This window comes from Oculina patagonica, chromosome 6 (assembly GCF_052425735.1).
Source record: "Oculina patagonica isolate OP01 chromosome 6, crgOcupat, whole genome shotgun sequence".
In the NCBI taxonomy this organism is placed as follows: domain Eukaryota; kingdom Metazoa; phylum Cnidaria; class Anthozoa; order Scleractinia; family Oculinidae; genus Oculina; species Oculina patagonica.
In genome coordinates this window covers 21,876,840-22,021,018 of record NC_135763.1, presented here as the reverse complement: position 1 = coordinate 22,021,018, position 144,179 = coordinate 21,876,840, and the positions used below count along the sequence as shown (strand labels likewise).

The following is a 144,179-nucleotide window of genomic DNA, read 5'->3' as shown; positions in this document are numbered from 1 at the left end:
TCTTTCCCATTGGAAGTAAATGCTTTATGTTAGCATCGCCATATTATGGTACCTCAGGTGAAGTGATAGAGATTGATGTAAAGCAGTCCCGTGTCAGAGTTCAGCTTCAAGTTCCAGCTGAACCTGATATATCATCTGTTATTGATCAACATCAGGTAAGCTGTCAAAAATGGCTTGACACTATCTTTTAGATTGACCAAAGCCTGATCCATTCTTATTGTTTCCAATTAACTTGAGGAAGCACATCGATACATGGTACTCAGGTTTTGCCCATCTCAGCTCAACATTCTTATAGAACAGAGCCTGATCTACTGTTTTAACTGTATGCTGACATTTGGAACAATAAAAACATTAAGATAGATTGTAAAACAATATACTATCCACATTACGTGAAACTGGAATTTTAATTTGCCAGCACATTCTACTAAAATAAATATGAATAATTTAGGATCTTTTAAAAAAACAAAAAAAAAATTTTAATGTACCTTTTATAAAAAACAATGCAAAACGAAATGATTTGAAACACTCAAATCTTTTTAGTTTGGACCAGAATTTGCCAGGTTATTCCTCTCAATCTTAAGCTTCAAAAGATAAATGTAAATAAATTGATGACATTAGAATTCCAGTGTAAAGGAAAAATTAATTATTTGCTCTCTAACAAGTGGAAGTAAACAATGAGTTTAAATTCTTCTGGTTTTCCATTTCTGGCAAACGGGAGGACCTCACATTACAAGATGTGTTACTAGGTAAATTGGATATGGAAACAGAACTGCTAAATTATTTTATTACTCTTATTAAAGTACATATTTTGACAAGTAGGAAACATGATGTAAAACCCAATTTTAATGTGTTTAAACAAATTGTCAAGGAAAAAATCAGGACTGAAAAATATTTAGCATTGCAAAATAACACAGAATGTAAATTTCGGGCTAGATGGCTACCCTATTTCAACAGTAGATTAGGAACTTAGATTAACTTAATCTTAGGGCTTTAATTTAATTATGATAACAGGACACATACCGGTAGTGATAAGTGTTATCAACACCATGATTCTTATAATATTAAATTTGGAAATACAGTTAATAATAAATACAAGCAAAAATAACGAACAATGTTTCGATGACATCTTGGCACCATTATCGAAACATCGTTCATTAATTTCGCTTGTATTTATCATTAACTGTTACACCATGATGTAACATATTTGAGCTTTATACAATGTAAGATCTTAATTAAAAGTGAAAAAAAATGTTGAAATCTACTTGAATTTGCACTTTGGCTCTTTCAAAAAAGATTTTTTTTTTTAATTCATTCACAAAAACAATAACACTTATTACATGAAAAGAAACTACGTAAAAAATTACTTACATTAACAACATACAAGAAAGAAAAATTAAATAAATAAATAAAAGGGCGACTCCTCTGCCTAAAAAGGTTTCCTTTTGCCTATTATTACATCAGTCTCTTTCAAAAAAGATGCATCACCACGGCTACAAAGTAGGTTACTTACATTGAAATTAGACCCGTTCACATCTGAAGTAAGATTCATGTATACTTAAGGTCTACTTACTGAGCTAGTATGAACCAACCTTATGTCATGCACAACGCTTCTTCAATGCTGTCTTTGTGTTGTGTTACCAACTGGCAGGAAACACACCCCAGGAAAACTTGAAAATAGGCAAATACAAAATTCAAGCGGAGTCCACTACCAAGTCCACTTTGGAAGACTTGACAACCGTCATGTGATAACCTCATGCTATTGTTTCACGCATTTCCAAAAGTGGGCATTATTCTGAACTGAGGAACCCAACTCACAAAACTTTTTAAATAGGATAGGAAAATGAAGAGATGGGTAGTCAAGAAACCTGACTCATAAAACTTTGTAATGTGGATGGGTATGTGAGGAATTCAGCCCACAATAATAATTAATAGTATAGGAACTTATCTATCACAGATCACAAAACCTAATCTTTGTAATTTGGATGGGTATGTGAGGAATTCAACTAGTCAGTGTCACCTCACTCATATGGAAGACTATCAGTGAATCCCAAAACTACCGGTAGCTAGATTCATTGGCCTTAGCTTGTCCATTATATATATTTAAATATTAAAGATAAGAGTTTTGATGGGATCTGATGTTTTCCATGTGCTTTATGATTAGGCCATGTCACTTCATTACCTACCAGCACATATTGTAGCCAAAAAGCTTGGTATTACTCCAAATTTGTTATCAAGAATAACTGGCAGCTTCCTGATTGACCAAGGATCCAGTACAGAGTAAGTAACCAATATAAACTTGTAATAATTAATAAATACGAAAAAAAGCTTGATCATACATGCAGATATAAAATTAGTTATATGACTAGCTTTAATCAGATTATAGGCAAGAGTATGCCGTACAAAAATTATAATTGAGATTTCTTGTGGTGAGATCAAGATTTCAGCTTTTTTTAGTGAGATACAAAAAATCTTGGTGGCGAAAACCTTACAGAGAATCTCACTATGAATCGCAGCGATCTCTTCCAAATACCTGTTGATCTTTTCACAAGTTTAGCAAACCAGAAAATGCAAGAGAATGTTAAATAATTCAGCAAAATCTTAAAATCTATTTATTATAAGCTTAGTTGTTTCCTAGGTTATAGGGTTGAGTAAAGTGAACTACTAGTCAACGAACTGTTTGAGTCATGCTCTTGAACGAATGGGCTCACTTTCAAATTCAACATCCATCTTTATAAGCCAATAGACCATACAGTATTGGTATTCTCGGTATTGGACTGGAACTACCTTGCAATGGAGCCTTTGGCAGGTAATCTTTTCAAATGCAAATGACATGAAGCTGTTTTCCCCGCATGAGCCTCCATTGCAAGCTAGTTCAAGTCCAATATTGAGAATACGAATAATGGTCTACATGTATAGCCTTATCCTTTAACAGTGACCACTTTGCTTCATGCCACCAGAGTGAGTTCTCCATTAGCTCATGGGGTGTTGCTCCTCTTGTATATTTGTCAGAGGGGTTTTCTCCTTTTGCTACATGCTGCCATTTAATGTGATTAAAGCAATGAAGAGACGAAAGCTCCACCCTTAACGCCAGAACACATACACACCATAACACATCCATACTGTCAGAATAAACTGTTATACATGTTGCATGGTTAATGCAAGTTCAATCACTACATGTAAATGTCATGTCAAGTTTAGATGGTTGTGTATGCAGTTTTGAATAATTTGTTTGTGTGGTTTTGCAGTTTTTAATAGGCCCCAATGTCCCCCTCTGGAAACTAAGATGTGAACAGAATGACTACTTGATATTCTCCACCGTGCTTAATAAAGGAATCAGTTGCATGCATTTTAAACTTGGTCCTGGTTACATAGCATGTCAAAAAACGGCATGTCAAAAGAAGATTACTAGGCATTGTACATGTAACACTGAAAGATGCTGTAATAGGACAAAGAAAACTTATCACAAACAGTGATAAATAAATCACTCATGCTTTTTTATTTAACTTGATTGCTGAGCTTTTAGATCATCTTTCACCAGTGATCACTTTTAGAAGCTTTCCAACATGGTGTTTGTTTTTTGTCTTGCAGTGCATCTGGCAGAGGCACAAAGGTTGATATTGGTCTGAACATGAAATTCAGTAAACAGAACAAAGAGGTAATGATTATGAGTCACATTATGTAGTTCTAAATGTCACAAACCCATCTTTTCTCAAACTTTGCTGCCATACTTATCACTTATACAAGTATTAAATTATGCCTATCATTCCGTGATCCAGAAATGAAGCACTGTTTCTTATTGAAGTCGCTGTTTGTTAAATGTACTGTTGGGGGTGAACTTAAGTGTGGAAAGTTAAACATGAATTGTTCTGGCAAATGTTTATTTGTCAAAGTTTTTGGTTGTCAATTCTTGTTCCATAAAAATAGTTTTCTGAATTCAGTCACTCATAGCCACATTAAGGTCATGCAGGACTCTCCTAGAACTTCCAGCAGTTTTTGAATTCGAGAATTTCATTTCTTTCATAACACAAAAGAGGTTATGATTTATCACTAGGTCATATAGTCATTTAATTTGGTGTGCTATTCTAGCTGGGAACTTGGACACAAAATTGCATTATCTGCTGTTAAACTTTTAAGGGCTGGTGACATCACAGTAGACGGTCAACAATCCTGATGTAATTCCATCATCCTCTAATATCCTTTATACGTTTTAGCAGAATCAATGTTCAAAATTCAGTGAATAAAAGGTTTACAAGATCTAACACCCCCTCAAGAAATTTTGCTCATAAATTAGTAATTAATGAACAAGGGTCCTGCATGACCTTAAGTTCAATAAGCGTCTTGTTTTTTTTTTTGCTATAAAATTAAACATTATTGCCTTAATTTATATTGCTATCTCTAACTTTCTGCAGTTTGCCTTAAAAAAATTAAGAGTAATATATATTGCATAATTTAGGCAAAAAAGAAGAAGCTTTTATTTGGTCGCCCCCGCCCGGGGGCAACCTGGCTCTACAGTATTAAAATACATGTAGAAAAAGCTCAGAAGAATTTTTGTCACCTTCAGTCATTAAGGGCTTGAAATAATGGCCGGTGTCTATTGACCAAATTAAGTTGTACATTGAACATATACTGAAAAACATGTCATGTGTATATGCCACTGAAATTATACATGAGTTCTAATAAATCAGTGCATTATTAAATCTGAAAACGACACTTGCTCATTGGTCAAGGTCTTTCAATGACATACAGTCTAAATTTTTGGGACTCAGAGACACACTCAATGAATTTTCTGTCACGAGTAACTTTTATCAGGAAAGGTACTTTAAACTAAGTTTTTATCCTTCTAACTCGAGAAAAAAATACTTTTAAAGAGACTATGTCACAGATTTCACAGATTTTTGGTCTAAACTGTACATGTTCTGAAATACATGTAGGTAAGTGGTAGGCAACTTTACGGTCCATGAAAAACATTATCTTTGACCATTAACTGAAGATAATTATAACTTTTATTTGGAAATAGAAACCAAACTTTGGCTATAAATATCAATTGTTTTTGAAGGTGTGTGGAAACAATTAATATTTGAAAACCTTGGCTAACGTTTTCAAATTGCAATCCATCTCCATCCGAGCCATCCACAGCAAATGCGCTTTTTAAGTTGCAAAGTGTCTGGCCATTTTGAGTGACAATTATTGCAGTACCTCCACTTACATAAATAAAAAGGTGCCTCTGCCCTTTCAAGATGAACTACAAAGAAATAATTAGTTAAATTCAATTAAAAGCCAATAATATTTTAAGTCATTGATAATTTCGAAGAAAAACACAGTGGATTAAAAGTTTATAGAAACTATTGACAAGTTTGTTTCAGTCCACAAATTAGGTAGAATGTCTGGGATTTGATTTCAAAACAAGTGATATCTTGCATTCTACAACCCACATAAAGTTTATTGAGAAAGCAATAAAAATACATCTTGTGAAAAAGTTTACTTGGATCAATTTTGTTTTTCATTTGATTGCAACACTCATCACAACACCCTACAAAGAATTCAGTTAAACTTTTGGCAAGTGGCATTGTACAATTGTATATGCTTAACTTTGGGATGCACATTTTGCCATAAATGGACTTGATAACATCCGTCTTTAGTCTGTACTTGGAATATTGGTCAAAAGCTCCTTTTGTCAAGTTTTCTACTTCAGTTACAAAAAGACTCAACCAAAATTTCCCCCAATTCAGACCTCACACTAGCTCTGTGTATTTAAACAAGGAGCCCAGACAAACTGTTCTTTTTACATTAATTTTTACATTTTTAAAGTGAAATTACAGAACGGTTTGTAGATTTGTGTATAATAATGCAAAATATGAATAAATACTTGTTAAATAAATGTAAGGTTTCTTTTTTGTTATACAGTATCATTTGTTTGGCTTGAATTGCAAATTTGAGCGGATTGAAGGATTTCGCTTTAAAATTTGTTGTTTACATAATTACTATTCATCTGATTATTAGGAAAGGTTGAAAAGTCCAACTGCTACAAAGTGGAAAAGCTCCAGCACAAAGGCGATTTTTGACCTAAAAACCCCATTGCACAGCTTTCAAACTATGCAGGAGAAAATAGGAGGGTTTGACTAATTTTCTCGGATCTTTCAATTGAAAATTCAGCCAAATGGCCCATAACTAGCCTTTGGACAAAATAAGACAATTATTATTGTTCAAGATTTTGTTCAGTGAAAAGAGATTCAAAGGCAATACCAATACTCACTAGGGAGTGATGTCAATGGTGTGACACAACCCAAGCACCTTGTGCAATTACTTTGGTGATGCGGAAAAAGTGATGCATAATCATTTAAGTATGTACAATCCCGTTCCTTGACACCTGTGTACACGTAAACCAAGATGGTTCTACCGAGATCTCCGTGTACCGTAAACCTACGCACACGGATCAGTACCTGAACTTCCACTCAAATCATCATCTTCAACACAAAAGAGATGTAGTTAACACCCTGATGCTGCGAGCCCAGACCTTGGTTACCGAGGACGAGGACAAAACAAGAGAAGCCCAACACGTGAAACAAGCTTTGAAAGTAAACAACTACCCAGATTGGATGCTAACAATACCGCTTTCCAAGTCTGGAACGAAAGAGCCCGAAAAGAGAAGAAAATCTACACTTCAGCGCCATACATCAAAGGAATTTCTGAACGCCTTCAAAGAGTGTTTAAGTCACACGAGGTCACACTTATTCAAAAACCCGTAAATTCCCTGAGGTCGCAATTGGTACATGTCAAGGACAAAACGTCCAATCTAAAGAAATGCGGAACTGTGTACCAGGTTCAATGTGAACAGCTCAACAAGGAGTACGTTGGTGAAACGTCCCGTTTACTGGAAACCAGAATGAAGGAACATCAGTCGAGGAACTCGTCAGCCATTCATGAGCATTGTCGACTGGAGGGCCACTCGGTAGACACAAGCAAGACAAAAGTGTTAGCCACCGAAATCAACACCTTTAAACGCCGGGTAAAAGAGGCCATTGAGATAAAACTCAGAAAACCTTTGTTAAATAGAGACAATGGTTTTGAATTAGCTCCAATTTATGACAGAATTTTAACTCCCCCGAGGCTTTGAAATGTCTTCTTAACATTCATCTTAAAAAACACCACCTCAGTGACTGATGAAGTCTGGATGATATCAGACGAAATATTTCACGCTTTTAAATTTTATTTGCGCTCCGAGTTTGAAAACATTTTAAACCCTTTTAACATTTAAGTATGTGTTGTTATAATTTTGTATGTCGGCGTATTTTTAAAATATTGAGATTGAATTTAGAAATGAGTAAGTAGTCATATTTCATTTTTCATATTTCACCCTTTAAGCCTGGAGGCAACTGGTCTAATTTTTCATAAATCAATAAATATAAACCAGATGTCCTTATAGGATGTGTCAATCAAGTCAAAATAGGTGGGAGGAGCAATTTTATGTTCTCAAAATGCAGATCTTTCCAAGGCAATTTTGGTACAACAAAAATTCATACATGTAATTGGACAAATATTGTCCAAGTTATGACGTTACAGTGAATGTGTGTTAGGACCTTCATGTAAACCACTTAAGTGATTGGAGCTTCCTAATAAAAGATTGTTATTATTATTAATGTGCAAAATGGCACTATCAGGGCTTAAACGGTTAAAGCTAGCACTGAAAAAATTGGAATAGCATTTATTTTCCAAAGAAAAAGGAATATTTTACAGCTATAGAAAATTCAGTAATCTCATCTCATTGTTTTGCGGAGAATGGCGAAACAATGCACCTAGATGTGAAACTCCCATGCAAAACCTAGCTGTTTCATAACTAGGTGTATTTTATTGCCATCGTCTGCAAAATAACACAATGAAATGACAAAATTCTGATGTTTTTTTTTCCTGTGGTTGTAAAACATTTCTTTTTTTTGGAAAATTGAACTCTGTCTCAACATACATGTACTCAGCACCTGCTTTAAAACTAAAGCACATACTGACTAGATCTAGATACTTACCGGTACTTGTTTCTTAGTAACGTCAATCTGAATATTTTATAGATTATATTGAAGCATAAAAACTATATAAGTCTCGCTTTTGGGATGGTCATTAATTGCATGAGGGTCCTTGGGTTGTGACATCACTCCCTATAGTAGGGAGTATTGGTTTTGCCTTTGCCTCACTATCCGCAAATAAAATCTTGAATGACCATTGTTTAATATTGTATCCAATCAGAAAGAGGCTGGGAAATAGCGATTTCCCTCCGGCACAACTTGTTATCACAATGAATTCCGATGGCTTAAAAATTTTGGATTCCCAATTTTGTTTGGTGCAAACCATTCGGTAAATTGAACCATACATGTCATTTCGACTATTTTGCTTGTTTACAAGCAGAAGTAGGAGATTAGGAGTGATGTGGGCAAAATTTGGATACATTCTTGTCTACTCTCAAGGGACTTTTTTAATTTCTCAAGGGACTGTTTTAATTTCTCAAGGGAGTTCTTTCCGCTTAATGGGCGATGAAAGGGTCTCTTATTATTATTGCGTCACCACTTCCGATCTCGAGTTAAAGACGTGACTTGTCACATATTCCGCTGTAGGTGATGAAAGGGTCTCTCATTAGTATTGCGTCAACAATTGCGATCTCGTGTTAAAAGCGTGACTTGTCACATGTATAAACGTTATATAACAGTTATTTTTATGCGTGAGTATCTCAAATGAGATATGACACAACTAATCGAGAATGTGAGTGGTTCAGTGTTTCACAGTCTAAAGCGTTGTACTAGTCCAAGCGTCTCACTCACTGAAGCCGGGCGCTAATATTTAACCTAAAATGATTAAGAACGGAAATTATCTTTTCTTTCACAAACTATTCGTCGAATACACTCCCTTTGTTCGTCTTTAAATGTTTTGTGAACAAAACTCTTGAGAGATTTTCTAAAACCTAGAAGAACTCGCTTTCTACTTCATTCCACTCAACCTGCGCTCAACACCCGCCATGATAACAATTGTTTTTGTCTACACGTGCGATATTTTTGGACCGGAAATTAGACTTAAACTCCATTAGCCGCTGTGGGTGATGAAAGGGTATCTCATAGTATTGCGTCAACACTTGTTATCTCGTGTTAAAAACGTGACTTGTCACATGTATAAACGTTATATAACAATTATTTTTATGCGTGAGTATCTCAAATCCGATATGACACAACTAAGGATTTGTTTTCGCGACAATCGATTGCGTTAGTCACGCTTAACACGAGTGAATAATCATTTATTCGCGTTCTCAATTCAAGGGATTTCTTTTCGGTGTGGGTGAACAATGCGTCAGTCAACACTTGAAGGCAACGTATAAGTCGCGCTAATATTTAACCTAAAGGATTTGTTTTCGCGACAATCGATTGCGTTAGTCACGCTAAACACGAGTAAATAATCATTCGCGTTCTCAATTCAAGGGATTTCTTTTCGGTGTGGGTGAACAAAGCGTCAGCCAACACTTGAAGGCAATGTATAAGTCTTTCACAGACTAAAGCGACGCTAATATGTAACCAAGAACGTAAGAACGCAAGTTTGGACTGGTACAAGCGTCTAACACACTAAAGGAGCGCTAATATTTAACCTAAAACGATTAAGAATGCAAATTTGTACTTTTACAAGTCTTTCACATTCGCGACAATCGATTGCGTTAGTCTCGCTAAACACGAGTAAATAATCATTTATTCGCGTTCTTCTTACACCGAGGATGAGGCAACATGCTTGTCCCAACTTTCAAGAAACCCTTTTCAGCGATAATATTTATTTATTTTAAAATTCCGCCGTAGCACGGAAAAATGAATGTTTCGCACATTTTATCGGGCAAAAGACGAGAAAAATACGCATAAGACTCACATTACGAGCTGATCGGATGGTTTTTAAAATTTGATTTCTGCAAAGGCTGATTTTGTTTTCGTCACTGGCACGATCGTCTGGCGTCTTTGGTGGTGTGATGTAATACTCTTCAACACCACTGGTGATAGATCACGCTCTTACCGAATCCCAACGGAAGCACCGCCAAATCATCTTTTCTTTCACAAACTATTCGTCGAATACACTCCCTTTGTTCGTCTTTAAATGTTTTGTGAACAAAACTCTTGAGAGATTTTCTAAAACCTAGAAGAACTCGCTTTCTACTTCATTCCGCTCAACCTGCGCTCAACACCCGCCATGATAACAATTGTTTTTGTCTACCGTGCGATATTTTTGGACCGGAAATTAGACTTGAACTCCATTAGCCGCTGTGGGTGATGAAAGGGTATCTCATTAGTATTGCGTCAACACTTGCTATCTCGTGTTAAAAACGTGACTTGTCACATGTATAAACGTTATATAACAATTATTTTTATGCGTGAGTATCTCAAATCCATGACCTAAGGATTTTTTTCGCGACAATCGATTGCGTTAGTCACGCTTAACACGAGTGAATAATCATTTATTCGCGTTCTCAATTCAAGGGATTTCTTTTCGGTGTGGGTGAACAATGCGTCAGTCAACACTTGAAGGCAACGTATAAGTCGCGCTAATATTTAACCTAAAGGATTTGTTTTCGCGACAATCGATTGCGTTAGTCACGCTAAACACGAGTAAATAATCATTCGCGTTCTCAATTCAAGGGAGTTCTTTTCGGTGTGGGTGAACAAAGCGTCAGCCAACACTTGAAGGCAATGTATAAGTCTTTCACAGACTAAAGCGACGCTAATATGTAACCAAGAACGTAAGAACGCAAGTTTGGACTGGTACAAGCGTCTAACACACTAAAGGAGCGCTAATATTTAACCTAAAACGATTAAGAACGCAAATTTGTACTTTTACAAGTCTTTCACATTCGCGACAATCGATTGCGTTAGTCTCGCTAAACACGAGTAAATAATCATTTATTCGCTTCTCTTCTGGGATTTCTTTTCGGTGTGGGCCGGGGGTGTGGGTATATATGAAGAATGTATTGACCGCTGAACTGTTTGTTTGCTTTAGTAGGCCGGAATAAGCGTATACGCGACACGAGTACTACAGTATATTCAATGTGTTTTCGATTGGGTTTTCTTTGGCTCCTTAATTTGCGGTTGAGTTTTGTAAACAGCGCGTTGTTGACTTCTAGGTTTCAGTTTTAATTTAGAATGTGATGTGGAAGTGTAAAGTATTCAGGTAAGCTAAGTTATTTTCAAGACTTCCACTCCTAAACAACATGAAAAGCGTCTTTCACCCTTTAGCAAAACACTACTCCATACTACAATTGACAGCCAACAGATAGACCATAGCAAAATAGTCGTAGTCTCATAGAGACCTTTGATTTATTTTCAATAAAAAATGTATTTCATTAACAGTAATTTTGAAATGTGATTCATATAGTCATAGTTAGTAGAGTGTAGCATAAAATGATTTTAATTTCTTTTCCAGGTTCTTGGATTTGCCAAGAGAAAATACGAGGGTGGATGGACTTACTCTCCTGCTGCTTGTAAGACAATTGCTGAGTATTTTAAGAAGTAAGTACATATTTTTCTCCCTTTGAATATATTATTATCACAGGTACAGTAGTTAAATAATTGCCCCTTTTGCCATGAATGACCTAACTGAAGACAGCTGTTATCAGGCTCCAGTTGTTTGAAGGGTGGATAAGGCTATCCACCGGATAAATCGCTATCCATTGGAAAGCACAGTACTACACTACTTCAACACTACTTCATCATTACCAGTGCTGAAGGACGGTTAAGCAAGACCCTGATAAGCTATCCAGCATCTACACAAGTTTTCTTCATACCATCCTTTGCATATTCTGGTCCAGGACCATCTCAATTAAGGATCTCCTACAGCAGACAAACCAGGATGGTGACAAGAACAATCCTCAAGCATCAGCATTGGAGGGGGATTGCTTCCTTTCTTGCAACATTTTTAGAAAAGTAAAGTAACAAAAGCCTTTTTAGGATATTCGCATTTATTGTTCATGTGCATTCTTACTGCACATAAACAATGCACATCCTCATGAATCTTGCCATCTTGTGAACGTTAGGTGGGTGCAAATGTGATTGCTTAATTATAAGTTTCACATAAACAATATTAAGCAGAGAAAATTGTATTTCAGGTATTTATTTGCAAAATGTTTTGACTGAAAGACACTGCATGCATATGCAGCCATATTGAGTTAAAAGAGGCCTGATTTTTCAGGTTTTGGACAGTTTATCTCTGCAATGAATTCACTGACCCCCATTTTTCCGACTGTTTTTCTTGTTAAAGAAAAATAGTAAGACTTGTGGACAATGAAGGCACTCTTACCTTATTCTTGTTAACTCTCAAGGGACTGTTTTAATTTCTCAAGGGAATACTTTTCGCTGTTGGTGATAAAAACGTGCTCAATAGGAATGTTTCAGCACTTCAAAGTGTTATGATCAACTTATCTATTGATTGTGTTCTGTTTTTTCGATTTGATGCGTTTGCAGAGATTCCAACTTTTTTTGAGGGAAAATAGAGTATTTTTAGCACAGAAGGTGCCCCCCTCTAGGGGGTCTAGGGGCATAATCCACTGGGAAATTTTGAAAATTTAGGTTCTCTGGCATTTTGACATCATTTCAGAGTTATTCTACATGTATAAGGTCTTTATTCTTTTCACAAACATTTTTGGTGCCTTTCTTTACTTTTGTTAAACTCAGATCATAAAAAGTACTAAAGATTAGCAAATTTTCTCTTGTTAAATTCAGAGTTTCATGATAAATCGGGAGAATCTGAAAAAAATCGGAAGAGCGGGAGGCAACGCATCAAATCGGGAGGGTTGGAATCTCTGTATTTGTTATCTATGGAAAGCAATTTCTCAATGGCCTCAACAAAAGAAAAGGTACAAGGCAGGCAGTTTCGATGGCCTGTCTGTGTGGAGACTACAGTCTGTGATTTTTTTTCCATTTTCATGTGACGCTCGTCATCTAGCCTTTGAAAATTAAAGGTAGGTATTTTTTAAAGATCTCTGCCATTCATCGATTGAATCACTTGGTTTAAACATGCTGAAAAGCTGCTGCAAATCTTCATTGTTACATAATGTGGAGGCACAGAGATTCTTTAGGCTCATAACAAAGTTCTAGAGAATTCTTGGCATCAAGGAGACGAGTCTAAAAGCTCAGTGTTCTTCAGAAGAATGATGAGTGTTTGCTATAATTCTATTATTAGTTTTAGTATACATTTGATTTCTGTAGTTAAGACATGATTGTTTAAACTTGGAATATATAAATGTACATGTATATACATGTATCCAAACTGATAAAATACTCAATTTGGACCTGCATAGTTGTATCAAGACATGCTGATCATAACATAGCACATCATGCTTGGAGCTTGATGACTACTTCAACTTTGTGTCCAATTTCCATCCTACTCTTCAGTTTAAGCACACAATTTCTGTTTTTGACATCTCCTTCCTGGACATTAATCCCCGGGGGGGGGGGGACTCCCATATTTAAGGGACGGGGATGCTCGTCGGAAATTTTAAAAAGAACCCCTAAAAGAGACCAATCTGGGTGTGGCTCAAGCCTTTCTTGACCCCTAAAAGATACCAAAAAACTAAGAACGGAGTTTATACTTGTATATTTCTTCCTGGTAACCCTAAACAAGACCATTATGGCTAAAAATATTGGCGTTTTGGGCATTTTTTCCCGGAACACCCTAAGCGAGACCAAAAGTCCGAAATTTACACCCCTAAGCGAGACGACGAGCATCCCCGTCACTTTCATATGGGAGTCCCCCCCCCCCGGGCATTAATCTGCACATTAACAATGATTGCATCAGCACCTCCATACACTACAAGGTCACATACACAGTCACATAGCTATCTTCACCAACTGAACAATCTTCGCATCCTCAGCGCTGCAAGGATGGTCTCCTGCCCAGTCAACTTTTAAAACTTTGACATCTGTGTTCTGACAACTTCGATTTTCTGGAGAGCGAATCCTCCTGAGCAATTTCAACATCTTATCTGGCAACCCACAAACAAAAGAAATATTTCCTCAGCCGCCACTGGTAGCCTATCACCGTGATCGCAACGTCCAGGACACCTTTAGTACACGCTGTTGGTGGGAACTTCTCCTTGCACACACAACCGCTGACGCACTTGTGATTTCTTTTCTCATGACAGCACCCTGCATGGTCCCCATGCTCAATATTTTATTATTATCAAGGATGCATTCACCTGTCAATCATCTGGCTTGATGTATGCCATCCCTTGCCGCCATTACTGCGCCGTCTCCATCAGCGAAACAGGCCATTAACTAAGAGAACGCTACGGATTTTCTGTCGCAAAGCATTTTAATGTAAATGGACACACCCTGCAAGACGCACAAGTTCAAGGGGTCATGCTCTGTGGCAGAAATAAGCAATGCAACCGCCAGGAAATGCACCTAATTTTCAAGCTGGGCACTAGTCAGCCGCACAGTCTGAATTCATATTTTCGATACATTGTATCGTAAAGGTTTTTTTAAACTTGGTACTTTGACAAGTGGCCTACAGCACAAAGAAATTTATTTTTCCATTTAAAACTTATCATTTCTTACTTTTGTTTTGTATTTTAATTAGGTTTCCTCAGCTTTTTGAATCTCTGGCTAAGATGTCCACAAATGATCGCTGCTTTGTAAAGGATTTGGATACAGACAAAAATGGGTGAGGTTCTTTGTTATTGCTTTCACTTTTTTCTCTGTTTTTTTTTTTTTTAAGATAAACAAATAATTGAATTATCTAGTAAGGGATATCCAGGACCGTAGCTAGTAACAGGTGACCAAGGCACTTGCCTCATTAAAAATCTTTCATTTCTTTTGATTATTTTCATGCCTTTGTAAAAGACTGAAATAAAAAATGAATAATGTGAGAGAACTGTTACTTTTTCTGATATTGCCTCAGTAAGATTTTTTGTCTGACTTCGGCCCTGATATGTAAGAAGTTCATTGCTTTTCTGAATTTATTAACTGGGCCTGGGGCGAGTGCATCAGAAAATTTTTTTGAAAAATAGGACAATAATTATATTTTTTTCTTCTGTTTTGTTGGCCTCACGTTCCATACCCTGTGCAGCCAAATGCTCAGCTTTTTTTTTTTTCACAACAGCCCTGTTTTCAAGAGAATTATCAGCTCAAAAATCTCAGGCTATTTTAGTTGTGATTTTGCCAAAAAATGTTTATGATTTTCAGGGTTAAATACAGCAAGAAAGTCACCAAAATCAAAGTGTAACTCTTAGTGCCAGCCTTGCACTTTTACATGTAATCGGTTTTTCTACATCTTACTTTGTCTGTATTTCACCTTTTTTCGACTAATTTGTTTGTTGTCAAGCAAAAAAGGAGATATGTAGACAGCAAATTTCCTCTCTTACCGCATTTATTTGTTCACTCTCAAGGGACTGCTTTCATTTCTCAAAGAAATAGTTTCCCCTGTGGGTAATCAAAGTCCGTGACTTGTAAAGCGTCACTCTATAGTTGTGCTTCAGCACTTCCGTTCTTGTCGAAAAAACGTGACTTGTCAAATTTGCAAACGTTATATAACAATTAAATAAAGTAAGTAGCTGTCTCATCAACTGCCTATCCCAGGTTGGTCCCTTTGGAATTCTACATAAATCAATAAGAGAACAACATAACTTTTGATTACATTCTTTACAGGTCCATTTCTTTATCAGAGGTTCAAGACTGGCTAAAGACTGTACCTGCGCGCAACTTGGAGCCAGTAACATGTGGCAGCAGCAGCTTAGATGAGCCAATTGTTGAAGCTATAGAGGAGGTGGTGCAACAAACTAAGGTAGGATCATTAAAAAAACCTCCAGCTGTTTTTCACAGTATACACTACCGTGTTGAGATGTTATTGTAAAACATTTGGTACCATTCTGCACCATCTTTAACCCCAAATGTTCAATTTTTTTATTTTCGGTCAGCAAATTTGGGCTGCTTAAGGTTAATCCATAATATAATATTTTTTGCTTTCGGCCCATCTTGTCTCTGTAGGCACGCAGTAACACAATAATCTTGACTCACAAGCTATAATCGTTCTTTTAAACATTCAGGCCATTTATAATTATTCCTGGAAAGGATCACAGCTTAGGGCTAATTTTGTCTAAATGAAGCAGTCTGCTACTTTTCTCAGTGAAAATTATCCTTTTCTGTCGATTCTGTTTTGATATTCCATTGACTGAATGAACATTTGCCGAACTTTGCTTATTGAGACAATTGATATGTATCGAATGATGTATTCATTAAAGATTGTTATGGGATATCCTTGAGAAGCTGAAACATGTACGCTTGAATTTAAGGTGGCTTACTACTGTTTTGAGGGGGTAAAAGAACCAAACTTTCGACTCACTTGTAAAATGTTCAGAAAAGTTGTCATTCTCTTAATGCTGTTTGTTACAGAATACAACCATCATATGTGACATTTGAACAATAAAAATCCTAATAAACACTCAAATCAAAAAAGCAGCAAAAATAAACGACTAAGTACTTAAGTGGGGACTGGGCACTAGTAATTCAATTGGTGTTTTTTCTCAAAATTTGCCCATATGACCCTACCTCAAAATTTCATAAATAAGAAATTCGCTCTGATTAAACATTTATGCAAAATAATATAGAAATCTGTAAGGCCTATTTTTTAGAAAATCGGAAAATGTGATATTTTGGCTATTTAAAAAATAGATCAAAATCTGTCTTACAGATTTTTTAAAACTTTGGCTGTTGATGCGACCAACCCTAAAAATTAATGCTGAAAAATTTATCATGGGTTGGACAGTAGGTATTTGAGTAATTTGACTTAAAAACGGGATTATATAACCTTGGACGAGAATCAAATAAATTGTGCGTGACCTTTAATTTGAGCATGTGCTCATGTGACGCCATGACTTTCCTGCAATGAAGAAAGTCAAAAATTGCAGGTTATTTATCTATCTTTCTTGCCCTTTTTCCTGCTCTAGGTTTAAACAAATGTCTGAAACATTTTGAAATTCTCTCTGGTATACCAAGTTGGTTTAACAGCTGAACCTTGTTTTCCTTTCATTTAAGAGTTGCTAGCGCAATTTTTGTCCTCGCGAACAATATTGATGTCAAGTAGAAAATTGTAGCACACGCTCTTAAGTCTCGTAAAAACTGTAGTAAGCCACCTTAAGAGAATTGTTTTGTCTAAAATTATTTCCAAATGTTCAACATGGCAACATGTGGCAAAAGGACCAAAATTTCTAGAAAATAAATAAATGTTTTTTTGGAAAAGAAGTTGATTCTAGACCTCATCTGGCTCAGTGCGCCTTTGTTTACCAAGTTTACCCCCAGTCAGCTTAGCTATCTTTGTACAGCAATGTTATAACGCTAGATAGTTACGGGTTTCCGGACAGACCACACAAACTACGTCAGATGGCCTTCTTGTGCACATGACAGATAATTATGTTACATGTAGATCTACCATCCAGAGTGGATAGTTTACAGTGCACAAGACTCCAAATGCCTTCTCTGCCAAATCGTAGGACCAGGCCCATGAGTAGAATAACAAACTTATCAAAAGGGGACGGTGGGGTGATAGGCATAACAGAGAATCCAAGTGCGTTGTTACCTAAGTTGGATGGTACCTGGGGCTGAACTAGTGAGGTTGGTAGATAGTGATGAAGAGAAGCATGCCCAGTTGCCCCATCACAAGCAGTCTCGTACAAGTCAAACAAGGTTTAAGAGTCTTGTCAGCAGAGCTAAGCAATCCGTTTGTGGAGACCAAGGTCAAGATTTTGTTTTGCAATTTAGAAAAGGAGATTAGAACTCTAAGAAAGGAACAGTCACGCAGTGTTTGTAAGGGAATGGCTGATTGACAGAGAAAGCACTCCATGGAATAATCTCTGTTTGTGGACAACTTCCTAGAAGACAAAGGTTGACAAAGACAGCTGAAATTCCAGTCGTCCTGAACAGATTGCAAATTGTTTTCTAAACCCCATATTGGTTGCCATATTCGTGGAGGCAACCCCAATTAATATTTCTCGCACAAGAATCAAGGACCACCACCTTTTCTATCTGATGAAGGAACCAAGCCAATATCCCAGTTATCACACTCAGAAGAATGGGGCTAGACGTCAGCAAGGAAACATGGCAACCAATATGGTGCACACTGCCTGAGGCTGCAATGTCGTGCCAAGTGCTCATCTACTGTGTCTTCGAGACCAGCTGTAGCAACAAAAGATGCAAGTGCTGTACAGCTTATTTGCTTGTACTTCACTATGCGTTTGTCATGGAAAATGTTTAAGATAATAGTTCCAAAGGGAAGGAACAAATGGCAAAGTTGTAACATTGTGTGAATAATGTGTCATCAATTTCCTGATTTGAACACTGCATAACTTGCATCAATTAATTAGGAACATTCATAATTAAGATGTAGTTACCATGGATACGGCATCTTAACACATTGAACATCTGGGAAGGGCCACTCCTGGCCATCCCTATATGCCTATAATATCCAAATCTCCTGTAAAACATGCCAAAAATTACTTTTCACATGTATGGTTTTTTTACTTGTGAAATAGAGTAAACTAGTTAGAGCTTAAGCAGCCATCGTTTTGACATTGTTCACAGTTTTTCTTATGTTACAAACAGCTGCAAATATTTAGCTATTGCATGAAAGGACCTTGTGTGACTCTGCTCTGGTTCAAGAGCTGCCTTGTTTATCTGAGATTGTAACATCAACTGACCTTTGGGTTTCTAGTATCTGGATAAACAACTCTTCATTTTTAACGACTGTAATCAAAACCAAGTTATGCTTACATTCATTTATTTGAGTTACGTGCTCCTATCTTTCAATAGACCATTTGCATTATGACGTAAAAGCGCAAAGACTTCTGGTACTTGTAGTTAGGTTCGCGGAAAATTTTGAATCGTCATCAAGCCAGCTAGCCCAAGAAAATCGTGATGGAGGTAAAGAAAATTACTCTCACCGAGGAAGACGTCCTGTGGCTTCATTTAAAGGGCAAAAAGCAACCTCTCAGTATAAAACCAAGTCCGTTAAAATGAAAAAAAAAAAGTTATGCAAGAAATTGTATATTTGCTGGGTTGCGTTTTGTAGTGAAGTTTCAACGAGTGTTTCCTCCAAGTCTCAGTCGCGGGGTTATTTAATTAAATTCCTAAAACTTTTGCTTGCCAGGTATTATCAAATAATATACAAAGACGCAATATTTTACCCTTTCTAAACATGGGGGAGCACAGTACATGATTTCTACACTCGTAAAAATCTTTGAGGCTCACCTTTCGAGTCGCACAAGTAATCGTTCATCAACAAGATTTGGGAAATAAAATTATATTTGCTCGCATGGCCCTCGCTCGGATTGAAACCACAACTGCTACTCGACGAGTTGACATTTCCAGTACAAAAACAAGAAAACTTCTTTGTTAAAGAATACTGCAATTACAGTTCTAATTTGACGAAAAAATACAATTTTAAGATAAAAACAAATAATCTGTATTCACCTGCACAGGGAAGTTTTGATTGATCAGCTTGAAAATCCTTTATGATTGACCCTTCATGATTCATTGATGAAGCTCGATTGAAAGAGGAAAATTATTTGACTCGTTTCTCTGTCTCACTGTAAAAATAAATTAAACTGACCGTCCCGCCAAGCAATCATGATATATGGTAAAGTTTCTAAGCTTTTCAGTGAAGAATTATAATTCACCTGAGATCGATGGAAGCGATCGTTTGTTGAACGTCTGAAAATAGATTAAGAACAAAGTCAATGGCTTGCCTTGCTTTCACTTGATTCCACACAAATTCAGTTATATCCTCGACTCGTCCTTTCAAACAATCTGTTTCCAGTGCGCGATGTTTTGAAGCTGTGATATTAGGCTAAAAGTATTTACGAAGAGAAGTTGTCGGCCGCGATGAATGAATTTCTACCAGTGAAGTCAACTCCGCCACACAACTTACTTGAACACGAACAAAATTTGTCTGTCTTGGTTAAAACACAGAACTCAGTCATTTTTCATTCCAAAGCTATCATCCTGTTTTCTATATTTTTGACAGGTAACTGAAAAAATAAATGTATAAACAAATTTGGAAGTGACAAGAGCGTAAACTTTATAGCAGCTCAACTTCAGATCAAAATAAAAGTCCTGGATGTTCACCTTCGCGCTTGGCTGCCCTTAGCCAATCATAAGGCAGAAATGATTTTTTCCCGCGAACTTAACTACAACTACCAGAAGTCTTTGCGCTTTTACGTCATAATGCAAATGGTCTATTACTTTGCATGTCCACGCTGTATTGTCTTTAACCAGTAGTTTACTACACATTAGTTCTGTATTTTTCCCCACCACACCGTTCCCCTTTAGCTTCTACTCTCTCCTGAGTGGGGCACATTCCACACTTGTTGGCTCATCGCAGGGTGTGTCGCTGCCACCCTTACTGCATTGCTCATTCATAGGGTGTGACACTGCCACCCTCATTCCATCATGCATCATCACTAGAGTGTGTTGCTGCCACCCTTACTGCATTGCTCATCACTAGGGTGTGACACTGCCACCCTCATTCCATCATGCATCATCACTAGAGTGTGTTGCTGCCACTCTTACTGCATTGCTCATCACTAGGGTGTGACACTGCCACCCTCATTCCATCATGCATCATCACTAGAGTGTGTTGCTGCCACCCTTACTGCATTGCTCCCAACACTAGGGTGTGACACTCCACCCATCATCATGCATCATCACTAAGTGTGTTGCTGCCACCCTTACTGCATTGCTCATCACTAGGGTGTGACACTGCCACCCTCATTCCATCATGCATCATCACTAGAGTGTGTTGCTGCCACCCTTACTGCATTGCTCATCACTAGGGTGTGTCGCTGCCACCCTCATTCCATTACGTATTATCACCTGGGTGTGTTGCTTGCCACCGTTATTGCATTACTCACTTTAGGGTGTGTTGCTGCCACCCTTACTGTGTGTTCTTCATGGGGAAACAGTCAGTTGACATTTTTGCCAACATCTTTTATGGAGGAATTCAAGTTCTTAGTGAGAAAGGAAGCTATTTTGTCTTTGTTCTACCTAAGTGCCGATGTGCATGTCTCAAAAGCAAAAAATTATAATGCTGCATGTATGCGCGTCGCATAGTTAATTTATCGTGTCAGTATAAATCATGAAGTCTTTGGGCACGCATAAAGCTGTCAGCTTTCTTAATTCACCATGCTGGACTCTAGTCAAGTGTGAACATTTCCCTACTTAAATGTTGAACAACTTCTCCACTGTATAAAAGAACTTTAATTCCAAAAAAAGAAAATGAGAAATAAGCTCTGTTCCTGGCGTTAGACTACTCACAGCCAGCACTGGCAGTGTCATGGCAAGACATAAAAACAAGTGTCTACCGTGGGCCAAGTTAAGTTCAATAAAGCGGTAAAGTTTTTCGATTTTAAGTTGATAAAACACAACTTGTATATAACCTAAATTCTGACTGTTATCTAGCAGACGTATTCAGCTGAGAAGTTCACTTCAGCATGCACAACCGATGGTGACAAATTCAATCACTATACATGTAAATAGTGATAGTTGTACTATAAATAAAAATCTGTGCAAGTTTTCGTACTATATCCTTAGAGCCAGAAAACGTACAGCCATCTGAGGAAGAAGTCCCACGGATATGAGAGTTTTCCTGTAATAAGTGTCAATGATATTGTTGTTCAGGTACCATAAGCTAGGAAATTGAAAGTTAAACCACAATCAACAAGCCCTATTCTTCTCTCTGCTGCCGTGTAATCAAACTGTTTACACACGTTATGATGTCTATAGACCTAATTTGCATCATTTGGCTGCTAATCAGATGTCACAGATTTTGGCTCGAAATGGCCAACTTCAAGGCAAGAACTCTTAGTAGATTGTGCTCCTTAGTATAGCTTAAATTGGTAAATAACGAATCAGTGGAACATCCTCTGTCATTTTCTGCAATAAAAAGGGTCAAAATTTCATTTCATAGGCACTTTAAAATGTTAACCTCAATAGTCTCTTGCTGTGTGCAAATTTTCAGGCTGGAAATAAGAAGTGCATGATTCAGCCGAAATCTTGACTCGCGGCTATGCTGCCAGACTATAACCATATTTGGGTTTTTGAAAACTGACAAAAAAGGAACGTTGTAGCATAGCTAGGCCCTTTCTAAAATAACTGTAAACATCTCCTTATCAAAGCAGCAGGACAAGTTGCTTTCTAAGAAGAAGCTATACATATTAACTACCCAACTTGATTCATCCCAGTGCATTGTCAGTTCTTGTACCTACCAATAACAACTGTTCTGCTAGAAATCACTGTACTGAAGATATCAACCATTTTTTCAATTACTTAGGCATTGAACCAGAAGACAAAGACAGTAAAAGTACGTGTACGGCCTTACCTCCTGTTTAGGGTAAGTAGCAATTGTTATCCACCCTTTTTTCACTTTTGAATGTAGTTAAATTTAAGTACAATGTTAATGTACAATTTATCAAATTGTTCCAGTCAAATTATGGAAGCCATAAGCTTCGTGGACTACTTCTGCCACGTAACAAGTCCACTTACTGCACACATAGCCAGAGATACTTCGAACAACCTTTTTGTAAGAAACATCAGTTAAAAATACTTTTCTCATGAACTATACAAAAAGTTGGTTTTAATTGTAAATAATTTTGATAGTTTATCTTGTTTTTAATACTGTTATTTTAATGAGTTGTAAAGTATGTCGTATTGATTGATCAATCCTGCGATCTTTTCTTGATTACGTGGGGTCTTGTAGTATGTGTGATGTGATAATGTAAGGGTTATTGTTTTAATTGTCATCTTTTGTTGCAGCCATCTGAACATCTAGGAGTAGTTCTTCCTGACAGTGATGCCACCTTTGAGCTATTCGACAGAGTTGTTAATGTCAAAGTTAATGCAGCCGTTCCATTTGGATTTAGAGGAACTATTACAGGCATTCATCGGGGTATCTTTAAACTTTTGTGTTTTTCCATGCAAAACTACTCATGTTTGTGCCATTATCTTTCATGATTTGTTAAAAATTTACAGTTCTTTATTCGTATTTGTAATATTTTCTTACTCCACATGCCTTTATTTGTCACTGAGCCTATGCTTATTCCCCCTATAAATTATTTCATGTAGCCTATTTCTTCTTTGCCTTATACCACGTTTCCACATTTCGGGTTTCCTGAACCCTGTTTTTTTTTTCAGTTCGTAAGCCAGTTTGTTTTGATGTATTCCTTGTATTTCCTTAATTATTTCATTGCCCTTATCGTATGTTATTTTATTTTAATTCATTTGTAATCTCTTATTGGGAATTAATTTTATGAAAATTTCACAGTTAAATCAATGCAGACTCCTGTTGTGTCTTTATGTTGTGGACCCTTATCAGAACAATTAGTTTATTTCCGTATTTTGAAATGAATTTAATTCTTCTATGAGGTGATGGTTCAGTTGATGTCCAGTACGAAGTCGTCTTTGATAAACCATTCCTGAATGGATTACCAATAAGGTAACAACTTTATAATTAACTCGGTAATCAGTAGCATTAAAAGTGTCACTTACAAAAAGTAGATTTTTTGTAAAGGAGAAGGAAAGTGTCGAGTATAGGCAACTTGACTGCAATTCTTTACCAAACAGTAACACTCAAGTCTACTCAATAGCTGTAACCATTCAAAGAAACATACCGGTACATGTATTTCATCACTTCTCAGGTCAAGACTCTGAAACAGCAAGTCATTGGCAGGTTGGAGTGGACACTATATCACTTTTTTACTTGTCAGTAATAGCCTTCAATGCACACAAGCAGTCACAAGCAGTCCACCATAGAACTGTACCTTAGAAAAAAGAAATACTCCTAGTCGCTTAATGCTACAGAAACCGGGATAAGCTCCAGCTGTATGGGCCACTTGGCTTGGACACAGGCTTTACCTTTTTTGCCTATTCTCTGGACTATTTCCAGTTTTTAACCAGGACATATTTTGTTGCCAGTGCGTTACTTCCAGTAAATAGTAAAAAACTAAGGAGCTCTGCTTTTAGGCTCCTAAATCTATATTCTAATCCTTGGCTTTAGATTAGATGTATCTAGGCAACTATTTGACTGTGGTGCTGGAGAGTTTTCAAGACGGAGGTGACATAATTAATATGTGAATTTTAAAGTAGAGAATCATCTTTGCTGTCTTCAGGTGCTCGTCTAGTAAGGTGTACTTGATGGGAGCTGCATCACTTATCAACATCAGTCATGGTGCTCGATGTGAAGCCAAAAAGGTTGAGAACAAGTCAGCAGGCAAAATTCAACAGCTTGGAGGAAGAGGTTCAGTAAGTCCCAACCTGGGCTGTTCACCTGAACTGGGCAAGAAAAACAAGAACATGCAACAGACCTCAGCAGATTTCAGGCTAGATTCTCCAGGTGTGTGCCAGTATAAACAGTTGTATTCTGAAATGTGTTTAACTCCACATGCAGCATTGACACACTGTTAATGTCTTGAATCAGATGCTAATGGCTGAAGTTTCAAAGAAACAGTTCTGAAAATTGTAAAATAATCGCAAGAAAAGACATCATTATTGGTAGTTGTAAAAGTGAGAAATTGGAGCTAAAATACACATTCTTCCTATTGCTGATATCTCAAGTTTATTTTGGCTATTTGAGGGATTTGAGACTTCTGACTTCCATTTTGAACTGATTTATTTTAGCTCTTACTGGTGGTGTTTGTGTTGTCTTATAAATTACTAGACAGAAACTTAGTACAGTTGACAAAAAAGTTCACTTGGTCTAAGAGAAACTAGAATTTGTATAATCTCTTTCTCCACAAAACTAGCCTGCAAGTAGGCTCCGATCTGATCGGTGAGCGAAGCGAGCCGAGAAGGGACCAGGGGAGCAATAAAAACTGGGGAGCCTGCGGACAAAGGTTTTTTACCGCCGTTCCAAGCACCCGCCGTGCACGAGATTCTAGTGCAACCTCTGATTGGTCAAATCACTAATAATTATTGTTGACAGGTCTTATCAACATCTCAATTTTGTCCACACCGTAATACAATAATTATATGCTTGAGACGTGATGCGATAAATTTGCTTTACGAAGTAGAAAGGGTGAGTCATGGTCACTTGCCCCAACAAAGAAAATGTGTTTGAATTCTTCCCACTGGATTTGGAACAACAACTAATAGACTCAATTTCCGCCGTCTTCTCGAGTCCGGTCTCAAACATTCTCTGGCGAAGGCGGACCAAGATAAATCCATGATAAGACAACTTACATCTTGTAATTAAAAGTGGGCCCAGTATTAATAAAATGCAAGTAGTGAACATTTTCATGGAACACTGTTCAATTCCTGTCTTTCCAGGGCGAACATTTTGAGAGACAAAGCACATCCTGCAAATAGAATCGAGCCACAAAAAATTTGAACTAGACATACAAACATTTAGAGGTGTTAACCGAACAAACAGGAAACCACGCAGCGCAGACCGGTGACCTCTAAAAACGTCCCTGGCCACAATCTTACGGCTCTATTCAATACATGATGCGTCCAAATAAATAAAACAGTGCCCCTCAGAAAGAAGTGAGAAGCAAAAAGGTCAAAAGGCTGAATTTAACATGGAACCGCAAAGAAACAAATGTCACGAACGTAGGAGTCGTGTAGGCCCGTCACCTTGTTTTACTAATTACATTCCAATACATCAAGGCAGAGATAATGATACGTTGTTGACAGTTTAATGACAGGACAATCAAAAGGGGTGAAATGGCGGCTTTTATTCTTTGTCAACAGGCTCTCCCCTTCTCCCTTTCTTCCCTCCCCCCTCCCTACTTTCCTTGCGCCATCCTCGACCAGAGAGCCTGTTCACAGGCTACCATAAAACAGACACTCAGCTCTGTACAATAAGTGTCCACATAAAAGCAAAATAATGCGGAATCATTTGAGAGTCCCGGGCATTAAGCCTTTGAGGACGCCTGTGAACTAATAGTAAGCTTTGTCTTTTTTCTTAGGAACTTTTGGATTTGGTCGAGGTATGTCGCCTAACATGCCATATGGTGGTGGCTTTGGCCCGTCACAGTTCATGAACTCTCCAAACTCAGCTTACAGTAAAACAAAGCAAAGAACACCAGGGGTTCAAGCCAGAGGATCTCCACAAGTCCAAATCAATACAAACAGAATAGCACAAGGGTGAGTTTAACGCTCGTCTATTACTTTGATGTTGCAGCTTTAGGCAATAGACACCTACAGCATTGTAGCCCAGCCCCTGAATTCTATTTACAGTGCTCGATATGGGGTTTGAATGAAGGTGTGAGAAGAGAGTATTAATTTTAGAATAATGCCTCTCTTACAAAGAGGGAAAACCATGTTTGGTAGTATTTTTTCAGACTTGTTAGAGTGGCTTTTTCAGATAGTAATGACAAATGGTTCAAATGTCAGTTTTGGATAATTATGGTAAAAATTGAAGCCATTGGTGTTTTTTGCATTTTAAAAATGTGGAGACAACTTTGCTCTAAATAAGCAAACCATGTTCAATACACTGACTGTCATGAGAGGAAAACACTTCACTTCCTTCCACACAAATCGAAAACCTAATTAAGCTTAACTGAATTCATTTCAGTAGAAGACATTCCATCCATCTAAAATAAGTAACAATTACTAAAGTCACATGAAACGAATGTGCTGTGGTTAATCTTTTTGGATCTCTATGTGACCAATGTACCTTCCGCACCGGCTTCCGCATAGCTTCTTAACGGTGATGAACAGGAAAAACATACCAAAATTTTAATTTTGTGGCAAAATGGAAAAATCACTTCCTTTTCTTTTTCAGTAGTTCAATAATTAACCTGATGTTGTTTGTTTTTACCACAAATTCTTTCATTTTAAGTAAAAATGGAAAGTAATATTGGTTTGCTTGCCTCGACTCACAAATTGGTCATTATTTTTTAATGAAATTTCCTATTATTAACACCCCTTTCATTTACAAAACAATCTGCAATTTACATATACTACTTCTAAATACTTTCTGAAACAATTCAAAAACAAGGGAGAGATATATTCAGTGAGCATTTGCCAGGGTAAAACCTGACAAGTGTTGCATGTATAACCCCAAATTCTTTCTTTCTTCACTTAATGACACATAAAAACATTGTTCTGAAATTTTAACAACTAAACATTCCTTCGTTTTAAAATGTACTTATGCCAAATGTTATCTTGTTTCTTCTTCTTTAGCAATTTGCTGTTATCATAGTCCTTTTTCCTCCAAAAAATTAAGTGCCAAAAGTCCAACAGGTTTGATTTAAGACATAGTTTAGGCGAAGGGTTGCCATGGTTATGCAAATTGCTCAGTGTCTAAGAATTCTCATGATTGCATTACCAGAGTCTGTGACTGATCAATTGCCTGCACTGACTCAGTCTATTTAAATTTTTCCAAATTTTTGTCACACTAAGTCACATAACCTTTTCGAGTATGGGAAGTAAATACATTTTGAAATGTCTAGAATTGATTCTGTTTGGCTTTGTTTCCACTCTTTCATTTGAAACGGAATGTTACAATAGGAAAGCACCAAGACATAAAGTAGTGTATTAGGTATTAAAAATGTGTTCTTTTATGCATTTCTAAATGGCAAGTGTTTGGAAACTCTAAAAATTCACTGGACTTCAATGCCTTCTAACAGTGAAAGTGCCTTCAATATCCCAAGCCAACTCTCGGGTATGTTTTAAGTCGGGCTTATATATGTGTGATTAAGTGAGAGTTGATAGAATTTGGAGTTATACCACATGTTAACTTCTGTGGTCCTATGTTTGGAATAAACTGAACGAATTAAGAATAACCACATCTTTCTTTGCGACCATTAAAGCAAGCAATGACAGAGCATTAATTTCTTGAGTATTTATGTTCAAAGCAGGCTTAGTACACTTCTTAATGTTTCCTAATGCATCTATACACTGTAAATTGTAAAGAATAACTTTTGTTCCACATTATCTGGTACCTGATTCTTTTTTCTTTTAATTTATTAACTTTTAATAATATTTAATTTTTTTTTTGTCTTGAGTTTTAGAACTTGGATAAAGTTCGGTTTTGACTAGTCAGCTCATATAGTTCAGATAGCAGCAAAAAATGTAGAAATTTTCAAAAATAATACGACTTTTTTAATTTTCACAAACATGTTTCCACGGTACATCCGTCATCGTCAGTGTGACGGTTATGAAAGTTGACAGTGATTTAAAATGTCGCTGTTACAAACCATACGTTACATTGCGCTGGAAAACAATATGCTAGATAAATTTTGAAGTTAATGGAATTAAAAGATGCATGTGCGCGTGCAGCTATAGGGAAAGTATAGTTTTCACTATTCAGAGAACTTTTTTGACTTATTAAATAAGTTTATTTTATTCACTGTTTGATTTATTCTGTATTTTATAACAAATTAATGGTTTGTTGTTATTGTTACTGTATGTATGTCATCGTGATCCCCTTACCCCTTACTTTATTTTTGAATTATTTCAGTTTGGTGTGTTTTGCTACAGCTATGGAATTATGTTCTAGTGAAAGAAAAAGCTCCATTTTTCCTGACCATACTGTAGTGTAACTATTTTTATGATTTTTACTCATAGCACTATCGATGAGAGGATGTCCACACCTCCGCGACTGCAAAAAGTGAGTGTGTTTATTAATTAACCTTGAAACAATTGTTCATTAAGTGATTAATACCATATGTTAATACGGTAAAAACCGGCAAGTAAGAACCTAATTTTTCCAAGGAAGCCTAAACAGTTTCTTATATAAATGGTAGTCAACACACATTTAGGCTATTCAGGTTCTTAACAGGTTCTTATTTTCTGCATTTTATACAGGCACAGTAATGCCTTGTCCAAACAATTTTGGGTTATTGGACATAGAGTTTAGCCTTGTCTTTTTATCAGATATAAAGACACTCCTTAAACATTAATTTCCTTTGTATCTTCTTAATGAATTGTTAATGAGTTTTTGAAATGTGTCGTTAGACCAATTTTTTCAGCAGAACTTTAAACAGTACCACTGCTACAAAACACACTCTTATTCACAATTACACCTGTAATCTTGTTTCCCAGCCTCGCAAAGTGCTTCAATACAAATGCGTAGAACTTGGCAATTTGTTTACTGTAATAACCAGTAATACATAGTAATTATTAATGATGCAGAACTCATACACCAAATTTCTTGAAAAACTATAATTTTTTTAGAAAGTTGCAGTAACACTTTCAAAGATTGTTCCCCAAAAGTGTTCTTCCGGCAAGGTATCAAGTTTTTCAATTTTTTGAGCCTGCCCAACAATTTTCGATATTTCCGGTCAGAGGCTCTTTAGTAAGTAATAAAACGTAAAATGATCCTGTAAACTAAAAAATAGAAGATGAAATAAGTGTAAGCTTTGGTAATGGTTGGCTGTGCTCTATTTTATATATATAAAACTTTAAGATGAAATCTATATCTGAATAAATTTGTAAAATAAATTTTGGACTGGGGTGGGATAAGGTGAGAATAGGGCTGAACTAAGTGTCTATTTCCAGGAAATGGCAGGGTACAAAATGATATTGACCACAAACAAAACTGATCTGCGGTTATTCAAAAGAATTTCAATTGATGTATAATTTTTATTTTTACCTCATTCTGAATAAAACAAAATTTGATTCTGCAAATTTTCATTCAAAACATTTTTTGTTTTTTTCGGTACAGTAGATCGCCCCACATATAGTACACCTTTAACCAGCCGTAGCAACCTCCCAAACATTGCAACCCTCCCAAGAGACACAATAGGAAAACACTGCTGAATCCAAGAGAAGCAATGCATGTCATTGCCTCCAGAGGCTTAAAATAATTGCCTGAATGTGAAATGGTTTTGTTGTCAGGTTTCTCATATATCAACCGATAAACCTAATAACAGTCCAAGTGAATTTGCTGACATGTGGAAAGAACTGAAACTCAAAGAAAACAGTCCTTACGGCAGCAGCACTGATTCACAACCTAACCTTGGCCCTGAACACAGAAAGGATGACAGAGAGAAAGAAACAAGAGAAAGCAACTCTGTAATCAAGGTTAAATAAGTTTGAATAATATAAGCACTAATGTTAATGGTCAAAGCTGCTTTCTTGAAGATCAAGCAGACAACCTTTCTGTCAGGGAATCGAGATTTGTAAGCAATAAGCGAAACATGTTTTGTGAGGCTGGTAGTTTAATTTGGGACCGTAAATTTAACTGCTAGCCAGCTATGGGCAATTTGTCTTTGTTTGTGACCCACCATTTTCCTTCCACCCCATGCACAACATTTGTCCTCTCTTTGGATGAAACAAAATGGGGTTTAAATATAAAAATTTACAATGGGACATTTGTTGTAGAATTTCAAATTTCTGCTCTTAGCAATTGTATCATATTTATTCCAATGTAATTGAAGTAAATACTTGTGAACTGTTTTTAGGAAGGAACACAGGCTCTCCGTGAACTGCTTCAGATTGGTGAGCCACATAAAAGCACAATGGAGAAGCAACAACCTAAGCCCAAGCCAGTTCTCCAGGGCAAACAGCTGTCACTGGACGACCTCTTTCGCAGTCAAAGTAAGGTTGTCCTTGATTGGCAGGATATTTAAATAAGAGACATTTATGGTTAACTAGCAAGGACAAAATGCACTCACATAGTGCATGTGGTTTAAGCCATGTTTTGTCCGCCACATTTTTATCGACTTCCAAATAATTTTTTATTTCACCTCTATTTAACAGTCACTGATTTAGATTACAATGCCCTTTTGCAAAATTGAACACCTGTCACGACTACTGATTCAAGGAAGCTCGCATTATGACCAATATTGTAAAATCTAATAGCCAGGCCAAAGGTATTGTGACTTATGGGTGAAGTTGGCTGGGAAAGGAGCTGTCATTCCTAGACATAGACATAGACATAGACATAGACATAGACATAGACATAGACATAGACATAGACATAGACATAGACATAACATAGACATAGACATAGACATAGACAGACCACCCGCCGAAAGCCCTTTCTCCTTTCATCATCATGTATTTTGCATAAAACCCGCAGCATTTAACCTTCATAAGTTTTAATTTGAGCTCGTAAATTAAATACTCGACCACCAAAAAAGAAATTTATGAAGCAAATGATTTTCCATACTTGATTACTCACACATGGTTGACCAAACAAAGAAAATGCCGTTTGTTGTAGGTCTGTTGTACTCACCTAGATGTGCTTGCTTGCTCACATGTACTTGCTTACTTACTTACTCAGGGTAGGAAATTAGCGCTCGCCTGCTCACACAGACTAGTGTAAAAACTGTTGGGTGTGTACAAATCACTGATCACTCGCCCAGTTTGGCCAGTACGATTTTCATATCCAGATAATATGTTTAAAATAAGCGTAACTATCAACTTTTTACTTTCCAAATAATCTACACTGTCCACAAGCCGATACACTGTAGCTTACAACCATTTTTAAATCTCAAACAAAGCTGTGTTCCCATTTGTAAAAACAGACCAAAGTGGCTTCAGATTGGTGATTGTTACATGATGGATGTGCTGGTCATAAATACATTGACTCATCCACCGAAGTGCGAAACACTGCAAGATAAGTGGCAAGATGGCTATTTTCCGCCTCTTTTTCTGTACATTTTCAACACTTTGCTTGCAAACTACGGGAGTTTAAGAATACGTATCAAATCAAACTGTGTTTGAACTTTTGACTTAAGTGTACTTATGTTTTGTTGTGGAGTAAGGTCTATTTCTTGGCAATTTTTCATCGAAGAAATAAATTGCAGTCTGTATCGCGATCGACCACCACTTAAAAATTGATAAGACTGGGCGAGTGAAAACTGATCTGGGCGAGTGCAGTTTGAAGGTCACTCACCCAGGTAAAGAGTGCTCCGAACTTTTATTTTCCAACCCAGCTTACAAATGTACACACCCAATGACATAGAGGTTTTACTTCTATGAAGTTGAAACCACAAAAACTATAAAAATGTTTAAGTTTTTATCATTGGTTTGTTTAAAGGTTCTGCCCAAGTCACTGTTCAACAGAATCCACGGTTTCCTTTACCATACCCCACTGGGTAAGTGTCTTTTCTTGTATTGAGTTTATTATGGATACTCTCCATATGTCAAAAAAAAAAAAACAGGCTGAGTGCAACTAAGCCTAGTTTTTCAAGCGACTGGGTTTTTTCACATTATTTGTGACTTTTTTAGCCTCTCAATTATATTTTACCTTTTTAGATTTTAAAAAGATAGTTTAATTGTTAGAGTAATGATTTTATCGAAAGAAAGATATTGCCTCATCTTGACGTAATTCTTGAAACTAACTGGATAAAATTAAAAATGCGATGTTGTTAAAATGTAATCGAACAACTCTAAACAGAGAAATACAATGTGGTGGCCTAAGTGTACTCTTTATTTTGGCGTGAAATAGACTTCTTTCTAATGCCATTCACGAACTGGTCTGGGTTTATTTTATTCAACATTGGGAACAAAATAAATATTTGAATGTGTAAGCAGGAATTTATTCGGTCAGGCAAGAGAAGCTAAGAGATGCCGTGTTGAATAGGCCATTTCCGAGTTACTCTTTGCCTCTGTTTCAAAACGAGTCTACGTGCAAAACTATTCAAATGAAAATGAGTTTGATTTGCATGAAAATGGACCTGTAGGTGAAACTCATTTTCATATGAATGTTTTCGCACTTAGACTCGTTTTGAAACAGAGGCAAAGGGTAACTCGGAAATGGCCTATTGAATTTGATGCATGACAGCGGTTTGTTTAAAATGAATCTTTAAAAAGGTTACCTTACATGTACATTTCATAAACTGAAAAACCATTTTTTGAGTAATGGATCATATATGTGTTAGAATTGGTTTTATTATTGAAAGCAGCTTCCATTGTTGTCATCATGTTTGCAAAAAGAGTACCGTATTTTCTCAATTAAACGCCCCCGGCGTTTATTTCAAATTTGGCTCCGTGGATCCGGCGTTTATTTGAATGGTGCAGTTTATTTGAGCAAAATGTTTATTAAACAAGGGTTTTAATCGTTATTTGTGGCATGGATGTATTTTGCCATCATACCCTAAAGCATATTACACCTCGAATAAATGCCTGAAAGGCTTACTTACCACTCTGCCTTGGAGACCCAGCGTTTATTCGGGGCCCGGCGTTTAATCGAGAAAATACGGTATTAATTTTTGGTGTAGTTTTTGACAAAATATCATGTTTTGGTTTTCGAAAAAAGCGTAAGTTTCGTGTCTTACTAAAAGCAAAATAAAGCAAATGAATGTGAAACATCTTACTTTTAATTGACCATTGCATTCTTCACTATCCTTTGACTCTCTGAGTGTTGTTTTTCTTTGCATTTCAGGAGCCTTCCATCATTAGCCTTATCAACTTGGTGTTGTTCTGTTGGTCTTCCGCCTCCTTCTTATTACCACACTCCCACTCCTCAGGTTTGTTTCTGTTATTTGGGTCTTTATACAGTTTCAATGATTGGAGAGCCTTGCATGATGACCCAATTAAGGTGTCTCCCTACAGTTTTTTCTGGGCCATACCTACATTTTGCAATTGGCCTTTTAGCGACCTTCCCTCACCCGGATTGATGTGAAAATTACACCATATATTGGTTTTAGATTGAACTTTGATTAAATATAATTTTTTAGGTAAACAATATTTTCATGGCAACAGTAAACAGAAAACGCCAAATGGGTAAATCCTAATTTTTACGTGAATCAGATTTACCGCTAAAAAACTAATAGCTCTCCAGTTAGCCTTAATATTTTGTTAAGATGTAATGTTACGATGTAGCATCATCTAGCATTTGGTTATCGGTATGCCAGTGGATACTATTCCGACTCAGTTATCCCAGGTTCAAATCCTAAGAAGTCTCACTACATAAACTGTTTCTGGAATAGTCACTCCCATTATCGCAGTGACCCAAAACATTCTTTCCGGAAAGTCACACGAATAATGAAGTCAGCACACTATGGTTAAAACGAAAGTGGCAAGTGTTATTAGTATGTAGTATTTTCATTTTTAGGGCGTGATTGCTACAGTAGAGTTGGCCAATGGATTTAAATTCCCTGGCAGTGCCTGCCATGATCAAGGTGAAGCTGTAGAGAGTGCTGCATCTGTAGCATTGTTTCAGTTGGTAAGCACGTCATTTTCACTGGTATTTCAACTATTTTATCCCCTCTCCCCCTACTCAATGTTGTTTCTTGAGGTTTGCGGTTCGACAGGCCTTGTTTTGAAATAGTTAAGTATTAACAACATTGTAATGGGTGGAGGGGGTTGTAAAACTGAACTCTGTTAGCTGTTCAGTAACAGAGCGTTTTTCTCCATTCCCTGTAACATAAATCATTTATTTAAAAGATATTCTTGGGATTCGAAAGTAAGAATAAGAAAATTAAAACCCCAGTACGAGACACCAGTTCCATAATAGAAAAACAATTCTCAACGCCAACAAACGTGAATGGAATAGTTGTTTCTGTAAATTCCCTCAAATTGGTATAGGAATTTTAAGAACACTACATTACTTCAGGGTTTTTATGTGGACTTTTTGAGTCCATCCATTGTCTTGATGCAGTTTTCTGTGTAAACTCTGTAAAACTTCTGTGTAAAGTTTTCGATAGTGTTCGGAGAATCCTAAGTTTCAGAGAGATATTATAGGTAGTCAAAGCAGTGAACCATTTAATCAGTATCGAATAAGTCGACCGCACTTCATTTGTGAATCTAGAAGGCAGAATTATTAGACCAGCTTACGAATAACGTGTGGTGGCTGGTGTAACAAGCGGGTTCAGGTCTCGATTGTCTCGTAAAAGCTCTGCTGTAAGTTTTGGAATCAACTGCCCACAAGACTTTTGTAAAAAAGTTTGAAATGACTTTCCTTTTGAAAAAGAAGAAACTTGTATTCGAGGCACAACTCTCCGTGGGAAAAGGATAAAACTCTTTCAGGAAGCAGAATGATTCCCCGTGTTACAAACTTTAAGAGACACGATTACCTCTTCATGTGAGAAGGATGAATCTACTTGTCCGTATTAAGTGGCAAAAATGTAGCACCATTGATTGTCAAAAATACACACAGGCATTGTCACATACAGACATGCGAAGAGTTGTAACACTGGAATCTCATAATTTTAAACTAAAATTGAATAAGTTTACCGGTAAACCTAAAATTGACTTATTCAGTCATGTTATTTCAATGAAAATATGCATCAAAGGGCATCTTCAAAGACAGCGGTGGCGTAGATGAGAAGTAATTAAATTTGCATAAACATCTAATAAACTGAACAACTGCAGTCGAAGGTCACCCTTTATTTTTTCACACCTTCGACTCACTGGTGTTTGAGCTTGCTTGATTCGCATCTGTCTGGATGTTCGTTATTTCTTTCAGCTTTATCACCCACAATGAATGCATCAGGAGTCATATCAAAACAAGTTCGCTGATCATGTTGTTTAATTGTCTTGGACTCCGGGATGTAATTCATGTGCTACATTTCTCTTAAGTCATTAATAAGACCGATGTCAGTTCAGAACTGCCCAAAAAAACATTGGCCTGAAACCCATTAAAATTAAATCGAACTGCAGAATATGCATATTCAAAACATGTCACTAAATAATTGAATTGCTGGTTGAAATTGAATCCTTTGCCACTTCTCAAAGCACCGACTCCAAAATTAAAGAGCAGTAAATATTTCGTGAAGAGAAAAATATAACTGCCTTTCTAGGCAAGCTACTAAGAAGCTATTAGTGAAAGCTTATTGAAAGGCGATAAAACGTAAAGGAGGCGTTTGGTTTCAATAATAATAATAATAATAATAATAATAATTAATTGTTTTCGACGAAGGAGAGCGCAAGCCTAATTTTGTTTTTGCTTCCTGTGTCTTTTGAGTTGGTATGCCTGTGTACTGTTATGCGGAATGAATCGAGCCTTAATGCGCGCGCAGATGTATGGACGCCAGATTGGCCGCCCCGATTGATTTTTGCAGGGGCAATTCTCGGCCGGAAAACTGGTAGCCACAGATGGCCTCGATTTCATGTAAAACAAGATGGCGTCCCAAACGCAGCATAGAAACATTATTTTGCTTGAAAAAAGGGGTTGTAAACGTGTTGTCAAAATTGTAATTTTGCCAAAAATGTCATGGAGAACATTAGAAGGTTATCATCCAAGGTAGCAGAGTTGTCTTCAGCCACAGAACATCATAAAAAGAGTGGAAATCGAGTAAGTCGATGCGTAGTTTCGTACGGAGTTCGTTCGTAGGTAAACCAGCGTATTTTCCTGCAATTATTATATGTTGCACAAAACTACAAATTGTTAGAATTAAATGCATCGAGAGTGGGTATAACACGAATCGAAATTGTTTTTTCATTTCTTTGAATTAGTGATATATCGTTATTCCTAGAAACACTAGACGTTTTGACGTGGAAATCGTTGTGTGAATGTAATATGCGTGTAGTGGATTACTGTGTGAATTATGTCTGTGGAATTTTAAATCGAAGTAAAATTATTTCCAGAAGTTTGTGGAAAACGATAGTGCCAAACGATAACAGGTCAAGTGAAATTATGTACTTATTGACTGAGTGGGAGGGCCGGACGGGAAAATATTTGGCTCGAGGTCCGTGCGTCCTGACCGAGAGCCAAATATTTTCCCGTCCGGCCCGACCTAACTCAGTCAATAAGCATTTTATCATATGACCACTGATTTTTTTTGTTTTTCTTTCGTGGATACCAGGGGATACAGACGCGGCGGCCCGTTTCGCGCGCATTTTGAAAAGCCAATGGTAGCTCGTAATTTGTTTGGAAGCCAGTAAAGTGCATTTGAACTGCGATGTGCGTACAAAGTTTTTAAACTTCTGTTAAAATTGTCAACCAATTGCAAATCTCTAAGATTTAGCTCCATTCCAAGAAGATTTAAATCTGACTAAATTCCTCGTACATGATTGAAGTTAGTAGAAATTTCAAAGGAAGCGTTTATAAAGGACGACAACAAAGAATTTGCACGACGTTTCGGCTAGTCGTGCTCGTCTCTCAGCGAACAAGACTGAATTTATCCTGATTTAGCGACGTTTCTTCTGAGCTGTAATTCACGACTGATTTGAAAGAGAGGATTAATTAATTTTCCACCAAGAAGGACTTTGTATTTTCATTAGATCTTAATCTATGAAACTACATAAAGACTTGGAAAGGGATTGAACTGACAGTTCAAGATTTTTCTTGGTCTTGCTTCGCTTCGTTTCCCTTCGGCTTCAAGTTGTTTTGTTTACTACGGATCGTAGGATTCATGAACGTCTGCTGTTGCTGCTTAGTCCTTGAATTCGTTATTTCCTCGACGATGTTGAGCTCTGCATTACAGTTGATGTCAAAATTGTGCTTAAAATGCTTTGTGAAAACAAGCGGTAAACTGTGTCGTAATCAGGTTAGTCGTAAACATGTACTCGCATTTTGTTTGTTGTGATTTAAAAATTACGCAGCAGAAAGAGAAATTTGAGTTTACTTCGCATTTGCATTTTTTCTTCAATGTCAGTTTACCATGACTTCAAACCAGGATACGTCTTTGTCCGATTTTGTTGTTTTTTGACGGCTTTTATTTCGATTTAATTGTTGTCGTCAGGAGTATTTCTTCATAATTGCCAAGTTTAAACACTTTTTGTTTAATTTTTGCGCCTGCAAACGACATCGCTTTCTAGATAGTAAAGTTTTTATAAACATGTTGGACATTTTTTGCTTTTTAGAAAAATCTTAACTATCGTTCATCTGAATTCAAAGTTGTGGAATCAATTCCGGCATCTCGCGGCAGTAGCGGGGCTGTACGCTTTTCCAGTAGGGCCGTACGGCTTTTTCCGGCTCTGCTAGAGTGAGGCGTACGGCCCTCATACGGGACTTTTTTCATATGGTTTTCCATGGAAATTGCGCGCGGGCCCGTACGGGTCATATGATAAAAATAATTATTTTTGTGTACATAATATTTCATGCATTCTGTGTTCTTTTGGCTCGTCACACAATCTTTCTCACACTTATCCTCCTCGCGTTTGGTTCGGTACTGAAGCATAGTAACTAACTTTGACATAAGGCATACTACATGTAGGCCGACCATGTCGGTTTTTTTGCCACTGCCTGCTTGAATAGACCTTGGGTCTATTTTACCTGTAGATCAAATGCACTCCCCTGATCTCTGATTTCTACTAGTAATAAAAATAAAAATAATAGGAATTTTCAGTGGGATCTTCCACAAAGTGGCTCTTTTTACTTTTCGTGTAGGATTTTGGGCTTTAATTTACTTAAATATTATAGTTTTGACTTTGTCATTGCAAGGTTTTAAGAGCAGTCTAATTCTCATTTTGTTTCAGCCACGAATCATGCCGAAAATCCCAGGTCCTCGACATATAGCCATGCAGCAGCAGGTTGGCCCAGGCTTCTTTTCTTCTCCACCTCACCCGGTCATCTTGCCACTGCCGCAAGCTTTTGCGGGATTTGTTCCATTGTCCTCTTCTGGAGAACAAAATAGCTATCAACAGTCATCCCAGCCTCAAACTAACACAGTAACAGGAACACACGTTAGAGAGCCTCCTACCCATCAAGGAGTTAGTCCACCTCTGAATGGTTCAGCAGTACCATTTATTCCACTACAGGTGTGTTGTCTTGTGCAAACCACAATGCAAAGTTAATTTGCCTCGCGGGCGCGTATGTCCGTCCGTACGTCGACCCATGACGTCGAACAATCTCGAGCCCAGAGCGTGCCCCGGCTCTCAGGTCAGCGGTTGGGCCGCCGGGACACACTCTGGGAAACTGAAATGTATTTCTTTGTTTCTATTGGTCATTCATAGAACAATAGAAATCAACCAGGAAGTCTGAAATCATCCCCGGAAGTTAACCAAACCGAAAACCTCGGAAAAACATTTTTTGTTGTCGATGGTCAGGTGTTTGAAGTGAACTTTGACTTTTTTGTAAACACCTTCGAACTCGTGATATGGCACTTCATAAATGAACTATTTTTAACTTATACCCTTCTCGTTGAACTCAAAAGATACCATGAAAAACAAAACGACATTTTTAAACCGCGTTTCTGAACGGAGTTTAAAAGCAACAACGACGGCGACACCAAGCCAAGGTCGATTGAAAACTTAATTAATAGTTGACTTACAAATCTCGGTAGAACTACATGTACTGTTTTTATTCAAATCTCCGTTCCAGCTGAGCCTGAATACTAAATATCGAAGAGTGTTCGATTCCAAGTATTAACTAATGGCAATGCAACGCAGAATTCGAGTATTACGCGTTGTTGTTTTGCAGAAGGAAAAAAATAATGTAGAAAAATTATAGCCCACGTTCACGAGCGTCACGTGAAGAGTCGCCGCACTGCTTATTAAACCTTTTGAAGAGTCGTACTCTTAGTCAATCTGATACTCGTACACCGGTACTAAGGTCCCTAATTGTCGGCAACAATGGTGCCCTCTATCTAGCTTTCCTCGGTCTCTTATGCTCTGGTCGCCCTAGACTTGCCCCAAGTTTTTCTTTGCATCTATAGTAACTTAAATAAAGTCGCTTTGAAATCAACGCGAAAGACCACTTGAGTAAAATCGCCTTTAAAATCGCGCGCGAGAGAGATCGCGCGGGATTCATTTCTGTGAACGCGCGCGCGAAGGAAAACAAATGACACTTGCCGAGAAATGGCTCGGAACGAGCGACTTGTCTCACCTGCAGCGCGCCAATTCTGAAATATGGCGGCACCGGTGGATTTTTCCACCGGTGACGCCATCAAGATTATGTCAATCATATTGTATTGCGCTTGAACTTACTGAGCGCGCTGTGCCCGCCAACTTAGCGCGCGCTGCTCGCAAGACAAGCTTGCGTTGAACTTTTTACCTCTTGAGCAGAGTTGTTTTCTTCTCACATCGGCAGTTTAAACCAGTTTTTGAACAAACATTACAAATGTCTTGTTTTGTGTCTGTCCCTTTTAAATTTTACAGAAATGAGAGAGCCATCAAGGGCCTTGAGTAAAAGGGAAGAAAATCGCAATTTTAACACACGCCACAGCGCGCATCAGCTGCGGACGAAACTGACGTCAACACGATAAAAGAAACCAACCCAATGCACACGAAATGATGCGTTATTTTCGCGGCAAAAAAACGTCAGCTAGAATCGATTTCCTGCAAGTGACACAAGTCGCTTGTTCCGCCGCGATCCTCCGCCATTTTGTTTCTCATGCTCGCGCGCGCCCTCCGTTTCCGTATCCAGCGGTCTCCTGTGAATCTAACGAGCGACTTGGAGCAAGTCTATGGTCGCCTCTAAATCGCCATTTCTTTAGTACCCTATTAATAACAATAGATAGGCCAAAGTTTTACTATGTTAAAGTGTAAAAGTGTAAAAATGTTTTACTCCTTGCTATTGAAACTGTTAAGGAATTAATACGACTGTAAGCTAAGAGCTTACTCAGTTTTTACTGAGGAACTATCATTTGTTTTCAGGTTTCAAGGAGAGGGTCATCGCGTCAGCAATCTACCCGAGCTGAGTTGGAAGAGACGGTTGTAATGGAACGTTTGGTCAGCGCACACTCTATGGAAAATACAAAATTAGATGAAGATCACAAGGGAGAACAGAGTGTAAACTCTATGCAGAAAACATCTGACGAGCTTGAATATGTTTCAAGTGCCCTGCTTTCAGGGTTATCAGCCACTCAGAACTCCAAAGGAAATAGTTCTCCCAGGCAAACAACTGGCAAAACTGGCACTACTTCTAAAAGGACACCCAGTGCTTCCAAAAGATTACTTGCTCCAAGTTTCTTTTCAAAAAAGAGCTGACACACTACGTTTAGCTCTATCAAGCATATTTAACTTACCCATAACAGCTTTTACTCATTTCTGTCAAACCATTCGGACGGACGCAAACTGTTGCCGGAAAATCTTGCAGAACAACAGCACAAGTTCTTTGAAAGTTGTCATGTCAGCATGGTACCAGACGGATAGCAACATTTGTGATGAAGTCTTAAGTCTTATTGGTTGTTGGAAACCAGATAGGCAGTTATTCCATGGCTGGATGAATACATCATGAAAATGTCAGTCCTAAAATTAAGGACAGACTTACTATAAGTTTGTTGTTACATCTACACGTGGCATGTCCTTAACATGAGCTCCATTTTTGTATCATTCTATCCCAGACGAGATTTAGCATTGACACAGCATTGTGATTCGCTGCACCGTCATGTACTTTTCTACAACAGTTATTTTGCGTGCATGCAAACACCTTGTCCTAGCACCAGCAGAACGAGGTCTGCAGTCATTTTCAGGTCTGATTGATAGGCTTGGGACACTCTTTAATAAAATAGGTAAATACTTATAAATACTTATAACTATCCCCTTCTCCCCTTTACAATGCAATGTTACATTGCGAAAAAAATGCTGTTAACTGTGTGCTACCACATAGTTTGGAAAGCCTGAAGGGCATCATATAACTCAGTGTTTTAGAACTGACCATGTAGCAATAGACTTAAATTTCCCATTTTTATTTCTTTTCTTTTCGTTTGGGTCACTTCACGTAATAAATAATATACGTAGATGGTACAAATGAAAATGAACACCAAGTCAGTTTTATTTTGCGGCTAGTTAAAAGTATTGTCCAGACGGGCCTCTGTTCAATAAAAGAAATCAATTAATTTACGGTCGAAATAAATGCTATTATTTTTTGCCATCTAACCATGAAGAATAGCTCTGCTATTAAAAGATGTTTTTAAGACTCGAGTTAGGAGTCGCTACGAAAGTTGTTTGTGTCAAGGATGAAAAGGAGACTATCCTGAAAAGCAGATGGACCTTAAGGTATCTCCTCCAGTTTACTATAGTAAGTTGCACAGCCTAAATAATTTTGCTTTTTACAACTAAGTTGAAAAACAGGAGGTGTTCTGCAGGTTCAGAGGTGTGAGCAAGATTTGAATGTTCTGCAATTCGCACTGCTAAGTTTCTCACAGTCTCGCCGATGTAATCAACGCCACAAGAACAATCTCTCTTGTAAACAACTTTGGATCTGTGAGTGTTTTTGCCTTTGTTGTTAAGGAGGCTTTTTATTCGACTCATAAAGATGAGGATTATAAAGATGAAATTGAAATTAGTGACATTGTTGAGTTTTGCAATAAAGGTTTTACTGAGTTTTTCGTTTTCACCGCAAAACGGGAGCTTGATGAAAACCTTCTTACGTCCTTCGAAGAGAAAATCAGGAATGATGTTGTCGTCTTGTGATGAGTCGGTCAGAAAGTTGTTGATTGTATGCGAGATAAAACGTTTCAGATAACCTGCTTTGATGAAAGAAGTCTCTAAAGTTTTAATGGCCTCAAAATCGGTAGAGATGCGTTTGGCTCTATGGAGTGCGCCAGTGTTGCAATTCCTTTTCCACTTGGTAGGGACCTCAGATTTACAATGTGTTGGTAATTTCCCCGGTTTCTTGAAGACGCTGCAGTTAAACTTGTTGGTGTAACTTAAGGAAGTATCAAGAAAGTGGTCGGGGTTTTCCTCGACAGTGAAAACAATGTTGGGGTGGTAGCGATTTAGGCGTTCAAGTAGAGCATCAGGTTCGTCATTTTTCTTCTTAAAGAAACGATCATCAACATAACGATCATAGATTGGTGGGTTGAAAGGTCGGACTACATCAGCTGCGAGAAACTTAGCAGTGCCAATTGCGGAACATTCAAATCCTGCTCACACCTCTGAACCTGCAAAACACCTGCGGGAAAACCCATCATATTCTTTCACATGGCGTGTTCTCTCTTCAGCACAGACATTCCACAAGTGTAGGATCGTTGAGGGGCAAATGATCCAACAATTCCGCCCCAGCTTGAGCAAACAAGTATTTCTTGAAATTTACCATCTTTTTTATTTACAAGTTTTTTCTTATTTCTCCAAACTTTTCCCAACGGGAATTACATAAGATATATATGCATGCGGGCGGACGGTCGTTTTTAACCCTGATGATGGCAAGCAGCCGAAAACGTTTGCTTTCAATATTTTAATTTTACAATTTTTAACCTTTTAGCCTTTTAAATAGCATACATTTTATCAAGCGAACATTATGGACATCCGTCACGATTATTCACACAATGCTGCAGAATTCAGTACAAAAAGTCTACAACCAACTGACCAACCGTGCGAGTGAATAATTATGGCACCAGCAACAATTCTCCTGTTTTTCGACTTAGTAGGAAAAAGCAAAGCATCGCGCATGAACACTTGCGGTTTGATGGGGAGTGTTTGCAATAAAAAGCTGTCAACAGTTAGAAAGAAGAGTTTCAATTTTATGAGTCGAGAAAAGAACAACTACCGTCAGACCATTGCGCATTGACATACTGGTCTATATATTTCTGTCTGGACTTGACAAAACGTGGACTCCGGTATCCGGTATTTGGGTGGGGGGGGGGGGGGGTGGGCAATGGCAACGAACCAGTGGGCAGGTAGCCCAGGCTCTGACTTAACAACCCCAGGGAGCCCTGGGTCAGCTGTTGAATTACAATCCGGCTGGGGGCTGGCTAAAGTCAGCTTTTTGGCTTGTTTCCGCAAAGACTGTGCTTTGAAATGTGGCCAGGACTGCTCCCGGCTTTTGGATTTTTGGGGGGCTGGGCTCAGTAGCGTCGAGGCCTCTGAGAGCTCAGCTGTGACCGGGCATGGGAAGACTTCCTAGGGGGAAGGAAGGGGAAGGCTAAGAGAGTGAGTGGGCCCTGGCAGTTTTGGGGGCCTTGTTTTCTTAAATCAGGATTGATTTATTGCAGACAGAATACCTTCAAATAAGTATCCTCCTTTCAAGCATAAATGAAGTATTTTTAATTCCACCTTTTTCATTGAACTTAAAAGGAATTCTTTAAAACGGAGTATAATAGTAACAACGACGGCAACACCAAGGACAAGGTCGATTGAAAACTCAGTTTTTAGTTGACTTACAAATCTTGCTTTTGTGCTATCACAGCAAAACTAAATATCAAAGACACTGTTCGATTCCAAATTCGCAGCATCATAAAGCTATTTCTAACGATGTTTAACAACAGAGAATCCGCCGTAAGAATATTTAAGTGACCCGATCAAATTTGCATAAAACCTAGACATGTCTAGTCATTGCATGTAACCGCCAAATGAACACTTTTTTTAATCAAATATTTTTACCCTATAGCTTTCATGATTGCCTTCTGCTTTATTCTTTAGTAAAATACTCTGCTAGATATCATTCTGGAACGAGAGTGGTTAAGAATTCGTTATTCATTTGATTGCCATTTTCTTAGAATTGTCTCGGGCATAAGATAAGATAAGAACTTTAATAGTAATCTCCCCATAGGGCTTTTCAGAAACTATTTACAATAAAAAATAAATCTACTTAACACTAATATTTACAAATAAAATTGAAAACTAAATAAAATAATGAATAAAAGTTGAAGAAGATGATCCCTAAGCTTTTATTTAAAAGAGTACAGAGATTTAGCGTTTTTGATTTTAATATCAAGGCTGTTCCATAGGTTTACGGCTCTGTATGTAAATGGTTTTTGGCCTGCTGCGGTCCTGTACAGTGGAATTTGCAAGCTCTGGTGTTGGCGGGTTTTTGTCCACATTCCTGACAGGCAATCATCAAAGATCCCCCCATTGTCTCGTCAGAAGGGGCAGATCCCTAAAGGATATACTCGTTAGAGCAAAGCTTTATGGGAGTTTTACAGGCTGTCACTCCATTGTTATCACTGCTCACCCGCGAGACCTGGGAACGAGATTAGCTGTAGTTTTTATTCATCCCAAAGAAAAAGGTTCTAGAAAAAGAACTCAATTCTAACAAATGAATTTAAAAGGACTATGACACGGGGTTTCGCAGATTTTTGGTCTTAATTGTTCTGGTCTTAATAAGTGGTAGGCAACTTTACCCATAAAAAAAAAACATTATCTTTGGGGATTGAAATCAAACTTAATGTCGATTTTTTTAAGGCGCTCGGAAACAACTTGAAAACATTGGCAAACGTTTTCAAATTGCAATCCATTTCCATCCGCAGCCAAACGTGCTTTTTAAACTGTTTAAAAACAGTTTTAGTGCTCTAAAAAAGCTATTGTTAATAATCAAAGTCTCTTCGAGATATCGACGTTTTTGCATGAAGTATGAGTCGAAGGTTTATCCTGTGCATTGTTCTTCGAACTTATCATTACAGTTTCTTTGTAGTTTAGTTTAACAATTTCCTATCTTCGCAGAGGAAATGCAGCCATATAATTTTGTCAAAAATGGCTCGTCCGAGCCGGGTATTTATACACATATTTCTTAACATTACACAAATAAACAGTGCAAATTTCACCGAGATCTGACAATTCTATACTTTAAAATTGCAAGGACCTTTCGAGGCAGTCGATTACGCCAGCGAAATTAGCAAATGAAACAGCAAAATATGCGTTCGACGCTTTGTTTTTGCAACGCCATATTTGAATTGTTATAGGTAGAACGCTGTTCGATGTGTTCAAGGCCGTATCGTTACGATTGCTCCACGAAAAAGCACGAAAAAAAAATACGGATATTTCCGACTACTGTCGGAGAAAACATTGCGCATATAATTGCGGCGAAAACAAATCGTCACACTCAAGCTGCGTTTTGTCTAGGCTCTGCGAGGGTCGGATATCAAGACCCAGGATTAAACAAAAGCCATATATACAGTGAATGCTTTCGAATTATATTTGAAGATGAAATACGGAAGAATTTTGCTGTCTTTGACTGAAATTCCACTGAAATTCCACTCGAACTGCGTAGATACGATCGCATGTTGTAAAGCCGATTCATGCAACATTTGTAAATGTGACAAGTCACGTTTTTTTCACGAGATCGCAAGTGATCACCCACAGCGGAAAGTAATCCCTTGAGAAATTAAAACAGTCCCTTGAGAAATTAAAAAAAAAATATGTGGTTCCAAATTTTGTCCACATAACCCCTATTCTACCATTTTAGCTTGTAAACAAGCAAAAACGTCGAAAAAATGGAGCATTATTTTTAAGTTTCCTACGACACAAATATACATTTTGGCAGTTCAAAAATCCGTTAAAATCCGCGACATACTCCATTTAAAATCAAAGGCTATTCGAGCAACCTCATGGTAATTCGATGAAGTGCCGACCTTCGCATTTTTTTCCAAATAAGCGTCCAATAATGTAACGCAATCTCGCTTTATTTGCCTTTGAATGTTTTCTTTTTCCTGTGAGTTGCGTCATTGATGGTTCGTGCTTTCAGGCGTCGTAGCACAAATTCTATTTCTTTCACCACCAAAATATTTAAGTGTAACCTTTGATCCTTTTTAGCATTTAGTAAATTTGTTCTGTGAATATGTTTACTTTTCTGTCAGCACGTATAGCGTTATTTTTGAGCAGCGGACTAAATTTAGAGAAAGATATGACCGAGCACTTCGTGTTTCTGCTCGACTCAAAAAGATGAAAAACGGATGACGTGACGCGAAACGATGTAGCTTATAGCTGCTATCAGTTATGTCACAAACTCACTTAATTTCATGCGTTAGTGCATGTCAAACGCACTTTTCAAGCATATTTTAAAAAAAAGGTCTATGGGGTTACCACATGAAGTGCACTTTTTTGCCATGGTGGACAAGTACTTTTGAAGGCACCTGGAATTCTCAAGTAATCAGCTTATTGCGATTATTCCGCGGCTTTCTGATGTAATGGTTACGGTTTTTTAGCCTGACATGCACCTTATCGGCCACGTTTTTTTTTTATAGTCAACAATATCTATAAAATCTTTGATCACAAAACTTGTATAGTAATTACTGCTTTCAAAAATTGTTGTTTAATTTAAATGGCGTCGCAATTGCGTTACATGATTGTTGAGATCCGCCATCTTGGATCGACACAGCCCATTATTTGTCAAACAAAATGAGCCGTGAAAAAAAAGCCTCTTGGTAGTTAATTGATCATTAAACTCGCGAAAAGCACTGGGAACAAGGCTTAAATTCCTTAAGAACTAAAAATAGGGGGAACTGGAAACGGGCTCGGCCGATCTTTTGAACGGAGCGCAAACGGTCAAATGGGGTATCTTTCAAATGGTAGAATTGTTTAGACAGTGAATTTAAGATAGGGAATATTTTAAAACAGGAAAAGCCAAAAATTGCAGCCTACTCGGCCTACTCGAGGATGATTCTGATGATTGCCAAACGGGGTCATGACAAACAGAAAAACATTGGCGTGAAAAAACACTTCTTTAAGTGTATTTCTTGTGTAATGTTCTTCGGAGGATATGAACTAATTCTCTTAATTTGCCGATGTACTTTAGTTTCAATTTTACGACGCACTACATTCGTAATTGTATTTAAGTGGAAACTTTTTCTATTGTATTACCTCGTGGAAAACATCTGCTGTTTAAGTAAAAACACATTTGATTAAAGCTACTCTGGTCTGGTGGAACTAATTACTCCCTGCTGGCGCGAATGGCTAAAAACAATTATTTGCGCTTTCATTCTTCCTTGAACAAAATGTACGGGTCGGATCTCGGTTGTTAACTTTGTCGTACCGTGTGATTTCCACCAGGAATAGTTTCGTCACGAACATTTTCCACGACAAATATTGCTGACTATTAAATTTCTAGAGCATTCTCGACCTATAAAAAAGATAAAGATAATAGTAAATAAGGGCCATCTAACCCCGAGGCGGAAAATAATATTCATTAAATTTCTTCTTCCAATTTATAGCTTGATACCACGTAAAAGAATGAAAATCTTTAATATTTAGATTGCGTATAACAGCAATGTTTCACGTCGTTTTTGTGCCAATCTTGTTCTACATGTACTGCTGATTGTCATTTTCGAAAGCAACATGCATCAGCTGTTAATTAAGTTTCTTGTAGATGTATTTACACATGTTTAATATTTTATCACTGAGTCCAAGATAGCCTCCCACGCAGTCGATTTTAGGGGCGATCTTGAGTCAGAGTGCTCATCACTCAGTATAGGCGTCAGGTCTGCTGCGGATAAGATGCGGCATGTCACTCTTCGGATGGCCGTTGTCATTCTTTTTACAAAGGCAACTTGTTCATTCCAAGAAAGGTATTTCTTTTACTTTCTCATTCAACTAACTTAGTACAAAGTTTTATCATTGATCAATTGGTTTTGAAAAAAATATATGCTTCGTTTTCCAGCTGTTGAGGTTTATAAAGGTTTGACTGATTCAGGATCGTTGTTACCCGCTCAAGTAGCACATCGAAAACCGATAATTTCAAATGTTTATGTTTCCATAATCAGTTTCCATTTGTTGAACTTTTCTGAGGCAAAATATTCATGTATCTTAACACTTCCCCGGCGAAGTCACTAACTGTTCGAATTTGAAATCATACGAAACGACGAAAAAAATGAGGATAATATGTTCTTTCATTATTCGATGAATGTTTAAAGTGTAACAAGCGGTCATGACTATTAAACAGCGAATTTCATACCGATTGAAGTTATAATGGTGGAGATTGATATTAAGACTATTTTTAACGAGACACGGGAATTAAAGACCAAGAACAAAAGTTCAAAAAACTTATTGCACGGTGTAAATCAAACATTGAAGTGAAATAAAAAATATAAAATGCATGTTAAGTACTAAAAAAGAAGAAATGTTTCTATTTAACCTTTTATTCAGTAGGAAATAATAACGTTACCGGAAAATACTTGAACAATAATAATTTACTTGACTGGCAGCTGAAAAAGCCACTTGGGTCGTCAACGGACAGCGTGCAGCCGTCTCAGCGTATTTTTACGGCGAAGAAGCAAAAGGGAGGCGAAACGGAAACGTAGTACTGGGTTATGCTGGTGCACCATGGGACAGTTTGAATCGCTTCGATCGTCTCCCTCTGTGGCAGTAGTTCTCATATAATCGTTTGCGATCGCCGCGGTCTGCGACCGATCGCCCGGATAGAACACGGGCGATAGCTTGACAAAGTCAATGTCTAGTTCGCATGTCTTGGTCTTGACCGTGCACAAAACACAATAGCTATTTGCATTTTGTTTGTTCTTTTGAAGTTTGCCGGACATCACAATTACAAACAGTAACAACGGTGTCCAGTCTGGCAAAAGTAGGGTTTGAGAATTATACCAATTAAAAAATAACTCCAATGATTTTGAAATGATTTACCATTTTTTGGTTGTTAAATGTCAACCGTGACCAATTTTTTGCTTGGTATTCCACGCCGCCAAAACATTCTCAGTAACGTAAAACATCAGGAGAGAAATCAGTGGCGTGAAACATCAAACGCAAACACCGCCACTATTCGCATTTCTTTCTTAGCAACGTCTTGATTGATATAGATTCGCACCGTTTCCAGGCACTGCTATGTCTCCAAAGAAAAGTGCCGAATAATCGGGCTTCCTTAAGCCTGGTTTTCACTAGCGACGCAAGCACAAACACAAGTGCAAGCATAAGTAGTTTGTCCCAAGTAAAAACGAACGTCGACATTAGCACAAGCACATTATCGTAAGAATACGATGTTTACTAATTAGAAGGCTTCGTTCTCGACTTCGTTCTCTAGGCAAATATTGCGGCAGAACCCCGGGCGGCAGAAACTCTCAGGCATCGAATGTTGATGTCTCCTCCACTCTTGTGACGAAGGAAACGAAAGCGACTACAAAAAGGAGGAAAACGAAACATTTGGGTTTATAGATATTTTTAAAGAAAGCATTTATCCCCATTTCTTTCGCTACTCGAGTCCACGCTTGTGCCTTTTTGTTTTTTTTTGTCTACACTCCTCCGAACAATCTCTTAAAACGTTTATCAAAATCAACCGCGGCTTCTGCGAATTTGTTCAAATACTAGAACGAGTGCTTTATCTGGCTAGACAAGGCCAGACGTAAACAATTTTCTTGTGCTTATGCGATGTTTCGTTTTCAAACGAATGCAAGCACAAGCGCAAGAAAAAGAAAAGGAAAAATTTTGATCCTTGTGCAAAAAACCTTGATGCTTGCGTCGAAGCCGTTTTCACTATGAAATAAGAGCTGTTATGCTTGCGCTTGCGTTTGCGCTTGTGCTTGTGTCGCTAGTGAAAACCAGGCTCTACACTTGTCTATTAATCTACCCTATCTATCCCTACCCTCCCAACCTTTTCCCACCTTTTGGGAGACTTACATTGATTACATTGTTTGTAACCGTCCATTTCCGTTTTTACTTAGCTTTTTCAGCCCCTGAAGAAGGTTAGTTTTGTCTAACCGAAATATTAGACAATAAAATTTATTAAGCCTTTTTAGCTGTCCGATCAGCCTTGCATTTGATTTACATTGATTGTTTATACAAGTAATGATTTTTTAAGATAATTTGAGTCATCTTTTATATTCCCTCAGAGACAAGGTTGGCAATCTTCTAGAGCTTCTGCTGAATCAAGACAAGTATGACTTAAGGATAAGACCAAATTATGACGGTAGGCTGTTTAAATATTACACACCTTTTTTAGCAATACGACGACTCGGCGAGCAAATAAAAGGAACGATGTTCGAAACTCAGCCAGTGTCTTTCTGTTGCAATCAAAAGCGTAGTCCGACAAAACTAAAGTTGTTTGTTCCAGGCTCTCCGATTGTGGAGAACAATGTTGTTTTGATGTTGTTATCGTGTGCTTGATATTGGTTGATCAGTAAAAGGCAGCTTTTTGATCGGCAAAGGATTACTTTATGGGGCCTGCAATCACTTTTTTACCAAACCCAAGGAATTGTGGTCGCGGTAAGATCAAGGCGCAAGGAATTGTGGTTATGCGCGAATGGAAGATTCACGATGCGCAGTGGAGCTCAATGTGATCCTCGCGCTAATGCGACCTCGTTGATTTTCGCTTTGATATGTTACCAGGCGCGAGGCAGAATTTTAACCAGTGATATTTTTAAGTTAACTGAAACAGTAAAGTACTCTGCTTTTCAGTGGAAGCTTTGCTTTTGGGGGGGGGGAGACTGGGGGGGAAGACTAGCGTAAAACATTTTGCATAACCAATGCCTACATGACATGAAAGTGCACTGACTCGAAAGCGGATCCTGCCTGAGTTCTGGGCAGACTAAATCGTAAATCGCTTCCTGCGGAATTATGTCATTTTTATGTGGAATTTGATCTACTTATATTGGTCTAAAAAACCGTATCTCAGATTTTCCTTTTCTTGCTCCATTAATTTTTTTATAAATTTTTAAACTTTAAAATGGCGTTTTTAGGTCTTCTTTAGGATTAAAAATTCATAAAAAATTAATGGAGCAAGAAAAGAAAAATCTGAGACACTGTTTTATAGGCCAACATATGTAGATCAAATTCCACATAATAGTTCAGGCTCTCACCTAAATATGTTCTCAATGAAACCTAATGTTGCGCAACATCATAATTGCAAACAAAATGTTGACGTTGCTTATTATGGTCTATATGATCACAAATAAAAAATTACAATCTTTATTCAATAAGCTTTCAGAAAATATATACTTTATTGGGGTTACCATTGATTGTTTGCACACAATTTCACTTGAAACGAAAACGCCAATTTTCCTTCCGTGATACCTTAACGTATGTTTAAACTTCCTTGATATCGGTACATATATGTGAAATATGGTGTATTCTTATATTAAATCTCAGTTAAATTTTACAATACTTAACCCTTTCAAACATAAAAAGTAGTACAGTTCATAAAGTTACTGCAAGCATCAGTTCCACATCGTTCTTCCCCTTTGGCAGCATTTCTACCATTTTGGTATATTAGTGTATTTAATCCAAATTTGCCAACATGTTGGAATCGATTGAGCAGGATTTAAACAAAATCAGTGTTATTAAGGTGAATTTCCAATGACGCATATTTTTTAACGTGCGTAAAAAAGTTTAGAGACAATGTATTAACAGCTGTATGAACGACTTGCCTAAACGTGTACGCAAATCATTCATTCTTCGTCTCTAAAAAAAATTTACGCACGTAAATGCGCGTAAAAAATACGCGTCAGTGGAAATTCGCTATTAGTGTTAAGTATTTTGTGTGGTCATATGTAAATGTAAGGTCAAGTCTGCTAGGGGTCGCTGGAAGCTCATTACGTCGGAGCTAACTGCTTATCCCAAGTTTTGGTAGCAATAAGCAATTAGGAGTATTTCAACTCCCACCTACATGGGATGCTAGTCCATCGTAGGATTACCTATTAATACACGCACGTCTTACCCAAGCGTCTTACCCAAGTAAAGCGTCTTACCCAGGCGTCTTACTCAAGAACACAACACAATGACTACAGCCTGCAGGGCTCCGGAGTTCAGCACTAACCATTAGGCCACTGTCCTTCTTTTGCTTTTTTTCATTTCCAGAGGGGCCTGTTGTCGTTACAGTTGGCTTTTATTTGTTGTCTATCAACTCTATAAATGTGGTTGACATGGTTAGTACTGTACTTCATTATGTTCCCTTCAATAGCATTTACATTTGCTATTGTTTCTAATTTTAAATATTTAGCGAGTATTAAATTTAGCGATTTTCCGAAAATTTTAAAACAAATAGCTATATCATGTAAACCAGTTTTTAATGGACATATAGCTAAATTAGACAGTGTTAAATTAGACCAAGACAAATTTGGCGAGTTCTAAATTTAGCGACTTTTGCCCAACTCGCTAAAATTGCTAAAAATAGTAGCCGCTAACAAAAGTAACCTTAAGGTATCTTCATTAAGTAACAAACTACCGAGTGCTTATGGATTATGTGGGACGATTAAATGCAGAGAGCCACACAACGTAAAAACATTGTTCAAGAGAACGTACTGGCATAAAATTTCGGTTAAGCTTTCAAGGACTTCACGAATCCACCAAAGTGGTCTAAAAACAAAAATTTCTCCCGCGTTGCAGAGAATTTATTTTTAGTTTAACGTATGGCAAATATTATAGTAATTTTTTTAATTAACCAATATTTCCCCATTTCGTAACTCATTCAAGTTTAATAAAATCTTTGTACCTTAATTTAAAATATTCTAAACCTTTGTTGCATTTTTTACGCAAGCGATTTGAAGTAGCAACGCAAGCGCGGAAAATATTTCAGCTACTGATTTTTGATAATTGTGTTTTGTTTCCTTTTCAAGGATTTTACATTTGATGTGTTCTTAAGGCAACAGTGGATTGATAAAAGGCTGGATCATGGAACTAATCATACATTGTACCTGAGTAATCACGTAATTGACCTTATTTGGATACCAGACTCGTACTTCGTGAACGCCAAAGATGGTGAAATGCATGACGTCACAAGCAATAATGTCATGATTATGTTGGCTCCTGGAGGTGTGGTTAATTACAATGCACGGTAGGAAAATATATCGAAAAGGAAAACATTCATTCACTTGACCAATCACAAATGACAATTTCCTACATAATTCCAATCGACAATTTTCATTAATTTCTGTATACTCTTGTTATCTGTAAAATGAGGGCCAATGTCTGCAGATGACAAATCGAATACGGATGGTGGAAATACGCAAAGTAAAATGATGCGGATTAAAAGTAATAATACAATAATAACTACATAATATGACAGAAGGCATAACTTTAAGTAAATGGCTCACGCACTTATTTTGGGTTTCAATGCATCTAATATTACGAGGTGTACCTGCTAATTTACAGGCGTGCCCCTAAAAAGGATCCCCAGGCTCATTGCGAGGTTTGTAAACAAGGGTTGAAAATTTCATATCAAGCGGACTTTGGAAAAGTTTCTTTTTATCGGCAGTAGTAGTGAGAAGGGTTTTGGCTCAGAAAGGCTGCTGCATAAACATTTGGTAATTCTGGTGGAGGTTAACAAATTCCATCTCTCTTTTTATGAACCATGTCTATCCCTGCCATGTTTCCTTTGATTGTCTTCGGCCGGCGAAGGTTTGGTTTGTGCAGTAACACCGAAAATTCATCTTTGGATAGGAGGGGGAAATCGGTGGGAAATTGCTCCCTCTTAACATGGGAATTTTTTTCTGCTTTAAGCTGGTGAATTCGTAAGACCTTTCGCCCCCGTATGTTCCAGTTGACATTTTTAAACTTGTCGGTTATGCTCTATTGGAAAGTCGCGACAATTTTTCTAAAAGTAGACTGTCTACAGCCCTCAATTTTTTCGATCGAATAAGCGGGGAAAGAACGGCGAGAGAACTGGATACCAGCGAAAAACGGAAGGCACGCTCGCGCCCTTCCCTCTCCCCCGAGCTTCGCGCTCACGCTCGCTTCGCTCGCCGATTCTCTCGCTCTTTTTGCGTTGAAAAATAGAGGCTGTAGACAGTCTATTCTAAAAGTTGTTTGCTCTCTGTAAAAAAGTGTTACTGAGCACCTTTCAACGTTGCGTGAAGGTTGTGTGAACGTTGCGTGAAGGTTGCGTGAGGTTGTATCACCTTGATGAGATAAAAAAAGGAAAAAACTGACAGCTTTGTTGCTTGGTGTTGATGTAACTGTTCTCGTTAGTCCGGCGGCTTAGCTCGAAATTTTAGCTGAATTGTGCACTTTTTGATACAAGCATGAAACTTGGCACAATGAAAGTGGTCACCGACAGAAGTTTTTTCAGATATAGTGCCAAGCCCGAAAAACACCGGTATCCATGGAAACCGTACTTTATCAAAATCAATGAAATTTCGTGAAATATTTGTTTGTCCTGGAAGTGATATCAAGTCGCACGTACAAAATTTAGAATGAAATGCTGTAATTTAGACTGCTCACAGCCCTATATTTTCCTATTTTTCTTCTGTTAGCGAACGGTCCACCGATCGCGAGAGACCTGGAGGCTAGCGCAAAACGAAAGACGTCAGGGAGCAGAGGGCGGGGAACGAAAAATCTTTTGCAATAATTTCCTAGTAAATTATTGGTATCAAACACATGGTAAAAAATGACAATTGTAAGGCTAATTTAAAGCATTCACATCTGTATTTATGAATAAAAATCTACAATAAAAGGTTTATAAAAGCACAAGAAGAAGTACTTCGTGGGGGTGGGGCCTCTTGGCAGAAAATTTCATTGCTGTTTACTAGCTGAAAATAGGAAATTGGCGTTGGCACTATATCAAGAATTGATTAGTATACGAATGCTTGTAATCCCGCAAAGTTTGGTGCTTGTATCAAAAATCGCACAATTCAGGAGCTAAGCCGCCGGACTACGTGTGTTTACACGAAATTAAAACTTTCGACTTTTTGATGCTGGCGGTAGGGCTTTCCACAAGTTGCTCGGCAACTTTTTGGCAACTTTTCATGACTCGAGCAACTTTTTTCCTCTTGAGCAACTTGTTGCATTTTGAGCAATTTGTAGACCGAAGATCTCCGAAGATTATCCGAGTGTTCAAAGGCAATACGAACGTTTCCGAAGATTTACGAAATTTGCCAAAGACTTTCGGGGAACATCTGAAGACATTTCAACTTTCGGCTCATTTTGCATTAAAACATTACAAATCTCGTCCAGCAAACATGACGTCATTGATATCTTCACGATTTTTCTCAGTTAAAGAAATCCTTGTTATTTAAAAATTTTCCCCTTAATATGTTATTTAGATACTTCTTTTGCTGAGAAATTGCATAAAACTGCTTAGAAATCTTACTCTCAAAGGGAAATTAACAAATATTTAGAGAAATTCTCTTGATTAGAAGCAGCGTTTTGGATTTTTTGGAGCAACTTTGGAGCAACGTTTATTATCAGAAGCAACTTTTTTGGATTTTTGGAGCAACTTTGAGCAACTTTTTGAGAAATTACGGGCAACTTTTTGGGAAATCTCGAGCAACTTGTGGAAAGCCCTAGCTGGCGGGGAATATAGAGGTGGCAGTTATTAACTCATAAAAAACCTTTTTGAATAAAAATGAGGTTTTATTCAAGATTGCCCGCAACAGCAACAAAAACGCAGTTTAAAATTGTTATAGTTCATTACGTCATACTATATTATGTATTACCCGGATGTGAGTCCGCGATCTTGTACACGTGCTAGAATACAGTTTTAGTTCCGCCATCTTGTGTGTTGTTGTTTCTGCATTTCTCCTTCGAAAACATAACAAAAATGGTTAAAAAAAAACTGCATCGGGACGTAGGTTTCTTGGAATAAGCAGCACTCTAGAATCTGCGCCGTGTAGTTTTCGAAGGTACAGCGCTTGTTCGTAGGCGGCCCTTTTGAATACGTGTAAATAAGGCAAACCGCCTTAACGTTTAATTTTCGCTTAATGTCGATCGTCCCAGAAGGCAACTTGCTACTGAAGCAAATACCATGACGTTTCAATAGTTTTAATTTGTTTTAGGTTTGAACTAGTTTTTTAATTATTGCAACGGCCTTTTTGTTACCTGGTTGATATTTCAGGATCACTATTAAAGCATATTGTCCCATGAATCTGCAAGATTTTCCAATGGACGTACAAAGATGTCCCATCACCATAGAAAGTTGTAAGTGCATTGCGTTGTTACTATTAAGAACCCACGAGCTGGGCTGGGCTGGGCTGAACACCAGTCATGTATGACAGGTTATAAGAAACTGAAACCACTGAAATAGATAAACTGAATCAAATACTGTTTGTCTCCCTCACATTCATGTAAACTGCAGATAAATGATTAAATGAATAAAATCATCCTCGCGGTGTGCAAGCAATTAAAGCAATTGTATTTTTTAGTCTGAAAAAATGTCAACAGCTTTGGTCCTAATGTCCGGCATGTGGAGTAGACGACAATATGAGAGGCATATTTGTGAACTGCGGATAAATGATGAAATGTTCCAAAAAATGCAATTGCTTAAATTGCTTACACAATCGTTTCATGCGGGACGGCTGTACACAGGCTACACTGAAATAGGTTTACCAAGTTTAAATAAAAAGCTATATTGTTTTATATAAAAATTTAGATAAGAAGCTGTTAAAACTACGTGTAAGCGTTTTCGTTTATTGAGATCATCATCAGCGTGTTTTACTTCTTTGGTTATGCTGTTGAAAGAGGAGCTCACTCATGATTATGTTCGTAGATGGGTACAGTGATACTCACATCACTTTTCGATGGGAAACATCAAGTGGAATGGACTTTGTACCCGATACTCTGCAAATGCATCCTCAGTACATTCTTAGCGGCATGGAACTGTCAGAGTCTTTTACCGCTTATGTTGCAGGCATGTTCATTTATTACAATATATTAGTCCAATATATAAGAACATTCTGTGTTTTTTTTATTATTCATCGATATCATCACTGCTTCTACTGTACTGATTGCTCACCGTATGCGTACTGATTTCTCCTTGACAGTTCTTTGACTTCTTTTCCCTTTTAGTATGCCGCACAACTAGCACGGAAATTTTGTACCATTAAGTGCTTTCCACATAAAATATTTTTTTGATCCCTAACAAGTCTGGCGAACGTTATAAATTGATCATGTTGAATAATCAAAGCAATCGATAACTTGCCCATGTAGTCTATCGATAAGTCACGGATTAGTCATTGATCATAGTTATAATCAATGTCTAATCTGATAACCCATCGATTACTCTTTAATGTCATCGATTTATTAAGTCTGGCATAATATGCCGCATATTCTTCCTTTTTTATCATTTAAATCACACAATTAAGGATCAGTTCTGTTTTGAACAGGAAGCATGTATTTAATCAGATTTAAAGCCACGGCACTGCACGGCAAAACGATCCAAAAAAACGAGTTTCGTGGCACTTAATGAGAAATGCCATGGCTTTTCTTGCTATGTTGTTCTTGCTGTTGGTCTTTGTTCTTAGATCATTTGAATGTTCTGTTCTTCATTCTTTAATTCTTTTTTTATTGTTCTCAGCTAACTGGACCGGAGTGACAGCAACATTTGTCTTTGAACGAATCTACAGTTATTTTATCTACAACGTATATGCACCGTCAGTGATTGTCGTCATCTTGTCGTGGGTTGGTTTTGTACTCCCACGTGACACACCACCAGCTCGCGTGACACTCGCTGTCACTGCGGTATTGACAATTGTTACCATCCTTACTATGCTGAATAGTTCTATTGCCAAGGTAGGGAGGGCGAGGAGGGCTACTTTTATGATCAGATTCCATATTTGGAAACCTCCTTGTGCATGCTCTTCGTTGGAGACCACCTTCCGGTCGTAAGCGACCACTTTTCCAAAATTCCATTTTCTTCCAGTCAGATCTGGTGACGGCGACCACGTTTAGTCCTGATGGTTTGATATTTGCCATTTTTTTACCTCCGGTCAGCCGCCATTTCACATGATTACTTCGGGCGCCAGTTAGGTAACGAGACGCCTAACAACCCTCGTGTGAAGAGATACCAAAGTGAAGCTTTGGTATCCGATTATCGCGAGTGAGTATTGTTTCACCGTGACATGGAAACTTGGAAATTATACTGGACGCGCTAAAATAACTTCCAAGTAATGTGTTTGTTCCTGGATAAAGCCTTACAGATACATTTTTGTGCACGGCCGATTAAGTCACTGGAACGACCTCTTGCAAACGGCTCAAAATCTTGACCCCTTGACATTTCGGGTGGCTGCTTAAGAGAGGTTCGACTGTACACATTAATTTTAGTCGGTTATGTATCTCTTTGTTTTCTAGGTAAATTACGTCAAAAAGATTGATGTATACCTTATTTGCTGTTTCTTATTTGTCTTTGCATCCCTGGTGGAGTATTCGATAATTTTACTCGTGTCATCGCAAGTGAAAAAAATGCAGAAGAGGCAAGACGAAAATGAGACACTATGCAGTAATGTAAGTTGAAAACAGTCAACTACGTTTAAGCTATGTAGAGCAGATCGGTTGTTCCCAGACAGGTCTCAAGATTTCCGGTAACAGCAACAAACTGCTTTATTCCCACGACGATGACTTCAGAAGTTAAAACACTACGTTCAAACTCATTCCATAGAATGTTCTGGACGTAACTGATAAATTAACTGTTAGACAATTTTTGTAACATTATTTATGCATCTTTTTCTATACATTTTTTATGTAGCCTGATCGGTTCATGACACTACAATTTTGTGTTTCCAGCTGTGCAATTGGCAAACTGAACACGTTTTTATTTCCAGCCAATAATGAACAATCCTGACTTGTCGACACGTCTTTAGGGAGTGTTTATTTGGTAGGGTAACTTTGGTGTAGATTAAACCACGGACAGTCATTAGATAAACTCCGCTGTACGATGACGTTTTCGTGATAATTTACTCTGCATAAACTCAGCAAGGTAACAAAGCTAAAACGAGAACACTTCGTTTCAACCAAGACTGATATCATGCGTACATTCTGCCAAACCAATTTCCATGAATTATGTTTGTTTTTGTCCACAGGAAGAATACAGTCGTGAGAGTGACACCCATTCCAGCAGCGTCTTAACCCACAGCAGAAAGGGAATCAGGACCGCCATGAACTTCGTCAAAACTCGCATTTACACTGTTTCGTTCGTTGCTGCTCTGGACGACTACTCGCTTTATGGGTTTCCAGTTGTTTTTGCCCTTTTCAATGTCGTTTACTGGTTGGATACTTTTAATTGGATCTAATGCAGTTTAATGATAAACAGACAATAATAAGTAGGCCAACAACAAGTACGCCAAGATACAAGAAACTAATAAAGTCATAAAACAGTCGAACCTCTCTTTACGGACACCTCTTTAATAAGGAGACCTCTTTATTATGGACAATCTCCGATATCCTAACAAAATTCTCACATATTTTATTAAGAAAAACCTCTATAATACGCACCCTCTCTAATACGGACAACGGACATCTCGGCGTAAATTCATATAAACTTAACCTCTCTATTACGGACACGCTGGTGATCAGGTGATGATAGTTTGTAATTTTTTTATGGTTACAAAACCAACGCTTTATTTGCCTTAGACGTTTTCAAAATTGTGCTTAATATTACTTTTTTACATGTAGCACCCGGGATATTTAGATTACTTCATGGAAAGTGCGCGCGTACGGTGTTTACGCACGAGTTGTTGACGTATCAGAAATCGAACGAGTGAGCGGAGCGAACGAGTAAGATTTCTGATACAAAACAACGAGTGCGTAAACACCGTACAAAGCACTTTCCATGCTGTAATTTGTTTATTTTATAAATACAGAGATTTTTCCACGCTGAACTGTTTTTTTTATTGTTATAATACCCCGGTACAAGCACACAAAATGAAAGTACTGTAACGCCATAAATTCTCCGATAAACTCAGCGTTATAACTTTGTTTAATCACAACAACTCGAATCTACAACTGAGCACATGGTATTGCACCATCAACGTGTCACGTGACTAAATAGTTCTCCAGGGGGGTACCCTAAGGCGCTAGCCTAACATTACACCACTCCCCCCTTTATGAGCACTGTCGCAGTGCATGTCCACTATGAAAGTCACTTCTGAGTGTTCTGAAGCAATTTGAATGTAACACAACAAACTAAAAGTCTCTTACGACTGTTCATGAACATGACAAATGTCCACAGTTCTCAGGCAACATTAAAACACCTGAACTTGTCAATTTGCTTTATCTGTTCCATAAAGTCTATCAGTTCTTAGTCATCACTGGAAAAATCAATTAACCAGCCACCCAAGTCCCGTACCAATTTGGTGGCTTTCGCTGTCTTGAGGGTCTTCCATGAGCACTGGAATCTGCCTCAGGTACAACTTGTCCAGTTGGCTTCACGGTTTGACGACTGAAATCCTCTGGATTACTGTTATCTGCACTAGCCATTGGCAATTCCACTTGAGGTTCGGGTTCCCTCACATCATCAGGCTGCTCACGGTTATCACCCCCATTGCAATCACTCTGAGGTCTCGGGGTAGCATCATCATTCTCAGGTCTCAGAGTAGCACCAGTTTCCTCTCCTCCCAACGTCGACTCCGTTTCAACAAGCTCAACTCCCTCTCCATCACTAACTGGAGCTGACTGTCTATCTTCGACAAAAACCGGAGAATCAACATCCGATGCCTCTTTACTCTTCTCTCGCTGATTCGATAGCTCTGTCTGCCTTTCTGTAATCCATCCCTCCAGTGGAGGCCCAAGGTAAGGCTTTAATCGGTCTGAGTGAACAACTTTTGGCTTTGCCTTCTTGCTCTTCTGGATTCGGTAAACAACATCTGATAGCACTGATATCACCAGGTAAGGTCCCTCCCAAGGACAGTCAAGTTTAGGGTTTCTCCCTTTCTTTCTCTTCACATTGTGCAGCCAAACAGAATCACCAGTACTGAATGGTCTTCCAGCAAGTCGTTTGTCATAGTTCCTCTTCTGGCGCATGGCTGCCTTGTTCAAATGTCGCCTAGCCAAATCATGTGCACTGGCCAACCTCTTTTGAACAGCCTGGGCATAGTCCATGTTGAGCGGCGACGAATCAGGAGGTGCCTCTGTTATGGCATCCAAGGGAACTTCCAGTTCTCGACCCAGCATTAACAGATTAGGCGAAACCCCTGTCGACTCGTGTACAGCACCTCGATATGCCATCATGCAAGCTGGAAGCTGAAGATCCCAGTCCTTTTGGTCCTCGTTAATCTTTCCACGCAGCATTTCAACAAGAGTACGGTTAAAACGTTCCACCTGCCCATCAGATTGGGGATGCAGTGGAGTGGTGCGAGTCTTCTCAATGTCTAACAGCTTGCAAATTTCAGCAAACACCTTTGATTCAAAGTTAGTCCCTTGGTCGCTATGAAGTTGACGGGGTACACCGAAGCGACAAATGAACTCGTCCACTAACTTCTCAGCAACAGTAGTGGCCTCCTGGTTTGGTATTGGGTAGCTTTCAGTCCATTTAGTGAAATAATCACTAACCACCAGTATGAACTTGTTCTGCCGTGGAGTTTCTGGCAGTGGGCCAAGAATGTCAATCGCAATTCGTTCCATGGGAGCTCCCACCACGTACTGTTTCAACGGAGCACGACGTTTCTTTCCCCATGTTTTCTTTGAAGCACAGACATGGCACCTGGTAACCAGTGTGTGAACTGCTGATGTAAGTCCTGGCCAATAATAACGAGACTGAAGAGCACCTATGGTCTTTTGTACACCGCGATGGCTAGCTGTCGTGTGACTATGATGAGCTTCGAAAGCAGTCTGTCGGAGACTCTCCGGAAGAACAACCTGGTCAGTCGTCTGATCTCCTGCGTCACTTTCCCATTTGCGACAAAGTACACCATTTCTGAAGAGCAGCCTGTCCCATTGTGCCCATAAGGCCTTTACCGCACGACTCTGAGGTGACACATCCTCCCACAATGGTTTCCTTTCACTGGCTTTCTTCCATCCAATAATGACCTTGAGATCAGAATCTGCTTCCTGCTGCTCCCTCAAAAAGGTGGAAGTCCACGTTGGTTCTAACTTTACAGTCCCACAACGATCACCAACAGGACCTTCACAGTTTGCAGGTTGTTCATTGTCCTGGTTTGGGGCACCAACATGAACAAAAGTCACTTGCTTCTGTGACTTCCAACCTACACACCACTTACAACGGTCATCACAAGGTCGACGGGAGAGCGCATCAGCATTCTGGTGTTGCTGTCCTGATCGATATTGGATCTCAAAGTCAAAAGTACTTAAGAATTCAATCCAACGTGCCAGTTGTCCTTCAGGGTCTTTTGCCCTAATGACGGAACGCAAAGGGGCATGGTCAGTTCTTACGCAGAATCTTGCACCCTGTAAGTAATGCCGAGGTTGCTTTACAAACTCAACAATTGCCAATAGCTCACGACGAGTCACACAATAGTTCCTTTCAGACTTAGACAATGTCCGGCTCGCAAACGCAATAGGTTTCTCCACCCCGTCCTGAAGCTGTGATAACACTGCACCAATTCCATGGTCCGATGCGTCGGTGTCTAACACAAACTTCCCCTCTCTGGTCGGATAGGCCAGGACTCTACAGGACGTAAGTAAACCTTTTAAGCTGTCGAAGGCCAGCTAACATTGCCCTGTCCAAACAAACTCTGTCTTAGCTTCTGTTAGCTTATGCAGTGGTTGAGCTACAGCTGCGAAATTAGGGATGAACCGGCGATAATACGAGGCAAGTCCAAGGAAACTTTTGACCTCTGTGCTGTTCTCTGGAATGGGCCATGTACGAACTTGTTCCACTTTTCCAAGGTCTGCAGTAATGCCTTCTTCTGTGACCACATGTCCAAGGTACGATACCCGTTTCTGAAAGAGGAAACACTTCTTCGGCTTAAGCTTAAGTCCTGCACATGCTAGTCGCTCAAACACCTGCTTCAACCGCTCTAACTCTTCTTCAAACGTGCGTCCCATAACAATCACATCATCAAGGTAAATCAAGCAGATCTTCCAATGAAGGCCCTTCAACACAAGTTCCATCAATCTGGCAAATGTACTTGGTGCATTGCACAGTCCAAATGGCATGACATTCCACTCATACAACCCGCTTGGAATAACAAATGCTGCCTTTTCCTGTGTGTTCGCATCCATGGCCACTTGTCAGTAGCCAGAAGCAAGATCTAGCGTGGAGAACCATCTTGAGCCGCTTAAAGCAGCGAGTGAATCGTCAACTCGTGGCAAAGGAAAGGCATCCTTTACAGTTGCTGCATTTAATTGGCGGTAGTCGACGCACAGCCTTTGGCTACCATCCTTTTTACTGACCAGCACAACCGGAGAGGACCAAGGACTTGACGATTCTTTTACCTTCCCTTTCTGCAGAAGGTCAGCAACTTGTCGTTCGATTTCACCATGTTTCCAAGGAGAGGTGCGTCGAGGCTGTTGTCGGATTGGGGGCACATTGCCTGTTTCAATTCTGTGCTGTGCCAGATGTGTAGTGCCCAAATCCCCATCTGAGAGAGAGAACACATGTTGGTAATTGTACAACAACTCCTGTAGTCTCTCAGTTTCACTGTTAGTCAAGTTCTCAGTACTCCTTCCGAGAAGTTCCTGTAAGGCCTCTGGTAAAGCCCTTTAAATCTTTCCTGCGATTCATGCTTGTTGACTACTCTAGCTTGGCTCACAACAGTCTCACGATTCTCTTCAGTAAGCTCCAGCAGGGTGACATCCATAACCGGCGTAGCTAGGGCTACCACAGTCTCAGCAGCTAAGTTGTAAACTTCATCAGAAACATTGAATACACACAAAGGGACCACTCTGTCCTCTCTCACATCCACCAGAGTCCTTGCAACATAAAGGCCCTTTTGTTGCAAGTGTGAGCTGAGGCAAGGCTCTAACAATCGCATGCCTAATTGAGATGCCTTCGGATTTAAGGTCGCAGAGCGCTTGTGAACGGTGACTGGGACGACCACTTCAGTGTGAGGTTCAATAATTGTTGACCTTCGCACCATACATCTGGAACTGAGAGGTTGGTTTTTGAAATCAGAACAGTCAAACACTTCTCCATTAATTGAAACCTGGTTTTTAACAATGTCAATCTGTGAATCGACTTGTGACAGGAAGTCCATTCCAAGAATACCCTCATCTTCAATGTCAGCCACAATCACACACATTTGAAACTCTTTAGTACCCAGGTGCACTAAAACATGTCCCACACCATGTGTTTTGGCTTGCTGACCATCAGCTAGGGTTCAGCGAACTGAACTCAAACTGAACTTGACACTGTCAGGTAAGGAATCAAAAATCTTGAATGACAAAATAGAACAAACAGCACCAGTGTCTATCAACCACATCACACGAGTTCCTCCAATGAAGCCTGGCAGATAAAGACCTCGCAATTTATTACTAACTTGTGACCTTTTCATGGGAAAAGCATTGTTCACATCATGTCCAAGTGTAGGGCCAACATCATTCCTATTCAGGCATCCCCCGGGCCCTTGGGTGACACCCTGCTCGCGTTTCCCGAGTCTGCACTGACTCTATCTTGTGACTTGCTTTTTGGGCAGTTACGACGGCAATGGCCAAATTCTTTGCAATCCCAGCATTGACCATTTCGATTAGGATAACGTGGAGCATTTGGGCTTCCAGAGGTGTTCAGGGTCATAGTCTGGGAAAGTTGCTGAATCTGCTGTTTCCTGACGCTGTTGTTGCATTTGAATGTCAGATCGTAACATGTCCAACTGGGCTCTCAACAAATCAGGCTCCTTTCCAACTTCATCCACTGAGCGAACCTTTGAAGAGCTTCCTCGCCAATCACCATCCAAAAGACGAAATGCTTCCAGTTCACAGGCCAAGTGTCAGGGCTTCGTCCATAGTTTTTGGTTTATCCCTCCGTAGTCTAAGCCTGTCATCTTGATCTTTGATAGCGTCAATAAAATGCTGAACGGCAAATCGCTCTTGGGTATCAGGAGACAAATCCTGGTAAGCTAGACTGGACATACTCCGAATATCTGCAGCAAGAGCTTGAACAGTTTCGTTTTCCTGCTGGCGACGGTTGTGCAGACGTGCCTGGTGCAACTCGCGTTGTTTTTCGACACCGAACCGAAGTTCCAGCTTGTCAACAATCTTCGCGTAATTTCTACAATCGCTATCAGACATGCCATTGAGCACCTTTTGAGCTTCGCCGCGAAGACTTGCGGCCAGGAATACAGCAGCTTCATCTTCGTTTCAACCATTAACAACAAACAACGCTCAAAGTGCTTTAAATAATCTCGTAGCGACTGAGTACCATCATAATCTGCGGGATTCTTTACAGGTTTGCTAAACTTTCGGCGATTTGTAAACAAATCAGCTGAGTTATTACTCGGTTCGCTCTCTGACGACGCGAACGGATATGAAGAGTAAGTACCTGAATTATTCAACTGGTTCTCTGATGCGAACGGGTTTGCAGAGTGGACTCGGCGACTTGACCTTTCTAAATTTACTGATCGATCCAAAGATAAATCGGACGTAGGTGTAAACGGGTTTCCAGATTTAAAAGGGTTAACTGGCGTTGAACAACTCATACCTTTGACTCCTGAATCCACAATTGAGTTTTCCGCCATTGCAAATGGACGAAACCACACAAGTAAACACACCAGCAAAATCTCGAGGCAGAACCTCACAAATCGACAAAATTCGGTCGCACAAACCATCCAAATAGTTCCATCGACTACAGTTTACCGTAATGTTCGGGTTTTCTTCACCGCTGCCACCAATGTAACGCCATAAATTCTCAGATAAACTCAGCGTTATAACTTTGTTTAATCACAACAACTCGAATCTAAAACTGAGCACATGGTATTGCACCATCAACGTGTCACGTGACTAAATAGTTCTCTAGGGGGGTACCCTAAGGCGCTAGCCTAACATTACAGTACCCTAATTTACAAAATGATAATAACAACGAAATCGTTGAAAAAGACATTTCATGAGATTATTCTCGTGTCTTAAAATTGTTCTAATTGGATAAGAAATCGAAGAGTTTTTCACTTAACAAGTACAAAAATGAAATATAGACATAAGGACTAAGAATACGTAACCGTGCTATTGCAAGGGAGGGCTATCTTCATCCGAAGAATCTAAAATACGTTTAACACGCTTGAAGGTGTGCTTTCTTGTTTCTGAGTATGCATTAGGCGTCTGACTTACTGTGTTTATACAAATGTTAAAGTGTCCTCCATGAAACACGGCTCCGCTAAATACACTTGCTCCAGGCAATGTTGGACTGCTTGACGACTGAAAACTACAAGACAGAGTTTCAGCTTCACTCTCTGTAGCCAATGCTCGATGAACTTTTGCAGAAAATTCAGTCGAGGTCGCACTCAGTATCCTTGACATGTTTTTTTGCTGTTGTTGGGAAATGTGGCTATAATTGTTAATGCTTTGGAAATTTTTGTGGCCCGAGAGCTGCATAATGTGACTGGGAGGTATGTCGCTGTCGTTTAGTTTTTGTACCATACGTTTTCGAGCGCTGTGATTAGTCAGTCGTTTACTTGAAAGGCCTCCTTTTTCCGCCATGGTTTTCATCAGACTATTCAATTTGTTCTGACCCATTGCACTTGATTTAAACCACAGTTTTTTCGACGAAGGACTTTTTGTGTAATTTATTCCGAGATAGAATGGCGCATCAGGTTTATTCATCGCGTCAGATCTCTTTTCGGAATAAATTTTGTAAACGGCAACTGGATTTCTTTCAGGTGGACCGTTTGGTGCTGCGAAAGCCTTCGGTTTAACAGCTCTGACATTTCGAGGTTCAGCTCCCGTTCTAGTTTTCGTTTGACGTTCAGAATACTCTAGGTATTCAGTTCCGTCGGCTTCCATGTGAAGTTCCACGTCGCCCCAAGTCATCTGCCGATGTTCTTCACAGCCTCTCAAACCAAAATGCACCGAATTGAAAAGCCAGACTGTGTTTAGCAAAGCTTCGGCATTTGAGATTCCCAGTAAATTCTTTTCGAAAAGAATGTTTTCCTCCACATCAGTCAAAGCTTCGTCTGCGTTGGGTTTGTTCCCTTTGCCTTCTTTTTTCAGTTGTTTGCTGCGAGCTTCCAGACATTTTCTTGCTTGATCAAACACAGTGTCTTCGATAATACTCGCTGAGTATTTGCGTTCTCTTAAATACCGGTTAAAACTTGAGAACAACCCTCGAAGGCTCGATGGTTCATAGTCTTGGCCATCTTTTCTTTTCACACTAAGAATGAATTCACTAAGGTAACGGCTGAGCTCTTCTGGTTGGATGTCTTCAATTTTTGTTTGTTCGTTTTTCTCCAGCAGAAATGTAGAAAGCAGCTTCACATCCCGCTGCGTTTTTGCTCAAGTGTTTTTGTTTTCCTGCTCTGTAATATATTCTTCGATGGGTTTACTTAATGGTTTAAACCTACTGCCAGAAGATTCAGCCATAGTTGTTAATGAGAACGTTTTAAACCGTTCACAAATGTACTGCGAAAGGCCAAAACCCTGCAAGCGATAACTGTCAAGCAGTGAAAAAGCTAGCGCCATCGACAAAGCTACCACGTTCATTGAAAATGTTGATGCGTTTTGACAGCCGCTTTCTGATTGGAGGAAACGGGTTTCTCACGTGTGAGAAAGTCGTTTCGCCGTTGTCATTGGCTGCGAGAATTTCCGAACCGTGTTTTCAACAGATCAATTCTAACTGTAAATCTCAGTATGTATGAAATAAGTAGCATTACGTTGTAGATCATTTCGTGTGAACAGTGATTCGTATACAGTACCTGTGGCTGTAATGTACAATGTATTACAGTAAAAACCCGCGTATAAGAACCTAGGTTTTTTCAAGTTAGCCTAAACAGGTTCTTATATAAATGGTATTTAGTGTAAAATTAGGCTAACTAGGTTCTTAATTAGGTTCTAACTTTTGTTCAAGAAATAAAGTATAATTTTTAAATGATCTGGTCTTTAATGTCCAATAACAGTATTCTTGGGGGCTACATGGATGCAGATTTATTTTTGAATTCATGTATTGTGATTTCATAAGGTTCATCTGTTCATCTCAGTTAATAATTATATTCAAGGAGGACAAGTTTTATGTAACTATGCTGTAACTATAAAGTGTACAGACTGTGTTATAAATATATTTTGAGAAGATTTTTTAATTCTATACTTTTGAGAAGATTATTTTTTTTCTTTTTTTGAAAATAAGAACCTGTTTTAGAATTTTGGCCTAAAATGGTTCTTATGTGAAGGGTGCTTAAAAATAAATTTTAGCCTAATAGGTTCTTAAATGTTAGGTTATTATACGCGGGTTTTTACTGTACTATCAGAAAGAATGCAAGCGCGAGCTCGTTAGGCGAACAACAAAATGACAGCATTCTCTGCATAATCATCAACATATGACATAATAGCTCGACTACCACATATTCTGTTACAATAATTGTAAAAACAAAGCAAAATTATCTCAATAACATCAATTTGAAAGCAAAAATTAAACGAAAGAATATAGTAACTCATTTTCGTGGTTCGAATTTGGCATCTTCGAGAAGACTTTTGTCTTGATCAGGAAGATTCTGTTGCATTTCAATAGTTCTACTGTTCAGAAATGTTGAAGTGTTCAACAGCGTCAGATGATTCTCCAAGCGCTTTTAATAACTTCAAAGGCAGCTAACTAAATCTAGGTTTCTCGATAAATTTCCAAATTTGACACTCGTCGTGTTTTAACGTTGGTCTACCATGGATCTAGCGTATAAAAAATCATAGTACTACATAGTGCCAAATGAGGCTTAACCCTATTCAGACCGGGGGGGGGGGCTTTTGAGGCCCGCGCTGACTTTGAACTTTTATAACTTTTTTAAGATTTAACCAAACGCTGCCAAACTTTCTGAGTTTTCCTAAAATTTATCTGAAAACAAATTGGTAGGGTTGGATGATGTGTCAGGAACTTGACATCACCATGGCAACGGCATTTTGACAGGCATGTTTTCCCAAATTTGTAATTTTGTGTGTTTCCGTTAATAAAAATCAACTTAAATGGCATTATTTTTACATTTTTACGGGTTTAAAGCACATTTTTATTCATTTTGAGTAGTTTGCAATGATTTTGGGTGGTTTTCTGGCATTTTGGAAAAATTTTGAAATCCAAGATGGCGGATCCAAGATGGCGGCTGTTTTGACATCATGATATAATTGTCACGTGATGTGACGTCACCATCCCACGTGACGTATACCAAAAGAAAGAGTTTCGGACGTACAATACATCCTAAAAGTTTCATGGTGATTGCTTAAATATTCTGGAAGTTACATAGGGGGGGCTTCCGAAGCCCCCCTCCCGGTCTGAGAAGGTCCAAAAAAGCCCGGTCTGAATAGGGTTAAAATCAAGACAATATATAGGAAAAATACTGGCAAAATAATAAATTAACTTATTTTGGAGAAAAAGAGGTGTCTTCCTTTTTGTAGGCGAAAAAATATAGGATGTCCTGAAATTTTAATTTAAAATTTAATGTTGTTTTTAAAAACACAAGATGCGGGATCTAACCCATAAAAAATGACAACTATGGTATTAGAATATAAAATTTGTGCTTGACACTGACTTGTGCTAACGCGAGAAACAAATTTAAAGACTTTTCGACCAAATAACTCCGGCCTTAATCGGATTTTAAAACGCCAATGGCTTTCTAACGGTTAAGTGAACCGTTAAAAAGCTGACTTCATTTTTTTAGGCCCCGTTTACACGGGTCCGGACAAATGTTTGCACGGACGAATTTTGTACCTGGACCGCCTGTTTACATGGGTCCGTGCAAATTTTGTTACAGATTGCAGTAGTGTTTACACGGAACCATGCAAATTTTAGACCAGTCGCGGCATTTGAATGGCTTTTTTACGTGTCTGTTGTGATTGGTTATCGCTAATGTTTAACGACCGTATTTACAATCCACAATCCACTTTGCCTTATTTTATTCTTTATATTTTTCTTCATGAGGAACTTTTATTTTAGCGTTAATTATTGGAACAGAATATAATCACGTAAAAACTGGTGAAATATGCGTACCACGAGACAACCCAAAGGGCCTTTGATGCCACTTGAACTCTGTTCCTGGATCGGTTTACAGTATAACAGTAATACAGTCAAAGCTCTCGTAAGCGGATACCCTGGGGACGCGAAAAAAGTGTCCGTAACTGGAGCTGGCCGCTTACGAGAATGGTTTTCGTAAGGGGCCACTAGAGGTGTAGGGGATAAATGGCCGCTTGAGGGATCTTGCCATGCTAACAATAACCGGACGGACGTGGATGACGACAAAACAAGCACTGAAATATGGCACTATAATTACTTTAAAATCATTATGACGAACGGCGATGTGAAGTTGATTGATAAACTCAAGATGCAGAGGTTGTTAATAGGATTTTCTTTGAGGTGTCCGCTTACGGGAGCTTAAAAACAAAGAAAAAGTCTTAGTCGTAATCTCCGAAAGTGTCCGCGGCCGCTTACGGGAATGTCCGCTTACGAGAATGTAAAAATACAGAGTTTGTATGGGAGTTAAAACGAGGTTTCAAACAAGGTGGCCGTAAGTAGAGCTGTCCGCTTACGAGAGTGTCCGTTAAGAGAGCTTCGACTGTATATGAATAGATCAGTCGACACATTTCTTTATGGCGCGATGGTAAACACCGTAACATAATTTATTGAAATTTTGAAAGGGAGACAGGAGAAAAGCGCTTCCTATTTCAAATTTTGCGCTTTACTATCAACATGTATATCAGAACTTACGTGAACTCGTCGTTAGTTCCGTTCGTTCGTTTACAGTTTGAATTAAATTCTGTAAATGTTTCATTATCATTTTTCTGTGACCATAGTTATGTGTGAAGAACTTTTAGCTTTTCTTTGCAGTTTCTTTTCTTGGCCGTTTGTGTTGTTTTGACGGACTATCTCGAGCTTTATCGCCCAACACATCCAAAGCGTTTTTCCAACTGATTGTAGACACATCGTGCCTTTCAAGCCAACAAGATTTTATAACAGAGTTATTTCGTTGCTCGGTGTTAATTTTTGGCAGTTTTGTTTGGCCGCCAGGATGTTTTCTACATTCATTAGAGCCTTTGTCTTCTCCACTGATAGGTGGCAAACTTAAACAACGTTTGTTTCCTTCCTTGTGTTCTGTACCATCGCCCACAGAAATATCCGGCAACTTTAAAACTTGTTGGATGGCGTCATTTTCTTCGTTATACATAAAATGTCCGGGAATTTCGTTAAGTTCTTTGTCGAAAACATCACAAAGACTGCTCTCCGTATCCAAGGTGATTTTGCCAAGTTTCCGTTTATGTTTGCTACGACCCTTGCGAGCTCGAGAACTCTTCATGGCGTGCTAAATTTTGCCGTCGAGTGTCAGTTGTCCTGATGTGCTTCACCAAACAATACAGATAAATGTCACATGAAACATGTCACTTAAAACATATTTTCAGCACAGTTCAACTCGTAATCAAGTAGACTAACATCATAGCGGCTAATTATTTGGTCGGGAGTTGTGCACAGATGGCGCGAGTACGGTTTCACTATTATCTCTTCTGACTAAAAAATAAATCTTATCTGTATAAACGTTGCAACACAAGCAGTGAAGAAAGTTGTTTGGCAAAGTAAGACCTCTATGCCATCCTGAATAAATTACTATTTTATCCAGTTGACTGTTTTTCAAATAAATTAAATTTCAAGTTGGTTCAAGTTCTCTCTTGGGACATTCCAAATACAATCAGGCTGTTATGAAACCTTTCAAAGACACGTTCAATTCCTATTTGGCCAATGACGTTAATCCCTTGACAAATAGCTCGGTATTGAAGAACGGAGACAAACGTCGACGAAATGTTTTATCCTTCTATTTGCCTTTCATTAATTTATTGTCTTATCCCAAGTCTATTTTATGTCGCTTTAAATAAAATAGAAAAGTTGGAAATTATTCACCAGCTCAAGTTATTTTGTTCTTCAGAACTAATACATAGCGGCAGTGTCGTCTGGATTGTTGCGATCAGTTTTTTTGCACGTGTGAACAATAACTTCGTACGTTTAAATAAATCACAACACGAGATCTTTATGAGGTGATAGTTCATGAAGTAATGTATTCCAATCATTTCCAAATTTTCCCCATAACTACGGAGATTCGAAAACAATATCGCAAATTTGTTTTGTAGACTACAAACTACACACTAATTAACAAATAAACGGCTTTCCCTCTTCCTCGCCAACTCTCTGTCGATAGAAACGCCGAGCTTGCCGCCGTATAAGGTAGCTTGGCCTCAAGATTGCAAAACAAAGATTGCAGTAAAGTCAATTTATACCCATATAAATACCATGTAAACACCATGTTCCTTGATGATGCTTTGGCCGGTTCACTAAATATAAAAAGATCCCAAGGCATTGAGTACAAAGTCAAACAAGAGACGTGCATGGTTTGTCAAGCTCGTCTACATGAATTCGGGCTTAACGTCGCAAAAAGCACCAAAGAACCTTACCACAGGTTTTGTAGCAACAAGAACAAATGGGCTAGCGTATCACATCGAATGAAATCAAAAGAAATTTTCAGGTTTTGTAGCAACAAGAACAAATGAGCTAGCGTATCACATCGAATGAAATCGAAAGAAATTTTCATCGAACTTAAATTCGATTTTGATCGGTCATCGAAAGTATCGAACACAAAACTTTTTTGTAAATCAATGATTTTCGAATTCACAAACCATAACTCCAAATTCCGATTTTTCGAGAATTCGTTACTGAAGATGAAGACAAATGCATATTTCGTTATAATTACTATTTATAAACTCCCTTTTTGTCTCGTGACGTCATGACGACACGAGATAATACTACAGGGGAGAAGGTGCATTCCATGCGTGTTTGCTTTCTGGGGCCGCGGAATTTTCCCGCCATGTCAATATTTTTCCCACCATGTCAAAATTTTCTTTTTTTTAGTAAATGTTTAAACAAAACAGATGCAGACTTCTCAACCTCAAAGCACTGGAAATCTGGAGATTGAGGTCAAAAAATCTGGAGATTTCAGTCAAAAACCGGGAGATTGATCAAGGCGCTAATCAAATGACTTGTTACTCTGTTTTTTCGTGAGATTTTTTTCGTGAGATTTCTGTTTCTCGTCGTGAGATTGAAGCCGTGAAAACCGTGAGTCTCAGGACAAAATCGTGAGACTTGAGAGGTCTGGAGATGCTGTTTGCACTGACAGTTGCGTTTATTTTTACGCTTTTTGTTTGTTTTTCTTAGTGATAAAAGCAATCACACGAGATTCCCACCATTCTAGTCATATTAGTCAATCAGATAATAGCTACCGTTTCGTGAGAACAATGTGTTTTATGATTTTGGTACAGCAATAGGGGAAAAGCATGTCTTAAACAGGATTGCGCCTTACAGAACTGTAGGTATGTCCACCGACAATATGTCAGGAAAACCTTTTTTTGCCGTTTCCATTTTTGATTAGATCCGATTTCAAAGAAGTAATAGACCGTAGTAGTCGAACCACATGTGTGCCTTTACTTCAGTCATAGTTAGTAGAGGTGAACTAACTATGCTTCAGTTGACTAGCTAGCTTAGGCAAGTTAGAATTTGTGCTGATTAAACTAGTTCAAAACAACTGATCCCGTGGACATTATTTTCCTTGTGTGTCTTCAATTTGAGTATTACTCGAAGACACACGCGAAAGGTCAACCATGAAACTTTGCTTGGTAGTGTGCGTGAGTTTATTGAAACATGAGGCTGAAAACGTTCTTATCAGTCACAGACACAAAACAATAAAGGAGAATCTGTGACTTTGTTGACCTTTTCTAGATATTTAAGAACTATCTGTGACAGATAAATGCTTAATGAATCTGTGTGTGTGTGTATTCTTTTTCTGCTGTTATCGGAGTCCTATAACTGTTCAACGACTACATGCTGCAGTGTACTTTGAATTTAAGTCAAGCCTACTTTCGGCTGCTTGGAAAAATCGCTTTTGATAAGGTGTCGGAAACAAGTCGCGTGACAATAATAAGTACAAACATTATCCGCCTGACAGAAATAGCAACGATCAATTAGTATGAATCAAGATGGACGCTTAATTACCGTGATAGTGGTTGAGGTCACACTTAGACTTTTCCTGTGGTTAAGGGCTTTTACTATAGTAAAAAAAAAGTAAACAAAAGTTAACTATGGTAAACTGTGCTTGTTGACTTTTACATTTTCCAGATGGCTTCTTGTCCAAATGTTGTCAATCAAACTGCAATTTGATGACTAAAACAAATATGCTCAGACATTCCACTTTCACTCGCTTGCATGTCGCCTGCAGTGAGCCATGGATTCAGAACGCGTGGTCCTTACGATTATTGCTCTTCTTCTATTAATCGCTGCTATCCAGAAAGCTCAGAGATTCAGATTTAGTGCCCTGAACATGTATTTTCTTCTGAGCAGACGACGGCACGACTTACCCACTGCTTACCACTGCTCTCCTCGCAAGGCGAATGCTGAGAAGACAAGCTTCTGCGCGGCGAAGAAGAGCGGACATTTGTCAGACATATTTTCAGCGAATTTTCTAGGACAACTGAAATAAAAGGTCTAGCGTTGCTTCTGTGTTGATCCGAACACAAGGATAAAGCACGTAAATGAAAATGGCGCAACCATTTCACGGTTCCGGAGCTTTAAGACATTTCATGTCAAAACTTAGACAATCCATTACTTAAATAAACAAAGTTTAGATAAACGCGCGATAAACCATGCCTTTTCAGGTCGTTTTACTATAGTAAACTTTGCTTTCATCCTGCCGCCGTTGCTATCGCGACAGACTACGATTACATTTACCATAGTAAACTGAAAAAAGCCGGTCACACTACAAATTGGCTTAACTATAGTAAACTTGACTTTGCTATAGTAAAAAAAGCACTAGTGTGACCTCAACCAGTGATCGGAATGGATACTATAAAGGCATCGATTTCAAAACTTTATGCATGAATCTTATATATATTTTTTAGTTGGATTTTAAGCCTTTCGCGTGAGAATCCTTTTGTAGTTGGAATAAACCTTTGTTTTTATCTTTAACTGTAAAAACGTGAAGTTCAGCGCAAGCATTCACGACAAAGGTTTCTGAATTGACAAGTGAATCAAGGGTTTCGTATATCGTGTTGTGAATGTCACAACTTTTATCGAGCGACAAAAGTAGCTTTAGTTTTAGTTCAAATTTTAGGGGTGAGGAGTCTAAATGTTTCTTTATGTTAGATGCACGCTTTTTAATTTTCGATATCTTTACAAGCGATAAATAGACGTGAAAAGCGGTCTATTTTCAAATAAATTACACCCTGAAAAGAGTCACGAGACACTAAGCCCCAATGTAATTAGAGTCCAATAGTAATCTTATTGTCCGGTATCTTTGTTGACTTTGTTAGGTTTTGTAAATTCACTCAACCGAACATTTATTGGAATAATAAAACTACTTGTTTTTAGTTCAGACGTATACAACAAACTAACAAAACGCGTTTGTAAATTTCGGCATGGGTAAAAAAACCCACGCAATATTATCGTTTGGAAAACGTTTCTACAAAATGTTGAGATTTACATTATTGCGATATGGGGCGATACGCTGCTGTACATTTCAAACATGCTCTGGTGTACACCAATATGGGCTAGCCTGTGTAACTGGCGGTATTGTTGGTAGTCCAGTCAATATAAGCCATTTCGTTGTCTAACCCAAAACAAATTGCAACAAAAATAAAACATGCCTTATTCGACTTTGCACATATTGAGGAATAACATACTAAAAGTCACCGTGAATCGGAGTATTGGAACCTCGTCTTTTTTAGCGATATTTGAACTACAATGAAAGATGAGAAATTTAATTTATGCATAACTAATGTGATTTTTACAAGTAACATTGAAGGGTCCTTATCGATAGAAATAATCAAGCTAGCAAAACTAAACAACGACAAGCCAACAAATCAGTTTACAACAAATGTAGCAGTTATTATAGTTATTACTTATCCTATTTATTGCGTGAAATGACATTACTATTCTGCCCTTTTTGGTACCTTAGAGAACGTACTACCAGCGACCGGATTCTGGCATAGATGCAAGTATAGTAACAACGTTCGCTAATCGGATATTCCATTAAAAAAGCTGAGTTTTCTTCAAAAATTAAAGATAATGAAAACTGATAAAGTATAATTATACCTTTTTGACGAAAGAATAAACGCTGTTCAAAAAACTTACCGTCTGATAACTAGAATTGCGGCAAACAATTACGGCGGGAGTCTTGGATGAAACCCTAAACATAATCTGTCAGAAAACGTAATCCGTGAATTTGCTCCCCCAAAACCCTTTCTGCTTATTGGAAGGTGTCTATAATTCCAAGAATCAACACTGATTGATCTTTGCAAAATTCCCCCGAGTGACTGAGCCGTCACAGACGCCGGGGACACAACCCCGGCGTAACTATGGGCACGCCTCCATCTCTGCACTTAATTCTTTTACAAAAGGATGAACAAATTCTTTCAGGAGTAGCAGAATGATTTTGGACAAAAGAAAAAGGGTTAAAACATTTGGAAAAAGTTTGGTAACAACCTGCAAATGACTTGATAAACATGAATTCAAACAACAACAACAACTTTATTCACCCTAAATATTTACAAAAGGAAAAGACATATATATGGTATTGATAAATAATTAAGGGTCTGGTGGCCTGAAATAACTGTAGAGTTTAAAAGGACAGGCAACCAGTGACAAGTATGGTATCACTCTATCCACTCAATATTAGCATTTGTATACAGCCACGTCAAATGCTATACAGTTTTGTACGCCAATCGTCACATTTGTTTAACCACTGTGGTGGAAAGCATTAACTCATCAACAGACACGCCTTTTTCTCGCTGTTTTAAAATCCTTTTAAAAAAATTAAAAATAAAACAAATATTTTAACGGGATTAACTTATCAGTACTTTGGAGTACTGTTATCTTAGGGGTCCTGTAAGATATTAAAATTTAAAAAGATGACTTACAAAGTTTAAAAAAAGTTAAGAAATGTTAAAAAGACAACGGTTAAAAACAAATAAAAACTTATGAATAAAAATTACAAATAAAAATGTTCTATAACTTTTTGTTTAAAAAAAAGTCTAGAGTTCAATTTTTTCATGTCCGACGGTAAACAATTAAAAACTGACGCTCCTAAAAACGAAAAACTCCGACGGCCAAACTCTAGCTTTATTCTCGGCAGGACATAAGCCATACCTTACTCATGCCATGTGCAACTAGGACACTGTATGTATGACGTTATTTCCAGACGTTTCTTTACATATGTTTCAAAAAATATGGCTTTGCCACTGTATTTGGATGGTTATCGAAGAAGACCAGCCACCAAATATGACTCACGATAAAAGGATCAGATGTGGGATAAGCGATGCATGATGTTAGATTCACTCGGGAAAGAGTGTGTGTTATAAAGAAAGATTCCCTTTCCAAAATGTGAAACAAGATAAGGTTCGTCGCGCTACTACCTCTGCATTTAAATCTGTGACGCCATCATTACGTCACACATGAAAACATTTGTGTTACTATATTGGTAATGAATCAATCAGTTGTTATATCAATTTTGGTTTAGCTGTCTTTATTATTTGTGGAATTACAGACGCTAGAATTTTGTTTTATTTGGTTTCGCCATATTACATACCAGCCAATTTGAGAATTTCATCAATGGTCTAAAAGTCATAAAAAATACAAGGTTCCAATGCTTAGATTTACGGTGACTTTCAGCAGCGTATTCTACACCAAATTTGAAGTCAAGAACAGCATGTTTAATTTTTGTTGCAATTTGTTTTGGCGTACAAAACTGTATAGCATTTGACGTGGCTGTATACAAATGCTAATGAAGAGTGGATATAGAGTGATACCAAACTTGTCACTGTGGTTTAAATCAATTTTGAATTCATGTTTATAAATAATTTGAAGTCATTTGCAGGTTGTTACCAAACTTTTTCCAAATGTTTTAACCCTTTTTCTTTTGTCCAAAATCATTCTGCTACTCCTGAAAGAATTTGTTCATCCTTTTGTAAAAGAATTAAGTGCAGAGATGGAGGCGTGCCCATAGTAACGCCGGGGTTGTGTCCCCGGCGTCAGTGACGGCTCAGTCACTCGGGGGAATTTTGCAAAGATCAATCAGTGTTGATTCTTGGAATTATAGACACCTTCCAATAAGCAGAAAGGGTTTTGGGGGAGCAAATTCACGGATTACGTTTTCTGACAGATTATGTTTAGGGTTTCATCCAAGACTCCCGCCGTAATTGTTTGCCGCAATTCTAGTTATCAGACGGTAACTTTTTTGAACAGCGTTTATTCTTTCGTCAAAAAGGTATAATTATACTTTATCAGTTTTCATTATCTTTAATTTTTGAAGAAAACTCAGCTTTTTTAATGGAATATCCGATTAGCGAACGTTGTTACTATACTTGCATCTATGCCAGAATCCGGTCGCTGGTAGTACGTTCTCTAAGGTACCAAAAAGGGCAGAATAGTAATGTCATTTCACGCAATAAATAGGATAAGTAATAACTATAATAACTGCTACATTTGTTGTAAACTGATTTGTTGGCTTGTCGTTGTTTAGTTTTGCTAGCTTGATTATTTCTATCGATAAGGACCCTTCAATGTTACTTGTAAAAATCACATTAGTTATGCATAAGTTAAATTTCTCATCTTTCATTGTAGTTCAAATATCGCTAAAAAAGACGAGGTTCCAATACTCCGATTTACGGTGACTTTTAGTATGTTATTCCTCAATATATGCAAAGTCGAATAAGGCATGTTTTATTTTTGTTGCAATTTGTTTTGGGTGTAATACTAAGTTGACTGGACTATGGATTTTTAAGTACCCAACAGCAAGCGGCAAAGCCGCGACAACGAGCTCACTCGCGGCTGCGCAGCTTGTTGTCACGGCTTCGCCGCTTGCTGTTGGGCACTTAAAAATCCAACAATACCGCCAGCTACGCAGGCTAGGTTGAAGTATGTTAATGAGGTAAGTAGCCAGATTGTAGTTGTAGGTGTTGACAGAGGAAACAATAGGGCGGTAAGGGCATCCGGCTTTGTGAACCTTTGGAAGGCCATACAAAACACCAGGAGACGACCCACCAGGTGAAATCTTGTGGAAAGTAGTGTCATCAATAATTTTATCCTTCCTCAGTTTTCGGAGATATGTAGAGAGACTGTCTTCCCTTGATCATGTCATTACCCTGGACTAAACAAGTAAGATTCGAGCCCGCGATTCAATGGAAAACTATAACCTGGTCAGCGGTCAGCTTAAAAAACACATGACCTCGATGACTTGTACACCTGAGCCCACGATACGGTCACGTGATACTGGTCAGCGGATACAATGTTTTGACAGCTGTCAATTGACCATAACATGGATGCCTAATATCAAAGATACAAGCCGACATTAACTATAACTTCCCTTAGGATAAGTGGGCGCGCACGCCCACTTGATAACCAAATTTTTCCTCCTTCATGGGTTTACTTCAAATTTCCTTACCCATGGTGCTCCGCTGGTGCGCTTCGCGCGCTGGAGCTCCGCTATAAATAAGATGATCCACCCCCTATCTTCAGATCAAAACTACATAACCCAACTCTTTTTGAGGGCTCAAAAACTGATGACCCACCCCTTCCTGCTCCTCGGAAGAATGTAATCAAATAGCAAAATAAGGGTGTGTTGTGTTCAATTTGCTTGAGGATATAAATCGTCAGCACATCGCTGTAAAACTAGCCATGGTATATTGCAATTACTGAGTTGTGATTGTTTGCCGTAATGAGCTCATACTGATACAAGGACCACAAAAATTGTAGGTGTACGGGTCAACCCTTTTCGAATAACTAACAGAATACATAATTAAGAAGTTGTTTTGGCGTTGTTTCGGCAGTGGTAAGTCGTCATGAATATTTGTTTCAAAATATTTGTCTTTATAACCCATCCATTAATTTTTGCGCGCGCTCATTGGACAAAACGCATCACGTGATACAAAATCGGACGACAGGTATCAGCGATTATTATTCAACAGATGCGCGCTTACCATATATGGTCAAAATGTTAACGTTATCTGTCATCCGTACATAACAGATATTCTGCGATATACGTAGGTTGCGAAGATTCGTCCGAAATCTTGTAAAGCGCTGCATAATTACAGTTTTTCTATCTACGAAATGTGTTACAATTATCCTGCTCAATCTTGCGGAATATCGTCTGATTTAAGCCAACTCGGCCTACCGCCTCGTCGTTTAAGTATCAGGCGATATTCCGCGCGATTTCGCAGGATAATTGTTAAATATACCCCGTCCAATTTGATATCCGTCGCCCGATTTTGTAGGCAAGAACAAAACAAACAAAGAAGTCGCCTTATTCAATTCTAACTTTTAATGAAATCACAGAGTTAAAAAAATCACGTAAACCAATCAACTTACATTTGTTTCAACCACAGTTACGCCGGGTTTGTTACGTAGGTTTTTCCTTTAAATTTACTGGCGATAAAGCACGTTGTAGAAATAAATCATCGGAGGGTTATAAAATAAATCAAACCCTTTCTGGCTAGCTGGTATATATTGTAGGATAATGCCCTTGGCTGAAAGATTGTCCTTAAAATTTCACAGCTGCCCTTGAAGCTTCGCTTCTCGGCCAACTGTTCATTTTTCGACAATCTTTCAGCCTCGGGCATTATCCTCCAATATACCAGCCGCCTGAAGGGGTTTATTAACTAATTAACCAAGATGACAAAGGTCTTAAAAACGAAAGCTGTTTTCTTTATCGTTCTGTGTTTTTGGTTGCTGTGTGGTACAACGTTTGATACCCAAAAAGAACATTTTTTTTTATGAAGTGTTCACGCTTAAAAGAAGCGAACGGTATCTTTCTATGCTAATTGCCCGCCAAAAATCTTTTTACATGTAGATCTGATAAAGACATTTTACGGTAAGTGTGAAATCGTTGAACCATGCTCAGATTGTCCTCTTAAAACAGGTTTGGCCGGTATTGTTAATAATTGACTACCTAAACAAAGTTGCAACAGTAACTTTGGAATGATGATTTATCACTTGTAGATTACTGTAATTATTGGAAATGCAGACAGAAAATGAGCAACGACTGGGTATGAAGTATTTCCATACTTGATTTAACTACATGCAGATGACACTGCCCCCTTTAATACCGTATGCAATATTAATGTGCACAGAGGTGACGATTTCTTAATTCTTAACAAGCCTGCGAAGTTTCTCTCTCTTATTTTTGTTATGATGCTTTTTCCAAGGCTTGTAAGGTATAGCACCAGTTTCTTGTGGAGGTATGACTCCATGCTGTCTTGATTCTGCAGTGTGAAACCCTCGGGAGAAACAGCGAACTTGTTCCTGATAAAAAAATATAGTTGACAAAAAACCATAAAAGATCGTGTTAAAATAAAGTTATCTTATCTTATCCATTATACCTATAGGGGCCTTTTTCTTTTCAAGGGGGGGGGGGGGAGTATTTCAAACTATATATCAGTCAAGGTACAAGAAAGAAATATAACAGACATCATGTTTTAGTGATGTTAAATAACACAAATTGTCAGACTAGTAACCATAAAAAGTAAATGATGTGGATGAATGATACGGTGGCAGTTTGAATTCCAAATTAAATAGCAATAATGTGTGCCCAGGGGACAAATACATATAAATGGGCCCTCCCCCATGAGCATTCCATAATGTATTTTAAAACAATAGTAATAGAAATACATAAATTAATTAATTAATTACTATATTAAGAGAGGAAGTCACACCAGCTCTTGCTGGTTTTCATGCGAATCCTCCATCCTCCTAGCCTGAATTTCAGACATCCCTCTCTGGTCGCCTACTCCCGAGAAGGGACGTCTGAACAAATCTGGCCCTAATGCCGTCCGAAGCTGAGCAATTGAAAACATGATGTTTTATGTTTCATGTTTATTTTCCTTTATTGCCAATGAGGCAATAAAGGAAGGAAGGCTGACGAGGGGGCAGTTATACAGGTGCATGAATGGGAGAAGATTCTACACTCTTTAATGGTTCTACGATAGAATGTCAGTTTTTGTAGGCTTTAGTGTTTGGCGATTAAGTTTAATAACGAGTCTTTGTAAAAGTATCGTAGTTGACAATTGCCCCTTTTCAGTTTTGATATAACTTGATTTCCAATGCTGATTCACCATAGAAACCTTCATGAATTAATGTGAGGTGAACAGATTTCCTTCTGTTTTGAAGGGAGGGCTAATCCAGATCATTGAGTAAATTTGTAACACCACAAAGAAAGCATAGGGTTTTTTGAAACAAATATATGCCTTTCTGATATGCATACAAAAGTATCATAGATAAACTCCACATTTTATCACACAGTCAGGTCTACACTTTATACAAGAAAAGTTAATTAATTGACATCAATATTGATTATTAACTATTACAGTTAACACCATAGCAGCTTAGAGTATTAGTGGTTAGCCAACGACAGCCCACTAAACCATCACAAAAATGCATTCTGCACCAAAAGAGGATTATATTAGGGAAAACCTCGGTGGGTCATTGACTTTTGTTTGTAATTCCAGTGACCAATGCATGAATTAACTTGATGAAAATGCAAAGCTGAGTGAAATGACGATGAGATGTTAATCAGTTATGTCAAGAGCAAAAAACATTTTGTTTGAATTGTACACAAGTGTTAGAAAATAAATGAGTGAACGATTACTTGTTTATATACAAGTTGATGATCTTGCTGTGCAAGGCTGCATTTCATGTACACTAAGCCTGGAATGAATGCCAAGTGACATTGTACGTTTGGTAAAATGCAACCTGGTTCAGGTTCCTCTGTGGGACCTTGTGATTGCCACAATATTTATGATTTTACATTATTTCCAGGTTTTTCTGTCAGCCTTAAAAAATTCCAAGAAATTGCTTAATGTGTTTCTTTTGAAAAAACGCATTTTTAAAAAGGGACCTGTCAGAGCAATGAATGAGATGATGGGGATATGAGACCAGGGTAATACCAGATATGAGGATGAGACCGGATATGAGATGGAGATATGAGACCAGGTTTTAGTGAGTTGGAAGAGGAAATGGAAAGGGCAAGGGAAGGTGGGAAAAGAAAAAGCACAGTAGCATAGAGAGGCAAGTGTAAAAGGAATAAACATCAGGTCTCGGCAACTACAGCCCAGTTTCTTATGCGAACTGGGCAGAAATGAGATGCAGGGCTCTTATTTATACTCGCGCTTGTAACTGACTGGCGCAAGTAGCCTACTATTCGCGACAGTCCTTTTTACGCTCACAAATAAGAGATGGAGATATGCTCCCGTGCCCAGAAGTCTGCGCATACATGGCCGAAAACCAGATGACCTGAGACATTGCCAATACTCAATCCTATCCAGCGACCCATAACTGATTATAAAAGGCAAGCAAGACACTAACCAATCTTGCTGACAAGGTCTTAACTAGGTTCCTGGTGCAAAAGTTCGCTATCCATGGTCTAAAACTGAGCACTTTTCCACACAGCCGACAAACCATACAGCAACTGCATGAGGCCAGAGTGCCTTCCCTTGGGTGGCAGAACTTAAAATACAGAAAAACCGGGATAAATGAGATGGCATAGGACAAAAAGATCTGGCGCTGGAAAAAACATGAGAGAACCCACCCACAAACACGATGATTGCGAGGCGAAGCACACTAACATAACAAATAAACTTGTGCAAAAGGAAAGAATTGCACAAACCTGATGCTTGTGAGGCAATTAAAGCACACTAACATAACAGATAAACATGTGCAAAAGGGAAGCACACTGCACAAACCCGATGTTTGCGAGGCAAAGCATACCGACAACAAATAAACGTGTTCAAAAAGGAACTTGAACCCGATGTTTATGAGGGGAAACGCACTGACATAACAAAAAACCTCAAAATTAATGCAAAAGTGTGAAAAGTGTTGCTGCAGTATCCAATAGTATATACAAAGGTGATATATGGACTTGTGTCACTTTATTTGGCAATGGTCCTTGTAAATAACTTGAAAGAAAGGATTGAAGTCATTGGTTTAAAACATGATTTGCTATAATGGGCAAATTAAACTTTACTTATTGTAATTCATTTTCCACATTTTGTGGTTCATTGCCACTTTCATTTTTACAAAAGACATAACTGAAAGGTTGACCACTACCCTACCTTCTTCTTCCTTCTCCACAGTTATATTTTTACAAAAGCCCTCATTCACCTGTTGCCAATGAGCTGCAACAGACTACTGTGCATTGATGTCCAGTTGGGGAGCAGCAAAAAGAATGTTGATTGAAAAAAATAGATGGTTTAGCTGGAGAGCCTCGCCATTTTTTCACCCGCTATTCATTGTAGAGGCTGAGCGAGGCATGCAATCCATTCCGGTTAGTCTAAATTGCATTTCCGGTTAGCCTACATTAGCTTGTGGTTAGCCTTTTTATTTGAAGTAAGGATTTCTGCCTCGCCGCCTTACCTCGCTGCCTCGCACGTTTGTAAGACTCTCATTGTGCTAATCCTGTTTTTCGTGCTTGGACAGGTTAGGTTATTATTTACTATGCACTAGTACGATATTTTCAGTAACAAGTGCCAGCTAGAACTTTTAAATTTGTATTTGGCGTCAGGTCACATGACTTCTGCATGCAATTACCTGTTTAAAGAAATTCTTGTCCACATCGCTTATCTAAGAAACAAGACAAAACACGTGTCACATCCTACTGACCAATAAACCTGATCTTGCAATATGACATTCAAATGACAGATTGTACTAGTGATTGTTCTGTATTATTGGAAATCCCGTAAAACATTAAGCTATGTTCTTGGGGGAGGATCCATTATTAATGTCCCTTTTAAGTAAAGATCTCCATCAATCTTAAAATCGAAGAGGTGGAACAATCCCTCATTCAGCACGAATTAGGTTCATCATTTCAATCCACCATTTTGCTTTTGATTTCTTTTTGATATCATTTACCACTATTGTTCATATTTATCGCTGTCATGCAGTTACTTATAAGTGTAATTTTCAGAGGTGAAAATAAGAATAGGGCATTCTGATTAGTCAAGAAACTCGGCTTATGATGCTATAATCACCCTTTATAAGGTGCTTACAGCATTTCAAGGCTTGGTCAGTAAGCCATGTCATCTTTGTCATCCAGGCAGGCAAACATGGCAGATATAGTCGCTGAAAGAAAGTACCGGTATTGCATTTTCAAAGGACATCACTTTTACTCTGGGATATGAATTTTATAAAATGATTTCTAAGGCCTTTGGACCAAAAGTATTTTCAAGAAATGGTATTCAAGGCATGTAAGAATCCTAAACACAATGGATTTGTAGTTTGCACTGCCATGAAAAATGGACGATGACTTCAACATGGTCAAAATGTCTGATGCACTGAGTATTCATGTGCTATTTTGAAAGCAATCATGTCTTGTCTGTTCAAATGAATAACTTCCCAGCAGGTGCAATTTCACATTATGTAGTTTCAAGAGGGTCACGATAAGAATATCTCTACTTCTAGAGGGCTAAGGTGATTGTAACAGCAAGAGTCTCTTTCATCATAGGAAAAGTTCGTGATACAGGTGACAATACTGCACAGAGTATTCTTGTGATATTTTTGGGAGCGAAAGCTTTTGTCTGTTCCGTGAATAAATACTTGCTGACAAGGGTGATTTCAGCTTTCGTCATAATAGGAGTGTCACAACATGAATGATATCACCGCTTCTAAAGGACTATGGAAGGTGATTGTAAAAGCAAAAAAAAAACTTTAGTCAAAGGACAAGTTCATGATATAGATTACATTTAACAAAATGAGTATGTGGCGACACGTGTAATTAACTGTCAGCTTGAGCTGTTACAACTTCTGCAGCTTGTGCTACCGCTTCTACAAGATGAAAGAAGGGTGATTTAAACAGCAAATCACAAAAGTACAGTATGGAGATAACAGTCTTTCTTTAAAACACATGGAATGCTTTTTGGACTCTCTCTTTGGCCTCCCGCTCTTTGCTATCAACATCAGCAAGGTTTGCAGTTTGTATCCAATTTGTTGAATACATATGAAGTCCTAATGAGTGTCGGATTGAGGGACCAAAATTTATTCCTCTTCAGACTGGAATTATACTATTTCCAGATGATAAGTGCAGTTGCTAATAAGGTCATCAACGGTCAAACAGAGGTACCAAATGAATGTGGACTTTGTAGTGTTGTTCATTTTTAATTACTGTCTAGATTGATATGCAAATTGTTTGGTAATCAATGTATTAAACTAAGGCGAACATGCATGCAAGCAAACACTAGTGGCTTGTGTTACTTGTATTTCCATGTTTTCTATCATTATTTTGCAGTTCTTGATTTTTACCTCTGAATATTATACTAAAACAATATTATTGACCTCAGGCTCAGTGAATCTTGGCAAATATTCCCCTTTGTCTCAGCAGGATTCACTTTGCCTTCGGCAAATATTGTTAATTAACATTCTAGATCATTCTAACTTTTATAATTTATCACACCCATTAGCTTTTGTTTTTAAATTTAAACATGTAAAACTAAAGAAGTATTCAATGTCTACTAGTACTATAGAAATTACTTTGGTATGCCTTTTTACCCCACATTATAAAATTCATTAACTATTCATGAGGGTGCAAACCAATACCATAGCACAGTATTCAGATCACATGCACACAACTGTAAACCCCAACACAAATCAAACAATAGAACTAACTTTTGATACAAACTCCTGGTCAGCTAATTAATCAGTATTCATTAACTTTTGATACAGATCTCTACCAAATCGCCAGTTTTATAGATCTGCAAGCCAGTGAGCAATGCAAGCCATGATGCGAGCCACTCAAGGCTGCTTTTTACGATTCTTATGCCACAAATATATATGACCAAGAAATCAAAAATTTTTAAAGTTTATATGCTATAAGCATAAATATATCACTGTATGATAGCGTTGCTCCAACCAGGAAATGAAAGCTGACGGCAAGCAAACTGGGGTGGAACTAACCACAAGCAAACCACATGACACCAGGGTGGAACTAACCACAAGCAAACCGAAGTGAGTCTAACCGCAAGCACACCTCTGTGAAAGCTAACCGCAAGCAAACTGGAGTGAAACTGACTGCACACAAACCGGAGTGGAGCTAACCACAAACAAACAGGGGCAGAACTAAGGGCAAACAGAATGAAAATGAACTAACCGCAAGCAAACCGGGGTGAATATAACCGCAAGCAATTACCTGTGTGAAAGCTAACCGCAAGCAAACTGGAGTGAAACTAACCACACACAAACTGGAGTGGAGCTAACCACAAGCAAACAGGTGCGGAACTAAGTGCAAACAAAATGAAGTTGAGCTAACCGCAAGCAAACCTGACAATCCAGCCCATAATTCCAACTCAAAAATTTAATTTGACATCCAAGACCAATCAAAGGAAGAGGGTTGCAAAGCGAGGTAATTTGGTTTTTTAATAATTTTATTAGTCATGGCTCGCATGCCTCACATGGCTCACTGGCTAGCAGATTATGTAGACCCCCAAATTGCATAACAATACTTTGCATTAATTTTATTGTTTTCATTTCACAAGTAGAATAAAACATTTGGGTCCGATCTGTATGGCCATTTACAATGGCGATATCGGCTCGCTATTGTAAACGGCCATACAGATCTCCCGCTCATTTTTCATCTACAGTAAAAACCCGCGTATAAGAACCTAGTTTTTTTCAAGTTAGCCTAAACAGGTTCTTATATAAATGGTATTTAGTGTGCAATTATATAATTAGGCAAACTAGGTTCTTAATTAGGTTCTAACTTTTGTTCAAGAAATAAAGTAGAATTTTCAAATGATCTGGTCTTTAATGTCCAGAAACAGTATTTTTGGAGGCTTTGGTAAGCATATAATACTATACTATTTTAATCTGATTTTGTTAAAATCAAACCTATACTGTAACCTTCACTATAGTTCCATAAATCTTGTATACAAAACAAGATAACATGATAAAATGTCAAAGTTCCACTTTAAAAACAGACTGTGTTATAAATATTTTTAAAGATTTTTTAATTCTATGTTTTTTAAGATTATTTTTTTCTAGTTTGTTGAAAATAATTAGAACCTGTTTTAGAATTTTAGCCTAAAATGGTTCTTATGTGAAGGGTGATTAAAAATGAAATTTTAGCCTAACAGGTTCTTAAATGTTAGGTTCTTATATGCGGGTTTTTACTGTACTTCTTATCAACTTATTATAAAAACATCTCTTTGCTTGAAACTTACGTACACAATAATTGGCACAAGGACGGTGGTCCCTGAAAGGCCCATTTTGTCTGGTGTAAAAAATGTAAAATGTTCCAGTAATTTATTTACCCACGTAACACAGAAGAGCTCTTGTTAGGATGTGCGTTCCACATTGGTGGGAGGCGAGCACTCTCACCACAGTGCCACCCCTGCTTGCTTCTCTGTTGAAGTCAGAGGGTTAATTAGGTTAACAGATACAGTTATCAATAACATAGTTTAGGTTCCTCTTCTCATTTTTAAAACGTAATCACCTGTTTATGGGCTCTCTCTTTGGCCTCCCGCTCTTTGCTATCAACATCAGCAAGGTTTTGCAGTTTGTATCCAATTTGTTGAAATTCTGTTACATCTTCTCCAGGTGGTGCTACACAGTATAGAAGTTTACCCTATAGTTTTAAAAAAAGAGCTTTGTTTTGACTTAAGCCCTCAACTTTTTCCTTTATGAATATCCTGTAAGTTTTGTCACTTACCCTGACATAATCCTTTAGGATGTAGCGTGCAGACCTGGAGCAATCTGGAGTTCCATGGGAGGTCATGAAACCTCTGATATCTGTAACATAGTTATACCAAATTATTCTAGTCAATGTGATTTTCAATATATAATATAAATAAATTATATAATAAGGTAATCTTATTTTTAGATTTTCATGCTCACTGGAACACAAAGTCTGAACTGAAGGGTCGAATCTGGTTTAAAATGTAGAATAAGTGCTGATGAGCTAAAAAAAATATGCACCTATGATAGAATTGTAAGATATGGGGAAGTTAACAACCTTTCACTGTGGTATTTTTATTGACTAAAAACAATTCCTTTATGCTTATGCTCGCCAAGGTATTAAACAAAATTAATTCTTTACTTCATGTAAGAAAAAACAAAAACAACTTACAGCCATAAGCAGACAGCAGCTCATCAGCATATGGAGCCCTGTTGGGACTCTCCCCCTCCTGGGGTGGGATAATGTTTATGCCATAAACTACTTCAAGAACACTGCGAGGAATTCGCTGACAGAGGTGGCTTAAGTCAAGGAAATAGAACACATACACACACATGTGTTACACTATCACTTGTTTTCCTTACCCAAGGTTTGTGGATCATGAATCACACAAAATAGACTATGATCAGTCCCTCATTTCTCAGGGTCAATTGAGTAGTCAAGAACTGGAGAAAATCACTTGGCACGAGGAGGCACAACAAGCAAGGGCAAGAAAGTGATGAGGGACTGCAGACAAAGCCAGAGCATTTTTAAATAAACGGCATGCAATACATGCTGAAGCGATGACGTTTCACAAGGGGTTAAAAATACATTTTCTTCGTAGATTTGCTCAATTGTACAACTACAGTTATATATATATATTTTTTGATTTCCCTATGTTGTCTCAACAAAGGTTACGTTATATTATAGGTCTTATAGCGTGACTTGCGATAAACGACATACGATACGCGGGAGCTAGCTTTTAAGCTGCGAGAAAGGTCAAACGGTCTCTTGCTTACAGTGGCCCTGTTTCTTCTAAGAATTAGAAATCTCTGTCTAATAGATCCCATCACATAAAATTTAGTCTCTTTTGTTTATACATTTTAGGGTCCCATTCTTACTGCACGGGTGTATTTTGTGTATTTTCCACGCGGCGATTTCTTGTTATTATGTTAAACTTGATTTCTGTTCGATTGAGCTAAACGGATCCGGTCGATCGGGTGCCTGCATTAAAGCGATGACGTCATCAGTTACACGTCATCGCTTAAAAATTGTGTTGTTATGAAGACACAAAATTCTTTTTTTAGAGACTTATCAACAATCTGTCCACAGATGCAAAAGACTTTCAATGATTGAGAAAACATCGAACAAGGACTTCATAATTCAAACATAACTCAAACTGAAAACAACGGCAAAGCCCTGGAAGTGCTCTTTGTTTGCTGATAGAGACAATCCATGATTCTACATACCAGCTTATGTCAATAGCCTTATCAGTTTAGTGTTTTTTGATGTCAAATATGTCAATAAATATCATTTTCTTGCTATTTCACCACTGACTAGCACATACAGGGCATCCAATCTGACAGACCTACTGTACAAAATTAATGAAGGCTGTCTGTTCCAGCATAGTTACTAACTATGGTTCCAGTGAGAACAAAGGGACATCTCCATGTGGGGTTAAACGATGTCTAACCTGTAATTTAATCAATCCCATCAACACTGTTAATAGTACCACTGCGGGGAATTCTTTACACATCAATTGCAAATCTCCACGATCTTCTAGATGTTTAGTTTACATGTACATAGCAGAACGTATATTTTGTAAAAGCAATATGTAGGTAATACAACCCAAAAGTTGCATGACTGCATTACTGGGCATAGAAACAGCAAGGAGTCCGCCCTTACAATTTCTTTAGATTCACATTCTTCTGCTTTTAACCAAACATTTAAGTTTGTAGCATTGAGCCATTCTCTTGAAAAGTTTAATGAGTAAGAGTCCATCTGGATACGTAAGTTATGTACTAGTGAACCTGATGGCCTTAATAGGGTTGATCAGTGTGCATTACACACCGGCATTACTTAATTTAAAAAATATCTTGACACACCCTAACTGTAATGTAATATCATGTTACTGGTCATTGCCATTTCAAATGTTACTTCACTGAAGAGGGCTGTTAAGGTTGAAAGGCCTATGAAGTTTATTAAAATCATAGCTGTATGGCGATGCACAATAAAATTATTTGAAGGCGTAAGCGCAAGAAACGCACTTTGTGTTTTAGCCAAATTGAAAATTGTCACAAACAACTCCAAATTTCGCACGCAAGTTCGTTTACGTGTGCTCAACACTGCCCTGTACAGTCAACTCTCGCCTTGCGGACACCCCGCTATTGCGGACGCTCGCTATTACGGACAAAATCCAGATCCCCGGCCAATGAGGTTTGACTGGAAATGACTCCCGCTATTGCAGACTCTCGCTATTACGGACACTAAACGACGCCCCGAGCGTGTCCGCTTTAACGAGAGTTGACTGTATTTAATTTTGCTGGTCTTTCCTTCGTTTTCGAAAAATAACACATGCAAAAAGACAAGGTTTTTGCTTGCGCTGCGTCTTTTGACTTTTCTTTTACAAACGATAAACAAAGGAAACCTTTTGTTTCTCAAGACGATGAAGTCAGCTAAATTTTTAGGGTTACAATCCTAGCCCTAACGCAAAAGGTAACCCCAAGGCCGTAGGGTCGGGGTTAGAGTTTCAGATTAGGGTTACAGACTTAGCCCTAACGCAAAAGCCTAGCCCTAACGCAACAAAAAAAAAAAAAAAAAAAAAAAAGTTTAACGCTAACCCCAAGGGATTAGGGAGTTAAGCCGTTTTCAAGTTAAGTTTAGGATCAGAGTGAGTCAGCCTCAACCTTTTATAGATCGCGCATTTAATGCAGTAAGCTTTCACGCCAGTTTGCTTGCAGCTAGCTTTTCTGCAGTCTGTTTGCAGTTATCTAGTTTTTGTTGTTACGGGCAAGACTATTTTACTCTGTTACCGTTAGCTGTAATTTGCCGAGGTGAAAGTGAAATAAAGACTGATTGTTGATTGAATACGTTTGCTCGTGTTGTCACATTATACTAGTTTTGCTTTCAGTTGAGTGCCGCCGGCTTGCTCTTACTTCTATCTCCACTCCTTACATCATCACACATCTACAAAATCCCGCGAAAACAAGATAAACTTATGAGGTTTTCGTTCGCACGAATCGATAGATTCATTGATGAATATTTAATGAGACACAGAAAATATTTTGCGAAGGGAAGGTGCCCTGGGGAACATATAAAGAATTTTTTTAAGTCTAAAACCAGGTCACTTCTCGGCAACTTTGTCGCGGCAGAACCCAAGCGGATCCTGCAAAACTCGCGTTGACGAAGTTCCCGGCAAGAAACCTCTTGTTTTAGACTCTCTATGCCGCCAGGCTCAAAACTACCTCGGTTTGTGCAACGTTTTTTCCGAAGCGCTAAACAGCGCTGTTGTACAAAACAAAGGCAGAAACATCACTCAGTTCTTCGAGCGATGCTGTAAACTTACGGGTATTCAGACTTAATGATGTCCTTCAACCACCTGGCAGCAGCACTTACGCTAAAACTAACCAAAGGCTTCAAATGATTTTCAGGAACAAACGGCCATTTTTTTTTTCTCTTTCCTCTCACGTGACGCCTATCAGGTGACATCGCGTCACAATGTGTTCAGTCCAGTCCTTTTCTTAAAGCGAATCCTCAAAATGGTGGATAGGAACTAAAATCATGGCTCTGACACGTTTTTCAACCTCCCCGGACAGTTAAATAACGCTAGAAGGAAAGATTTACACGCGATGTGTCGAAAAACTCATGCTGCTGGCTGACTGTGGAGAACATAAGCTTTGCAAAACGCCTTTGTTCTTTGCATACGTAATTTCTAAAAAACGAAGCTAGATTCAGCGAATTTGAATACAGATCAATGTTAAGCACACGTAAACAAACTTGCGTGCGAAATTTGGGGTTGTTTGTGACATTTTTTTTAATTTGGCCAAAACACAAAGTGCGTTTCTTGCGCTTAGGCCTTCATTTGTTCTTTTTGGTATACGTTTCAGAGATGACTGAGCTTTGCATTTCAGTGGTTTACCAGGATGCAAACAAGGAACCTGACTTTACAAATCAAACTGAATGTTTGATTAATCGAACTCGTGATTAATCAATGATTGATTGGTAATCAAAGAGCGCTAATGGTCTGGTAACTTGTTTTCACACTCTTATTTTTTATTCTAATAATTTATACTCTGCCACCTTTATTTGTATTTAAACTCGAAACTACAACCGTTATCTTTCTACTTAATAATAGAGTCAAGATTTTGCTATAATAGCAAATTGCATATCGAAAAACTAAATGCCCTGAACATTGTGAGCCATCTCAAAGCTTATTTGTATTTTACTGCCAAATTGTTTATTTTACCGAGCCTCAGAAAGGTCAGATGCTCTGGCTTTGTTTGCATCTTCTTCACAGTACAACAACAACCTTTACCTTCCCTTGAATTGGTCTTATAGATATATTTACAGGTTTAAAATAAGTAATTAGTAAACACAAAGGGATCTGGCTACCTGAAATAATTAGAAACTTAAGATAAAAAGGACAGGCAGGCAGATCGAGTAATAAATATATTAATACACACACACAAACAACACAGAACACACAGTAAGCAAATGGGTAGGAAATCAAATGTTTATCATATTTCAACAAAAAAAAATGACTTTGAGTAACATGCATGGCTGGGAGATGGAAAAGATATAAGAGAGACAGCAGGGACATGGTCTCTCATCTGGTCAATTGGTAAAATTCCATTGAGGATCATTTCAGCTTTTGTGGACACAAATGAAGGGAACACCAGGCCTGGACAGTCACACAGCAACACCTCATCATTTACATACAGTGTCTGAAATAAAGAATTCAAGTCAAAACATGCAAGTACATTCACAAGCGTGTTACATCAACAGTCCCCACCAATTTATTTTTTAATATTTTAGAATTTTTCAGTTCGGAAAAATGGAACCCGGGCAAGACATCTGTCTAATCCATTTATATGCTTGCCAGATCACGCATGTAAAGCATTATTGACAAAAAACAATAACGAATGCCAGAATTGGCCTGAAAAGCCTGGAACGTAGTGTGTTGCCATGGTAACCAAGTTGTTCAGTTCACATGGTAAAACACGACTAGCAGTGTTACTGCAAAAAAATAAGAGACTTCTGATACAAATTGCCTGAGATATCACTTTCTTCACATTTGATCAAAATTTGGTTGAGTCTATGACGCCATCGCTTTGCTAACTTGCATATTTTAACAACTTGAATATCTCTGGAAAGAATAGAGATGTTGGAAAACAGTAATTTGCATTTTTCTTCTCATAAAAAGAACTTTTTAATATTTTAAAATGGCTATGAAAGGAGAGATGCGAATGTCATCATAGTAGCACTTTAATGTCTTTTTTTTGACCTGTGTGAATACCAGGGATATATTAAATTAATACATTTTAAGGGAGCTAGGTCACCCAACTAGTTGGCTAATAAGTTATTTTGGGCAACCAGTTACTGCTTGTATTTTTTAATTCATATTTTTAAATCTATTTTGTAATGTTACAGTACAAATTGCTTTGAGAAAAATACCTGAAAGTGCTTTGTTCGTCCAGGAGTTGCTGAAACAGGAACCTTCTTGTCATTCAAAAGTGTGTTGATTGTAGAACTTTTTCCAACATTTGGATAACCAACCTATAAAAATATTTAATAGTATGAACAAGAGAAATGTTTAAGAATGTAATGCCTTGGTGCACTTAATATAAATGCCCTTACTCCTTTTTGAGTCTCAAAATCTTGAACTGTTGAAAAGTCTAGATCTTTCTCAGACCAAGGATTATGGCAGAGTTAAACATGTGTAACATGAAATGTTTGAATTATTTCTTTTCACCCCCCCCCCCCCAAAAAAAAAAAAAAAACCAACAACAACAACAAAATGAAAGATCTCTTTAAGATACTGTCTATTTTGCATGAGGTATGAGTAGCAGAAATGATAATATTAAGAGCGATTTGCGATGCATTAAATCAACAGGTTAAAAAACTGATCTTAAAGTTTGACTGCCACTTTGCTCCAAAAGAAAGGTCATCAGTTGATTGATTTTCCTGATTATCAGCTGGTTGTAGGGATTTTTCCCCGTCAAATTCCTGCTTAGTCATAAACCAAGCATCTATCATTATCGTCTGGCGTTTCACCTTTGTCTATTTATTTACATTATTTTTATCAGAGGCAAATTGCGGTATACATGTAGTTAAAAAAAAACCTTTCCGTTAGTTGACCTCATCCTTTTATTAGCGACGAGCAAAAGCCAGTATACTAGCAAGTACATAAAACAGAGTAAATGACGGTGTTTCCGTGATTATCAGCTGGCTGCAAATTTCTGCTTAGATTAACGAATTTATAAATAGATGTTATTATGAAAGCCACCTATGCAGACGTTCTTTTGGATTGCATGACAAGCCTAAAGAATCTCTGTGTCACTACAATAAAAAATTATGTAAAAATAGATTATTGCATTGGCCAATATCCTCTAACAATGAAGATTCGCAGCAGCTTTTCAGCATGTTAAATTTTAAGCTAAGCAATTCAATCGATTAGTGGCAGAGATTTTCGAAAGATACCTACTGTACCTTTAAATTGCAAAAGGATAGATGAAGAGCGGTGCATGAAATGGACAAAAATTATAGACTCTAGTCTTGACACTGACAGGCCATCAAAATTGCCTGCCTGACACATTCCTATTGAGTGACATTTGTATCACCCACAGCGAAAAGTGTTCCCTTGAGAAATTAAAACAGTCCCTTGAGAGTTAACAAAAATTTAAAAAATTCGGTAAGAGAGGGAATTCATTGTCTGCTATTCTTCTATTTTACTTGTAAACAAGCAAAATAGTCCAAAAAAAATATGATACATGCAACTACAACCCGCCAAGCTTAATTTTTCCTTAGTGGCCATTTGCCCACTGACTGCTCAAGTTTGGTTGCCAGAGAAAAATTTTAGTTGCTAAATTAAACTCACACTTTCAATCCTTCTTCTCAATTTTAGGCGCCAGGCTGGTGAGTTCGGTTCCAATTTAGTTGCCAGCTCCAAAATTTTTGTCACCATGTGTTGTTAATTGCTGGTTAAGCAGTTGCCTGCATCATGGCACAGATTATAAACTTCTAAAAATACAACAGAGGCAACTGGCAACACCCAAGTTAAGAGACCTCTCGCAAATGACCCCCCCCACATATTGTAAGCGAGCACCTAGACCTGACATTTTAACGTGAGGCAAGTTAGAGGCTTGAATTACTATACTGTACATCATTTCATTTACATACAGTGTGTATACATGTATATGCCATCAAGTCAGTTCATTGATTGTAAAATTAAAATTACAAGTATGTGTAATGTGCAACAGTAACAACAACAGTAACTTAGGCAAATACATGTAAAATACTTTCTTCCCATTAGATGACGGCAAAAGTCTGCTTTGAAGTAAACTGGAATATATAATTTTTAAGTTATTGTAACGTTATACATACCAAACCAACAGTTGTAAGCCCCTTTTGTGAACCATCAGCTATGTATTGCCGTTTTTTCATGTGAAGCTTTTTAAATAAAGTTAATAGCTCATCTCTTGTCAGTAGGTTTGCTGAAGCCCCATCAAACAAACTTTCATGATTTGAGTTTGAGTGTGTAACAACATCTGCTAGATTTTCGGGAACACAATCACAAGTGGCACCAGTGCTGTTTAATTCATTGACCTTTTTGTTTGAGGATAGTTCATCAGTACCTACATGGCCAGAGGTAAAGGCCACTTTTGTGTGAAGAGACGGTTCTTTTCCTGCAGTAGACTGTATATTACATTCATTATCTACATCCACTAATTGTTCACTCTGATCAGAATAAAAGGGGTCATTCCCCTTGATCTGAAAATTATGGTGAACATATCCACAATCAATGTCTTTTGTTGTGTTGTTAGAAGACATAAAACTTGCAAATAGGTCTTCAGTTGGCTTTACGGGAAGTTCACTCATCTTAAGGTCTGACTTGCAAGAGCTCTTTGCTTCAATACCACCAGCACTTGAATCCTGAAGCAAGTCTTGTGATTCCAAAGCAACGTCATTCTCATTCTCAACTACCATTTCCGATAGTTTTGACCAAAGTGTAGCATTTTGCACAATGTCTTCCTTTTCTTCTTCTTCTTCTTCTTCTTCTTCTTCTTCTTCTTCTTCTTCTTCTTCTTCTTCTTCTTCTTCTTCTTCTGCCCTATCAATTTCCTCTTCCTCTCCCTTTGCTTTTGGTATTTCTTCATCATCCATAGCCCTTAACTAAAAGGAACATGTAATTAATTACAGTATTAAGAGAGTTTGTTATCAGTAACTAGTGGTAGCCACAGGTTAGAAAGTGCGGGCCGTGACGCACTTAGAAAAGGTACTGGTACGAGAGTGCGTAATTTTAGATAGAGTGTCGATAAATAAATGATAAAATGGATATGGACAAAAGACAATTATTCTGAGTAACGCGTCAGCAAGGAATGCATGTTTTTATTGTTTCCTATTGCCGCGAACCAATTAAAGTTGTTTTTTGATTGACAGTTTTGGGAAGTGTATTCGAGCACGTGGTGTGAATTGAGATGTGATTTTTCTCAGTCAGTAAACTAGCTATGTTGTGCTCGCCTTTTATTAACATGGCGCAATTAATGATAAATCACTGGACAAAAGACAATTATTCCGAGTAATGCGTCACGCTTAATTGCTGCGAACCGTCCGCGAACCAGTCAGAGTTGTTTTTTGATTGACAGTTTTGTGAAGTGTAGTCGGGCATGCGGTGTGAATTGAGATGTGATTTTCCTTGGTCAATTAAGTTAAACTCGCAATGTTGTCAGTGTTATAACAAATTTCTTGAAAATAACCATTGTTGGAATCATTCGCTTTGCCGTGGTTTATCTGTGATACAATCACAGCAAATTTTCTTAAAAGCAACACCTATAAAATAACGTCTGCAAATTGTAATGTTTGCAATCTTCCATGTGACATAAGACTAGATCTTATTATTTTGACAAACTGTTGAGAGATTTTTCTCAAGATTCCGGTGTTACGCAAACTGTCGTGATTGATACATTTTTCACATTCCAATCTTTCTTAGTGGAAGAACAAAATTTTCAACTTTCGCTTTCTGTTCGCTTTTTATTAACATGGCGCGCACACGTAAAATGCAATCCGCTGGTCACTGTCAAGATTAGGGTTTCAGGCCTCTCTTGGGCCAGCAATAATGTGATAGAATTTGATTTAACTGTGGAAAAACATTCTTAGTTTTATTAGATCTTATTAAGTAAATCCTTGTAAATGAAACTGCTGAAGCGATATATCCATAACTTTCAAAAACGTTTAAAACAGATCTAAAAAGTTAAACGATAATAAAAACAACTCAATTTTTGGTCGCCTTGTGCGGTTTTCTTCAGAGAAATAAATCTGGAACAGTTATAGAATGCAAATATGTACACTGTGACGTTATTGTTCAAATATGTCAACCAGTGAGGGGTAAACCCTGGGGAAGGGTGCTCTTTCATCAACAGAGTCTAAAACCAGGAATGAATGCAATGATTCTTGAAATAGCCTTTTGCCATTGTTTTTCAAGCCTGTTTCTAGAATGCTTATTACCTAGTGTTATTTGGGTGTATGTCATGGCCAGCCTGTGTTCAGCTTCCCGAGACTTCCAACTTCTCTAATTTGCTTTCTCCAACATAATTATGTAAAAAGGCACGTTCTACAGCCGGTAGACCTTTCAGTTTTTTTTTTTAAATTATTTTATTGATATAAACACACACTTACATGTACATACAATACAGAACAATATAATAAACCAAAATGGTACATATTCACAGTTGTCTTTGGGCTCCTTGTTGGAAACCAGTGCAGAAAATAAAACAGTGAGAAACAAAGCCACTTCCTTTTTTTTTTGTGCGTGCCTAACCATCATCACCGGTAGCTCAGTTGTTTATACTGATTTGGGCTACAATTAAAATCAAGATCTTGAAAGGTTTTTTTCCAATTGCCTTTGTTGCCATTTTGCCCTAGCATTTAAAGAAATGTACAGAAAAGCACAGTGAAAATGCTAGCAAATTGGGAATGAATGTCAACATCCCAAAGACCAAAGTATTATAAGTAAATGGTAAAGTAAACAGTCCTATCTCTCTTGGTGGTGAAGATATTGAAACAGTAGAGAAGTTTTGTTATTTGGGCGGTGTCATTAGCACAGATGGTGGAACAGATAAGGATATTAGTGTTAGGATTGGCAAACCCAGGTTTGCATTCAGGGCCTTACAACCAGTCTGGCTCTCAAGGCAGCTTTTTCTTAACCCCAAGTTCAAGATAATTATTTTTCACCAATGTTACAATGTAAGTCTGTTCTTCTGTATGGTTGTGGGACCTGGCAATCAACTAAGGCCCTCCACAATAAGCTGCACGTTTGTCATCAATTGGAATAAAGAAGCCTTAACAAAATTCAGGGCTTCAACGGGATTCGAGCCATGACCTCCATGATATTAGTGCAATGCTCTACTAACTGAGCTATTAAAGCCACACATTGAGAGCAAGGTCAATTGTGAGTTCATATATGTTCCTGTGAGAGGAGTGAAATGAAGTACAGTAAAAACCCGCGTATAAGAACCTAGAAATTAAGAACCTCCTGGCAGAAATTTGCTTCCTTAATACCCCAAAAGGTTCTTATATGTGGGGTTAAACTATTTTATTTATAATACAATAACTGTATTTTATCAAAAAGGATGTCTTTAGAGATCAAGAATTGCACAGGGAAGCTAAAAAATGCCAGTAAGTACCCCAAAATATAAGAACCTGTTTTGCCAAACTCTAAAAAAGCAGGTTCTTATACACAGGTTTTTACTGTAATGTATATGAAATGATTCATGTATAAACTGCCGATGTGTATGAAAGTGATACATGATCATTGCAGATTTCCAGTTTAAGCAATTGCTTTAATTGGAAATTCACTGGGATGATCATTTATCACTTTCGAATCTAAACACTGCTGTTCAAAAGCTCCCCAGGTGGACTTTTGCAATCCAAGTCCAAGTGGGCAATGGAAGTTCAGAATGAAAGTTATCTCTCACAGAGATTGCTGCAAGAAACCCAAGAACACTACGTGATGGTACCTGCCACACCATGCTGTGACAAATTCCAATAAGCCGGGAAAGGATTGTGTAGTGTTTGATGTTGCAGCCTCATACAAGGCATCATTGTTGAATGATCAACTGGTGACAGGCCTCAACTTGAGTTTGATTGGGACAAACCCATATCATTGCTTCTTTATATTCAGAAATACAAGGCTTGCTACATTTAAGAACTTGACGATTCCAAGATTGGAACTTCAAGCTGCAGTGATGGCGGTGAGGATGAGTCCGACGATTCAGAGAAAGCTAGATGTGATGCTTAGCCTGTCCTGCATCAAGAGCCAAGGAACCATATTTCATGTTTGTCACCAACTGAGTTTCTGAAATGAAGGAAATGTCTGTTTCTGAAACCTGGCGACACGTCCCTGAATGCCTTAACATTGCGGATGATTGTTTAAGGGATCTTTTTACTCAACCTTGTTCCCAGGGTCTCTCTCCCCCTGCCCCCAAGAGCGAGAGAAGAGAGACCCTGGTTGGGTCTGGTCACTTGCCTCCTGGACAATTGAGAACATTAGGGAAGGGTCCTTTAATGTCAAGAAATTTGTCATGTTGTCTTTTGTTGCAATCCAAGCGACACTACTACATTGCACACGTTTTTACAAATGGATAGACAGATATAAATGTAGCAGTGAGCAATTCCTGGGGTGTGTTTAAAACACGAAATGGCGAAACGGCGAAATGGCACTGAAGATAAAAGCCAAAGTTATACGATATTACTGATGTACTGGAATTTTCACATGTTGCTGAATTCATCCTTAGCTTGTAGATAAGTCCCGAAAAATAAAAGAAACTGCAATCACAAATTCTCCATCACGTAGACCCGTCAAGAACCTAACACGAACCTATGGGTAATTTGGATTCCAGTCTCTCCCTGTTAACAGGGCGCTGTTTGATACGCCTAGGACATTCTTGATCGAGATGTCGGCATTTCGTTTAGACATTGGAAGAAAATGATTTGTTTATCTGCTATTTGCCACCGAGTCTCGGCTATGAAGTAATGTTTTGAGCTCCAACATTCAAAAGAAATGGATTAACAAAACAAAACCTACTTTGCGATAAAGTTCATACACGATATCAGTGGCAAACGTTCTTTGCACAGAAACGGAGTAACGTTCGATGTCTATATCAGTCCTTCGATACAATGTAAGCTCTGTAGTGCAGTACTGCAGATACTGATAGGCAACTTGGCAAGTACTAAATGAAAAAAATATTCTGGTGTACTGCGACCTTTCACCAATATGTTCAATTTGGCGTTGTGATAAGTGACAAGTATTCATTATATTCCTGGGCCAGAACATTGAAATGTTCCCTTGAAGACCCTTGAAATAATTCAGTCTAGACATGTAAACAGAACTACCTTGAAGTTCAAAAGGAAACCAAACTATATTATTTACGTGTATTTATCTTCATTTCGTCATTTCGCCGTTTCGCCATTTCGTGTTTTAAACACGCCCCAAATCCTGATCACCCTTCCTGAAGCTGAGAAATGTTCAATCTGTCATTTTTGTAACTGCGGCCTCTGCGGCAAAATCGTACTTTACGGCTAGCAGTTTCAAAAGGGATAACTGTTCCTACATGTAAAATGGGTTGCCATTCTAACAACTCGAAATATCCGTTAAAAAAATCATCAGCTGTTCAAACAGCTTGAGTTATTCATTCAAAAGAATTATCCACCCGTTCACACCAAACGACAAACAAAGAAGCTAAGTATTCGCAGCCTGTCACATACGAGCTTAGTAAAATAATATGTGTTGTTCACAAATAGTCGTCTCATGAATAGTCACGGTTCTTTTTCTGCTGCAAAGCCATCTTTGCTTTTATAATACTTGATTATCGATGCATGTTTTATTCAAGGTGAGTTTTATTTAACAAGCTTTTTAAAAATGTTTGAATTTTTGACAGTATGCAAATGTCAAGTGCTTATGATTTGAGGTCCAAAGATATCTCCCAGGGGAATACACTGTCAAATCTTTCCTCCTCTCAAAGGCAAAAAATATAAGTGCTCTACTCTTTGAGCCGTTAGACTTCTGCCGTTCATTGATCAGCCGTTTTAAAATTTTTCATTAGCCTTTTAGCCTTCAGTATACATCCTCGGTTGCAGGAAGCAACAAAGAGATTTTTACAATGTTTAAAGTCCTTAACAGAGTCACATAATCTACAACAACTTGGATGCCTGCTATCAAACAATGAATAGATTTTTCTCACTGTTTGCGATTTCTACCGTCCGACATTTCCGTACTGCAACATGAAATCTGTGTTTATATTGGTGGTAACACTTTCCACTCTCCTGTGGCTTAGCGTTGACAAAATAGATTCTAAGCCGCCCCTTCCTCTAACAATCTTTTAGTCATCCCCCAAATTCTGGGGGGCACGTGACCAGACCCAACCAGGGTCTCTCTTCTCTTGCTCTTGTTGCTTTCTACTCAAGAACTGGTCGAGCCAGACCATTTACCATTAATTTTACTGAGATGAAGTAGTGAAAAACCAGATGTCCAACTGATGTCCAAATTGGAGACCTGGTACTTGTGGTTGAGGACAATTTACCCCTTGGTAGATGGAATCTTGGCTGAGTTGTCAAGACATTCTTAGGAGATGATGGCCTCATTCACACCATTGAAGTCCAAATGAAGCAAGTGGCCAGTCAGCAAGCTTTGCCTCCTTGAAGAGGTCGAACGTAGTGTATAGACTTAAGTTTTTTACAGTGGTAGTAATGTTGCCCACTACCCTTTAGCCAGCAGACTTAACCAAAATAAATAAATGGGAATTTACAGTGACATCTTCCACATAGTGGCTCTTCTTGATCCCACTGATTCCAGATCAAATTGAAATTTAGGAGTGTTTGTTTTTGTGGAGGGAGAAAATCAGAGATACTGGAGAAAAACCCTTGGAGCAGGGATGAGAACCAACAACAAACGCAACCCACATACAACGCCAGGTCCGGGAATAGAACATGGGCCACATTCGATGGGAGGCAAGTGCTCTCACCACTATGCCATCCCTGTCCCCCGCAGACTAGAGACTCGAACATCATATTCTCACGACATTCGCCATCTTGTGTAGTACCTACAGTACTTGGATCGCTAGTTGAAAATTTGAAGTTCTGGCTCGATCGTTGCTTTAGTTTTATTCTTTCCTCTGTTTTCTCTCTCTCTTCTTTCTACTGCCCTTGCTTTCCTCTATGTTCTCTCTAATTTATCTCTTTTGTTTTCAAACGTTTCCTCTTTGTCTACTTAGTCACTAGCCGACACAATCCCATAATGAGGTCACAAATATTCGACTCAAATGCATTCACAGCCGAAACAATCTCGTAATGGCGTAATAACGTAATAATCGACTACAATGCATTCACAGCCGAAACGATTTCGTAATGGCCTAACAACATAATATTTGACTAAAATGCATTCACAGCCAAAACAATCTCGTAATGACATAGTAACGTAACATTCAACTAAAATGCATTCACGGCTGAAACAATCTGGTAATGATGGCGTAACAATGTAATACACTTGAAAAAAAATTATTCACAGCCTTTAGAAACAATTAAAAATTTCACATAAAGCCTCTCGGGACTTATTACTTTAAAACATGTGTTACACAGCTGCATGTGTCACACATGTTCAGCCGCTTTCACATGGCAGATAGTGAGCTCTCCAGTCAACAGCGATGAAGAAGAGGCGTTTAGGCGAGTGTTTTTTGCCAAAGGTGATTGCATGTTGGTACATCCATTGTTGTACGACCGTATTTATTACGTTATTACAGCTACGTTCCTACTGTTTTAAACATGTTGGTACATCCATAGTGTTGTATGACGGTGTTTATTACATTATTACGTTGTTACGGCTATACTCCAATAACGTTCATCCCGGACATTGTGAACATCTTTTCCATAATTATTATAAAGGAAAACTGTCAGTACTATTTATACCTTAGCAAAGCGTTTTTAAAACTCATTCCAGCCCTTATTAAACAAATGGAGAAAAATTCCTTATTACTCTAGTCAAGCGTAATAAGGGAAAAAAGTAAAACTAGTGCTCAGTCCTATTCCTGGCTCGGTATAACAATACAATGTAATTGAAGGAGGGTGCTAACTCCAATCATTATGGTAGATCTTGCATTGCAAGGCTTGTAGGGTATGTGTCACAAATATCGTAAAAACCAGCAGATAAGCCGCACCTTTTTTCCAAAAATATTTCACTCGAAATCGGGGGTGCGGCTTATCTGCGGGAACATTCGGAAAAGGTGCCGTAAATTTTCGTTAACTGACACTAATTTATGTACAATTATGTAAATTAATATGACATAAAACTACAAGAGAGTACCGGTCATTACTTTTGCAAGTTTGACAGCTCCTATACTGTTTGCAGTGTCGACAATGGCCTATAACTTAAACAGTTATATTATTGATACTTTACGAGCGAGAAAATACCACAAGTATTCACAAGTAAGATAAGCTATTGTTTCTTTCTCATTTTGCACTTTGATGGAAAATTTGTCCAACTGATTACAAAACTCTCTTCATGCAATGAGTTTATCTCCAACAGATGGCTCCCAAATCTCTTTAATTTGTCGATATGATAGCCACGAAACACGAACACAATCTTGTTTTGCTTTACATTTGCGCCCCAGTCCCATATTTCGCGCCCGATCAATTGTCTGGTTACTAAGCTACGAACGTTCGGCAAACGTAGGTTCTTGTTGTTGTCACACAAAAATCTATGGAAAAACTGCGTTGAAATATGAAGATACGGTTGCCTACAATTGTGTCACGGCAAAAAGAAAAACTTCGCGGCAAAAAGAAAAACCTCACAGCAAAAAGAAAAACCTCACGGCGAAAAGAAAAGCCTCACGGCAAAAAGAAAAACAGGTCCGCACTGTGTACATGTATCTAGTGCTAAGCTTTACAGTCAACTCTCTCTTAAAGGACACCTCTATAAGACGGACACCTGGTGATGGTCCCTGCCGTTTTTCAGTCATTTTACTGTAACCTGTTTATAACTTCAACCAATATTCCTTTGCTACACTATTGAAGCTTGATAATTTGACCCTTCCTCTACACCTATAGTCTATGCCGACAAAATCCTAATAAGTGCACTACCGTGACCTAGCAATACAGTTATGCACAAAGCTCAATACAGTCAACTCTCTCTAAGACAGACACGTTCGAGACCGGCCATAGCTATCCGTCTTAGAGAGGTGTCCGCTCTGTAGAGAGTTGAGGTAACATGACACCAACTATTCTGAGATAATGAAGCCAAACAGTTGCACGATGTAACAAACCTTTGCTAACTGCAACAGGACTAAAATAATAAAAAAACCGTATTTGTCTGTTAAAGCAAAAATTTAAAGCTTCTACAAGCTGTAATACTGTAAGTAGAAAATGTCCCCTTTAGAGTTCATACACGTAAGCAGAAAAGTAATCTGTTAAAGCGTCATTGTTTGTGGTCAGTAAGCTTGGTATACAGGTATTCTTAGGGCGCTGACTAACTTTGCTTTAGGTAGATACAAAGTTTGGAAGTATTTTCACTAATAAAACTGGATAAAAAAAAACTTCTCAAGTGTCTGTTAATGATTTCAAACTGTCTGCTGTCCGTCTTAGAGAGGTGTCCGTTTTACAGGGAGTTTGGTTACAGTAAAATGACTGAAAAACGGCAGGGACAATCACCAGGTGTCTGTCTTATGAAGATGTCCGTCTTATAGAGGTGTCCGTTAAGAGAGAGTTGACTGTAAAGCTTAGCACTAGATACATGTACGCAGTGCAGACTTATTTTTCTTTTTGCCGCGAGGTTTTTTGTTTTTGCTGTGAGGTTTTTTCTTTTTGCCGTGAAGTTTTTCTTTTTGCAGCGAGTCTTTTTCTTTTGCCATGACGGTTGTGGGCCACCATATGAAGAAATACCTGTCAACAAATGCCAGAAAAAGACCACCCATAATATGTCAAAGTTGGTTTTCATTATATTAAACAGCTGAAATTGTGGGTAAGACTGAAGTATTTTCTGTTTCAATGTTCACTGAGTTTACGTTCGATGAAGAACGTAAAGACTCAACTTTGGATTTTTGACTCGACTTTGGATTTTCTTTGATTTACTTTGAAAAAACTTTTCCCCCAACATTTGAGTTGTTAAACTCAGGGTGCGGCTTATACGCGGGTGTTTACGGTAATTATTACTAATTAGGAATGCTTACACCAGTTTTAAAACTTACTCTTACAAGTCTCTCATTTTCCTGTTGGGCAGACCAGAAAGCCACTGGCAATCCAATACTTCTGAAATATCTCGCCCAAGAGTATCTGTGTACAATAAACAGCACATAAAATCATCAATGTTTGTTTACAACAGAATAAGCATGCCTGGTTTAGTCACAATGAATAATGTTAAACAACATGTTGGCAACCTATTGGCAGTCAATTGAGAAAAAGTGTTATCAAAATGCCAAATTCAAATTCATATTATTTTAAACCCAAAGTCTTGGGCTTTGCCCTTCACCGGTTTGTTGAGTTATTTTTTGAAAATAACCCTATAGCTGGCAGAAAGATGTATTTGGCTATTCAGTGGAGAGATAGATCATTCATGTATGTATGTCACATCAATCAGATATGGATTCTATCAAGGACCAATCAAATTGCGGCTTGTATAATTGAAGAGCTCCAGAGAAGAACGGCCCCTGGAATTTCTGGCTAAATCGAACATCATCAAAACAGCTCCAAATTTCGCATGCAGGTTTGTTTTCGCGTGCTAAACACTGTCCTGTGTTTCATTTCACTGGTCTTTTCTTCGTTTTTCAGAAATAATGTATGCAAAAAAAGGCATTTGCAAGCTTACATTCTCCCAGTCAGCTAGCAGTCGGAGTTTTTCAACGCATCACGTGTACATCTTTCCCTGTAGGGTTTTCTAAGCGTCCATGGAAGGCGAGAAACCATTTTACAATCATGCCCTTGACTCGCTACCGCCACGTTTTTTTTGTTGATTTGAGTAGAGTAGGACTGGATACTGCATTGTGACATAAGGTCAGAGGCGGAAGAGTTTGAATTGAGCAAAAAGGTGCCTTTGAAAATAAAACGTAGAAGTTTATAGTTTTAGCTCAAGTGCGGCTGCCAGGTGGTTGAAGGACATCATTAAGTCTGAGCCGAGAAGTGACCTGGTTTTAGATGTTTCGCAGGGAACGTTTCCTCGCAAATTTTTTTTCTGTGCCTCATTAAATATTCATCAATCAATCTATCGATTAGTGCGAACGAAAACCTCAGAAGTTTATCTTGTTTTCACGGGATTTTGTAGATGTGTGATGATGTAAGGAGTGGAGATAGAAGTGAGAGCAGGCCAGCAGCACTTAACTGAAAGCAAAACTAGTATAAAGTGAAAACACGAGCAAACATATCCAATCAATCAGTCTATCACCCAACAATCAGTCTTTATTTCACTTTCACCTCAAATTACAGCTAACGGTAACAGATTAAAAAAGTCTTGCCCGAAACAACAAAAAGCAACTAACCGCAAGCAGACTGCAGTGAAAGCTAGCTCCAGCAAACTGGCGTGAAAGCTTACTGCACAAAAAGCGCGATTTAAGTGTTAAGGCTGACTCTAATCCTAAACTTAGCTTGAAACGAGCTCCGCTAACCCTAACCCTTATCCTTGGGTATAGCTTTTTAACCCTAAATTTGAAATGAAACCCTAGCATCAAACCTTAACCCTTACCCTTGGGGTTTGATTTAAGATTTTTTCGCTAGGGTTAAGCTTTTGCGTTAGGGCTAGGCCTGTAATCCCTTGAAACTTTAGCTGATTGCATTGTTTTGAGGAACAAAAGGTTTCCTTTGTTTATCGTTTGTGAAAGAAAAGTCCTAAAGACGCTGCCAGCAAATAACCTTGTCTTTTGCATATGTTATTTTTAAAACGGACGAAAGACCAGCGAAATGAAACACAGGACAGTGTTAAGCACACGTAAACAAACCTGCATGGGCAATTTGGAGCTGTTTTGATAATGTTCGAATTGGCCAGAAATTCCAGGGGCCGTTCTTCTCTGGAGCTCTTCAATTATATGGATCGTTCAGTTATGACCTATTTGTTTCTGGTTCAAAGCATGACCATTTTTGTTTTGAAAAAATTTGGCATTATTAGGCTGTGTTGGCCTGAAGTCTCTACTACCAACTCTCAATCTTTGTGTAGTTTTGGGCAAGAACATTGTGTGTCGGTTCTGAAACCAAAAAGACGTTCGGAATTTTAAATTACATGGTGGTGAAGATAATTCTCTTGGTAAAAGAAATCAACTGGTTCAGTTGGCCATGGGATATGGGTATGGTATTTCTTGACCACTTAATATTAAATTAGATGACATGTTTGAGTAGAATAAACATATATATTAAAAATAAATGTCAGAGTTCATTATGAAAAGCTAAGAGCTCATTTTAAAAAGTGTAGCTTTAGTAAGAGCTTTGATTAAGTAATAATACCAGTGACCACAAGTATCTCTGAAGTTTGAACCCTGTAAGAATGATGTAATCGTAATGTGTTCAGGCATGTTTGTTTGTTTTGGTTTGAGAGTTCCCAAATAAAAATTAATATGTATTAAATTTTTTAGTGATGTTGGATTTAGGCCGGACTTGCTTTCACTTTTCCTGTTTAAGAATATAGTAGGACTTCGCATTAAGCCGTCATAAGGAGCTCATGACGTGATGTTACAAGTCATATTTCCCTCAAGGTGTTTTTACAATGTGCTTCGATGGAATAGCAAGAGATAATCATTTTACACTTAAAATACAAAAATACTTGTTTCACCTCAGCAAGACAAAACTGATAAAGGTTTACATATTTACCTTTGCTCGGGAGACAAAAAATCTGCTTTATTTATGAGAAGAAGGTTGCATTTCTTTGGATCAATGTCAGACACATAAGTCTCCTTAAAAAGAAAGAATGGTTGTTATAAACTAATAGTTGTTAATCAGGTTCCTGCAGTCAACTTCTTTATGCATGTCTACCAAGGGCAAAAAGAAACTTGGCCAATGTCCCACATCTTGCTCAATAAATGCATGTATTACTTTATTTTTATGATTTATCTTAGGAAGAACAGAACTTTTGAAACATTGATCAGTTCTCTGAACATGTTTCCTGTTTCCTATTATCATAGTCCGTGCTGGTTTTATGGGCATACAATTCAAGGTGTATTCAAGCACCAAAAACTGAGTTTTCCAAGAGTATTCAAAGTAAGTTTACTTTGTCTTGCACAGAATTCCACCCAGCATGCAACAGTGCAGGTTTCACAAAATCTGTCCCTAATTTTGAAATCTGCACTCAATCCTTAAATTACTTTGACACAATCTTATAACAGGGTTTAAAATCATCACAGCTTTTAGCCTGAATTTGTAAGCTTTTTGCCAGGGCTCATTTTTTATGGATCTCAAACAAGTTTTTGATAGCCATGCATTTCTAGGGACACAATCCATATGCATACATGACATACCCAATGCTCAAAAGTTTCTAATGCATTTTAGGGCAATTTCAAAGATGCCCAGCTACTATAGGAGGTATGTGGATGACACACTGACCGTCATGACTAACATAGCATTGGCCAACAACTTTCTGGAGACACTGAACCAATGCCACTCCTCAACAAATCCAACCACGTTGCGACAAAGGTTTATGTGAAACCCAAAAACTCTGGTCAGTCTTTTGGTACACTACAAGAGTCATGTTGATGATCAGTATAAACGCGGCCTACTAAAAACTATGCTGGATCGTGCGTTCCAACTTTCTTCTAACTGGACGTATTTCTCTGAACCAGGCATAACTAATCGATGACATCAATGAAATCAATGAGAAACCAATGAGTAATCGATGGGTAATCGTCGATCATCAATCATCGATTGTATTGATTAGTCATTGATTGCATTGATTAGTCATTGATTGCATTGATTAGTCATTGATGTTGATATGTCAAAAGTTTAGAGTACGCATTGCATGCCTACATGTACGTCATTCAACCGTGATACTGTGCGGTCGTAGTTGGACCATGTGCTCGGATGTAAAATGGCGAATCTTGTCCATTAAACCGTTGTTGTTGAGTTTATTCTTCGCCTCTTAATTGTCCGCCCACGAACCAAATCAACATGGTGGCAGCTTCGGGATTCAATTAAGCGAATGGCGACGTCAGAATCCGGCCAGTTCAGAATTCCACCCCCGTTAGAGGTGAATTCGGGAAACGTATCCGAGAATTACAAGCGATGGAAGAGGCAAATGGAGGTTTATTTGGCCGCTTCTGGGGCATCCGTGAAGGATGAGAAGATACAAACTGCAATCATTTTAAATTGTGCAGGCCCCCAAGTATTAGAGGTTTATGACAACATCGTGTGGGAGAATGCCGAGGATAAACACAAGCCAGCTAAAGTGCTGGAAGCCCTAGAGAATTACTGTAATCCGAGAGACAATGAAGTCCTCGAATCACATAGATTTTGGAACACTCCATACCAAGAGCCATTTGACAAATTCCTTACCGAACTGAAGACAAGAGCGGCGTCCTGCAACTTTCAAGAGAAGGATAGGATGATGAGAGACAAGATTGTGTTTACTGTGACTGGAAAACTTCAAGAGTTACTTCTTAGGGTGGATTCTTTGACCCTCGAGAAAGCTGTAAAAGTTTGTAGAGCTTATGAACAATCCAGCAGGCAAGTCAAAGAGTTTAGAGACAACTCAAACCCTTCGAGCGTAGCAACGAAAGTGAACAGAGTATCTCAGAAACCTTCTCCAAGAGTCCCTCACAGTAAGAAATCTGAAGGTAGACACAGACATGCAAAGAAGGACAATGAAGGTATGAAAGTTAACTGTCATTTCTGTGGTTTCGAGCATGAAAGAAAGAAAGAGAAATGTCCTGCATGGGGAAAGACATGTGACAAGTGTAAAGGTCGAAATCATTTTAAGTCCAAGTGCAAGAAAGTACATGCAGTTTCACAGTCCCAAGGTGATAATTTTGATTATGATGATCAGTGGCTCATGGCTGTAAGCCATAATGAAGAGAGCGTCAGTGCTACTTTAACTGTTAATGAACATGATGTTAAATTTCAACTGGACAGTGCCGCTGACGTCAACACTATTTGTCAGAAGCATGTAAAGAAACACCAAGTGTTTACAACAACGGTTCGTCTGAATATGTGGAACAAAACTAACATGAATCCCCTAGGGGAAACAGTTCTAAAGGTTGTGAATCCCCGCACTAGTGCAGAGTCTGAAGTAAAGTTCATTGTGGTACCAAATGGTTTTACTAACCTGCTTGGTCTCAAAACCATTCAGGAACTTGGTTTTATAACCATAAATGAGGAATGTTTCATTTCTCAGATTAAGACCCCTCAACTCGGTGATCTGGGAGAAGCCACTCTTAGGATCGATGAAAATGCCCAACCGAAAGTGCTTCCGTGTAGGAAAATTCCCCTTGCGATTGAAAATGCTGTGAAGGAGGAATTGGATCGACTGGTAGAAAAGGATGTGCTCGTTCCCGTGACTGAACCAACTGAGTGGGTCAGTCAAATGGCTGTTGTTCACAAGCCCAGTGGCAAATTACGCATATGCATTGACCCGCAACCTTTAAATGCAGCACTCAAGCGTGAACATTACAAACTGCCAGTACTTGATGATGTACTTCCCAAACTCAAGGATGCCAAAGTTTTCAGTAAGCTTGATGTGCGAGAAGCTTATTGGCATGTCAGACTAGACGAAGAGTCCAGCAAACTGACCACAATGATCACCCCTTTTGGTTGGTATCGGTGGAAGAGACTTCCGTTTGGACTCAAGGTCTAGAAGGTGTGTTTAGTGTCGTTGATGATGTAGTCATAGCTGGGTGTGGCCAAACAGTGGAGGAAGCTCAAATTGACAACCAGGGGAAACTGACTGAGACCATGAAGAGGTGTGCTGAGAAGAACATTGTCCTAAATGAAGACAAACAGGAGACCGGCTTAACTGAAATTACTTTCCATGGTCACAAAATCACAAAGGATGGTGTGAAAGTTGATGAAGCCAAAGTGCAAGCGATCCGGGATATGCCAGCCCCTACTGATGTAGCAGGTGTGAAACGTCTCTGTGGCATGGCGCAGTACATGTCTAGGTTCCTGCCTGACCTTGCGGAAACGCTTGAACCAATCCGTGCTCTAACACGGAAGGACACTCCATTTGTGTGGTCCACAGAATGTGAGAGTGCTTTTGACAGGCTTAAGAGAAACCTTTCAGAATCACCATGCCTGGCCTATTTTGATGCTTCGAAGGAAGTTGTAATTCAAGTGGATAGTAGCAAACATGGCATTGGTGCTGTCCTGCTTCAAGAAGGTCGTCCCATAGAATATGCGTCGCGAGCGCTGACTCCATCTGAGAGAAATTGGGGGCAGATTGAAAAGGAAGCCTTATCTGTTCTGTATGGCCTGGAAAGATTTGACCAGTACACTTATGGCAGACCCATAAAAGTAGAGAATGATCACAAACCTCTCGCTGCCATATTACGAAAGCCTTTGAGCCAAGCACCTAAGCGTCTTCAGGACATTATGATGCGGTATCACAGGTACGATGTCAATTTCGTATTCGTTAAGGGTACTGACTTACTCATTGCTGATACACTGAGTAGAGCTCACCCAGATGATAGTGATGGTGGAAATGACCAGGGTGACCGCGCTCGAATCATGAATGTCAATGTGTTTGGAGACATCCCAGACAAGCGTCTTGATGAGATACGTGAAGCCATTTCATGTGATACAAGTCTGCAAACTGTGATGAAATTAGTGTTGGAAGGGTGGCCAGCAGACAAGCGTGGAACTCCTGTGTGCGCACTACCGTACTTTGATGTACGTGACTGTTTAAGTGTTGTGGATGGAATTCTGGTGAAAGGAGAAGCAGTTGTAATCCCCATGGCTCTGAGACCTTCAATCAAGAGAAGACTGCACAGGTTGTGACAGTATGTTGCGTCGAGCCAGAGGAACAGTGTATTGGCCCAACATGGCCAGTGACATTAAGCAAATAGCTGATATGTGTGAAATTTGCCAGCAAATGAAGCCGCAGAACTTGCGAGAACCTCTAAAGCAGCACAGTGATGGTGACGAACCATGGCAGAAGATTGGTCTTGACTTATTTGAAATTGCAGGAAAGCATTATTTGGCAGTGGTAGATTACTACTCCAACTTCATTGAGATTGATTTGCTTACAACAATGACGAGTGCGCGTGTTGTAACATTGCTCAAGAAGCCTTGTGCCCGTTATGGCATACCGAGAATGATTGTGTCTGACGGAGGTCCACAGTTTACCTCTCAGGAATTTAGTTCATTTGTGGAGAACTGGGGCATAGCTCATGTTACCTCATCACCAATGCATCAGAGAGCCAATGGCAAAGCAGAATCAGCCGTTAAGATCATGAAATCTCTTCTGCGGAAAACTCACAAGGAAGGAGGTGACCCTTATGAAGCAATATTGGAGCAAAGAAACACTCCCCGTCAAGACACCGGTCGTAGTCCAGCAGAAATGATGTTTAACAGAAGAACACATAGTTTCCTGCCTAGTATGAGCAGTAGCCCAAAGGACACCTTCGTAAAAGAGAAGCGTGAAGCGCGCAAGCGCAGCGTTAAGAAATCTCACGACCGGAAGTCCCGAAAACTCTCAGAAATAGATGTTGGACAATCAGTGTTCTTTCAACACACTGAAGGACAAAACTGGAAGTTAGGCAAAGTTACTGACATTCTGGGTGCTAACACCTATCAAGTCAGTGGTCCTGATGGCGGAATGTACAGAAGAAATTGTGTGCATGTGAGACCAACCAAGGTCACACCAAAGGCTCGCGACCTGTCCCCTGTTGTTCTGCGTCGTATTCCTGATGTGACACCAGTGACACTACCAGAGGAAACTCCGCGAATGAGTGACCCACCCATGGATCCTCCAGTAGTGACCAGCCAGTCGTGTGGTGTCGAGAAGATTGCACCTACTAACAGTTCTGGACGGTCACTAAGTGCAAACCGACCAAGGCGCGAAATCAAACCGCCAATCCGTTTCAAGGATTACGTGAACAAGTAGAGACCATAAGTCATTGACACTGTTTTATACTGAAATTATTTTATTTGAACAGTGGACATAGCCTGTCAATCAGACTTCTGAGTGTTTAATTTAATAGTGTTATAAGAAAGTCTTTACACGTGATTTTTCTTAGTTGTTCAAATTTACAAGTTTTCGTAAAGAAGGAGGGATGTTGATATGTCAAAAGTTTAGAGTAAGCATTGCATGCCTACATGTACGTCATTCAACCGTGATACTGTGCGGTCGTAGTTGGACCATGTGCTCGGATGTAAAATGGCGAATCTTGTCCATTAAACCGTTGTTGTTGAGTTTATTCTTCGCCTCTTAATTGTCCGCCCACGAACCAAATCAACAATTGATTGCATTGATTAGTCATTGATTGCATTGATTACTCATCGATATAGTTTTGTGGTTGAAAACCGGAACTTGTAAAAGTATAACACGCTATAACAATCTAACAATATCATGGTAACACGTGAAAAAAGTACAGAAAGTAAAAGTGCTTGCAGCTGTTCCGGTGCGTAATGACTGGTTGGTTGGTTTTCCTGTTCAATTGTTTTGTTATTAAATAAAGAGTTGGGTAAAGTGAAATATTGAAATATCATCTGTATTTGTGCTTAGCCCTTCACGTCTTGATATGCCGGAAGGTTATTTGACCTTTTGTGAGGGCGTAATTTCATCAACAAGAATGCCAGTTATAAAGCAAAATATGACTAACATAGAGAAAAAAAAATCACAAAAAATGGTACAAGAAAGCAAGGAATGTGTCTTTTGTTTGCAGTATGATAGTTGATGAGTAATCGATGGGTCATCAATGAGTAATCAATAACATCAATAGGTAATCAATTACATCAATGAGTAATCGATGTCATCGATGAGTAATCGATAGGCCACAAAATTTTTGGGCTTCGATTACTCATCGATTACTCATTGATCATCGCCAATAATCAATGACTAATCAACTGATTACCCATCGATTACTCATTGATTACCAATTGATGTCATTGATCATCGATTAGTTATGCCTGGTCTGAAAAATGCAATCGTCTTCAGTTGTTTTTCTCTCGTCTTGAATGCCCAGATGACCTAATAAATTCCACTATAACACGCTTCATTGCCATCAAAGCCTCTGAGCAACGGCCTGGCGCACGCTACTGGTGTACACGACCGTAACATCGTCCCAGTGCACGATATTCGTGCTTCGGCGAATTGCACGGTTTGTGTGCATAAAAAACAATTTAGGCACAGCTTGGGCACAGTTTAGGCACAGTTCATGCACAACTTACGCACGGTTCAGGCACGGTTCAGGCACGATTTAGGAACGGTTCAGGCACGATTTAGGCACGATTCAGGCACGGTTTTACGCCAGATTTTAATGCATTGACAATGTACTACAATAACGAACTTAAAGATTTTCTCAGTGCATTTTAATTGGTAAAATGTCGAAGACGATAGCGTTAAGAATGCGTTTTGATTTTTCTTCTTTTTCGCTGAATGAAAATTTTTCCTAACACCTTGGAACAGGTTGTGAAAGTGGCAAAAAAAATAAAGAATGTTTGTACGTGCTATCAGACTCACGATTGCTTCAATTCATGATCTTGCTAGCAAATATTTCATTGCCTGACAAGCAGCTTGTACTGAATATACAAGCCAACAGGATAGGTACTTGGTGATTTCCATTTTTCAGACCATTAAAACTTGTTATCAGCTGATGGCTTTTTACCTCGTTAACAGCATTGAACTACCATCACAATTTCTGTTACATAATTGTACATTTAACTGGAAAACTTGTTTAGCACAACAACGAAATCGTAGAACTGCATTTGCATGCTAGCTAGACGAGCCCTAGACGAAGTGTCTGTGTTGACAGACTTTGTTGACTTAACTTTAATGCAATTACAGACTGGCCAATCAGAAACTTTGGTTCTCACGGTTGAAAGTATAATCCTTGAGAAAGTCCGGCTGGTGTGGTTCATTCTGTTGAAGCAGAGAGGAATATCGCCCTGTTTTCCTTTGGTTCATGATTTAGGCAAGCTTTTTAGTTGAGACTTTGAGACTTCTGATTGCAACAACATTTATTTCAATAGAACAAGCATAACTTATCAGTTTTTACAACGTTTAAAAAAGATCAAGTATCGCTCTATATTTGCGCTTCAATTTGACTTCAGATGGTTTGATCTAATGCCTTCACTTAACGTATAACTTTTGGATGCATAAAACAACCAGTTACAAAGAAAGTAATCTTTCATCCTTTCATAGTGAGCTTTCTTTTTTTTTCGTGAAGGATAGGCACATCTACCCGCAATTGCAAGTTGTAGATCTTTAGTAAATAAATAAACTCTAAGGTAAGCAATTTATTTGTATCTTTTGACTTTTTTCTATGTAGTTTTCTAATCTGATCACTTTTCATTTTATTATAGAAATTTACTTTAAAGTTACACAATGTAAATACAAACCTTACCTTTACTTGACAACTGAAATTTGATTTCGGGCCAGAACTCTTGTCGGGAAATTTTCTCTTGCACGATTTAGGTTTTGGTACAGTTCAGGCACAGTCTAGGCACGATTCTGATACAGTTTAGGTACAGTTTATGCACGGTTTAAGCACGGTTTGGGCACAGTTTATGCACACTTTAGGCACAGTTTGGGCACAGTTTATGCACAGTTTAGGCACGGTTTTAGCACGGAAAAGAGGGTTTTTGTGGTTAGGAAACGATGGTCTAACATCGAAAATCTATAATTATTTTGAAAAGGGATTGTATTATCTCGGCAAAGCTATGACTGACAAAAAGCTGATTCTATGTCAATTAGAGATATGGTGTTTTTGAAACACAAAGATAAGTGGATAGAAAGAACAAGCGAGTTTTAGAATGCACGTTTCGGTGAAAACGAATACATCATCTTGTGGGTCGCAAAAGTAATCAGGTGAAAAAAAGGTCCTCAGCTTTTTATAAGGTGAGCTTTTTTTCAAGATTCAGAATGTACATAGGTTAAAGATTCTCTCTATGAAGTTTTATTACTGTATTCCTTATTAAAGTCGAGAAATCCTAAATGTGCCTATGTTAGACCGTAAATGTTACGCGCCATGTCAAAAAAAGCCGTTTTCAACAGTGTTTTTTTTTTTTTCATTATTTTTCGTCAAGATACACTTTAAAAAGAAAATAAGTCTTCCAGAAGAAATATCTTTGATAGTTTAAAGTTGTGTTCAAATCTTAACAAAATCTCAATTTGGACAGCTTAACTACAGCATTTTAAAGTCAAATTTACAGCACTGAGCACCAGTAGCGTGCGCCAGGCCCAACCCATTCCTTCAGCGACTGACAACAACAGTCCAGATCCCGTTCGGGTTGTCCTACCGTTTAAAGATCAATCTTCAGCTGATTCTCTTCGCACGCAGCTGAAAGATCTTGGCCAAAAAATCAACAACACCATCCAACCTGTTTTCATCAGCCATAAGATTGAGCGAGAAATCAAAATACATGAAGTCAAGCCGCTGGTCGTAAACCAACAGTCCTGTGTTTATCATTTCAAATGTGACCTGTGCGATGCAGGTTATGTTGGCTTTACGCGCTGGCACTTGCACCAACGCGTCGATGAGCACAAGAACGCATCGTCATCAATTGGAAAACATTATCGCGAGGAACATTCTTTAGCCCCTAAGGATCTAACCATGAATTTTTTGATTTTAAAGAAATGTAAAAACAAGTTTGATTGTCCTATTTTTGAAATGTTTATTTATTCACAAACTGAGACCTACAATGTAGTCTCAATGTACAATCTGACTCTATTTGTGCAAAAGTTTTTAAATAATTTTGTATTCATTAGCTTTGCATGCCTTTTATTGTTTTTTAGCAACTACTTTGTAAATTCTTTTAACATACATTTTTTCATATTATTACTTTGTTGACATTTCTCACACATTTTTACCTCTTTGTAGCTATATATATCTATGCAAATTTTATTTCTTACATTTAGCTTGATAATGATCAAAGATTGGTCGAAACATCACAATTTTTCACTGTTAATTTTTATTGCCATTTGTAAGAATGATTAATAATAATTAATACTCATGCTTATGAGCATTTTTTTAAGCTGATGAAAATGACTTTTAGGCTAGTACATCCTGAAAACAACATCCCCAAAGGGCAAACTGGAAAATTGAATAATTGCATTGCAAGGTCAAATTATTTGACCTTGCAATGATTACAATGTACTAACCCTAGAGTAGATTGTAAGTTTATTTATTATTATAACTGAACTACAGATTATTTAATACAAATGAGTTGAAAATTTGAGTGGAGAGGAATCAAATTAAAACAGTATGCAGAAGTACATGTACATACACAATGCAGAAAACAAAAGGCAAACAAAAGATTGTCCTACCAGATCTTCACATCTGAACAAGAGGGGGTTTCTTGCATCCACAATCTGGACAACCACGTCACTATTAGAAGTAAAATACATTTAATCACTTATGTACCTAAGAAATACCCTCCCCTGTTAAGGGTGTATTATTGCACAGTGCTGGAAATATTTTTTTTTACTTAAAAGGACATGTGTCCTTCCAAACTTTTATTTTGAACGGACATATTAGAGAATTGGTCAGACATCAATTCGCATTTTAAATCAAACACATTAAATTTTCCAAGACACAGTCACGTAAGTTCTCGGACATTATGTCAGAACATATTGTACGTTCTCGGACATTATGTCAGTCATCCGACAATGTCCGATGACTGACAGTAATTTCCAGCACTGTTGCACAACCCCCACCCAAAGGTTTTGGACCAGAGAACAAACCTACGTGTAAGGAGGTATCATGGTAGTCCACTAATTGGTAGCCTGTGCCGCAGACGTAACTAACTAATTGGTCAAAATTTCGTTCTAGTGGTAGCACAAAAGAGGTTATGATTTATCACTAAGCTATACAATCATTTAATTTGGTGCGCTGTTCTAGCTGAAAACTTGGACACAAAATCGCATTATCTGCAGTTAAACTTTTAAGGGCTTGTAACATCACAGACAACGGTCATCTCTCAGTAAAAGGACAAACATGATGTAATTCCATCATCCCCGAATATCCTTGTTAAATTTTAGAGGAATCGATGTTCAAAATGTAGTGAATTAAAGCTATACAAGATAGCACTTCGTCAAGAAATTTGGCTAATGAATTTATTAATGAGCAAGGGTCCCGCGCGACCTTAATGAACTTAAAGCTAAGATGGAAATAAATGTTCAGTAAAGAACAAACTCACATGAAAAAAAAACGAACATTTGCATTGCCAGAAAGAACAAAGTTACCAGCAACTATTTTAAAAAGAATTTTTCAAGTCAACTATGCTTATTTTGTTTCCTTTTGGGGTAGGATGGAACATACTTAAGTTAAGTGTGTAGTAAATTTAACCGAGACAAATTTTAGCAAGTACTTAATTTAGCGATTTTCGCCCAACTCACTAAAATCAGTAGCTGCTAACAATAGTAACCTTAAGGTAACCTATGAACCAATGAAAACGCACAGGCCTTGCACACAGAGTTGGTGTACCTTTGCGTAACACATTTTGTCTCACACTATATTTCTTATCACTGCTCGTCATTCCGGAGACCAATTTTCGTAAAACTTGGCAGAATAAAACTTCAGTCTATGTGCACCAAGAAAGTGACATTCTTTTTCTTGATAACGTCTATTTACAAGAGCGAGAGCAAAATTGTCAAAACGTGTTAATAAAAAAATGTTGTTTTGTCCCCGATTTTTCACCCGACAATAGAAAGCGTTTTTTTAATTTTAAACTTTTCCGTCTTGAAAACGAAGTTGATAGAAGAAGGTATTTTCGAGGTGCACTTTAATTTCGCTGTAAAATAGTGTTACTCTAACTATCTTTTTTCTTTAGTTTGTCAAAAAAGATATTGTTAAAAGAGTAGCGTGAGACAAAAATTTAATTTCAAAACATGTTCATGTCATCGCGCCTTCTTCGCGCGCTTCATGCACTTCGTGCACTTTTTGCCCTTTATAAACGTTGCATTTTTTAGTGTTTTGCCAATCACGCTTTTTACGCCCTCTGTGATTTTGCCTTTCGCGCCCTTGCTATGTTTCATTCTTTTCCAATTTTTGCTCTTTTTGCTACAGTGTAGTTTTGCCCTTTAAAAACTCTGGCCAACGCCGTTCCAAAGACTTTAATTGGTGTAGTGACAATTTCGTGCAATGGTATAAAAAGATAAATTTTGCTTCTAATGATTATACAGCTCCATACCAGTCAGCAAATTTCGGACAGTGAACGAATAAGTACGCTTCATGCACACTCTATTTTTTGATTTTTGGATGGATGAATAATCCCCATCGGTCCCAAGGGGGGTACTTACAGTATACATGACAGGGAGGTCCGACGTATTTTTTTGGGGTTGAAAATTTACACCCTCTGTATTTTTTTGGGTCAAGAGATCTGTCATGTATTTTTTTAGGTCTTTAAGTCTGTTTGATTGAATAAATCAGTATCGAGGTGCTAGGTCTTGTACTTTTTGGGGTAGAAAATTTTGATTCCAGGTATTTTTTTGGGTGTAAAATTTCAGGCTCATGTATTTTTTTGGGTTGGCATTATGAAGCTCCGTCGGACCTCCCGTCATGTATACTGCAAGTACCCCCCCCCCCCCTGGGCCATCGGTCCTATTGAAAATAATATGCTAGCTGTCGCCAAAAATGAGCAAAGTGTGAAGTAATTAAATTAATGTGAAGTCGCATGCATGATTTCACGGCTTTGAACTTGGAAATATTTTTTTTAATTTAAAGCAGTTTGTTCGTTTCATTTTCAATGAAAGTTAATCACAAATAAAGTTTATTTCAAGTTCCCTTCATTTGTACACCTATATTGGACATTTTAGGCTTTAAATTTGAAATAGATTAGACATCATATCTTTTCAGCTTGCACATTTTGCTCATGGATCGCTCAAATGTTGTCTTGAACCGATATATAAAATAGCCCAAAAGCAAAGTATGCAAAAAAGCAAAACAAAAAACATTCCAGCAAAAAATGCAGGATAAGGGACTGGTCAATAAGTACCAGGGGGGTGGGCTGGAGCAATTGGAAAAGTGGTGGCTCAAAAATTTGTGACCCACCCCTTCCTTCTGGCTCAAAACTGACTGACCCACCCCTGATAGGGGGTTGAAAATTACACGACCCACCCCCTTTGCTTAAAAAATTCAAGGGACCAATCATTATTTCTTTATCATCTGATAGGGTTAAGAGGTTTTTGATTAAACTTCAGCTTTTAAAGTGGAATTCCCTACATAGATATTTCCCTGATGGACACTGCTGTTCCATGTACATCTTTTTTCATTTCTTAACACACCAAAGAAGGTTAAATTTATCACTTCTTATACTAGCCTTTTGTAAGTTTTTTCACATATTTTCACTGTGTAATGTCCATGAGGAAATTTGGACACAAACATATGCAAAAAACTGAATCAGTATGTAATATTAATTCATAATCAATTATTGAAGAGTTCATATTTTTATACATAAATTAATAACAGAAACTACAATCATTGTCCATCATTCATATTTGCAAAGTGTTTGACTAAAGAGTTTACTGGTATTATTTACTGGTATTAAAAGGCCTAAAGCCCAGCGTGAATCTATGCATGTTGAAGAGAGACAGGTAAAACTGATGTTATGATCACAAGTCATCTAGGGGGGTCAGGGGGCATGCTCCCCCGGGAAATTTTTATATTTGGGCCTTCTGAAATCGCTAGAAATTCATTTAAAACTGCACACATGGAGAAATTTACAATTTTATATACTGATGAATACAACTTTTCTTGGAACTATGGTAGTTCAAAGTTAGTGAATAAATAAGATGACCCACCCCTACCTCTAGATCAAAATTACATAACCCACCCCTTTTTGAGGGCTCAAAAACTGATGACCCACCCCCTTTCTGCTCCGGCCCACCCCCCCTGTACTTATTGACCAGTCCCTAATATGGCAAAAAAAGCAAATTGGTAAAAATGCCAAAAGGACAAAAAGCAAATTGGCAAAAACGGCAAAAGAGCAAATCGGGCCGGTGACTTGAAAGCGAAAAATTGGACCGTAATGTTACGCTGCTTGAGAAGTTTTGACGTGAGTGAATCTCATACTTTCACTCCCTCAGGCAAAAGCTTTAACGTTTTCAAGACATTAGTGAGAGCTAAAGAAACTACGGTACATAAACTAAGCTTCAAAATGGTACATATTTGAAGAGAATAAGGAAGATAACATGTAAATTACAGCATCTTATAAAACAAATTTTGCTTTCGATTTTTGCTCATTTTGCTTTGTACACCAACATCGTGCGCGAGGCCCGCATACTATCTCAAATGTAGCATAAAAGAAGTACCTGCGTTCAATCACTCTCCACAACTGTCTCCAAAAGTCAAGATTACGTTCAAATGGAGTTAAGAGTATATGATCTTTCTCCTGTAACCTAAAATAATGACAAAACATTTTTACTTACAAATATAAAACTCAAAATAAAACATAGGCACGCTAAGCGTGCAGGAGTTATTTTTTCAATTTATGGGGTGGCTTGGGGTGAAACTGGGTGATTGTCCTGTTGGGATGGTTTATGCCATGGGTTGAGCTATTTGTGTATGGCGCCCCACGGAGTCACTTTTTTGCACAAAATTTGCTTGCAAACAAAATAATTTTTACATGCATTTTGATACATCAGAACTGTTTTATTTAATGTGGAAATTTTCATCATTTAATAAAAACTAATTCAATTGTCAAAATGTCACAAAATGGCACGTTCTTATTCTGTTTAAAGCGGTTATTTTGTTGCTAGCTTTTGGCTTTTTGCCAAACACTGTAACATGATACCGTTGTTTTTCTCACTTTTGTAACATGACACCTTTGTTTTTTTTTTAAACGAACGTAACACGATACCCTTGTTTTTCTCGAAAAAGCCACGTCTTCATATAGACATTGAACGAAAAGTACTATTAATAATAAACGAAGTAATAAACGAGTCAAATAAAAAAACCACTCTCTTCAGAAAAGTTCTTTAAAGCGTAGTACACCTGGAGTATTTGTTTCCTGTCAAAACTGTTCAACAAAGATTTTCATTCATTCACAACGTAAATTCTATTCAACAAACAAGAACTAATTGAGTTATCAAGTTGTCACGAAATGGCACGCTCTTATTCTGTTTTTGCTATCGATCGTAGTTGCTTTTAACAGTAAAGTTACTTGTATCGGTTCAATGTTTGAACGAAATGTTAAATGTTTGAATGAAATGTTTTACAGTTGATTTCATTTTACTTTGGCCGCCCGCTTTGCGAAGTTTGTTGGGAAATTGGAAACTTTGTTATGAAGTTGCCAATTACGGTGCGAGTTTGCGAATCAAATTGCAAACATCGATACAAATTTCCCGACTTCGGCCCAACTGAACTTTCCAAGTTTGGTAATTGAGGAGAAACAAGACATGTTGCTCGAAAGTCATGGCGATTTCTGAACTCGAAGATTTTAGAATTTGTCAAGGAAAGTAGCTTGAAATATCATGCATGTAGAAATTTGGTCAAATTTTTACTTTTTTGTATGAAAACACATACACATATTTAACGATTTCTGTGAGGCATAATCTTCACTGTCTTCAATTTCAAGTCTTGCGTTTGTAAACCGGATGAAACTGGATGGTTTACCCATATGTAAAATTGATTTTAATCGAAGCCAACGTGACAGGGAAGACAGTAATGTGTTCGAGACAACATGTTTACGACTCGCTGAACATAAAAGTTTATTTTTATTTTTATGACATTTGTTTCCAACAGTTTAGTGTAGCAAAGCCCTTTTTGATAACATAACTACATAAGGATTTAATTAATTCGGGCGGAAGTTGGGAACTTTGTATCGAAGCTCACAATTTGATTCGCAAACTACGAATACGTTTCAAATCCATGATAATTCACAACTCACCAATTAATCTTTCAACGAAAACGAACTGCGACACGCTGCGACACATAATTTCGTCAGATTACTTTGCCTTTATAAACTGCAATTTGATTGGTTCTGATAGTACCTGAAATCTGATTGGTGTGACAAACAAACATACTTCACTGACCCACTGACTGACTGAGTCACGGAACATCGCGCCGACTAAAGAGCTATTTTGAAAAAATAACTCAACAAAAATTATTTTTGCAAAAAAATCAAAATTGTAGTGTTATCTTTTATTTACATATGGCATCTTAAATTCACAACTTTAAAATGTATTTTGAAACATTTAAATTGTGAAAAATCATTTAAACATTCTTTGCACAACTACATCAGAATTTGTTTGAGGGTCCAACTTAGATTTGGTGGGATGCAAGATGGGACATACAGTAAAATTGAGGTGGGATGCAGGGTATGAGAAATGTTATGGGCAGGATATGTAGATATGGTGAGAGTGGTGCTCATTTCAAAAGACTGGATGTAGGGAGCTTTTAAAATTGTAGGTGGGTAGTGGGATGCAAAACAGACCTTGACAATTTTGTGAAAAGCTTTGCACCATAATGGGTAACTGCAATCAGGTGTACTTTTTCTGTGGCAGCAAAAGAGAGGGGGATATAGAATTGCATCCACGACACACACATTGAAAAGTGTAAATAAAACTGTTTTGGTTTTGTTACTCCCAAAGTCCTTCCTCACCTAGTGTGGGTCCTAAAGGAGATCAGACTGCAGGTGACTCACACATTCAGATGAAATACACTTATTAAATTCACCATTCACACTTACTCTCATTCTCTGTCACTACAGTCTTGGACAAAACTGTTGAAACACTTACTAGGAAATTCAGATTTGCAACCCCCTTCACCCATTTCAATGTAAGCTGTTAATGTTGTAGTGTTATCAAAACAAAGTCTGTCAAACCACAAACCTCAAGAAACAACATTTAGTAGAGGGAGAGGGGGATAAAATCTTTTTACCCACTTGAAGGTCGGGGCATTTGTGAAAAATGCGTTAAATGTGTTTGTTTCAACTAGTTTTGTCCAAGATTGTAGCTTACTCAGTGATACAGGCATGAGATCATAAATGACTTTGCCGGTGGTTCATTATGAAAAGGGGAGAAAGAGATAAATAATGTATTTTGTACAAAATAACTTGCACAGCAGTACTTTGAATAATACTGTAGGCCTATTTTATACCCCTTTAACAGGTTTAAAAACGTTTGTAAAGCTACATGCTTCTATGCTACATGTGTGTGGGCAATTCCACATGAGAGGTGTAAAAATCAAGATTTTTCAAAAGATATTTCAAAAGGAATAATTACCTGTGCTGCATTGTAGACATGTAATGGTATACAGAAAAACAACTTTTACTTTGTTTGTGACAACAGTTTTTTTAGGGGGGGTCCCCAAAGTACAGGTTTACCTTCTTAATAACTTACAATGTTTGTTATGCATATTCCTAACTTACAAAAATCATACTTTTAAAATGAATACAAACAATTATATCAGGAAAATTCCCTCATTAGTGTTGACAAATAACCGATAAAGACTTCATCCAGAATACTTTTAAAAAATAGCAGTAGCAAAGTGAAGTTCTGTCATGGATGTTACGTAACATCCATTACATTTTCTGCATTTTTCTCTCTCCTTAAGTTATTATTTGAAGGATTCTTAAAATATTTCTGCTGCTTTGTTACTTATTAAAAAGAAACATTTTGATAAAAACAAAACTCTGGTAAACTGAATTATTTTTTAACTAACTGCAGTAAAAGTTGGTCATGGACGCTATATCATGGTCGTTACACTTTTTGCAAAAATGTTAAAAAAATGTCAAAACTTTAACAAAGTCTGTGGAAAAGGTCAAAAATGGTTAGACAAGTTATGAATTACACACGTCAGAAAAACAATGGTTTAATGCATCATCATTATAATCAGTTGGGATTGGGATAAAGATTCTTATTGGAGCATGATGGAGTAAAAATACATAATTGAAAGGCTCCCAACAAAAACGTCCCCTGGACTTTCTTGCTAAATCGAACATTATCAAAACAACTCCAAATTGCGCATGCAGGTTTGTTTACGTGTGCTTAACACTGTCCTGTCTTTCATTTCACTGGTCTTTGTTTCGTCTTTGAAAAATTACACATGCAAAAAGACAAGGTTTTTGCTCGCGCGGCTTCTTTTGTCTTTTCTTTTACAAACGATAAACAAAGGAAACCTTTTGTTTCTCAAAACGATGAAGTCAGCTAAAGTTTTGGGATTACAGGCCTAGCCCTAACCCCTTAGCTTAACCCTAGTGAAAAAAGCTTAACCCTAAAGCCCAAGGGTTAGGGTTACGGTCTGACGCTAGGGTTTCATTTCAAATTTAGGGTTAAAAAGCTAAACCCAAGTTTAAGGGTTAGGGTTAACGTTAGCGTTTCAAGCGGATAGCTTTCACTGCAGTCTGCTTGCGGTTAGCTGGTTTTTGTTGTTTCGGGCAAGACTATTGTAATCTGTTACCGTTAGCTGTAATTTTGAGGTGAAAGTGAAATAAAGACTGATTGTTGATTGAATACGTTTGCTCGTGTTGTCGCATTATACTAGTTTTGCTTTCAGTTAAGTGCCGCCGGCTTGCTCTCACTTCTATCTCCACTCCTTACATCACACATCTACAAAATCCCGCGAAAACAAGATAAACTAAGGCACGAATCGATTGATTCGCCGCAATCGAGCTAAAACTATAAACTTTTCCGTTTTACTTTCACAGGCACCATTTCGCTTAATTCAAACTCTTCCGCCTCTAACATGTGACCTTACGTCACAATGCAGTATCCAGTCCTACTCTACTCAAATCAACAAAAGACATGCGCAGCGAGTTGAAGAAATGCTTGTTAAATGGTTTCTCGTCTTCCGTAGACGCTTAGAAAACCCTACAGGGAAAGATGTACATGCGATGCATTGGAAAACTCAGACTGCTAGCTGACTGGGAGCACGTAAGCTTGCAAAATGGCTTTTTTTTGCATACATAATTTCTGAAAAACGAAGAAAAGGCCAGCCGAATGCAACACAGGACAGTGTTTAGCACACGTAAACAAACCTGCATGCGCAATTTGGAGTTGTTTTGATAACGTTCGATTTAGCAAGAAAGTCCAGGGGACGTTTTTGTTGGGAGCCTTTCAATTATAACCTCTAAATTTTTCGGAAAAAAAAAATTCTAAAATAGCCTGATCCCCCCCCTATAAAAAAACGTACCTTCCCTAAAAGAATAATACTTGATGCTGGTAATATAAATCGTAGTTAATGGACTTTGCTGGAAAAATGCTTGTGCAGTCATTTCCTACATACTAATATTATGCTCTTACTGTGCAAGTTGTCTTCTCCATTGCAGAAAGGTCTCCTTTTCCATCTGGTCTAACTCCTCAGCTGTCATGTTATCATGCCATTCTGGCCTATAATAATTATAAATTAAAGTTAACAATAATAATAGAGTGAATTCGTGTAACCTGTTTTCTATTTGCTAATGAGCGCTTAATATTCTTATGTTCCTGAACAATAAAACAACACACATGTGGTCAGAAAACCTCAAAGCAATCACTGTACCATATTTGCTTGAATAAGCGCCACATTTGGGACAAAAAAGTTAATAAGCACCGCCCCTGAATAAGTGCCGCAGTCCAGATGTGGTGCTTAATTGAGGATTACCATTTAACTAAAAAAAAAACACTACAAAACAACTCTAAAACAAACTTGGACATTTCTTTCCATCAAAGCAATGTTTTGCAGTTCAAAGTGATTGTTTTACCGCTCATCCATTAGTTTTTTTATTTAACATTCTTACAATACGCCACAGCGCAAGCTTATTGAAGTAAATACGGTAATTGTTATACAGAAAATAAGTGTCAGGAATTGCTTCCTCCTTCTTTGAACACTTTCAACATGTTCAACCCCTTTTGCTATAAGGGAGGCATCAGTCAGCAATTTTAGTTTTTAGCATTTCACTGGTTACTAGCATTTATTGCGTCTAGCACAGTAAATTTACTTCATCTAGGCATATTACTTGTACACTGTAGATTTAACTCTACATGTATCTACTTGGGCTTGGTTGCATTTTACAACAGTAGTGAGCTTTTGCAGCATTGGCAACTAGCGTTTACAATAATTATTATTGTTTTCTTTCCCTCCCATCCCACTCTGGGAGATACTTTATAGTCATTTATTGGACAGCCATGATTGTTGATTATAGTCTCAGTTTTTATCTTGTATTTTTTTCCAAGTTAATGTTTGTTTAATTTTATATCATACCGTATTTTCTCAATTAAACGCCCCCAGCGTTTATTATAAACTTGACCCGATAGAGCCAGCTTTTTTTTGATTCCAGCAGTTTGTTCAAGCCCTATGTTTCTAAGAAATGATTTTTATTCATTATTTTTGACAGCCACATACCGGTACGTAAACATTATTTCCAAAGCATATTAAACCTTAAATAAATGATTAAGGGGTTTACTTTCAAATACATGTAATTATGGCCTGGAGACCCGGTATTATTCGGGCCTGGCATTTAATCGAGAAAATAATGGTTTTTTATTACTTGTTGTACCTAGTTAAGGGGTAAAAATTAATTAGCTAATTATTAATAAAGGCTGTCTTGTATCCCACTCACTGTCTGGCTTACTGTGTTGCATAATTTAGACCTAAATCGAAATAAAGCTGACGTTTAGTTCCAAACAAAAAAAAATTTGAATAATTATCGGTCTGGTTCAAAACATGCAGAATGTATTCATTTTGCATTATTGTTTTTCAGAAGACAGCAAAGATATTTGCCAAGAGTTATAGAACACGTGCACAGCTATTTTCCTGCTCATTAAACCTTTTGTTTGCTAAACAAAAGTTGTTTGCCATCGTGGTTTGCTAAAGCTCCCCAATGGATTACGTGGGCAGAATTGTGTTAAAGTCAAGTTTAATTTTGTGGTTTAATTTTTGTTTTCTTTTGAATATAATAAAAATGTTTATCAAAAATCACAAAACAAAACAAGGCATGATAAATTGTGAGCCCTGTTATCTGTTTCAGTTTTGACACATTGACAAATGCATGAATTTTTACCTGACGTCCACATGCACATTTTCTCAAATACCTGCGATTTATCCGTAATTTTCTGTTTCCCTGTACAGCTCATTAGAATGTTCCAAAATACACGGTGCATTAGCATAGAAAAAAATTAATGGGTTACACAAGTTCACTCCAATTATAATAATAACAATAACAATAATAACAATAATAATTTTACTCATATATATTAAATATATTAAGTTAACACATTAAATGAAGACAAACTCTAAGGGCCAGTTATTTAAACAAAGTCTAAAGCTGTGTTCACATTAAAGTGCCTATGAAGTAAAAAATAACCTTGCTCAATTTGCTTGTTTATGTCTTAGTTAGCACGAATATGCGTGTTTAAGATATCAAAAGCGCTTTTTTCTAGTATTTTTTGAGCCTCGAAGTTTGGATTTCGCAATTTGAAGTGGGTCCTTTTCACGCGCGGCCAAATGCTCCGGTTTCACCGGAAATGACGTACTTAGTGGTTCTAAAGACACCAGGATTATGGCGTAAAGAGAGCAAAGAGGGCTGGCGAAAGCTATATTTCGGCTTTTGAGTCAAACAAAGGCAATTGCACAAACGAAACTGCATCAAATACACTTATTTCCTTTGGTGAAGCTTCGCAGAGTAAATAGAAGCGAAATTTCCATGTGTATAGTAAAGCTATTCGTTCTGATGAAAACGCAAGAAGAAATGAATTCTGTTCCGTCGGCAGTTCAAGGATCGCTGTTCTCAGCAAAAGCTCTTCCTTGCCACAAATGAAACGATAAAGTCATGAAGCGAAGAGGAAATTTATCAAAAGAGTTATCTCTGTAAAGGATATGGTGGTCTCTCTATATCATTCTGCCCTGACTAGCCAAAGAAAGATTTAGCAGTCGCGCCAGGAGTTTACAATATGTTACACAGCTGGGTACAGTATGCGTGTTATTCTTTTATTATGAGACTTCGTTCCTCAAAATTTAATTTGTATGGTTAGTAGATCGTTTTATCATTCGTAAGGTAGCAGTCGTTTCCTTTCCCAAACACTTGAAACGATCGATCGCCAGACGCAAACGAATGCATCTGTGAAAGAAGCAAAAATATGGAATGTAAATTCGACTTGAGTGAGTTAGAAATGCTTGTTTGTTTTCAAGTAGCGCGCTTCGAATGTTGTCATTTACGTCTGCATTTCCGGTAGTATTCTATGGCGAATGTACTTTTAAACAATACACTGAGATCTTGCAAAATCTTGGACAAATTTTACGGCTGCCTTCGCCGGAATTATTTGCTGATAAACACGCACTGTAATCAGGATTTATCGTAACCGGATAAAGAAGTCGACGGTTGAAAATATACCGTAGAGCTAACGAACCATAAAGAGCGACCACTGCAGTTCTGTTTATTCTTGAAGAGGAAATTTTTGGTTTCGTTCAAGTCAAAAAGTGCTAATCTTGAGTTTGAAGAAGTCAGTGTTATCTTGCCGTGTTGTCAAGTTTAATTATGTCACTCTCACGCTTCGGAGAAATATGTCAGTCCACTGTACTTTCCCACACAAGAACAATCAAAATGAAAGCGAGCAAATGATCGCTACTTGTATTAAAATCACCAAATCGTTATATAATACCGAATAACCACCGGGATAGGCGTACCGTAACCTGAATTTACACATTCGACAAGCAAGCAACCTCGGCGCGGCAAGCAGCGCTCGTGTCAATTCCGAAGCACATTGCGACACTGCGAAACCACTCACAAAATCAAAGCCCGTCGATGTATGTGCTTTTGGAAACAATAAAAATTCTAGTTATCCATTTTTTATAGGGAATTTCTCATTTGAATCTGCTTCGCCGAACTTCGATCGTCCTCGTCGACCAGCGCTTGTGTGAAAGAGCGCTTGATCGGCTTGCGGCGGTTGGACAGGTCCAACTAGCTACTTCAGTCCATTTAGTGTCACGATATTTCGTTGTGCGATTCATTTCTGCTAGAAACCCGCTCTGCCAAGTCCGCAGATGGCAACATATCGTTCTTGTCGGACAAGATTTCGATTTATCAACGAAAAAGCAGCAACAATCTCAGCTGAAGTAGTGAACTTCACTGTGTATCAACAAAATCTAAGTGTAAACTGATCCGTGGAACCACTTACTACGTCATTCAAGCCAAATTCGTGTCCAGTCTCCGGACCCACTGTTTTGTCTTACCGAGGGCACTTTAGGCGGCAAAAAGTCCGATTTCTCTCTCTTTGACATTATTCTTTTTTTAACTTTTCGGAAAGTAGACATAATAAGCTACCAAAAAAAGCAAAAAAGTTTTTTACTTCATAGGCACTTTAAACCGAAACATAATTAGTCTGATCACAAATGAAACATGTTTTGTTGTAAAAAGTGTTCACATCAGCCAGTGCATTGCATGAATCATGATTGAAACATGATTATTCTGATCATGATTGAAACTACCTCGTGAAGTAATTACAATCATGATCACACTAAACACCTTAAAAATGGCGGACATGCGGCAAGGAGGCGAGTGCCCAAAAGCTTCAAAATTGGGTCTTGTTTAAGCTTCTATGGGACAAAATGTTTATTTAAAATATGGGCTAATGAAAAGATACAACAGGAATTATCAGCAATGGGTAGAAAGCAGAATATTTGGCAGAACATGGCCACGAATGATAACGACCGTGGATACAAGTGCACAGCATTGCAATGCACAAACAAACTTCACAACAAATTCTTCTTTTACCGAAGATAGCGCAAATACTGCCAATACTGTCTCCTTGCTAAATTCTTGGAAGCTCTGCTCCATCAAAAGGCTTGAAAATACATACCAGTAAGTTACGAAATTCGAAGAATTTCATTTGCATTACTTTTGCACAGTACTGTAGAAAGGAAAACAGGCTCAGTTATCATTGTTGAACAATCCCCTCGACTTCGTCATGGGGATTATTCAACAATAATCACTTCGCCTTTGGCGAATAATTGTGAATAATTTCTAGAAACCTGTAACCACCCGACAGTGTACAGTCAGCTCTATTGCAAAAAAAAAAATCTTATTTCCTTTTACAGCAAAGTGCATGTACATGTACATTTTTGTATGTGTATAGTAATGTATTCCTGTCCAAAAAAGCTAACCTGCGTGGAATCCTAAGGAACTGCTGATGCTCCTCCTGTGCTTGTTTGATGGCAGCAGCTGTTTCACTACTCACAAGACCTTCATTGTACCTTGGAGTTACAATTGTTGTATTCAGCTTTTCTGTAATAGATATGAGAAGCCCGTTAAAAAAAACTCATGACTGAATGAATGATCGCATAAGTGAGAGAGTGAGTGGATGAGTAAGGGTGTCAGTACAAGAGGAAATAAATGGCACCAGTGTGGTACTTACAAAGGATACATACCACAACAGTCTCATAGCACTGTATACATTTATACAATTTTATTAGAGTGAGATAGGATATTGGCTTGTATATGACACTGACAATAAAAACAAGTCAGACAACAACAACAACAAAAAAAACGTTTCCTTATTCCTTTATAAAATTATCAAGGAATTAAGGTTGCTTAAACCTGTGATACAGATCTAGATCACGCACATCATAACTCAATAATGCTTGCATGTCCCAGAGGAAAGTCACTGATTATTCCAGATGATCATTGAGTACTAGATGAATAATAATCGATAGGCCACAAAATTTTCAGCCATCCATTACATCGATTCTAAAGTCACTGATGACATTAATTAGTCTGCTGCTTATGACGAAAGTCTATTTCTTTGTTGAGAAACAGCCGCATGATTATAATGGGAAGAAAACAGTTCAATGTAGTCGCATAAATCTAGTGTCTAAAATCTTTGAATGAAGCCTGTGTTGTATAGTGCACTCGTTCACTAATAGTTATCTTTGCTTGCTTTGTGAGCTTGGAGAGGAATTGACTGTTATGCAGGGTACTTTGAACGTTCCCAATTAGCAAACTATCTTCAGAAATCTCTGACATTCTGTTTGCATGGGAAAACAAAGAAAGGCTGTCTGCATTAATAAATGGTATTAATAAATGGTGGTCACCCAACTAGTTTAGCTTTTTAGTTATTTTGGGTGACCAGCAACTGTATGTATTTTTAATTTATTTATTGTTTAAACATTTCTTTTTGTAATTTTACAGTTCAAATAAACTTTTGTTGTTGTTGTTGTTGTTGTCTGCCTGACCGCAAAACATAAAGAGCTCTAGTAATGACAGTAATATGAAACTGGCCAATCAGAAATGAATATTACACAGATCCTTGCAAACCTGCAGGATATTGGGACAAGCTTTTGGGCGCCGTTGTGCAGACGTCCTATATCAGAAATTTTGTGACATGTCTGGCTGCAACTCAAGTAACGACATGCTAGAGTTGATTTGCTCTGTTTTGTCAGTTCTTAGTTTTGATTGGCTCCTTTTTTGTTTTGTCACAAACATTCCATTCTACATGTATTGCTATGTACACGCATTTCATTCTCCTCTGCCATCCAATACAATACAATATAATGTTAACTGTGGACATTTTTGGTGCGTCCTGCAGATGCATGACCAGCAAAATCTGCAGGAACACATGGGCGTGTTTAAAACACGAAATGGCGAAATGGCGAAACGGCGAAATGGCGAAATGGCCAAACGGCGAAATGGCGAAATGATATTGAGGATAAAAGCCAAAGTTATACGATATATTACCGTTGTATTGGAATTTTCATATGTTGCCGAATTTATCCTTGTAGATAAGTCCCGAAAAATAAAAGAAACTGCAATCACAAATTCTCCGTCACGTAGACCCGTCACGAACCTATCCATGGGTAATTTGGATTCCAGTCTCTCCCTGTTAACAGGGCGCTGTTTGATACGCCTAGGACATTCTTGATCAAGATGTCGGCGTTTCGTTTAGACATCGGAGGAAAATGATTTGTTTATCTCGTATTTGCCACGGAGTCTCGGCTATGAAGTGCTTTGAGCTCCAACATTCACAAGAAATGGATTAACAAAACCAAACCTACTTTGCAATAAAGTTCATACATGATATCAGTGGCAAACGTTCTTTGCACAGAAACGGAGTAACGTTCGATGTATATATCAGTCCTTCGATACAATGTAAGCTCTGTAGTGCAGTGCAGATACTGATAGGCAACTTGGCAAGTACTAAATTAAAAAAAAATATCCTGGTGTGCTGCGACCTTTCACAATACGTTCAATTTGGCGTTGTGATAAGTGACAAGTATTCATTATATTTCTGGGCCAGAACATTGAAATGTTCCCTTGAAATAATTCAGTCTAGACATGTAAACAGAACTACCTTGAAGTTCAAAAGGAAACCAAACTATATTATTTACGTGTATTTATCTTAACATTTTGCCATTTTGTCATTTCGCCGTTTCGCCATTTCGCCATTTGGTGTTTTAAACACGCCCGGAACACACCATCTAGTTTTCAGGTAAGCCACAATAAATAAATAAATACATAACAACTGAGAAAATCATTTAAGTAGGGAAACAATACACAAGTACATGTATGTGATGCCTGAATGAAGAAACATACATATAATACTCAAATGATAAATGTGTTTACAAGTAATGACTAATGTATTTGACATACAGTTTTATAACAATCAGCGGATCTCATGGGAGGCTGTTCCATGGTTTAGGGGCGAAGTATCACCATGATTAAAACCTGTGCTTAGTAGTAAGCACCTAAAGGCCCGTTTACACTGGCGATTTTTGTCGCGCAACTCAATGCAATTTTTGTCGCGCCAAAGTTGCATCGAGTTTCGAACAGGTTCGAAACTCCTGCGACTCGCGGCGATTTTATTGCCGCTAGTTTTGACGCATGCAAACTCGCGGCGATTTCATGGCGATTTTATCGCCGCGATATCACGGCGACTTCTTGCAACTTCGGCGCGACAAAAATTGCATTGAGTTGCGCGACAAAAATCGCCTGTGTAAACGGGCCTTAAGGCAGATTAAGAATGCTATGTCCTCTTAATTTGTATGATGAGTTTCTAAGTTGTATTAGGTTATGCAAGTAGGGAGGGCTAGGACCATTCATTGATAAAAAAAATTGAGCATGCAATCTTGTATGCCCCTTGCTCAGCCAAAACTTTCTCCAGCTAGCTTTGTTGCAGGGTTTTGCTGCAGAAGTGCCATAAAGGCCTTTGCCTTTTATAAGGTTTTTAGATCTTACAGATGGTAAAAAGTTTTTACGAATGACTTTCACAATCGGCCAAGCAAAAATTTGATTTTGTGACAAGTTGAAAAATAGATTTCCTTTAGTTTTTGCTCATTAATAGCTTTAAGGTAGATAAGTAACCTGATGTAGTTTGTTTTCCCTAGAAGTCTTCTTACTCTAATTTCGAGAAAACAAAGAAAAAACGATTTCGGTGGTCAAAGTCACAAATTTTCTAAATTTCAAACCCAAACGAACGAATGAACGCTCCTCACGTCACTTTGGTCACTTCCTATCAACATAAAAACTCTTTTTCTTTTGCTAGAATATAATTTCAGGTCTTTAGAGCAACTCTTCCAACTGAAAAAAATGAACTGATGAGGAATACTTTTCATGATAACAAAAAATTTGAATAAAATAGTAAATGTAATTTTGAATGGCAGTAATAAAGCATGTGGTATAACTCCAAATTTTTTCAATTCTCGCTCAAACATGCATACAGATACTCTTATTAAACACACCTAGGTTGTTGGAAGGATTCTCACTTAGAGGGCATCAAACTTCAACAAATTTTCACAGCATGGCAGTAGACTGTCAGAAAGTGTGTACACACTTCTTATTTCCAAACACCACGATAATGAATGTTTTAACTCCAAATGCTCGTCTTTCCTTCTTCTTGCCGAATGTTCCATTGCAAAATTCCCTTTTCAACGAAAGAGTGAGATAAAAAAGCCAACCTGGATCAATTTAGGTCCATTTGATCAAACAACCATTTGCCATTTTTGCCACAGGATTAGTTTTGTGACTTACCTGCCATAATACACGAGACATAAACATGATATTGTGACGCAAGTTGAGTCTGCGCAGTAGTGATATCAGCCACGGAGTTGATAGTAACGCAAACCAATTTTTCATCACCGGCAAGAAAGTTTGAAGAAACAAATTGATCGTTCTGGGGTTCTGTACACTTTTGTCAAGAGAAAAGAACAATGATAAAGGAAAATTGCTAAGCCTTTAGGATGAAGCTGCAAATGGAATTATGGCACTTAACAGTTGCTTTGTTGTATTTTGGAGCCATGAAATGTTTAGCTGTTAGACAGGCTATTTTGATCGATATCACAACATTTTGTGGGACCACGATGCACTGGTAAATAGGCTGCCTTCAACAACCCAAGCCAATTATCAGGTATGTCTTAGATAAACATCTAGTAGATGTTTATCTAAGACATACCTGAGAATTGGTACGTGTGTTTAATCAAGAATTGAGAAAATTTGGAGTTATACCACAAATTAAATAATTCCGTCAAAAACTACGTCTGTTTAATTCAACTTTTTAGTATTACAGTGAAAAGTATTCTTCACTCTTTTTTAATTATTTCAGTTCTACAAGTTTTGCTTAAGCCCTGAAATTATATTCTATTGAAGGAAAAAAAACTTATCTGTTGATAGAAAGTGTCCAAAGTCCGATCACGATAACTGACTTTCGTTTTTTTCTCGAAATTAGAAGACTTCTGGAGGGAACAAAATAAATCAGGTTTCTTATCTACCTTAAAGCTATTAATGAGCAAAAAATAAAGAAATTTGATTTTTTCAACTTCTGCCGCAGCAAGCGCGGTTTTTCCTGAAAGATCTTTTTTACTAGCTTGTATATGCTCATGCTCAGCTAGCATCCAAGCAACCCTTAAAATATAATTATAGTTTCAGTTAGTGTTTGTTTATTCAACAGTTCATTCATCATTCAGATCATTCACAGTGTTTTAATCAATCACAAGGAGGACTCCAGGCAATTAGTCTGTTCTAAAGAGAGATAATAATTATAACCTGCAGTGGTGGATGGGCATGTTATATTTAACTGATACATTGCCACTTCATTACACCTTTACCTGCAGTAAATTCAGTACCAGCCAGTTCAGCTGTTGCCAAGAAATTATCCAAAGCACTTTGTTCTGTGATGGACTGGGGGTTGGGTCCAGCATCAACATCAAGCTCACTGCAATGCAACTTTAAGAAAGAAGTAAACATATGTAACTTTTTCAAAATATTTCCCTACCTGTGAAAATGGAGGTGGTTTCATTTGCACTTTGTTCTGTATATTTTTTTTATTAATTTCTCTCTTTATTTAATTTGCATTTTTAGTGCAAAACTCTCAAATTAACGAAAGTTAACTTAAAACACAACGGTTCAAATGATTGAAAACTTCAACTGGTGGGCCGCGTGTGTGACTTTTCAATAAGGGAAATCTTTCTCCCGGATGAAGTTGTCGCGTGATTTAGTTGTCACGTTTGGTCTTTCAACATCTTACAAGTACACATGAAACAGCGTTTCAGACTGAAAGGTGAACTCATTTGACTTATGTTTGGCCATATTGCATTCTGCACTGTCCTTTGAGTCTCTGAGTTTCTTTTCTTTGTTCACTACTTCACCAAAATTTTGGTATGTAATTAAAGCACTTAAAAGTTTCCCAATTAGTTTACATAATGTCAAGATTATCAATTGATGCGCCAAAAAAAATTTAAAAAAAGATAAGAAAAGTACCTGCAGTAAACACACTCCTGCACAATACAAAAATCGAAATCAATCACATTACAGTTGAATTTCATCTTAATTTGACCGACGTTAACACTGTGTTTCAAACTGTTGAAGCTAATATTTGTGAAGTTGTTGCATGTAATGAACGTAGGTGTCATTAAAAGCAATAACTAAAATTAAATGCGTTAAAGTGACACTCGTAAACCAAAGGCTGTGGATTGATTAACCCTTCACTGTCGACCCCAATGTACTGCTCAGTGCCAAAGCTGATGTGCGTAATTAATGAGGCAACACCGCAGAGCCAAATGAAAGCTTAAATAGCTCTTAAATAATTTCATAAACATAACGACAAGGACACATGGTTTTAAAACTGTATTGAAACATTTACTAATAGCTAATTTCAACGTGGTTACCTTCATAATGGATGTTAAAACAGATTTTTGAACATTATACAGATTCAGAAGGCCTTCCATGATCGCTCAATCTTCTGCATATATTTTTCCATAACGCTTTTACCAGTGGATTATTTTTCTGCTTCCCATCTTGCTTAACATCTTTTTCACTTTCAGCATTTAAACATCTCATATTCGTGCTGATATTATACGTGTAACAAATAATTTCTTCAGCCAGGAAGAAGAAAACAAGATGGCAGACAGATTACAGCCAAAAATTTTGAAAAAACTGAGAGGCAGGGTTCCGGAGACTGATGACGAGCAGTTACTAGGCTACAAAAAGCCTTTCTGAGTCTCATTTGCTGACAGCTTTTGAGTTCAGTGTGCCAGGGTTTCAACTGTGGTCTTCATTTTCTTGACGTACTCAGTACGTCATTTAGGCACATGAAGTACAGAAATCATGACGTACTCAGTATGTCATAGTGGCAGTGAAGGGGTTAAGGTGGTACATATGGCTGAAGCGCAAAGACATTTTTCTCGCAGTTTGGCTTATATTGTAGCTTTTGTGTAGTTATGTTGTTATTTTCGGAGTAGAGGCTCGCTGTCCGCTTTTATGCCCGATTATGGTATGCCACGTGACTGATGATTAAGTCACAGAATTGTTTTTATACAGGCATTTGATGGTACAAAGAAGAAAGCTATTCAAAGAAAAGGGATAGAGAACATAAAGTAATTATTATTTTGAGTGACATTTTAGGTGTCAATTTTCACACCTTTAATGGAATAGTGAATTTAGGGATTTCAACAAAATTAATAAAATATGGGCTCTTTTTAGACGCATTTCAGCCATATGTACCACCTCAACATTTAAAACTTGTGAAAACCGATGTTATTTGATTTATTCATTTCAGTCAATTATAATTAACTACTGGATGAGGTTTTAGTGATATCTGGAATAATCATGGTCAAGGTAAGTGTCATCAGCAAAAAGCCAAAGGATTCGACTGATAACACTTAACAAGATATCACAAAAATCGAATCTAATAATTGTTTTATTATACATTGTTTTAAAGAAAACATCCACAAACTATATATTCCTGGCTTCAAGAGTCCTCATGGGCCTGATGAGGATAAGTAAGTAAGTATATCAACACTTGTGCTAATTACTTTTTGCCGTCCAGCTCCTGAATGTTTTCCCCTCAAGATGTTGGTGGAACAGTTCCTTCCAACTATTGTCAATCTTTTTGTGTTTTCTTAATCTCAATAGTTTACCATTTTTTTTAATTTCTTGATCGATTGAAAAAAGGAATCCATGAGCCATGTTTTTACTTCACTGTGTGCAAGATGTCACTCAATTGCTCTGGAAATCATGCATTGCGCACGCAACCTACAGATTATTCACTAATCTGCTAGCAGATTAGTGAACAAACTGTAGGTTGCGCTGATTCCCAGAAATAAATACCGGTATTAGCTGTAGACTCTGAGTCAATGAGAAGACAGATAGCAACTACAATGTATAATATCGATTATCGATGAGAATCGAAAATCACAGGAACCCTTTGCGTTTGATAATTTGCAATTGTTCATTGATTATCGATATCAATCGATTTATTGTTATTGTTTGTCATTGACTTTTATCAATCATTGATTTCATCGATTGTTTAGGCCCTGCAAAAATCCAAATGTAGTGCGAGCAAATGGGATTTATGCCAAATACAGCTCAGTAGTGTGAATATAATACTGAAAAGTTCACGCCCCTCGCGGGCCGGCCCCGCCGCCCCCGGCCGCTCTCCCCTCCGCCCGGCGCGGGCCGCCCCCCTTGGGGGCGGGCGCGGCGGCGCGGGCCTCCCCCTCTCGCGCGCGGATTGGGTGTCTCTTGCGCCTCCCCCGCCCCTCCTTTCGGTGGGTCAGTCGCGATATGTATCTCCTCTTGAGCGCGGTGAAAAGTTTGGTATAAAATGTGCGCTAAAAATGTTAACGTTTCGAGGGTTCTCCCTCTTCTTCAGTGGATAAATGCCTGATTTAATGTAACTAACTATTTATCTACTGAAGACGAGGGGCAAACCTCGAAACGGCTGGTGTTTAACATTTTCAGCGCACATTTTATACGAAACTTTTCAATTTATTTAGCGCTAGTTTTGTTTTGTAGTAATAAGATAAATAATGATGACTTACCCAGCTATTTGCGTGCTTCGTATTTCCACCGCTCTTAGCCCTCTTTCTTATGATACTTTTCCCTAAAGACGGATCCGTTTTTTTACCCATTTTTCTTAAAAAATGACACACATACACAAATCAAGAGCGAGAAGAAAGAAGGAAGCGAGAGCACGCCGCTGAATTTTTCAATCCTGCTTCATGTATTCATTAATTTTCTGTCCTCTTTAGGGCGATCGTCGGAAGCGGGGGCCGAGGGGGGGGGGGGTGGGGATGAAGGCGGAATCCCCACCCCACCCCCGATTCTATGTCCTTATTCTTACTAATTTTGCGATCTTTGCGATTTCAAAGTAATCGCGAAATTTAGTACGCGCAAAGAAAACATTAGCAGGGACCTTCAGGGTCCTTATTCTTACTAATTTTGCGATCTTCGCGATTTCAAAATAATCGCGAAATTAAATTTAGTACGCGCAAAGAAAACATTAATAGGGACCTTCAGTTCGGAGTACGAGTACGAGATTGAGTACGAGTACGACTTTTCAAACACTACAGTAATCTCGTACCAATAGTCTTCTTTTCAAATGGTCAGCAACAGAGAGGAGTGAGGCTCTGGGAACGTAACTGGATTGAAATTCGACAGTCGTACTCGTACTCGTAGTCGTACTCCAATTGAAGGTCCCTATTGCGCGAAATTTTAGCACGCGAAAATTAATACCATATTATATGTCAAACCCGTCAAACGACCTTCAAAAATATCTTTCCGTCTTGTTTTTGTCTAGCACCCTTCCTCTAATTACTGTTTCGCTCTTGTAAATTGGCCAAAACCTCTTTAGTACAGTCACCAAAGTTTCAGTTTGCAGGCTCCCTGTAGTTACATTGAGCCAGACCCCAGACCTTTGTACATTTCCAGTAGTTGCTTAGTTTTTGACGACTGCTCCATAAAACAATGACAAAATCGCAAAATTTAATACACTATTTCTCTCATTTTTCTTGCAATCGCGAACATTAATACTTATGCGCGAAAATTAGTAAGAATAAGGTACATGATATGTCACAGGCAGACCACCCTATGTGTTCGTGGTTAATAATCGTTCACATGAGACGAACAAAAGAAATATGTTGAAATCTATGAGAGTTATGAATAAAGCTCTGAAAATTACATTGCTAAATGAATCTCAAGTGGAATGGTGACTTGGATAAAGTGAAAATAAATGAAGAAGCGTTCTCAAGTCGAATATTTTTATTTTTATTTATTTTTTATTATTTTCACTTTATCGAAGTCACCATTCCACTCAACATTTATCATTTTGACATATTGAGCCTTGCAGCTATGGCACGACATGTGTCACACATTAGAACCTAGTATATGACCTCGCTCACCACGAGTCTCCCATAGCTCAGTGGTTTGAGCGTCCAACCGGTATTCTGGAAGGACATGGGTTCGACTCCCGTTGGGAGAACTCGGAAAATCTTTTTCCCGAGTATTCGACTTGAGAACGCTTCTTCATTTAAATTAATCTCGTTCTAAATATTTCAATTAAGGTGAATTAAATGTTTATCGACTCGTGTGAGTTGTTTTTTCGCGTTCCTGGGCCTGACTAGTCCCCAGTCGTCTTTTGAGTCCGTCTTTTGAGGACAGGTCGCCCACTACCTCTCGGAACGAGTTAATTTATTGGTTCTTAAAACAATAGATAACAGGTAACAACAATGCCCCTAGCCCTGAATAACATTAGAGGTAGTGTTTACAGCGGGTGAATGAAAATAGAGGTTCCAGAGAGGTAGTGTCTTACTGTCTAGGAAGCTGGGGAAGGAAGAAGAGAAGCCATCATCTGATCATGCTTCGCGTCTTGCAATTTTCGCATAAGGGACGACTGGGGACGAGTCAGTTCTGTATCACCCACTTATGTAATAATTAACCACTAATGTAATACTTACCACTAATGTAATAAATATCAACCACTAACGTAATAAATATCAACCACTAATGTAATACTAACCACTAATGTAAGAAATATCAACCACTAATGTAATAAAAAATGCTAACCACTAATGTAATAACTTTTAATCTTTATTATTATACATTGGTGTCACCAGCTTGATTTTGATTGGCTATAAGCACGCAGCTAATTCTTGCTTGCTGTTTCTCTTACGTCATACCTACAGACATTAGATTTTACATATGTAGAAGTGACGTCATACCTACAGACAATAGTTTTATGCATTCAGATTTTGCAGATTTTGTGCAGATTTTGTGCGCGCTCTTGTCTTTACAAGTGCAGCTCAGGAATGTGCATAATAAAACAATTATTGGATTCGGTTTTCGCATGATAGCGATAATTATCAAGGCCTCAGTTTCTGTTATCCGCCTCAGCCTTCGGCTTCGGCAGATAACAGAAACTTTGGCCTTGATAATTATCGCTATCATTTTACCGTTTTTTCTGGCACGAAATCGGGAGAACCTTAACAGACAGTCTTAACCACGCCTTCCAATCGGGGAAGCTCTCTATCACCCAGAGAAGAGGGATTATCTCACTAATTCCGAAAAAATCTAAGGACAAATCTATCTTAGAAAACTTAAGACCAATTTCGCTTCTAAACGTAGACTACAAAATCCTCACCAAAGCTATCGCAAAAAGACTTGAAAAAGTACTACCCAAGATCATAAATGCCGACCAAACTGGCTATGTCAAAGGTCGATATATCGGTGAAAATATTCGCCTAATACAAGATACTATTTATTTCACAAGCCAAACAAATTGTGAAGGTATAGCTATCTTTCTTGACTTTAAAAAAGCTTTTGACTCGATAGAATGGAACTATCTATATGCCGCTCTTAACCTCTTCAACTTCGGGCCTGATATCCTAAATTGGATCAAAATAATATATAACGATGTTTCCAGTTGTGTCATCAATAACGGTCATGCTTCTGATTTTTTCTCGCTACAACGCGGAGTTCGACAAGGTTGCCCCCTATCCGGAATTCTGTTTATCTTAGGAATTGAATTATTTGCAAGAGCCTTAAAGAACAATGCTTCCATCAAAGGCATTCAAGTTGGTGACAACGAAATAAAAGTAGCACAATATGCTGATGACACCACTGTTTTTGTCCGCGATCTAAAATCAGTTCATGAGCTGCTTAGTTTTCTTAAAGATTTCAGTTCCATCTCCGGCCTAGAGATTAATACCGCGAAAACTGAAGCAATGTGGTTAGGGCAGTGGAAAAACAGACAGGACACTCCCTTCGGCTTCAAATGGCCGAAAGAACCGATACTTTCTTTAGGTGTTTTCTTTTCACATAACCAAATTGATGCAGATGAACTCAATTTTGGTGCTAAAATAAGAGACCTAGAAAAATCGCTGAGCGCGTGGCAAAGAAGAAAGCTAACGCTATATGGAAAAATTAATATAGTTAAAACACTAGGTCTCTCTAAACTGATCTTTAATGCTTCAGTCCTGCACGTCCCATACCACTTTATCGAGAAAATCAACAAGATTACGTTCAACTTTATCTGGGACGGAAAACCATCTAAAATCAAAAGAACTACCATAATAGGAGAAAAAAAGAACGGTGGACTAAAAATGTGCGATTTTACAATTATGGAAAAGGCACTAAAGACAGCTTGGATCTACAGAATTCAAAGCAACTCATCCGCTGCATGGAAATTCATTCCGGACCACATTATGCGACACCACGGCAATCTCACTTTCTTAACGCATTGTAACTATGATGTTAAATCTCTAAAGCTTGAAAATCTGCCGGATTTCTATTGCTCAATCTTAAAATATTGGCA

The 144,179-nt window shown here is 38.1% G+C and overlaps 4 protein-coding genes across 11 annotated transcripts in view; 3 read left to right on the top strand and 1 right to left on the bottom strand.

Moving 5' to 3' along the window:
• LOC144658783 (5'-3' exoribonuclease 1-like) overlaps nt 1-43,220 on the top strand; it is a 97,893-nt gene extending 54,673 nt beyond the window's left edge. The window contains exons 25-43 of the mRNA XM_078519248.1: nt 1-155; nt 2,162-2,277; nt 3,589-3,655; nt 11,428-11,513; nt 14,581-14,664; nt 15,648-15,783; nt 22,321-22,380; nt 22,803-22,935; nt 23,412-23,481; nt 24,155-24,378; nt 25,952-26,129; nt 28,557-28,599; nt 29,829-30,014; nt 30,395-30,530; nt 31,978-32,035; nt 33,325-33,409; nt 33,997-34,107; nt 38,304-38,585; nt 40,422-43,220. The exon at nt 1-155 is cut by the window's left edge and continues 55 nt beyond it. Coding sequence (XP_078375374.1) covers nt 1-155; nt 2,162-2,277; nt 3,589-3,655; nt 11,428-11,513; nt 14,581-14,664; nt 15,648-15,783; nt 22,321-22,380; nt 22,803-22,935; nt 23,412-23,481; nt 24,155-24,378; nt 25,952-26,129; nt 28,557-28,599; nt 29,829-30,014; nt 30,395-30,530; nt 31,978-32,035; nt 33,325-33,409; nt 33,997-34,107; nt 38,304-38,585; nt 40,422-40,754 — 2,543 coding nt within the window. The 3' untranslated portion in view covers nt 40,755-43,220. The remainder of the gene's footprint in view (nt 156-2,161; nt 2,278-3,588; nt 3,656-11,427; nt 11,514-14,580; nt 14,665-15,647; nt 15,784-22,320; nt 22,381-22,802; nt 22,936-23,411; nt 23,482-24,154; nt 24,379-25,951; nt 26,130-28,556; nt 28,600-29,828; nt 30,015-30,394; nt 30,531-31,977; nt 32,036-33,324; nt 33,410-33,996; nt 34,108-38,303; nt 38,586-40,421) is intronic.
• A 4,638-nt stretch (nt 43,221-47,858) lies between these two features.
• LOC144658797 (gamma-aminobutyric acid receptor subunit beta-1-like) lies at nt 47,859-59,761 on the top strand. 2 transcript variants are annotated; one of them, XM_078519281.1, is made up of 9 exons: nt 47,859-47,989; nt 50,258-50,334; nt 52,221-52,288; nt 52,979-53,196; nt 56,194-56,276; nt 56,845-56,985; nt 57,652-57,866; nt 58,425-58,577; nt 59,153-59,761. In XM_078519281.1, the coding sequence occupies exons 1-9, from the start codon at nt 47,919-47,921 to the stop codon at nt 59,360-59,362; spliced, it is 1,236 nt and encodes a 411-aa protein (XP_078375407.1). In that variant the 5' UTR covers nt 47,859-47,918; the 3' UTR covers nt 59,363-59,761. The 2 variants fall into 2 exon arrangements, with proteins under 2 accessions (XP_078375407.1, XP_078375408.1); XM_078519282.1 differs by lacking the exons at nt 47,859-47,989; nt 52,221-52,288 and having other exon boundaries at nt 50,291-50,334; nt 59,153-59,759.
• Nucleotides 59,762-80,465: 20,704 nt separating this feature from the next.
• Nucleotides 80,466-140,558, bottom strand: LOC144658785 (large subunit GTPase 1 homolog). Of its 7 annotated transcripts, none has more exons than XM_078519253.1 (18): nt 140,410-140,558; nt 137,197-137,314; nt 132,265-132,385; nt 127,428-127,514; nt 122,496-122,582; nt 118,512-118,572; nt 108,911-108,993; nt 106,309-106,393; nt 97,185-97,249; nt 96,461-97,154; nt 94,532-94,633; nt 93,658-93,801; nt 89,273-89,396; nt 88,856-88,935; nt 88,640-88,771; nt 84,748-84,780; nt 83,527-83,667; nt 80,466-81,468 (listed from the first exon to the last, which is right to left on the bottom strand). In XM_078519253.1, the coding sequence occupies exons 1-18, from the start codon at nt 140,497-140,499 to the stop codon at nt 81,310-81,312; spliced, it is 2,406 nt and encodes an 801-aa protein (XP_078375379.1). In that variant the 5' UTR covers nt 140,500-140,558; the 3' UTR covers nt 80,466-81,309. The 7 variants fall into 7 exon arrangements, with proteins under 7 accessions (XP_078375379.1, XP_078375380.1, XP_078375381.1 ...); XM_078519254.1 differs by having other exon boundaries at nt 96,461-97,151; XM_078519255.1 differs by having other exon boundaries at nt 96,461-97,142.
• On the top strand, nt 116,944-117,938 carry LOC144656372 (uncharacterized). The gene is given in 4 exon segments (XM_078516597.1): nt 116,944-116,986; nt 117,398-117,861; nt 117,863-117,889; nt 117,891-117,938. Coding segments are annotated over 4 exon segments (582 nt in total).
• Nucleotides 140,559-144,179: the final 3,621 nt, after the last annotated feature.

What these genes read in the sequence shown, in the direction of transcription:
- LOC144658785 (XM_078519252.1), bottom strand. Translation starts at nt 140,499, where the DNA reads ATGGGTAAAAAAACGGATCCGTCTTTAGGGAAAAGTATCATAAGAAAG. An exon ending in TTCCTTAGGATTCCACGCAG is followed by an intron (nt 127,515 to 132,264) that starts GTTAGCTTTTTT and finishes TAATTATTATAG; the next exon opens with GCCAGAATGGCATGATAACA. An exon ending in TTTTTGTCTCCCGAGCAAAG is followed by an intron (nt 106,394 to 108,910) that starts GTAAATATGTAA and finishes TATTGTACACAG; the next exon opens with ATACTCTTGGGCGAGATATT.
- LOC144658797 (XM_078519281.1), top strand. Translation starts at nt 47,919, where the DNA reads ATGCGGCATGTCACTCTTCGGATGGCCGTTGTCATTCTTTTTACAAAG. An exon ending in ACTTGTTCATTCCAAGAAAG is followed by an intron (nt 47,990 to 50,257) that starts GTATTTCTTTTA and finishes ATATTCCCTCAG; the next exon opens with AGACAAGGTTGGCAATCTTC. An exon ending in GATAAGACCAAATTATGACG is followed by an intron (nt 50,335 to 52,220) that starts GTAGGCTGTTTA and finishes TTTCATTTCCAG; the next exon opens with AGGGGCCTGTTGTCGTTACA.